Genomic DNA, 119,212 nt, shown 5'->3' on the forward strand with positions numbered 1-119,212 from the left:
ACCTTAAGAGGAGCTTCGCTAGCATCCTTCTTGATACTAGGAAGTACCGTTTCTTTAACCTTTCCTTTATTTTTATTTTTAATTATTCCTTTACTAATATTTAAATTAATAATAAAAATTTTTAATCCCTTAATAGTATTTTCCTGTTTTATAAGGGAATCTTTTAATTATTAGACTATAGCGGGAATAGTAGCGCTATAACGGTCGGCTAAGGCGGGGACCTAATCGTAAATAATTTTAAATTTAATATTTAAGTAGGAAACAAAGTAATAAAATTCCAATACCTATTCCTTCTATATTATATATATAACAAATAATAATTTGAATTTTCAGATTATAGCCTAGGGGTCTCTATAATATAATTCGGTAAATTTTTTTTTAATTAAATAGCCGGAAAATAGGAAGTTTAAGGAAGGGAATAAAATTTAAAAGGGGATATTGGGGACGGAATTGCAAATAAATAATTTAATAATTTCTTCTATTTTTTATTTTAAATCGTTAGTAACTTCGTATTTGGTTAGGCGAATATTAAAGGCTTTCGTATTTTCAATTACCGTTATAATATATTAATCGAATAAATTAAAGGATAATTTAAACTGTTCGTTATCCTTTCCTATATTAGCGACCGCTTTAGCTAATACTTCGTTCGGTTACTTTAATAAATAATATATATAATATAAGGATTTTTTACGAAGGATTATAAATTTACTACGAGAGTATTCCTTATTAAGGTAGAGGCTATTATAGCGTTCCTTATTAAAATCTACGGCCTTATATATATTACTTTTAATAATAGAATTAATAATTTAATATTTAGGATTAAATTTCTTATTATTAATAACAATTTTCTTTTTAATTTTTAATTTAATAATTATATCCTCTTCTTATAAAGGGTCGGGATCGGAAAAGCTAGAGCCTCCTTTTCCATTACTATCTCCGCCCTCCTTTCCGAAGAAGGTATTATTACGTTCGTCGTTAGAAATATCCTCGTTATAATGATCGTTATCGTAGTTTTCAATCTATTCAATACTTTTACAACTACTGGCGCTATTACGTATTTAGCGTAGTAATACTATCGTATAGTTATTATAAATGTTCGGTGTTTTAAATTCTTATAATAGATCTTTTTGGTTTCGTTTTAAGATTCAGTTTTCTTAGGTAATTATTAGGTTAATTTGAAATAATGTAAGGGTATAGTATGGGTAAGTCGAAGGCAAAGTTAAAATTCTATTTATAATAGAAATTTTAGATAGGGAAAAGAAAAGAGGAAGAGAATTAAGTATAGGCGTATAGACTTAAATAAATACTTTAATAGTATAAGCGATAGTAGGACTTATATACGGGTTACTATTAATTAATCCCTTTATTTATATCCTCTTTACTTATATAGTAAACTTTATACGGGCTAAGATCTACCCTATAGCCGGTCTTGGTATAACCAATTGAAGGACTCATATCCCCTAGACCGTACTATACCTAGAATCCTCTATATATTTCATTCTAGCACCCTCGTGAACCACCTTCGTGCATAGCACCCAGACCTAGTCCGCCAGCGCCGTCACATTTATAGGCTTTCGATATATTAGACTATTAATATTACTAATTATTTATAATACTCCCTTCTATAAAAGAGGGTAAGAGGGTCGAAGGTAAGCCTTTACCCCTTTATACTAGTATATTTAGGAAGTAATATAGATTGCCCTACGTATATACGATAAAATTACTAGTTAGCGAGTTAAATATATTAGTTATTAAGGAAGACTATTATCTATTTTTAGTATTTGAATTAAATTAGAATAAGCCTCCTTATCTTTCTCCTAATATATCCTATATTAATTTATTTAATAGGATTCGGTAGATAAATATCTACGCCTTAAGTTAGCAGCTAAAGTAGTGCTTAAAGGCCGCCTGCGTAATAAAAGGGAACCGTTTAGTAAAGACCGTATCTTTATAATACGACCGCTAGCCGAGGGCGCTTTGTAATTATAGTTATAGAGGGTTACGCAGTCCTAAGCTACCTTATGTTAATAATTAACTAGCCTACGCGGGACGTTGAAGAATGCTATACCTATTAGTACTTCTATTCGTTATTACTATTTATAATACGAATTGGGTAATAATATCGAGGCTTTTAATACTATAAATATAATTATATTCTAACGATCCTAGCGGTCTAAGAAGGTGACTAAGAAAGTAACTTAGCTAAACGAGCCTACCTTACCTACCTAGTCCCGCTAACGAGAGCCTACCCTAATTGCTAATTATATTATTATCTTTAATTTTAAGGAGGAAGCTAGTTCTAATTCTAAGTCGGATTTTAGGCTCTCTATCTTATTTAATACTCTATCCCTCCCCTCTTCGAAGTCCTCTTCCCCCTTCTTTGTACAGTAGTCCTCGTTCTCCGTTAAAGAGTAGCTACCTTTTATAATCCTATACGACGACGCTATTTATTTCGATAGGGTAGAGATTGGATATGGCTTTTAAAAGTCAGATTTAGAAGAGTATTTTATTCCTTTCTATAAGAGGGAGCCGTATATATAAATGGCTAGGAATAATAAAACCCTAGAGCTATTTATAAATAAGTAATAGTAAGCCTACTTCGTTAAGGAGGTATAGGAGTAAAAGGAGGCCGCCGCTTATACCCTCCCCCCTCCTCTATATTGGTTCTTAAGGAATTTATTTCGTAAAATAGAGCCCTTGTATAGGGTGGCCTTTGAGAGGGATGGGGAGTAGGTAGAATAGCGTAAAGGTCGTTCTAATTACTTTAAATTATAGCTAAAAGTGAAGTAGGAGATCGGTCTTATTCGTTCTTTAGTATGGCGGCGATAGGGGTAAAAGTAGTGTTAGTATTACGGTTCTTTTACTAATAGGTATTACGAGTGCTCTCGTTATTTATTTAATATTAAAACGGTATAGGATTTTAGGAAGGATAAAAGATGCCATCGTTAGGTATATAACGAGGGGTGGGATTAGGATGATTCTGCGTAGTAGTTTTGGTATGAGGGGGAGGATAATTATGCTGACGACGAGAGTGATTTTAACTTGGTTCTTTTATGGTATGGGAGAAAGGGTGGTAGTAAGAACCCCATCGTGATTAGTGACGATGAGTAGATATTACTAAGTAAATAAATAAGAGATGGATTTGTAGTTAATACTACGAAAATATTACGGCTCTGGCGGTCTTAGTGCACTTGTCGATTTTAGCAGGGATGCTAGAAGACATGAGAAAACACGATTTTACTATACAAAACGATAATATTTACATGTTAGCTGGCATATGGGGTAGGGAGGGTGCGTGTAGTTTTGGGGGTGAGTGTGGGTAGGTTTTCTCTTGTAAAATGCCTGGGAATTTTGACGGAGGGGGGTGTGTGCATTTGGGCGATTGTGGATTTGGCGAGGTGGATTATTGGGGGGTATTATGGTACGAAGGGGTGTCCTGTTTGAGGGGGGAGAGGATGGACGGGTGGGTTTGGGGGTGATGGAGCCATAGAGGAGCTCTCTGATCTGTGGGCGTTAGAGTGGGAGAAGGGAGGGAGTCGAGGGGACAGTGATGAATTCAACAGCGAAGGTCTTGACACAGGAGCGTCGTCTGAGGCGAAGGTTGAGGCCGTGTGTATCAGGCATCTTGACGGTAATGGCTAGGGGGTATCCATGGGCAGCCACTGATGAACATATCTACCAGTTCGTCATGCACTCATCAAGCGAAGACCAAACTTGAACACCATTTTTCACTGATTTCATCCTGCGTACGAGGCCAGCACGCATCGAGCAAGGACCAATTCCGTGAGCAACAAGGTACGTCCTAGCACGCCTTGAGAAGGTTATGATGGATCATCGAAGAGACAAGACAGCCCACAACCGCGTCTACACATCCCATTGGATTTTACTAGATACACAAACCCTTAAATGGGGATGATGGGATCCGCCTCGCTCTTTACCGACCTCTTCACACAGAGTTACTACCTCTATCCAAGAGTACCTCTCGGTTGCCGAAATCCAAAACAATCACAAACATGGAAGCACAACCGCTCATCGCCCGCCCGCTTCGCTTTCGTCGTCGGATCGATCTCTGGCGAGTCTGGGACATAACCTACCCCTTCCTCATCGCCTTCTATGTCACCGCCATCGTTGTTCTTTCCATATCCGGCGTTCGCGCGGCGGCTAAAAGACATGTATCCGACCCAGGTAAGCTTCCTTGTAGTTAAGTTCCATGTCTGTCCAGCACACACACTCCAATGCCCTCCCGGAAGCGCTGTTCATTGGTCGTTGGGCGGCGTGAGCTAACAACACTAACAAAGACCACCCCTCTACATCAACCGCTCCCTCCTCCCAAGACATAATTGTCCACCTGCAAGAAGCCTACCAAGCCCTCCAATGCCACACCCAACAACAAACAGCCACGCTCCTATCCCTGAGCCCTGCCGGCCTCCTCGGTGCAGACCAAGTCTATGCCGGGAACATGATGCTGGGTTTGGGCAAGCTGCTGGTCGGAACCACGGCCTTGGTTACCTGGTGTGGGTTCTTGGTCATTGACAAGCGGAAGCATCCCTTGCATGCGGGGAATCTATTGAACTCGGCTGCAGTCCTGACGCTGGTGTGGCTTGCGTGGGGAGGGCTGGATATGGGGCTTTGGGTTGTTGGTGGGGTTTATGGAGTTCCTGGGTGTTTTGATGCTTGAGGGAGTTGGTGGTTTGGGTGCACGTTGTGGGTGTGTGATCCTGTTGTCGCCTGTCGGGGAATATTCGAGCTGCTCATAGTTTGGTAGAGGTATGTAGCAAATTCGAAACAGAGAGCGTTGTGTTCAAAAAGGCCGGAAAAAAACAGAACTTGGAAGCAGGAGAGGAACCCAGAGCATGAAGCTGAGAATAGTTGATGTAAAAATCTTTGTTGGGCTTCAGGTTTTTGAAGAAGCGAATGGTCGTAAGAATAATCCGAACACATCGATCACGGTCTGTATATCAGACTTTGGGTATACTCATCACGCATCCATGCGTCTTAAATATACCTTTGAACCCAATTTCTAGGCAGTTCCTGGATGAAAAATTCCTGATGGACCCTGACCGATGTGTTTCCAACTTATTGTAATACCCATCACAGTTTTGTAGTGGCCTTTCCCAAGTCCCAACTACAACGAGCGGTGTTGGACTGTCCCTGTTCGGTTTATTCTTGCGATCATTCGCACATCTATGCCGTCATCATCAGGGGCAAGTAAACAAATCGTCTTGCAACTCGGTGCGGATTTGGTGTGTTGCACCTGGTGTACTTATGCACCTATCACATCCCTGTTGTTCAACAATGTTCCAATGGCTGGATGGCCGAGCGGTCTAAGGCGCTAGACTCAAGAACAATGTTTCTTCTGCACTCAGTGCGGTGTATTCTAGTATCGCAAGATGCGTGGGTTCGAATCCCACTCCAGTCACTTAATTTTTTGCTTTATTTTTCTCCTTTTTGCCCTTATGTTCGTACTCTCCAGCGACGGGATGCTTCAGCTTTTTCTTACATGGCCTGCGGGGGCATCATGGTTGAGCGTGTGTTTGGGGCATGAAGGTTGATTTGATGTGAGGAGAATTACGGGATCGCATCACGAATTCCGATGGGTAGGTATTACCACCGGACTTGTTTGCAACCGAGCAACGGTGTGCAACTTTGAGTGAGCCGAGACGGATGAACTTCATTCAATAGCCCGTCCATTTCATTTCAAGTTTCGTGCTAGCTCTATCCTGAGGTTGTTCTCTTTTCGTACCGTTGAGCAGTGAACGCCTGAACGGCGTGTTTAGGGGGGATCGCGGAATTGAAGTGAGACGGAATGTTAGTTCGGACGATATGACATCTGTTTTTTTACTAACTCGGACAGGCCCCTGAGCCCCTGAGCCACAGGGCAGCGGAAATGGTCTTAGCTCTAGCACTAACAAATTTTTGGGCAAGCTCACCAGCCGCCCAGCTCCACAGAACATTCTCGTCTGGGTCGATGGAGGTGCGAATGCCCTCTCTTTTCGCTTCTCACCGGATCTTTTTGCCTATAAACCCCTTACGTCGCAGAAATTTCTGCGAGAACAAAGACTTCCACTTTCGCCAATTCTTCCAACACAAGTTGGGCCAAAGGCGCGTTCTTCAGCCTTGCTCCAGCTGTTTGAGCCACGTCTTTTGCGTCCAGAAACAAAAAGCGGCTGGACGTTGTTTTACGGCTTGCACTTCCAACCGGGCCCTGTGCGCGTTCTTTTGTTTCAACACGAAGCACGGTGTTCTAGACACGCTTGTATAGCTTTATGCTATCAGACCGTAGGTATATCATTCTCGTATGTTCAACCGGATTTGTTTGGGCCTTTCAACGCTTTTATCCCATGCGGTCTGGCTTTCATTCCATCCGAAGAGCGATTTAAGCTCCGAAGATTCTGTGGATCAACCTCGGCGAGCAGTGTTCATCATTGCCCGGCATCCAAGGGGACTGATCTATGTTAACAAGGTGGCGGAAATGCATGTATCTACATGATACAACAATAGTAGCTTTGATCAAGCGGTAGCAGGCTAATTCCCGTCGTGTTTGGGCGCCGGTGGTGGTAACTGAGGCGGAGGTGCCTGTGACGGCAAGTTGCGATAGTAACCGGATATGTGGTGCGGATGAGGGGGATAATTGTCCCAGCCGTTTCGCTGCTTCAAAAAGTTGTCCACTCTTGCCTCTCGGCCCAGACCGGCCGTTTCACCGTACCGTTGTCGCATCTCTTTGTTGATGGCGGCGTGCGTCTGCTCGTGAGCGTCCAGAAGAGCGACGCCGCTCTGTACACCATGTGTAGCGTGTTGCCAGCTGCCGATAACAACGAAGAAGGAAACGATGACGACGAATGCGCCGTTGGATACGAAGATGGGCTTTTGCTGCTGACCAGTACCTCCCGACTCTTGCTCATTACGCCATTGTTCCCAATCCTCCCATGTAGCGTTCATGCTCGCATTACCGGGGCGGCGGTGCCAGGCATTGTGATTCGAGGGGACGTCGTCGTAGCGCAGATCCGGATGGTTGCTCCAACCAAGATCGTAGAGATCGTACATGCGGCGCTTTTGCGTATTGCTTAGAATATCGTTGGCGGCGACGACGAGACGGTAGCGCTCAAGCTTGGTTGGATGAGGGATGTCGCGAAGCCCCGGGTGGGGGTGCCGGTCCGGGTGGTAAAGCTTCACCAGCTCATGGAATCGCCTCTTGTTATACGGATCGTTCTTGCTTTGCCCAAATATATCGTAGGGTGTAGGGTTTTTGGACGCGGGCCAATGCAATGCGGGGTGATCTTTCGGCAGCTCAGCGTCTGCTGCGCCGTGATGAACCGAAGCGAAACGGCGGGTTTGGAAAGCTCCCCGGGCAGTCGGAGCGATCGGACGAAGGTCAAAGAAGACGGGATCGACGGCTAGAGGACCACATAGCCGACTTGATGAGGTTGTTGCTGCCCGGACTAGCGTGAGCGAGCCATGGGTCGCGAGGGCGGCATTGCCGGGGCAGAGGATGGCGGCAGATTTCCAAGAAAACATGATGACGGCTTCAAGTAGTCATGTTGCAGTTCACTGAGGCTGATAGAGAACCATGGCTCCGGGCGCGATAATCCAGCGTGCCGAAAGTCGAGTAGGAGTGGAAGCCGGGAGGAGATGGTCGATGGGGATGGTGTACGGTGTTTGGTGGAGGGTGGGAAATGGATGATGTAAGTAGGTTCATGCTGGGAGCTCACCTCAGACATTGCCTGCCTGCGGCACCTTTGAGTGTGGGGCAACTCCCAACTACCTGTAGGTACCGTATGTACACCACCGAGGACGGCAGTGAAGTGACGGGCATGATGCACACACTCACCGATGTGGCCGATTTGAATCATATTTAACTGTTTTCCCCAGTGTCAGAGTTCAAAACATTTTGTTAAACTCTTCATCATTGAAATCCGAGGCTCTCTACGTACCAAAGATGGATGTGGATGTCGCCGATATCCCACCAGTGGATGACGTCGGTACAATGTACCGGGCAACCACCAGAACTACACTACCCACAACCTACAGGAAGGCACAGCGCTCATAAACCGAACTGCCCCTGAGTGGAACTGGAAGGCGATGCCGCGGCCGAGTTGTGGCCTGTGTGAGGAGGACGGGACATGGAAAGGTCGGTCCCGTTCGTGGTGGACACGATGGTGATTGTGCGGTACACAACTGGAAGGCGCAGGGTTCGGCAGGGAACATCAAGGGAACACGTGATCAGAGACCCTTCTGCACAGTTTTGACGAGACGCTCCGGCTCCTTCGTCCACTCCCAGAGTCCCAGCACTGAATCACGACTTCCGCACCGCCTCGCCTCGTCCAAGCTTCGGAAGTTTCCCTCAAACTCTCTGCCTTTCTGCCCCGCTTTCAGACGACCACCACAACAACAAACCATCACAACAGAAACACTTTAAGCTGCAAAGCACCATCTCGTCCCACTCTCCCGACGGCATCGCACACGTCTCTTTGATTCGCCCTCCATTTTTCACAGGCCAATCAAGACCCAGCCGTCGACACCGAATCGGATTCCTCGCAGCCTCTCCCACAAAAGACGTCGCTCGACTTCGAGGCATAGAAAAAAAATCAACGATTGAGAACGTCCTTGGTGCTCCCACACGAAACGAGCCTCCTCGCGACCTCATCTCCATCTACCACCGTATCACCTTTGCCCCACGACCGCTCGCGATAGGCCTTTGCCTCGCCTAGTTACGCCTATCTGGCCCTGCTCACCGTCAACACACCGAAATACAAAGGAGAAAGAGGGGATTCCCGCCCACAACTAGTGCTCCTCTCCCCTTGCCAGCCACCTGCCCATTTCGCTACACATCCCCGGAGACGAAGCCATCGTGCTATACGCTCTCCTTTTTGCAACATCTGAGCCTCCACCACAGGTTCCACAACCGAACAACGACCATCTGGCAAAATGTCCGACCAACTAGCGGATCAGTTGAAAGCTACTAGTCTGAGGTAGGTTGACCGCCTTCCCTTCTGTCCCAAACCCAGCTGACATGGTTGTGATAGCTCAGGCCCGGAAGACTGGAAAAAGAGTCTTAATCTACCTGCCAGAGACACAAGACAACAGACCGAGGATGTTACAAACACGAGGGGTCTGGATTGGGAAGACTTCATACACGACAGGGATCTCTTGATGGGTATCTTCGAGGCTGGCTTCGAGAAACCGTCCCCAATTCAGGAAGAAGCGATTCCTGTCGCCCTCACCGGCCGAGACATCCTCGCACGCGCAAAGAACGGCACCGGCAAGACTGCCGCTTTCGTCATCCCCGCCCTCTCCAAGATCAACCCCAAGGTCTCCAAGATCCAATGTCTTATCCTCGTTCCCACCCGTGAGCTTGCCATGCAGACATCCCAAGTCTGCAAGACGCTCGGCAAGCATCTCGGCATCAACGTCATGGTGACAACCGGCGGAACTGGTTTGCGGGACGACATTGTGCGTCTGCAGGACCCCGTACACATCGTCGTCGGAACACCAGGCCGTATCCTCGATTTAGCTGGCAAGCAGGTGGCCGATCTCAGCGAGTGCCCAATGTTCATCATGGACGAGGCTGATAAGCTCCTGTCGCAAGAGTTCACCCCCGTCATTGAGCAGCTCCTGCAGTTCCACCCCAAGGATCGTCAGGTCATGTTGTTCTCCGCCACCTTCCCTCTTTCGGTCAAGGATTTCTCGGACAAGAACATGACTAGTCCGTATGAGATCAACCTCATGGACGAGCTTACCCTACGCGGTATCACTCAATACTATGCGTTTGTTGAGGAGAAGCAAAAGGTTCACTGCCTGAACACTCTGTTTTCCAAGCTTCAGATCAACCAGTCCATCATCTTCTGCAACTCTACCAACCGCGTTGAACTTCTCGCCAAGAAGATCACCGAGCTCGGATACTCGTGCTTCTACAGTCACGCCAAAATGGCTCAGCAGGCGAGAAATCGTGTCTTCCACGATTTCCGCAACGGTGTCTGCCGTAACTTGGTCTGCTCGGATCTCCTCACCCGTGGTATTGACATTCAGGCAGTGAACGTCGTCATCAACTTCGATTTCCCCAAGAACGCCGAGACGTACCTTCACCGCATTGGTCGCTCTGGTCGTTATGGTCACCTTGGTCTTGCTATTAACCTGATCAACTGGGATGACAGGTTCAACCTTTATAACATTGAGCGTGACCTTGGTACTGAGATCCAGCCCATTCCTCAGACCATTGACAAGAGCCTCTATGTGTACGAGAACCCCGAGTCTATCCCCCGGCCCATCTCGACCTTCAAGCCTGTTACCCAACAGCCGCATCAGCAACAGCAACTGCAGCAGTCGCAACGGCCTCAACAGACCCAACAGCAACAGCATTTTCCAACACAGACACAGTTGTCGAACCAGCTCCCGCCTCAACAAGGCAACCAACAACTTGGCTTCAATCCCCAAGCTCAACAGCCTCATAGACCTAGCCCCCAGGCCCAGGGTGATTGGCAAGGGCAAAACGGTCACCAAAATGGCGCAGGTCCTTCCAACAACCAACCCAGACCCACCAACTACCAGAACAACCGCGGGCAGCCCGGTGGCCGCGGAGGTCGTGGACGTGGTTTCCAGGGCCAGGGAGGCCGTCAGAACCAGAACTACGGTGGTCAGCGCGGTCCTCGTACCCAAGGTCAGGGTCAGCCTCAGGGTCCACCGCCTGCCCAGTAGGGTAAACTCTCCCAACATTTTATGGAAGGAGGGGAATATGTGGTAATGTGAGGAGGCGTGCGACCATGCATCGCTTCCACGTTATTTTGTCTTTGGATTGTACATATTAGTCGTTTCTCTCGGCCATCTCTTTCTCTTTCCCTCGAACTGTGAATGGGCTACCATGACGACAAGCGTTGTCCCTCGGCCTGTCAGGTTTGCGTTTACGCTACGGCAGACTCGTATATCACACCCTTTACTGCCGACCCTGCAAACAGTTCAACGACATCCACACGGAACTGTACTACGACACAATCTCTCTTGGAGTTTGCCCTATTTCACGGATTTTTCGATACGGTCCAGCTTAATCCTGTTCGCATTCACGGCTTACAACGTTTCGGCATGGGCGCGGAGTCTTGAGCGGTGTGGGGTTTATACGTCTTTGTTGGCTTTACGGCGGAAGCGGCTTTATACTCCACGAGGCGCTGCGAGATTTTTTTCCTCCATTGAAACGCCTCTCATCCCTTATACCCAACACAGTTCCTCGTTCCTCGAATCTCCAGCCGATTTCACCTTTCGACACATGAGCAAATCAATTCTTTATTTTGGCTCTCACATTTTCATCATTTGATGATCGCACGACTCAACAACATCGGCTCTACAGGCGGATCAGGCTCTATGGATTACAAAAAGGCGCGCACGCAAAACTTATACACGACGGATGGACGGGCTTTTTGTCATGGCTGGCGGTTTCACAGATATTTCGTGTTTACGGAGGAGGGATCGGCTTCTGTTTCGTTTTGTTATGGTGGGCTCACATAAACGGCGTCATGGGTTTGGCTTTTGGGCGGCGCGTGGCGTGATGGTCAGCCAGGGACAGCTGGCTACAGCTGATCATGGTTTGGAACGGATACCATTTTTAGGTTGCGCCTCGCTGGTTTTGTCTTTTTCTCTTTTTTATTCTTCGGACGACTTGGGGTATGGATCTCGAGAGGGAGTTGCAGCGTGCTGGATTCATGGTGGCGGAAGGAGATATGGACATCTAGATAGCTCGTCGACATCTTACAGGACGGGTGGTTGTCTGCATTGGGAGGAGACGGGTGGCAGGAACGGCCGGAACGCGACTTGGTCCTCACTTGAGCAAGAATTGGTGGTGACGTCGTAGGATGGTCACGCACTGGTTCTTTGCAGATGGAGGAAGCGAACTGGGAAGGAATGGCACAGCGAATGGAAGGATTGGAGGATATCTGGTGAGTTGGAGGACGAGACATACCTTTATCTCGACAGTTGATATTGAGGGGAGCGGGGATGAGTGGATGTTCAGTTGTGGCTGGGAAAGCTGTGTTTGGTGTTCCTTCGGGAGGCTACATTCAGCGCCATCCACATAGCTGGTTGTCCAGCGAACCTTTGTGGTAATGCAGCCATGACACTGCTGCACGACCCAAGATACTTGCCGCAACGCCAAGGATTGTCAGCCATTGCTCATCCACCGCTTTTGCCCTTGTCCGGCTTGTGGTGTTTGTGGACGGCTGGCATCCGTCATTGTGGGAAGGAGGCATATCGGGAACTCATGAATCCGTATGCCATGACAACGACCATCACCCCTGGAGCCTTGGTCCGAACCAGCAGTCTTTGGCTCAGGCACGCGTGCAAGAGAGCCACTGCTATACGGGGCATCGAGAGGCCGGATGAGAAAAAGAGACGAAAACCATGATAAAACAACAGGAAAGAAAGAAAAGAAGCGGGAGACAGCCATCAGATGGACACGATTTGACGATGACGGAGATGCGACCTGGGGAGCATGGACCGTGACGAATGGTGGACCTCTGGACAAGGTAGATAGCATTTGGTGTTCACATGAATGTTATCTTTTGTCTCTCATAACAATTCTCGCGATTCTTGTTCTGTTTTGTCGTTGTGATTTTGAGTTGATGCTTCAGGTTTCAGCGAGAACAAAAGATGATGCGCGAAATCGTGAAGCCGAGATTGAGGAACAGCACCGGAGACCCCGCTGGCCGATGGGACGAAAAAAAAAAACGGAAAAAAAGTAAGTAAATTGATCCGACCCAGGCTCGATCTGGGGACCTTCAGTGTGTTAGACTGACGTGATAACCAACTACACCATCGGACCGTTTTTTGTTGAATGGCGCTCCAAAGCATCATCTCAAGTACGTGACTGCCACAACTTTAATCTTGAGAATACCCCCCATCGACAACCGGAAGGAACTGAGGTCGGCAAGAAAAGTGGTTATGATGCACATACGGAAGGAGCTCTCCCTTCATGCCTGCCTCGGCCATTTTCCGTTCACTTTTCTGACATTGAATGTATGTGAAAACTCATCTTTCCAAACTGCAATTCAATTCTACTTCCATTCCCCTTCCGCGACTGGTTTGTGGACTATTACAGATTTTTGCACGATCCTGCGCAAGCAGCGCCCTACCGTTAAACACTTCATCATTAGACACCAGGATGTCCCGATATGCATCCTCGCAATTCCGGCGGTCCGGTCCTCCTCCCTGCTCTTAGGTTTAATGCATTATGCAATATGCACCCTGCCCCCCGAGAGGCACCCTTTCAGTCGATAGTCTCACTCTCCAAATAACAAACCCATCAATACCAGGACACAAACTCGCCAGTTTGCCCCAAGAACCACCATATCCGCACTGACCATGACGCATACAAAGACGAGCCATGCTTCCTCCACGAGAATGCAGGGGTCTCATCGCCGTCATATGCTCGGCTCTATGGCGCAAAAGAAGGCCGCCCGTTGGCCAGTCTGCCATTTTCTCATCAAGAAAGGATGCCGTGGGCTTGCATCCTCCACCCCCACAAGAGGAACAAAGTGTTCATCCATTGCACTCGGCACCATCTCATAGCGGCAGGGGGCGGCGGGGGGTTGGCCAGATGCGATGGGTAGGCATGGCAAACAAAGAACGACAGCCTCCAGTACGTGAACACTTGGCTTGGCCCGCAACGCCACCTGCCGGATTCCCATTCTCGCAAAGACCTTCCAGAACCACACGCATCTAGTGAAGCCCTCGGGATCGGGCATTCCACTTGGTCTCTTGTCCATTGAGGTCTAGACTTAGGCGCCGTTCAGCTGTCAATAATCTGACGAGTTCTCCAAGCTGCCGGGTGTGAACACATGGACCCCCAGCACTCCCGCCTCACCTCTTCCAGCTTCACAAGTTCTGTCAACAGACTGTATACTTCTTTGTCCGCCCTTCCCAGCCAAGCCACGTCTTTGTCCCTAAATTTGCTCTGGCCACGAGATCGAGTCCAGGCAACCAATTCTCCATCTTTCTCCCCAAAAAAGAACTGTCCCCAGTACATACGTTGCCCAGTTGACAAGTTGATCTTCGTCAATAGATTTTCGGCAGCAAGCGAACGCTCCACGACCCAATTGCCGGTCCGCAGTTCATGAGACATTTTCAAGAGAAGAATCCAAATTTCATTCATCCGATAAACCACCTAAGGCCACCAAGGAACTCGGCGATATCCCAAGCAGGGTAGAAGATCAGCCGGCTCCAAGTCTGCCACGCAGAGGTAAAATACCAGTCTACTATCATCCAGGTGCTCGGCTCGTTACCAGAGGATGGAGGCACCTCCGCCTGCTGGCTGGCGTCCGGCGGCCAGCGCTGCTGGGCCTGTCGACTATATCCTTGCCGGCATATCGACAACATTGGGAACCATTACACGGTTTATACGATCCGTTCGAAACGCGCATGCGGACCTTTCTTCATTTACCCGAGAGCTTTCTGACATGCGCCTCTTACTCGAGCTGCTGCGTGACGAACACAGTATTCCTCTCTTGTTGCAAGCGCAGGTACTGTCGCTTCTGGAGGATTGCGGTAATGTGCTCAGTCGGATAGAGGACATTCTGATGCAGTGTCATGGCGCGGATGAATGGGTCTCTTCAGGAAGGGCAAATATGGCGGAGCTTCGAGGGGATATTGAGACGTATCGGCGTGCGCTGGGACTTGTCCTTGATGTTGTGAATTACCATCAGTAAGTTTTGCCTAATCGCGTTCCTTGAACTCTTCTTCACCCAAAATCCTCTTGAAACTGACGTTTTCTGTAAGTTCACCATTCAATTCCGACACCAGCAACTTAGACACCTCCAAATCCCAAATAACGACCGAAGTAGACCGGTTGCGCAGTCATACTGCGTTGACAGGCCTCGACAATAGGAACACTTGGCTGGAACCATACATGAATGCCGTGATCAATTGCTTGGAGATCACTGGTGCCGATTCCCCTGTGATCAAAGGCGATGGCCCTCCCAAAGACCTGTAAGTCACATGAGACCTTTGCAATGTCATGAGAAGGCCCGCTAACAGAACCGAGAAACAGTGATTCAACGTCCACACCCGATGTCGATGCCGTACAGAACGGTGTTAGATCTTTAAATCTCGAGTCACAGCAACCGGCAACACCCCCTAGCGCCCCAACACAGCAAGAAGTAAAACAGTCATCGCCAAAGTACGTCATAAACAGCGTCTACGAAACAGCGGGGCCATGGTACCCCCCAGCCGGAGCCATAGCACTTCCCTTCTATAACGGCGGAGAGAACCCTGCATCAGTTGCTTCAAGTCCGAGGAGAGAACCCCAGCAAGTGTCCCCACGACTTCGGAATTCGCCTCTGGATCCCTCGAGACATGCCCCAACACCGGAGTCTCCTACATCCATACAATTCTCACAAAGGGCACAGTCACCCCCTTCTAGCCAACAAAGCTGGGACCGAGGTTCTCCATCCGCGAGATCCGAACCTTTCGAAGCAAGTTATGTACCACACCAGGACCTACGAGCTGACCGATGGTCCGAACCTCAGCCAATTCAGAATCCCGAACAGTATGGGTTTAAATCCACACCACAATCGCCACATCAAATGCTACGCGCTGCAACAGCTGGCTCTGTTGGAGCCTCCATATCGCCTGGTGAAAGCTCGCGAGGTTATTTCCCCAACCCCCAATCATCCGGGTCGTTGGGGTCAGGGACCTACCGCCTTGGTTACGATAGTGGGATCTTTTCGTCTACGACCGCGCCGTCTATAGCTACAATGTCGACTAGCACATTGTCAGCAAGTACCTTATCCCCGGCTACTATACACGATTCTCGCTGGTCACCACCGTCCCAGTCCCAAAGCCAACAATGGCCAGCAAACACCACTCCTCTCAGTCCTACCCCTCAATGGTCTCACATCAAGTCAGCGGGTCACGTAACCGCATACAAAAGCAGCACAGTAACTGTGCAATCACACCGAGCCGAGCTTGTGCCTGTACGACACCTTACCGACAAGGGCAAAGGCTCCGACGTCTTCCATATCGACTGTTCACCAACCGCCTCTTATTTGGCAACCAAGCATTCCAATAACACAGTTAAGATATGGGCGATTGCGAAGAACACAGTCCATAGCACTATCAAGATCAAATCGTACGTGCCGGCGCAGCCCCGTTCAAGAGAGTACTTTGTCCGGAGCCATTCAATTCTATCCGAAGGTCCCACGTCCCCTTGCTTTATAGGAATCACTACGCATTTCGGGTTGGATCTCGAGATCTACAACTTCACCAAGGGAGGATCCGGAAAGAAGGTCCAGGTTATTGACGAAGCGCACCGTTGGGCCGCCAGCCACAAACTCGACAACAGTTACGCCCCCCTTGTGATATACCGGCCCGGGGCTGACCGGATCGATCGGTACTTCCTATCACGCAACCCGGGTGCTAAGAAGCCCTTCTGGGAAGACGCAAGCAGCTGCATTGATCTGACAAAGGCCGATCTTCCCTTCCTTCCCAAGTGGCCGGAGCTAGCCTTCTCCAACGACTCACCCTTCCTAATAGCTGCCGCAGGCCCCAGACCTGGCGATCCGCCCAGAGATATCAACTCAAACATCCTCCTCGTGGCCTGGCATCTTACTCCAGTCCAAGAAGCCAAACTCCAAGCGCGAAGTCCCGTTAACAGCGTCCATTCACACATCCAAGAGTCCGGCGATCCAAAACGACACAAACCCTACCGTTTCTGCGCGCCCGCTTACACGCAACTACAGACCGCCCTGCCCTCCGTCCTCGTCTCCCACGGCAGCGTGACCGTCTCCATCTGGATTCCCGCCAGCCACGTCAACATCCCGCTCCCCGGCGGCAAGTTCAGACAAACACGAGTCCCAACGCCCGAGCGCTTCGTCCTGGTGTGGGACATGCCCACCAACACGACCAGACTGATCCCCATCCCCAACGTGCAGGCGTGCGTGTCGCCAGACTGTCGGCTCGTGGCGTACTGCGATCCCGAGATACAGAAGTTTGTCATCCTCGATGTGACGACGGCGGAGATGGTGTGGAAGTGGCCGGATGCGGCGGCGGTGAGCGGGTTTGCGAGCTTTGGACAGTTTGAGGCGATCAAGAAAATCACGGTGTTTGAGTTTAGTCCGGATGGAAAGTGGTTGATCGTGGGCGATGCGAGTGGTGCGTTGGGCGTGTATGAGGTGAGGGAGGCGGGGACGAGGTTTGAGTTGTTGGATCAGAGCTCGTTAAAGGGAGTTTCGGAGCTTGGAGGAGGGAATAGTCTTCCAAGGGGAAATGTTGCGGAGCTGATGTAGGAAATTGTAGGTGGTGGGAAGTCTGGTAACGGTGGCACATCTGTTTTAGCATGTTTGCATGTAGTTTGCGGGCTTGGATATATCATGATTGAGGAGAGGAGGCAGACACAAGGGGGGGACCTACATATGTTATTGGAAATACCATGGCATGATTTTTCTGGGCTTCAAATGTAATACAGTTGTAAACTTCGAGCCGAAAGGAGGATTTCGTTGTTCATTGCGAACACAACATTGCCGGTGTTCCTGCACTTTCACCATGTCAACCGAAGGAATTGTCCGCGATAAATTATTTACAAACTGAAAGACAAAAAAAAAATCACGACGAGAAGAGGAAGAAGCCATGCAAACTCGAAAATAGAATACTACTTGCTACAAGTAGCAAAAAAGTGCAAAAATTTTGGGACCTGGGAGGCTCGAACTCCCGACCTCAGGATTACTCCAATATTTACACCGGATCATAGTTAGATATGAGACCTGCGCGCTAGCCAACTGCGCCAAGGTCCCTAGCGACCTGTTGTAGGCTGTTGATGGAAAAACGCTCCGGATGCAATCCTTAAGTAGCAAGGTGGTATAATGAGGCAGGGGAAGAGCTGAGATGTGACACAATAACGTGAATGTTTGGATGGACACTCGGCGTTTTTTTACAGCAATTGTTTTGTTTTCAGTTGATATAGAATCTGACCTGAATTTTTAATGGCAGGAGATTTAATGTTCCTTTGTTTTGGATCGTGCAATTTCAGAAATTGGCGTCTTCCTTCGCATCAGAATCGCAACTGTGGGTGTAAATTGTAATGATGCACATCGATTTTCGTCTCAAGTGACAGTCCCCCGAAACGATCCTTCCCTCCAATCCATTTGGCAAGGAGTTGCCTCGCCTGCACTTACCTGGCAAAATTTTGTTCTTAGTAACTTCCAAGTTTTCTGGATTTCTGAGTGTCGCGACAGGGAAGGCGTCATGCGTCTTTGCGGATGGGGAGCCCGTTAGGTAGTTGTATGAAGGGGCGTTTCCGACCATGACCTTGAGTGGAGGGGATAAGGTAGAAGTATAAAAGCTTGTGGTTAAACGGGATTTACAGACCGCATCTTGAGGGACTGCCCTTTGCCGTTTGCACAATGACTGCACAACCTTCCCTTTTTCATCTCATCCAAAGCGAGGGGTGGGGTTCTTCCGCAGGATTCTCAGTTAAGCTTCAGATCTCTACTCAGTTCCAGGTCGAGCTGGTCCCAAGCTGGGTCTTGTGCAGACAAGCAATGGTGCCAGGACACTGCCCTCCCTTCACCCGTCTTCCGCCCCATTCACTCCCGCTCTCCGCTAAACAAACCACCCAGCTCTTGTTCATCCCCACGAGCAAATCCCCGCAAGATCACTCGCCGACTTCCGTTCTCCCCAATACAACCACTTCCAGCACATCTCGGCAACAGGGAACCAACAACGACGCCCCATCCTCTCATCATGCCTCCCAAAAAGAAGAAACCTCAGGTGGTGCCGATGCCGCTTTTCAGCAGGCTTCCCGCGGAGATACAAATCATGATCTTCCACGAGGCGCTTCGGAAGCCACAGATTCACTTTGTGAAAGTGACGCGCGATCAAAGTCCTAGATTTATGGATAATGACCGGTTTTGGTCTGTGATCCTAAAACCCAGGGACAAGAGTGCCGATACTTCCGGTTATCGCCTGTTTGACAACATACAGGATATTGCACTCTTTTCCCCCATCGCGGCTGAAGTGATCCGCAAAAACACCCTAAAGGTGCACCGTCTGCCAATTTCGAAGGATGGCTCGTGGATGATTGACGCCGCCACGGATCTCGTGGTTCTCGAATTTGATCCCGACAAATCAGGTAGTAGGGTGCGGTTATGGCACCCACGAAACCGAGTCTACAATTCTACCCTGGACGTCACAGCGATCCGTCAACAGCTTGAGGGGATCCGAAAAGTCGCTGTGGTATACGGCGGGAACCAACAACCGGACGCTGGATCGAGCGAGAGTCTATTCAAATGTTTGTACCATCACCAGCGGAAACATACGAGTCGGAATTTCTGTCCGGAGGAGCTGCTGGGGTTGATTTACCAGCTATCTCACATCGAAGCGGTCTATTTCATTCTCAAACACAGGGTAAATGTCAAGGCCGTGATAGACTATGCGGCCAGCTACTTTTCCGGTAAGTCGCGCTCCTCTGGATCCCACCCTTTATTCCCACCGCCCCCCCATTTTCTCCTCACATTGCTCTTTACTCTCCAATCGTTCACCATACCTCCCCTAACTGACTGCCACCACAGTCCCGTCCGCTACACGCAACACATTCGGCTTCAAAACCTTCTACTCCACAACCAGGAGCTACATCACTGTCCCCCTTCCTTCCTACGAGATAGGACCGGTATTCCACGCGACCTGGAAGGCGAAGGATTGCATCTGGCCGGAGGACTCACCACCAGCACTCGTTAGCGCAGCCCGCGAGGCGACTATGGCCCTTCCCCCGGACTCCAGAGAGAGACAATACGTGAAGCATATGCGCAAATTGTCGTACCTAGGTCGCGCACTAGACCATCGTGAAGAGGTCTGGCCCTTGGTTGCGGAAATGATCCGGCAAATGCGGGCTGATCAAGATACTCACTTCTCGCCGGACTGGCCGCATCCAATCCCACCTCAAGCCAACACGGCCCGGTTCAGGGCTTACAGAGAACATCACAGGCTGCAATACAACCTTGACAATCTCACCAAGGAGAGGCGAGATAATCTGGAGTTTGGCATGTTGCTTATGGTGGATGAGACGGCTGGCTGTCAGAATGGGAAAGACAAGGACGTCAAATGTAAGGCTGGTGGCGTAAATAAGAAGACGAAGGATGGAAAATCGGTTGCCTAAAGTTGTTGGACTGAAGGAGGACAAGGAGCGGATGGGGAATGAGCAAGCGCTTCACTGGTTTTGTTCGTCCAAGGGCAATGGTTGCAAACGCTCTATTACCACCATAGCACATTTCCTGCAACATAGTTCCGGGTTCGATGAAGGTTGAACTCTTGGTTTCCGAAGGCACAGCAGATATAGTTTACATCAGATTGCTACTGTGGGTATATCCGCATGGAAAGATGGGTCGGCCGAAGACATAGGGTCCAAGTGTCGCCAGAAAGAGTAAAGAGGTAGAGGTAGACAGCAATGCGTCAACTTCTATGTAAATACTGGCCTCACATGTTCCTACTTGTATGTAAAGATGATATGCCATGGACAGTAACCCAGAATACTAGCGCCTAACGCCTAACGTCTAACAATGAGGCCCACAACGAACGCCATATATGCCCTGGAACACCATCTCACCAGACACCAGACATGACCAACCTCAATATCTCAAGCGTCAGGATCTGTCTCCTCCTCCGGACCGAAACCACCGGTCCTCCTCCTTCTCTTCCTCATCATCCTTTCCCTCACCCTCATAATCCGGCGCTCCATATCCTCAAGCCCATCATCGTAACTACCGTTATCACTACTACCACCACCAGCACCTGAGTTCCCACTTCCCAAATCACAACTTTCACCATCTCCACCTTCCCGCTCCTGCATGTCCTCGTAAACCTGGTCCTCCTCATCAGCATCATCGTCCTCCTCCCTCCCCCTCTTCCTCTTCCTCGACAACCGCGCCGTTGACAGCCCCTCCTCTACTTCCACCCCCACCCCAGAATCCAACCCTTCCTCAATAACCTCCTCAAAAGCACCCCTAACCCCCTCCACAATCCCCTCCCCCAACCTCCTCATCCTCCCCCTCCACATCTCATCCCTCCTCCTCACCATACCCTGTACGTCATTAACAACCTCCATCAACTCCCTCTTCTCCCTTTGAAGGAGTAACGTCTCACCACGCAGATGCTCGCTTTCCAACTGGAGTTTCTTGACCATTTGCAAAGCTACGCGTAAAGAGCGTTGGGTGCGGTCGAGGGAGGCTTGAAGGGTGGTGTTTTGGGTGGTGAGTGTTTGGAGTTGGGTTTGCTGCTCTGTTGACGGTGAGGAGGGGGATTGCTGGTGGTGCTGTTGGGGGCGGGTTGATGATGAAGCAGAACCTGAGGCACGGGTTGGTGTATCCTCTAGCCCTTCGTTTAGGTTGTGAGCATGAATGGTAGTAGCATTAGACGTACGCCTCGAACTCAAGGCAGACCCTCCATGTCGGGAGTTGGAGCACGGTGTTATGGGTAGTTCCGTACCATGGCCGGTGACGGGCATCATGGTCATAGCCATACCCATAGGGCTGGTGGTTGGCGGGCTGGGGAAGGGTTTTGTTCCCACTCTGGCTGCTGCTGCTGCTGCTGCTGTTGTTCCCGCTGCCGTTGCTGTTGCTGTTGTCGTTGGAAGTGGACGACGATGACGTGCCCGACTGCCCGAGGGAGGTGGTGTGCTGCAATCCAGCTGGGCACGGATGGCTTCACCGAATTGCGATGTTGTTAAGCTCAGAGCCTCCGTCTCCGAGCCTGAGCCGGGGTCATAGTGGTGCCGGTGCGGGTGATCCAATGTCATGCCCATGCCCATGTGCTGCCTATCATCCCCATCATCTCCTCCCAGATCTTCACCACGCCTCACCGACAATGCGGTGTGAAAAGTTGGGTTACTAGGTGTTTCTGGCGAACGTAGTTGTTGAACAACAGCAGCCTGCCCCACCGCCCTCCCCCTCTCCAACTCCCACACCCTCCCAGCGTCAACCTCCAGTGGCAACTCCAACTCCACAGTATCGTCATTCTGAAACCTCTCAATCGTCTCGTTCTTCTCCTTCAACTCAGCCCTAAGCCTTTCAATCTCCTCCTGCGCTTCCTGGGCTTCCTTCTCCCTCTTGCGCCGTTCGGTGTAGACGCGGTTCATCTTCTCCTCGCTTAGAGCGCTGCTCAGAGAAGCGTTGCGGCGGATCTGGATGCTGCGGCGCTTGTGGCTCTGGCGGAGGGGAAGAAGGTGTGCAGAGGTAGCTTCGGCGCCAAAAAGGTCTGGGTTGGAGGTGGTGTTGCCGGGTTGTGTTGTTGATGTTAATCTTGTGGGAGCAGACCGTCGACGTGATGGTGTGACTGCTGCTGTATTGTGACTCTTATATAGACACTTTGGCGCTGGTGACGGGGGTTGCAAAGATGTGCGCCGGACCATAGGCGTCAGGCCAGTTGATAGTGAGAGTTCGTCGTCTTCCACCAGTTGCATGCCAGTGCCGCCTGTTGAGAAGTGTATTTTGTTGCCCCTCCGGACGGTCTTGGTCTTCGTTATCTTATTCTTCAACAAGTTCTGCCGTGGTGTCGTCGGGGGAGTAGGCGGTGATAGCTCTCGTGTGCATGAGACTGCCGGATTCTTGTTCCTGATCGCACTTCTCACATCTACGCCGGAAGTAGGACTCCGGCGCACAGTTCCAGTCCCAGTTCGACGCGTGCGTCTCAGCGCTATGGGGAGGTTCAAATCATCGAGGTCGAGGTGCGTCATGTTTTGTATGTCCGTCGAGTGTGATCGATGAAGTAGAAATTCGATGGATAAACAATGCAAACGGACAGTATAGAAAAAAAGCAATGTTACCAGCCAGGTGGCAGCGAGGCAGAGAGCGAGTCAAATCGATTCACAAGAAAGTGACAAAGTGACAAGGTTCCCGACATGCAGGTGGAAACAGAACATGGAGGACTCGGGACTTCTTAAAGATTTCACGGCAGACGGGGATCGAATATGCCGTCAACCTCGCATCAACCGCGTTTGCAATTGACATTTTCGGTGCAAAGTGTTCGTTCGTTGTTTGTTTGTTTTCCAGTTGGGAATGTGGGGTCAAAACAATCCAACGAACGAGAACGCGCGACCCCCCCTGGAGCTTCACAGTTCACGCAGACCTTCGGCATGGTATGTCTCATGTGAATGGAGGGCCCTCGACGCTAGCATCTTTGTTGTGTGCTTGAGTGTTTTGATGTTTTGAGGGGATTGGAGCTGATGGCTATGTCATTCCAGTCAGCAGTTATTTGTTTTTAGAGTTTACACTTAGACAGAATCAGACCGTGATGTGTTATTTAGACCATCAGAGAAGAATCACCCAGATAACCAAAACATGGCCTTACTTACCCTTGGTTATCGAGTGAAAGGGGGCGAATGTTGACACTGTAAGCCGAAAGCAAGGGAGGGCTTTATCGCGATTATGGGTTTGCCTGCCACTGGTATCATCTTGATCACGACTTCCCGAAACATAACAAGTACAACTCGATAAGACCGACATACCTAGTGTTTAACAGAACAATAATATCGTTTTGACGCCCATTCACCATCCCCGTGTGCCATGTTTACCTCAAACAATACAAGACATACCAGTAGTAATACCACCAACACAAAGGCAGTAACTACCATCTCAATGGCCCCATCGTTTTTTTTTCTCGGATGGGGGCCAAGATCCATCTATTCCCGGAGAGGCTCTACGCCGCAGAAACCGCATACCTCGGCAGCAGCGCCATCTTTTCCTCCGGACTGACTTCGCTATCCCCATACACCATCCGCATATTCTTGTCCTTGCTCTTACCCTTCTTCTCCCCACCAGCAGCGTCCTCTCCCGCCCTGGCAGGCGGCTTGCTTCCCTGCTCCGCGGCACGGATAAGCTGATCGATTTCATCCCCTTGCCTCGCCGCGCCCGACACCAGCTCATCGACAGTCGAGGCGCCAGGGTATCCACCACCTGGTGGCGGCACTGCGCCACCGTTGTAGTTGTTGTAGTAAGGGGATCTCTGCGGCAGAGCGCCGCCCGTCGGTCTGGCAGGGAGGTTGAAGCCCGGGCCGCCCGGCGCACCGGGGGGTGTGGGTGTTGCGCCGGGAGGGGGGTAGACGGGAGGGTAGGCGCCAACAACACCTGGTTGTACTGGAGGTGGGAAGGCACCGGGGACGCCGACGGGTGGGGGGTACGGAAATCCTGGTTGCGGGGGAGGGAAAGGAGATGCCTGTTGACGTAAATAGGATAGGTTAGCTTGTCTGACTTTGGGGTCGTAGCAGAAGACACCACAGTAAAACTTACGCCTTGCGCCGGACTCTGACCAGCAACCGGCGACACAGAAGCAGGCTGAGCTTTCGGCACAACAACAGGGACCGGTACCACGCCGCCATTCGCCTTTATCGCCGCGACCTTTGCCCTGTGCTCGGCCAACCTCTTCTTCAACTCTTCGGGAGTCTCGACCTTGATCTTCTTGGCGGGTCCCTGACCACCAGCCTGTCCCGGCGGCGGGTTGCCTGTAGCGGCATGGCGCTCGGCCTGTGCTGTGTAGAAGTTTGTGATGATGCGCTGGTTGTGCTGCTGGACAATGTCGTCGGGGACACCCTCCATGCCGAAGATCTCAATGTCGAGCCCTTGTCGGTTGGGCAGCGCGTTCTCGACCTTATCGAGCGATTCCTTGTGCACTTGGTTCATGTGGACGGAGAGACCGCCGGCCGTGTTCAGTCGCTTGCCGCATCGGTCGCACTTGAAGTGCTTGGCTTTCTGGTGGGAAATCAGGAGCTTGAGATCCTCAAAGTCACGCTCGCCTGTGTGGTTGAAGTATCTGCATTAGCCCAAGACTGCAATTTGGTAACATGAAGGAATGGCGCAAACAGATGCTACGTACAGTAGTAGCACCATGGACGAGCAAGGAGCTCCTCGACGTCGGGGTGTCCTCTCTTTTTCTTGCCCATCTTGATTGATTTGTGGTGTGTTGTGCGATGGAAATGAAAGATTAATCCGATTCAGATTAGCTAGACAGAAGTCGACGTGGTTGTTGACAGGCGCAGTGTGGGGTGGGTGTCGTCGTCAATGGGAATAGAAATGCTTCGTTGTTCTTGGTGGGTTGGCGATGATGGAATTGCAGTCAATTGAGCTTTGGTTATCGCGGCGGCCGTCGTAGCGACGCGCGCGGACAACAAATGTTCAGCCACAGTAGCACCAAGCTGGCCGGCAAATTGAACTGTGGCTGGTAACGCTTTCAACACACTCAGCCACAGGCACAGCACGTGATACCCCTCATCGTCAACATTACCGATGAGCTTCAAATCGGAGAGGTATCATAAGTAAGAATTCGCTAATTATGTACAAGTAACATGTACTCAGGGACATGTTTTTGACTCGCAGCTTTCTACCAAGCAATGCGAAGACTATCAATGGGAAAAAAGCCTTCCAACTGAACGAAAGAAACAAGAAGGCTAACTCCAACCCCACCACAACTCCGACCAAACACATGTACAACAACAGTACATGAATGGTATGCAAAGATCCATCTAGCCTAAAGTGACGACGCTTAACCCTTATCCAGCAGCATACGCTATGCAATAAGATCCTCATCCTCCTTACTGCCAAAGGGAGGAGCTCGACTTCTTACCAGTCGGCCCGGCCCCAATGGTAATCCTCCTATTCTTACCATCAAAAGACCCGAACCCGCTCAGCCTATTTGCGGTTGTCGTCCCCGACGCAGAATTGTCATCTTCCCCTCCGTTTGGACTTCCCTTGCCGAAGCCACTCCCATTCCCATTAATACCCATCCTCCTAGGTTGCGCATTCGTGAGACCACTGCCACTTTTTGGCCCCATGATCCCGGTCTCCACCAGCCAGGAGCTATTCGGGCCCAAACTGACTCTCCTAGCAGCCAACCCTGTCGTTCCGCTTCTAACAGGAGGCGACCCCGTGATAGTCGGCAACGGAATTCCTCCCTTCCTAGTGGTAGCCGCCGCACCCGACTTCTCTAGACTACTGCCCCTTCGATGTCTCGAAATGCCATTCGTGGCGCTAGCCAGTGGGCCGCCGCCCACGCCCATACTGCTTCTCCGTCCAGCTCCTCCGAGGCCCGGGTGGCCGCCTGCACCGATGCTAGCTCGGTGGTGAGCGCCCATACTGGCTCTTCCATGCAGACTGCCTCCGAAACTGGCTCTGTGGCCGCCGATGCTCGACCTGCCGTGGCCGACACTGGCTCTGTGTGAGACCTTGGCGACACTCGGTCGTGACGCCGCTGGTCCAGGAGTCGAAGCCGAGCCGTTACCGCTACTGGCGCCGTTTGAAAGCGGCGCCGCGCTAGACGCCCTTCGCTTGGCCTTGGCGATCGACGCTGCGGTGCCCGACATCAAGCTAAGTCTGTCGCGACGCTTCTTCTCCTGCAGGGCCGATCTGAGTTTGAGGGGGTCGATGACTAGGGAGTTATCCGAGTCCGTCGAGCCACCAGAAGCTGAACGGGGCGAGGTAGAAAGGCGGCGCGGAATGGCGGAGCCGAGTGACAATCGAGAGGATGACTTGCGCATGGCGACGGGCGGCTGGTTCTCGTCGACTTGCTGTAAGGAGGACATAGTTGGTGGAGGTGGAATCTTGGGGCTTCCATCTTGGTTGCCGTTGTTCATCGTGTTCGAGGTCGAAGGAGCCGCGTTCGGTGCCTTGGCGGAGTACGAGACCGGGGAAGAGTAGGCATTAGCTGCTCGACTTACGGGTATACTCCTCAACGGCTGCGCTGGTCTCTCCTCATCACCTCCGTTCGGCTGTGAAGCAACATTATTGTTGTTGGCCAGGTTCAAGTTAAAGACCGGTGGTGGCTGCGATTGAAGTACTCCATTGCCAGTGAGGGTCGATCCGGGGGTTGATCCAGCCAGCGAAGTCCTAGACTTGGATAAGAATCCGGCCTGGAACCTGTTCGGCTTGCCGATAGACAATCCCGAAAGATCTGGGATTGATGGCAACGCCGGGCCGGTTCCATCGTCCATTTCCACGTCCTCATCGGTATTGTCGCGCTGTGGAGGCGGGGGACTCTTCATATCGCTAAGATAACTCGGCATCGACGGTCGTACAGGCGAGATGCCATTCTCAGGCTCGCCGGGACTCGAATCCCACTTTTGCGGCGTCTTCTCAAAGTCGGCTAATGTTCCTTCCTCTGTCTCATCGTCTCTCCACCGCACAGAGGGCTTCTTCTTCACGGGCGTGAACGTAAACGATGTGCCGGCCTTCTTGGATGACGCGTAGGCGACCTTCCTTGCCTTCACCGGTGAAAGATGAGGAATGCTCTCCCCGTCCCAGGTCTCCATTTGCGGCTCCACGTCCGCTTCCGGCTCCGTCGAGATGTCCATAGCAGTCTCGGTCGAAGTCGAAGTTGCCGTTCCCACCGCCGCGCTAGGGGTAAACACCGGCTGGGGAATCGTCTTTGCGCCATTAATCGCACCACTCTTCCTCCTAAGTTTGGGCACACTGAGTCCTGTTCCCCGATACCCAGCAGTCGAAAGACTTCCATCAGGCTTGACAACCTGCCCAGCCGCCTGAAGCCCCGTCTCCAACAGCCGGTTCACCATCCCCTTCGCATGCTCCACCGCCTGTCGCTCCTCCATCCTCAACAACTCCTCTAGGCTCGCCATGATCTCAAACTGCGCCATCAGTAGCGTCTGCAAGACCGCTGCATCACCAGCCTTATCCTGCTCAACCACCTCATGGTATGCATCGCGCATGAATCCTGTTCTCAGCAACTCCGCCTCCCGCGCGAGAATGTCCCTTTCGGCGTTACATCCTTCGCTGTTCCCGCCCATAGCAGGTAACTGCGAAATGCTGTGCTGAAGCGCTGTATCGAGGGATCGCTCCCAATTGCACCTCCCCAGGCGCTGGTGGATGTGGTTCCTACTGGTCTCGAGCTCGTTCATGATGCCGATGGCAGTCTTGCGGATGGCCGTCAAGGGCGCAGGCATCTCCTCCTCACTCGCGCACCCGCGCGCATCGCAAACGGAGTCAAAGGCTGCGATCCAAGACGACAGCAGGCCGATTCTTCGCTCAATGGCGCGCTGCTTCTTCATGAATCCGATCACCTCCATGCGGTCCTTCTCAGCATGTTCGTAGGCGGCGTGCAGCCTGGCCAGACCCTCTCGTACCACGGCATCGCGCTTCTCGCTCTGCTTGAGGAACTTTGCAAAGAAGACCTTTTCGGCATCGCGCTGCTGGGCCTTGAGCTCGTTGATAAGCGCCATCTGCTCATCAATCTTGACCAAAAAGTCCTTGACGTGACGATTGACGTTGAACACATTGCGCGTGACCTTTGTCTGGATGTTCTTGGCTCGGTTCGCGTACCGCAGCGTGTTCTGCGTTTCATCAAAGTGCTCGCTCGACGGGCTCACGCATACAATCATGACCGTCTTGCAGTTTCCGCCTAGACTGAATTTGAGCAACCTCGTCAGCTTGCTGTTTCGGTAAGGGACATGGTTGTGCTTGCGCGGGTCGCAAAGCGCGTTGATGCAGCTGCCCAGCGCGAGGAGGGACTTGTTGATGTTGGCGCCCTCCATCAGCCGTTCGCCGCGGTTCTTGGTTGCGCTGGCGCGCTCGCTTCCGGCCAAGTCGATAATGGACAGCGTGGCCATGGTGTGGGGTTCATTGACGGCGGCGTTGCGGTCTTTTTGCGCCACGTTGATTTGCAGAACGGCATGTGAGCGTGACGAGACCGCGTTGGCGGCTGTTGGGGATACGGTACGGTACTCGTTGCCTTGTACTATCATGTCCATGACCTCCTGCACATCCTTGGGCTTGTGGCTCGTCAGACCAGAAACGCTCACTCCTTGATTCGAGTCCTCGCGCAGCATCAACCCTTGCTTGTTGGTGGCGCTGCCAGGAGGCACGAGCAGGTCCCGGATGGTCTCGTTGTAGATTTCGAGGTAGGAGAGGGTGACCTCTGTGTGTTTCTCGCCGCTGCGCTCGTTGATCTTTTCGAACAGCTCCTGCATGGTGAGGAAGATGATGCCTGGGGACTGGGGCGTTCCGGTAATGGTGTGGGTTTTGCCGCAGCCGGTGGCGCCATAGGCGAAGACAGTCGCGTTGTAGCCGTCGAGGACACTATCCAAGAGGCCCTTCGTTGTTCCTTCGTAGACTTCCACCTGGGAGGTGTTCTCGTCGAATACTCGGTCGAAGGCAAAGACTTGATCTTTGACTTTCTTGCCCATCGCTGGCACGACTGATCGAGAGAATTTTTGGATTGGGTTGTCTTCTGGAGGGTCGAAAACACTTGTCAATTCGGTGGACTTGTTAGCATCACTGGTTTGGCTAGCCCATCAGTCCTGCCTCTGGAGAAGAGAACCTACAGGCATCTATCATCCACCACCTTGATCACCGGCCGGATTCCTCTCTGGTTGAGTTTCGGGGTTGGCGCAGCCGCCAGCGACCCGTCTCCCAGGAATACCGTGCCCTCATCTCTCCTGACCCTGTATGCCACCGCATTCGTCAGTCTCGGTTCGTCCAGTATGTCGAGCGCATTATCTATGGGGTGGTGGTATTGCTCACAGTTGGGCAGCTTCTCTAATTGTAAACGGTCGGACACGAACTATAGCATGCTTGAAGTCAGCAAGCGCATTCCTCTCTAGACAACAAAGCAAAACAAAAACAAGCAAGAAAGCAATGATACGACTGCACAGACTTGCGAAACATACCTGCGACCGTAATGGACGAAGCGTTCGGGTCTGGATAGCCCGACATGTTGGGGATTTCTTATGCTCGCACCTCCACCTGTCTGCTGTCCGTGGCCGGCCCAGTCCACCTTGTTCTCCTTTGGTCCGGTTTATGTGAACTTTTGCAGGCACCCGGCGTCCTTTCTGTAGAGCATGCGGATCCAAAGCAAGAGGAGACAAAGGACCGTTATAGTATCTTGTGTAATCGAATGTTAGGTAAGTCGGCAGGCAGCAGAGAGTGCAGTTGAGTCGGTATCCCGTTTCGTCCAAGAAAGAAATAAGAGCGATACAGGTAGGTGATTTTTTTGGTCGTCGTCGTGTATTTTGTAAGGTCGTCTTGTAATCGTCTTCTAATCGTCGTGTGCTATGTTTTGCAAAATGTGGTCTGTCTGCCTGCGTGTCGTGATACGATGGTAGGTTTTCGTTATAGTCCCTCCAAGGCGTTGGGTTGTTGGTGTGCGATGTTGACAATGGAGGGGGGTGGTGGGTCATGCAAAAGTAAATAAAAAAAGAGTAAAGAACAAAACAATGGATGCGACTCGTGATGCAAGACGGATGCAAGACGCAAGGGAGAGAAGGAGAGGCGAAGAAGAAACAAGCGTCGTTATCGAAAAAAGAGTCCTTTCCACTCGCTTTGCGAAAGGGAAGAATGATGGAGAGATGGATAGGTTCAGGTCGGCTCGATCGATTCCATTTCTCCTCCATGTTTCCAGCGCGCCGGGCTCCAAGGGAAGTGGAAGCGTGTTTATCGGGCCCGCTGGTTGCTGCAACAACGATTTGCCGAGGTGGCAGGCCCCACTTGGCGCCGGATGTGAACCCTGCCTGCCGAGCCGCCCCTGCCCGACTTTGTTTCACCACAGCGCTACAGCTGCAGCTAGCGTTGAACAAGTGGCTGACAGGTCGAGCCGACTAGAGCGACTGTGTAACTGCCTAGCGCGACTGTGTGGGGCTATACAAATTTGAAGGCCGCACAGGTCTCACCTCCAAAGCTGGCATCAAATCTGCGGGGCCAAAGTCATGACAACCATCACCGGAAGTCTTCATTCCAAACAACAGCAACGAAAGCTCAAAACCACATCTTTTCGAGCGCCGAATTCACATTCACACGCGGGGGCCTCTCACCGGCCCCCTGCACCCCCGGGACTAACACTAACTAACCCTAACCTTCTCAGTTAACTTAAACGTCTTACACCTTTGCCCGGCGCATATCTCCACACAGTCGCGCTATGCAGTTACACAGTCGCTCTAGTCACCTCGTGACAGGTGGGATGACGGAGCAGTGTTACAGCGCATCACTTCCACTTCCACTTGTAAGTCCACCATCCACGACCCGACAGGAAACATCGCCATTCATCTCGACTTCCGTCTTCGCACGTGGCATTCATCCGCAAGCTGTGGCGTCAATGCACCCAATGTTCCAACTTAGGCATGAACACAGACTCAGACATAAGGTCATATCATTAAGAACTATGTACTAGAAGCATTAACTTCACTCGCTGCTCATACAGCTTCCATTTCCCAACATCATTCATCCATTCATATCCCATTTAATCATCATCAAATCATGCCGCAGTCGCAGCATCCAGGAACAACGCCCGTCTGCCTTTATTCTCCTGCTTCTCATACAGACCCCCAAGGGTATCAACCTCCGCCAAAAAGCTAGTCTGGTTATACTTCCCCACCTGGTCCCTACCGACCATGAAGCTCTCCGGCGGTCCAAAGAAGCTCTTGCGGACGCCGCCCATATCGACAATGATCTTCTGCACCACAATACCCGGCATGAGCGCCCAGAAGCGGAGCTTGTACGCGCCCTCTTGGGGCACCGCAAAAGTGCTGGTGGTGTAGTTGCCGACGGTGCCCCACGCGCTGTCGGCGACGGCGTAGCCCCAGCCCTCGGGCAGGTTGGCGCCGACGGTGGGACCGACGGGGCGGACCATTTTGGGCTCGGAGGGAGCGGAAGCTCCCGCAGGGTACAGGGAGATGCCGTATTCGAGAGGCGCCCACTCGCCGAGGTAGTTGAGCGCGGGAGACATGAGGACGGTCACGTTGGCCTTGGTGTGGTTGGTGAAGAAGTAGAGGTCGTACTCGAGTGCGGGCGCGGTCTGGACCGTGAGCTTCTCCGTGTTGAGAGGCACGAGACCGATGCCGCTGCCGCTGCGGCCGTACTTGTTCAGCGTGTGATACGTCACCTTGTCGTTGAGCTTGGACTTTTGCTTGGGCGGGATGATGGCCGAGTAGTGGGCGCCGGTGATGGCGACGTGCCCGTCGGACTCGACGAAGCCCTTGGTGAAGTTGGATGACACGGAACGGATCTGCACGGGGACCTGGACCATAGGCTCGGCGTAGCCGTTCCGGTCGAGGCCGCGGCACGAGTTCGTGACGTTGATGTTCACGGTGCTGGAGAAGGTTGCCTTGGGCGCCTTGGACCAGTCGATCGAGACATGGACACGGGTGTCGGAGCCCTTGGGTCCAACTGTGCCGTTGTATTGCGACAACTTGACCCATGGCTGCCATGGAGCCGCCTGCCATGCGCAGTCCTTGGTACCGCGAGAGAAGACGTCGAAGTAACGAGTAGCCGGGCCGTAGGGATCCATGGGTGGGAGCGAGAGATTGTTGCCGCTGTTGGAGTGGTACTTGTCGTCACCCTGGACAGTTGCGTTCGAACCCTCGACACCGACACCAACGTGGCCAGCCAAAGAAACAAAATGTGTCTGGACGTACACCATGGCAGGCAAGGTGTTCCTCATGGGCTGCTGCCAGTAGCCATCATATCCGAGATGGGTTTCTGCCAGTCGGTTAGCACAACTCCTACGAATTTCTTTTAACGAAAGGAGTTCAACTTACGATCCATAAAGTGCCTCCACTTGCCGCCGAGCAAAGCATCCCAGCGCTCCTGCAACTGCCAGTCCTCATCAGACGCCGCCAAAACCTGGTTGATCACCTCATTGGCAGAGTTACGCTTCTGGCCAGAGTACAGCAAGTTCTTCGCGCCACCCGCATAGATCCTGTGGACGACCTCGCCACCAATAGTAGGATGGAGGATCATCTCGAAGAAGGCAGGCTTGTAGGCCTCGTCGAGCTTGTCATAGACAGCCTGGGCATGGGCACGGAGCTCAGCCCACTGCTGCAGAACGGCGTCGGCCTCGTTGTAGTTGATGACCGAGTACGTCTGAGGCTCGACCAGCTCAAACTTGCGTCTGCTAGCGTACATGGCATACTTGATCATGATGTCGCCGATCTCATCGGCATACTTGGAACCGAACTCACGAGCGGCCCAGGTCTTGGCCCACTCCTCGGTGCTGTCAACGCCCCATCTCTTCATGTCATAGCCCAGGTCGAACCAGTGGTTGATGGGGATCTCGTTCGCCTTCATGTCGCCGACGTTGACAATCCAGATTCTGTCAGCGCCGCGAGCATAGGTCATGTGCATCTGCTCGGTCGTCTTGGAGAGCTGCACGGTGTTGATCCACTTGTAGTTACGCGGGTCGCCAACGTAGTCGAAGTGGTAGTAAACACCAGCGCCTCCGGCACGAGTGGTCTCGTTGAGCAGCGGAAGTCGGCGGACATGGCCCCAGTTGTCGTCGGCCCACAGCAGGGTGATGTCGTCGGGAACTTCCAGGCCGGCGGAGAGGTAAGTCATGACCTCCTTGTACAAGCACCACGCCTGCGGGACGGTGGTGACATCGGACACACCCAGCCCTTCGGCCAGGATCTGACGCTGGTTGTGGACCAGAGTGGTCAGCATGTCCACGATGTGGTCAACACCAAGACCCTCAATGGCCGTGTCACCGGTGCCGCGCATGCCCATCGTCCACAGGCTGTTGCGCGCATAGGGCTTGGCTCTCTGGACACCATAACGGAAGTAGTCATCGATGGTCTCGTTGTTCAGGTTGTACGCCCAAGGACCCTGGTAGAAATGGCCGAACTCGTTTTGCGCACGCATCATGGGCTCGGTGTGAGAGGTACCAAGAACGATCTCGAAAGCGTCGGCGAAAGGCTGGTTGCCCGGGTCATCGACCTCGAACATGGTTCCCCAGAGAGCGGGCCAGAGGTAGTTGGCACGCAGACGAAGAAGAACCTCGAAGATGAGGCCATAAAAGGCAGGCCCGTAGCCGGCGCCATAGGGCGTCCTCTCCCAATGCTCCTCGACCCAGTTGGTCAAAGCCGGCTGCTCGTCGTTGAGGAAGAAGCCTCTGTACTTGACAGACGGCGGTCCCTGGACCTTCTTCTTGTTTAGGGCGTAGATGTTCTTGTTCTGCCTGGTCGGCACGTCGGCCCAGAAATACCACGGGCTAACGCCAATCTGCTCGCTCACGTCGTAGATGCCGAAGATGGTTCCGCGAGGGTCGCTTCCGGCAATGACCAGTGCTGAAGAACAGCCTTGGATTGGGTTCTTGATCACCTGGCTGGTGAAAGACTCCCATTTGCCCTTGGTGGCCGACACGTCGAGCTTCTTGGAGGCGATGAGGCTGTCGATAATCTCGGAGTGTCCGATGGTGCCGGCAATGATCACGGTGTCGGACGGGGAGGGGTCAAAGTAGGCAGGTCCGGTGAAGTTTGCGACGCCAGTGGTGCTGTACTATTGGTTTGTCAGCTAACTCTGATCCGGCTGTCCGGGCTTTATTGGTGCTCGGAAGGAAGGTACTTACATGAGTGTTGTTCATGTTATCGACCGGGTTGTAGGTGTAAACGGCCGGACCGGCACCCTTTTCGCCATTGGAAAGGGTGTAGTTCGTGCCAGTGACGCGGCCAAAGTCAAGAGCGAGATCGCCAGCAGCGCGGATGACGCCCCAGTACTCGTTCTTGGCCACACGAATTTGACCTTTGGAAATCTTGCCACCAGCAATCTGGAGAGCACCCGGGGCTTTGTCGAAGGAGATAATGGGCTCCTGGCCTAGGGCCGAGACCACGGAGGTGAAGGCGAGCCATAAGGCCCCCTTGGCGCCCGTGAGGAGCATTGTGAGGAGGACTCAATGGCACGCTATACCCGAGCTATACAGTAGCGACTGTATGGGAGATGGGTATCAACGAATGCTTGAGAGAGCTTGTCTATCCGGCAGCGTGGGAGAACAACACGGTGAGGAGACATCGACATCACAGATCAACTGGTGGAGGTCGGGATAATATACCGAAGCGGCGAGCGTTCACGAGACGGCCCATATGCCCCCGGTGACGGCATGGTGCTGCTGCCCTTTCCCACGTTTGTGGATAAATTAATTAACCAGGAAGGTAAACCGTTGGATAGGTCGCATTCGTTCTTCCGGAAGGTCATCGTTGACCCTGTCGACCTGGCTCGCTTTCCCCACGAGAGGCTAGTGAGCCAGCAAATACCACCTCGGTCACGCTACCGTACCCCAGGAACCAAAGTTGGAGATGGAGGCGGCGGATCGCTACTGGTACAGCGGATAAAAAGAAGCTTGGGGAAGGGGAAGCGAGCGAGGTTGGGGACTTGGGGAAGTATATTTTCCCTTTCATGATTGGTCGGTGAAGTTCGTTGGCGAAGGACATTGTCTCGCAAATTCCGGACGTAACTCGCATTCAGGTGGTGGGGTGCTAAACCGTGAAGCATTCTTTTTTGACATAAATTAAGCTTGAAGAATGTCCAACGGTAAGAACCTGTCCGGCCATGGTTATTGAGGAACAGGCAGACCAAACGATAATCCACTTACATCTTCAACTCAAAGATGGTAATTCCATCAGCCAACTCGGAGAGTACCTATGTTCACCGCTCCTGAACCAGGACTGGAAGAAGTCGGGAGAAGCCGAGGCGAGGTTGTCTTGAAGATGACGAACGATGGAGACCCGGGGGATCGAACAACCGAAAAGCTGGGGAAAAAGGGTAAGGTATTGCGGGGAAGCGGAGAGTGTCAGATTGCACGGTTGTATAAATATAGAGAATATGGGTAATCGCTGTATTAATTGAGTATGTAGAGTAGTAAAACTGTATATATAGGTTGGGGGATCCTAGAGTATTAGGAAGGTCTGTAGCGCTATTGGGGTGGCTGGGAGGCTAATTCTTTTATAGAACTCTCGTCTTACTAGTTAAATATAGCCTACTAAATTAATATACTTCCCTAATTAAAATCCCCTTTTAAGGATAAAACTAAAGTTATTTATATATTGCCTTTCTATTTCTAATTATTTCCTCTATATTTTCCAATTTAATATAATCTATTATATATTCCTTTGTTTCTTTCTTCTCCTTAATTAAAGCTATTCCTAGCAATCTCCTAAATTCTATATACTTTTACGTAGATAGTACCTTTATTAAACCGTTTATAAGTATTTTTATTATTTTTAAATATTTAATTTTAATAGTTTTAATTATAACTTCCTATTTGAGTTAGTACTTATAAATATCTACGTACTTTAATTTAGTTACTAGCTTAGAGGCTTCGACCGTTATTACCTTAATTGTTTATTTATTATTATAATTGATAATTAGAATAGGATTTATAAGTTTTATAATTAAGCTTTGTATTAAACGTATTGTAAAGATAGTTTCCTTTGTTACGTTTAAGAGGGTAATAAGTTTTATTTTAATCGTTAATGTAGTTACGGTCGTTTATTTAGTAGTTCCTTAATATATTAGACTATTAAAGAGTTTAATTGTGAAATTTTGTAAGTTTTTTCGATTTATAAAATTATTTATAAAGGATATATTTAATGTAATTTGTAGGGTATTATCGCTTTTATAGTATAATGCTATATTTACGGTAGCATATAAATAGTATAATATTTTCTTTATAGCTTTATAATAATTTAAATTAGGGTTATAATTATATTTAGCAAAACGGTTTATAATGAAAGTAATATCCGGTTGCGTTATAACTATTATGTAAAAAATAGAGCCGATTTTGATTTAATACTAGTATATTAATTTGTTAAATACTTTATTTTTGAAGGGTATGAATTTAATATTGGTTATAAGTTACTACGTTATTCTTTTATCGTTTATAAAGCGGTAGATTTTATATAAGTATAATTATTAAAATAGTTAGATCTTTCGTATTCTACGGTTTCGTATAATTTTAATATTTAAAAATGATTATAATTCTTTATTATTAGTAAAATAATATTATTGTTTGAGGTTATTTATATATTTATAAGCTTTTTTACTTTTATTATAGTAGAAGGTAAAAATAATATTATCGACGTAATAGAAGACGAATACGCTATTATTAATGAGAACATAGGGTTTCTCTAAGACCGCCTCGAAATTTATAGTAGTAAATGTATTAATAAATTCGTATTACTAGAGAAGTAGAGAATGTTGTAATTTGTATAATACTTTTATAATTTTTTAATATTTTACTTGGTACTTGGTATCCTAGGAGTATACGTATATAAATTTCTTTATTTATATAAATATTAACGAAAATATTAATAGCGTTGTATTAAATAAATTCGAAGTTAAAACGTACAATTATAGTAATGAGGGTACGAAAGGATCGGCTGGCGAATATAGAGGTATACGTTTTTTATTTTATTTCTTTCTTTTACTAGTCTCTATATATAATAAAATATCTTTTAGTTTTATTAAATTTATTATTTTTAAAGAATTTGTACGTATATATTTATATATAATTAAGTAGTTATTTCACTTTAGTTTTAGGTTCGTCCCTATTGATTTCTATGTAAGTCCTTATTTCTTTATAGTTATTAAAATAGATTTATTCTATTTTTTTAAAGAAGTCCCTAAAGAAGTAGTAGTTAAGAGATTTATAATTTTTTGGCGGTGGTGGTAATTTTTGATAGTAAATAATTTAGAGTTTGTTTGTAAAAATGAGAAAATTGAATTCTTTTTAGGTAATAATTTTATTTTTCTAGGAAAGGTATTTTAATTCTACTTTCATAATTATTTTATTGTAATATTTAGTTGTAAGTTAGTATAATTTTCTTACGTTGAATATAGCCTTCTATAATTTAAAATTATAGTAAATTTTGTTTTTTATACGTTTATTAAAGTAAAATCCTATAAGAAAGGATACGGGTAGTAATATATTAGGAGGAGTAGGGTAATCTTTATTAAAGATAAAGTCGAAGGATATTTTATTAGTGGGTGAGTTTGAGTTCTTTAATTAGGGTGCTAGAGAATTGCGGTCGGTCTCTCTTTTTTAAGGAGTTTAGTTTAATTTTAGTAATAAATTTAGGAAATTATATATTTAAGCGTTTTTAAAATTAATTCGATTACTTATAAAATTTAATATTTTTAGCGTTGGTTGGGATTAGTTGTATTAATTGAGTATTATTGTAAATTTATTAGAGGTAATTTACAAAGATTATATTTCCTTTAGTATTTTTTTAAAGAAAAGGGTATTTTTATTAAATAATACGTTATAAGTATTAATAATTATATTTATAATTAAATTTTATATATAGTAAATTGAGGAAGTTATTTAGTTAATGAAGTATTTTATTTAAGCCTTAGGGTTTATTTTTTCGCGTTTTTATTTTTTTTTCTAGGCAGTAATAATTATTGCGTACGTTTTGTAATTGTAAATACATAGGTATGTTATATTTAATTTATATAGGGACGTTATATTAAAACTGTTTTAGTAAGTAATAAAAATATAAAATTGTTTATAAGGGGATTTTTAATTGTAGAATTATTTGGTTAATTAATTAATAAAGTAGATTATTGCGGAGATAACATTTAGTTATTGATCTTTCGCAGAATATATATTTGTATTTATTATTCGAAATCTCTCTTTAATTATATTTTCCGAACGTTCTACGCTACCGTTTTATATTTAGGTATTTAGAGTAGAGGGCTCTATAATTATACTTTTGAAAGCGAGGAAGCTTTTTACTATTTTAGAATTAATAATTTTAGGCTAGATATTATATTAGACTGCGAATATAGTAAAGAAGTCATTTAAAAAGGAGGTAATAGTTATAACTTTACAGTTTATTATATAATAATTTTAAATATACCCGGTATATTAATAGATGATAAGTATAACGTTAGAATATTTTTAGCGGCTTTTATTATAATTTAGGAAGTCAATAGCGAGGTTTTTTATTAAGTTTATAGCTACGGTTTTGAAATTTTCTATTTAATTTATTATTTTATTTTCAATATTACGTAAGCATTGTAATTTATAATTAAAAAAATTTTAAAGCGGGCCCCTATAATATTATTGAAGTAATTTAATATTTGGGACTTATAATAACCGAGTTGGTAATGTTAAATAATAGCTTCTTTTTTATAGTATTTCCGGCTAATTAACAAATTGAACCGGTTTCGTTTTATAAAGAAAGCAGCTTTCGAAAAGGTTAGAAAAAGGTTTTTAAAGACCGTTTAGTAATAATACGTAGAGAGGCTATAAAAAAGGGAGTTATTCAAGGTGCGTAAATAATTATTTAAGAGTTTTTAGTTTTAATAGAAGTTTTTCTTACGTAAAAGGTAAAGAAATATAAGGTTAGTTATAAAATTTAGGTAAAAGGTTATATTATTAAAGCGAAGTTTTTTAGGTTCTTTTACTCTTTTCATAATAATATTTATATTATTATATCTTTTAATAGGAATATAAAAATCCTTGAACTTAGAATTTATTATTGTATAAGGTATAATAGAAATTAAAAAAAAAAAAACTTTTATTAAATACGTAGAGAGAGCTCCTAAAGTTAAGGATTATACTATTTTTGAGAGGGTAAATATTTAAGCCTTCCCTTATATAGTAAATGATTTTATTAATATTAAAGGTTATTTTATATAAATTATTTTCGTTAAAGAATTAATTATTTTTATTATCGAGGCCGGGAAGAGGCTAAGCGTATTACTTTATTATTTCCTATTTATAGACTTTGATTTCTTTTTTTAATTCTATATTATTTTCAAGGTTTTTTATAACTTTATTTTAAATTTTTTTATTAGGCTTCTATTACGGATTTGCGGCCGTAATTAAAGTGGGGAATATATATTAATATTATTTAATAATATATATACCCTCTTTATATATTTTATAACGAGGGGAATAGTTTTTAGTTTTTATATTATATTTCTTTTATATTAATTATAGGTTCTATTAGGTCGAACGTTTTTATTTTTAATATTATTATCCTACGAGCTATTAAAAGTAATATTTATTTTAAACGCTCCTTTATACCCCTTAACTTTAATTGCGGTAATTAGAAGTCGTTCGTATAAGCTTCTATAACGAAAGTCCCTAAATATAATACGAAAATTAAAGATATTAGTTGTAATCTTTTTACTAAAGAATTTTAAAATTCTGAATACTTAATTAGGACGTACGGGTTTTAAATAATTTAATAAATTTCTAAATTAAATAACGGCCAATTTAATTTCTAAAACTTTATATTGTATAGCGTTAATCATTATTAAGTTCTAATTATCGATCTATTTATTTATTTTATTAAAATTCTTATTAGGTTCGTTTGATAAAGGTTTAATATAGCTGTAATATTATTAATAGGCTTCGATTATAGTATTTTCTTTGTAGTAATTATAAATACTACGGGCCCTAGTATATTATGTAGTAATAGATTCTAAGGGGGTAAAGAAGCTAGCTTTGTAATTTAAGTATATAATTTCCTATATTTACCTTCGAAGGTTAGTATTATTAATTTTAAAAAATTTGTAAGTCTTTTGGCAGTTATTATATATAGCGTTATTGTATTTATATTTTTTAATAGTTAGAAGGGTAAAGTCGGCTAATTAGATAATAATATCAGCTAATGAAATTTTTTCAAATTGGTTGGTAATTTCGGCGGTATTATCGGAATTTTCGTTAGTAGTTATAGAGGTAGCGTTAAAGGTTGCTGGGGCGTAATAGATTAGGAGCCTAATTTCGAGGCGTTAGAAGGTTTTTCGAACTCTTTCAATACGGCGGGTAATTCTAATTTTAAGGGCGTAATTAAAATAATATAGTTTTTAGGGCTTAGTAACGCCTGGTTCGAAGCCTTATAAATAGTTAGTAAAGTTTAGGCCCTTAATATACCTTAGGAATTTATTATTCTATTTATAAAACTTTGAAAAGGTATCGAAGTAAAGTCTGTTAGATTTAAAGGTAGATTCCTTAGATAGGGACATAGTTTCGGTTGTATATATAGTTGTATAAATAGATCTCGTACTTCTGATGTACTCGTATAGTATAAAGATTGCGAATTTAGATTATTAATTGTTAGATTGTACGGTTGTGTAAATATAAAGAATATAGGTAATCGCTATATTAATTGAGTATATAGAGTAGTAAAATTGTATATATAGGTTGGGGGATCCTAGAGTATTAGGAAGGTCTATAGCGCTGTTGGGGTGGCTGGGAGGCTAGTCCTCTTACAGAACCCTCGTCTTACTGGCTAGATATGGCCCACTAAATTGACAGAGAGAGTGGGACTCTGTTTTCTTTTTATCCGGGGAGCCAACGGCTTGGCGACCATGGGCGCTGACCTTGACCCTGGGCTTGTTTCCTGGGGAACTTCCTTGTAGATCTCGTGAGCTCGCGTGAAAAAGGATGAGCTCACCTCAGGTCTCGAGTGTGTGGGCGGAATATCGGATGTTCATGACAGCGATTCGGGACAAAGCGTGGAGACGAAGTGTGTGCTTCTCGCTCATCAACAAGGCCGGAACCGGGACACGCATTGGACGATGGAAGGTGTTTTCTGAACCTGGGAGTGTTGAGACTTGAGACTTCAGTGTGGAGGACAGGATCTATACGAAGTCTGGAAGATGTCGTCTTCTTTTTCTTCCAAATGGTTCAAGTGTTCAGATGCCGTATCCAAGCTGTCGGGTTGGCGAAAAGGGGCAGAGATCAACAACGCCGTCCGTTGTGTATCCTCAAGCGCAACCCTCCGCTTCTCGCTCCTTCATTGTCCGGACTGGCGGAGACAGGGTGACAACCTATTTCCGTATGAGCATTTGAGGTGAGTGGGCATGAAAGTCGAGCATTGATAGGACCCGGATGTGCAGTGCAGTGGTAGGTTGATGCCATGCACTGCAGTGCACCTCTCCATGCTGCGGCCGAGCACGTTGCGGCGTTGTTCCACGGAAAGGGGGAAATGCAGGTACGGTCGAGATAGATTAATTGCGTCAATAGCGGCATCATTCCGGCGCGAGGTTCCGCGACGACGTTCGTGATTCGAATGGCTCATCCAACTCAAAGATGATGCAGCAGGCAGATCGTTCATGTCCTCCTCCCCGGCCAAGTCAATAACTTTTGGTCGAGACTGACTGTCTTTGTTAATGTTAGCACTCGTCAGTCGGCATTGATTCGATTGTTGAGATGTTGTGGAGTGTACGTTTAGAACTTTTCTCAGGTGGATCGCCACACACAAAAACAAGAAGAAAAAGCTGAAGAGAAGAAGAAGAAGAAGGAATGAAAGGAAAGAAAATTTGAGAAACAGATTCTCAAAGGCAACTGGCATGCACGTAAGGCACGACCAGGGGCACGCGTACAATGCTTGCTTCCCAGCATCAGGCAGACATTTACTCGGCATTCGCTCTTTCCATTATTGTCGACCAACGGCTATCTTTCAGACTTCATCTTGGTCAAATTCATGTCATTGTTTACAACAATAAATCCTCCTGGCCTACAGCTAAGTGGGCGGTAGCAATGTTAAGATTGCAGGTTCGGTCAAAGCAATATACGACATCAAGTCTGGGACTGGAGAAAGCTGATAATCGGTGATGTTGCCTCTAGAGGAAGGCATACTCACCGAGCGAGCATAGGAAGACGAGAGATCCAGTACATAGCTGCAAGTATCTCGGTGGTTGACTAATGATGTTCTGGAGTCTGAACATCGGGATTCATCGTCTGAATGCTTCGTGGCAGGTTCCTCTCAGTTTTCTCACGTCCTAGCATACACTCTAACCCAGAGATAGCTGCGCCGGTTGGGAAAGCACTCTGAATGTTTCAAATTATACCATGTCCTGCATGTCTAAACTCCAATAAAAGCATCGCTACAAACTGCTCGATCCCTAGCTCTCCAACCGAACGCCAGTGCCGAACCTCGAAAGCAGACAAAATCAACGCAAAAACGACGCCTGGCCTCATCCACTTCAACCACTCACAGACTTCTTCCCCGTCAAATCCCACCTCCTCACCAACCTCTCAATCTGATCCTGCATATCACAGAAAATCCCAATAGCCTGCCCCAACTTCCTCTCGCTCTCGCCGGCCTCGGCCCTGGTAAACGCCAACCGCCACTGACTCTGGTCCCTGACCAACTCCCTCAACCTAACCGCATCACCAGTCGCGCTCGGGCCCGTAATCGCCGCCGCCGCGCCCACCGTGCCCGCACCCGGCCATCCCGCCGCAGGCGTCGCCTCCAGCTCCGTCAACAGCGGCGGGCTCACCGTGATATGCTTCACCGCTCCCGCCAGTCTCATGACCTCCTCCACGCTGGTAAGCGAAGCAGCCATCACCTGCGTCCGCGTCTGCAGACTCAAGAAACCATGAGCGGCTTCGGCAGCCGAAGCAGAGGAAGCGACTTCATCGCAATACCGCTGCGCAGCACCGCAGAAGAGGGCGGCCCGGTCCTTGTTGGCGTCCGTGTAGGTGGCGTCGAAGTGCACGCGCAGCTCGTTGACGTAGGGGGCTACGTAGCGGCAGCCGGCGTCGACGGCGAGGGCGACTTGCTCCATGCTGAAGACGATGGTTGCTAGGGTGGCGATGGAGTGCCGGTGCTCGAGCTCGCGGCAGGCTTGAAGACCTTCCCATGTGGCGGGGATCTTGATGCACACGCGCGAGGTGTCGAAGTCGGGGGAGAGGTGTTTGACGTGGGCGATGATTCCTAGGTGGGTTCATCAGCAAGGTGATCATCGCGATACCTTGGGGCTTGTATGCTCACTCTCGGCGTTCTTGACGGTTTTCTCGGTGGAATAACACCATTTCGGGTTTGTCTGAATGTGGATGAAGCCGTTCAGGTGAGGAAGGAAGCGCAGAGCGAGGCCAACGGCCAGCAGCTCGGCGGCAAGCTCTTCTACCGTGGCATCGGTTTGCTTTCCAAACATCCAGTGGGCAATGGGAATGATCTCGTCGATCAGACTTTGGTAGATGAGCTTTCCATTGGGGTCGACTTTGGTGATTTCAGCAAGAACAATGGCCTGGGTCGTGTTAGTGATGTTGTTTTCTTCTGTGTCTCACCGAGTGGTTACGCTGACATACCTGATTCGATGTGCAATCCGCAAACGGACCGTATATGCGCGCGACTGTCCAAGCGTGTTATAGTTTGTTACCGGCGGAGATGCGTCTATTTCCTTGTGTTGCTTACCATGGGCATCGAAAGTGTCACAGTCGACTGTGGTCAAGCCACGAAGCTGATTAAGGAGGGAAGCCATCGTGATTGGCGAGTTTTTGTTGTACAGCTTCGGTGTTTTGGGTACAGGAGGGGAGTTGCAGGATAATTGGACAGCGATAAACCGTGTAAAAATATATGAATGGCAAGAACGGATAGAGCAGAATGGGAATGTGAAGTGAAATTCGCATGTTGCCCTGATCTCCCACCGCCTGTTCAGGGACCGTTTGTCCAAGGCCGGGCGATGACGACATAGGCCGATCTATCGCCGGGTAGGGCTGGTAGGGCACCCGCTAATACCTGTTTGGTGTTTCATAATCGGCCACGGGATAAAACAACAAAAAAAGGGGTCAAAAGGGGATAAAAAGGGAAACAATGGAATTGACAAACACAACGATGAAGGGTGGGAAAAGGTAAGAAAAGAAGCAACGAAAAAAAAGATGTTGGAGACTCGGATACCGGGAGTCGAACCCGGGGCTGTTGAGAGAGCAGTCACTCCTGAGAAGTGAGAGTCAACGATGTTACCGCTACACCATACCCGATTGAACTGATATGGTCCGATTTGTTGTTGAAAACAGCTTCAGTTTTAGCACTTATCAAGTCAAGTCCTTCCCGGCAAGGGCAGGCTGAAATCGACCCCAAACCAAATATCAAGACGCGCATCAAGTGACCCAAATCCCTTCAAAAAGAGGGCGACAGATCTACTTCGATATACGCCTTAATCTCCAAATCCATTACATAGCGTTCGGGGTCGATTTCAGCCTGCTGTTGTTCGAAATAATGACTTCGAAGTCAAGAGGAAGGATGGGGAAGAATGGGGATGACCGCCCGCGAGCCGAAGCGTAGATGTCTCGGCGATACTCTCCACTTCAGCCCGTTGTCCCGACGCACTTCAGTACACGCTTCCCGTCGGGTCATGAAACTGCAACCACCCATCCCTTGACCTTGACGGAACGACCTTGCGATCTGAACGTTGACCCCTCAACGTTGCGCTAGGCGCCTAGGTCACCAAGGAGGTCGCAGATGTAGCACAGCCCGCTACAAGGCTGAGAATCCGAAAGTTTGTAGGGTCGTTCCACCGCCCGTTGCAGAGATTAAGCCTCCTGAAAGGATACAGACTGAAACCGAGGAGCTCTTAAGATAAGCGCCGGTTATCGTGCTCGCGGTAGGTTGAATCGTAGAGATGGTGGTGATGTGCCTGGCCGGCAATGCTGTCATGACGCTATCAGGGGCATCAAATGCACGATATTTGAGATCGCCAAACGTACCACGACTAACCTTCAAAAGCATGGACTGACTATTCGAAAAATGTCAACAAATCTAAGACAAGATTGCGCGTGCTTGTGGCGTTTATTTCCGAGAAGGGAGGCGCCGTCAAAAGACGAGAGGTGTCATTGGCAACTTAAACGCCCTCTCCGAGAACCGGCGCTTAAAATGGCATTCAAGCCACCATGAACGCGATGTTACAGCGGGTGAACGTGTAGCTCACAAGGAAAGACGGGAGGTTCCTGTTGAGAGATTTGAAACTCGAGAAATCCTTCACTGTGCTTTCTGCAGTTTGAGAGACTGCGGTCATATGTCGGTCATTCGATATCTGGTGGGGGCTTTTCCGGGGAGATGACAGAATACAACCGTCGTCATTGACGGGGAGTTGATGATTTATATGGGAGAATGAAGAAGATGAACTGGCCCAAGCTCCCGTCCCGTCCTATCGAGAGCAACAGAGCTGGTACCTTCCGCACGGGCCACAACACCTCGCCGGAGGCTTGTCCCGCTGTTTTAGCGTGCCTTGGTGGTGGGCATTAGAGGATGGAAGCGGGACGGCAGGGCATTTGCTTCCTTCCACTTGGCTTGGCCGCCCGCCCGCTGTCTGCCGGCTCCGATTCCCCATTCTCGATTTCTCGGCCAATCTGTAATTCGCCCGGAACGCCAACGCCGACCCCGGTCGCTTCTCCCGATTACCAAGGCGACGGACGATGGCGATTCGAGCCGGCACCTGAAATCTTCTCCCCCGAACGATGCGGCCGCCGACGTCCACCCTCCGACGCAATGTCCTCCTCGACAGAGTCGTGTGTCAACTAGTACCACAGAGCAGGTTGCCCGGTACACTTAGGACTCTTATCACAAGTTCACGCGCCTCAGCCTCTATCCCTTCACAACGCCTCAAGGCCGGCTATTTCGTCTCCAATGCCTTTCTCCCCCGCGTTAAGGCCAATGGCATCCACGACTCGGCCAGCTCCCAACGGAGCAGCACGGTAGCTTCCAGCACATCAACAACAGCCGATACCACCGACGGGTCGAGCTCTACAACGCAACCGACGACATCCACCGACCTACCACCGGTCGATAATAACCTCCTCCCCCACCGGCGCCGACAAGCCCAACGAAAAGCCGCAGCGGCCGCCGCCGCCGCAGCAGAAGCATCACAATCTAGCGACACACCAACACCCCTCATAAACCCCGACGCCCCCACCGCCGACCTAGCACCCGATGCCTCCTCGCAGCTCGCCGCCGCCGCCGCCTCCGCGCCCGCCGACTCCTTCAAGCGCCGTCTCTCCTCGCTCCTGTCGCTCTCCAAGCCGCGCCTAACCGTGCTCGTCGTTTTGTCGGCCATGGTCCCCTACGCCTTATACCCGGTCCCCTCCTTCCTGACCTCCTCCGCGCTCGACACCTCGCTCGCCCCCTCCCTCTCCCCCTTGACCCTCTTGTTCCTCACCACCGGCACCACCTTGTGCTCAGCATCCGCCAACGCGCTCAACATGCTCTACGAGCCCGACACCGACTCCAAGATGACGCGCACGCGCACGCGCCCTCTCGTCCGGCGCCTGCTCACCACCAAAGCCGCCGTCTTCTTCGCCGTCGGCTGCGGCCTGGCCGGCACGCTGGCGTTATACTTTGGCGTCAACCCGACCGTCTCCTTCCTGGGCGCCGCCAACATTGCCCTCTACGCGGGCGCTTACACGCCGCTCAAACGCATCAGCGCCGTCAACACGTGGGTAGGCGCCATCGTGGGCGGCATCCCCCCGCTCATGGGCTGGGCCGCGGCCGCGGGCGAATCCGCCACGGGCGACGGCACGTGGCGCGAGCTCTTGTTCGCCTCGGACGGTAGTTCGTTGGGAGGTTGGTTATTCGCCGGTCTGCTTTTTGCTTGGCAATTCCCGCACTTCATGCCTCTCTCGTGGGGCATCAGACACGAGTATAAAGCTGCTGGTCTGCGCATGCTGGCGTGGACGAACCCGGCAAGAAATGGGCGCGTGGCGCTGCGGTATAGCCTTGCTTTTATCCCGCTTTGTGTCGGGCTCAGCGCCACGGGCGTGACCGAGTGGAGCTTTGCGGTGACGAGTTTGCCGGTTAATGCGTGGTTGGTTTGGGAGGCCATCAAGTTTTGGAGACTGGAAGGTCATAAGGGGAGTGCGAGGGGATTGTTTTGGGCTAGTGTGTGGCATTTGCCGGTCATTATGGTGTTGGCGCTGGCGCAGAAGAAGGGGATGTGGGGGAGGGTTTGGAGGAGTGTGTTTGGGGAGCCGGAGGAGGAAGAGGGGGAATGGGTGTATGAGGATGAGGAGGAGGATGTTGCAAAGGCTGTTGTGAAGAAGTAGATGTTTTTGTAACGTGTTTTTGTACGTGTGTATGTGTGGTTTGGGAATCTTGGCTCATTGGTATAAACGGTCTTTTAAAAGAAGCACATCATTGTTGAAGGATTGCAACTGTATAAATAAGAATGTTGTATAGTACTTGCACAAAATGGATGGAAAGCAAAGATAGTAAAGCAAGAGTGTGCGTTATGTGGCTTTTGTGTGTATCTGTATCAATACAATGGTTTGCATCATGGGGGTTTGAATGGCAAGATAAATAACGCGCTTACTATATAAAAAAACTTGGCTGGAAGGGACGAGGACAAGGAGATGATGGCTGGAAGACCAATGCTTGAATCTATACTTGGTGGCATTCCTTTTCATCAATATTCTGAAATCTTTCCTTGCCATGATTCTTGACACCATTATCAATACTGTTCGACGCCGTCCTGTCTATGCATCCCATGCTGTCTGTACCCTTATGCCGTCTTTCCCTTTACCGATGGTTGTGTGGTTAAAACGATGATGAAATCAACAGGAAGTGCATACCGATCATTACGAAAAAGATTTGAGTTCAAAAGACAGGGGCAGAGAAAAGAGGAGAAGATGGCGTTGTGAACGCTCTCGCCTGGAAATGCCGATGAGTGATTGTGACGTGGAAGAGACAACAAGAGGGTTGGATGCATCAAGGGAGGAAGCCGTAGAAAGACAGAGAGAGAGAATTGGGGGAATTCAGAGACGCCAATAGTGAAACCATTTCTCCAAAACGATGCAAACTGCAACAATGAAAAGACCGATGTATGAGATAGCGATAATATAGACCGTAAAGGTAGGCAAACGAGCATATCGAGCAGAAAATGCATTAATGACAGAGAGAGTGCCCTACTTCGGGACTTCGCATACCCAACGACACCCTTGAACTCCGTTCGCAAGTGGCACCGGAAACGCCTAGAGAAACAGCCCATAAAGAAATACAGAAAACCAGAAAACCAGTGAAAAACAAGTACCAACAGAACGCCATGTTGTGCACGACTGGGTGTAACGAGTGTAATAGCCCCAGTAAGAACCTCCAATGCCCCTTCCCAAACCGAACCAAGACAAGATGAAAGACGAGAGATGATACAATGACCCGAGGAGACATTAAGGAGTGTAGAGAGACGGGGTTAGAAAGAAAAGGTGGTCGTGAATGACAGCCTCAGTTGGCATCACGTCCCGATCCACGATTGATGATATTGTTGATACCCATATCACCCACACTAGGCAGACGATTACCATGACCCATGTAGGGACTTGTCCCCTGGCTTGAGCCGCCGTGGTGGGCATATCCGGTCGTACCCGTGCTTGACACGCTATTGCTGTAGCCGTGGTGGGGCTGGTAGCCGTAGTTCTGATAGCTGCTCTGGGCGAAAGCCTGGTGAGACGGCGTGCCTCCGCTGCCGGTGCTGCCACCGGAAGTAGAGTGTGCACCGTGGATGGAACCAGAGGGCTCGGGGCTGCTGTAGTCGTCCACATCGTCGTCATCAATGGGGGTCAGACCGATTCCCGAGATGCCGCTGTCATCGTCATATCCTGATGAGGATTGGCCGTTTGCCAGGCGTTCTTTCCGGCTATACGAGCGAGCGTGGGACTGGATGTTCTTGAGGCCGTTGGACATGCACTGTTGCAGGTTTGTGTTAGAATTTATCCGATACAACTAGATGAGATATGAAAGAAAACATACCTGGGCCTCAACAACGTGCCACTTCTCACCACACCGATCAGCCAAAGGCTTCCAGATCTCCTTGCGCATGCTCATGTATTCCTTACTGAGACGTTCAAGTTTGAGACTGTCGAAATCGGTCTGACCCCGGCGTTCCATCAACCGCTCATGCCGCTTTCGGCAGGCATTGCCCGTCTTGTTTGGGAAGGCCTCGCGTTGGATCTGGTTCCAATTCTTGCCCATGGCACGGAGGGCGAGCAGTGCCCTGTCATCGTCCTGGTTCCACGCGCCAGAAGAGGCGCGATGCTGTGCCGGTAGAGGTCCGCCCACGGGTCCTCCCATGGTGGCAGTGGGAATCTGCATCGAAGATACTGCGCTGACGGCATAGGGGTCGTATGAAGGCATGGCCATCTGAGGAGCAGCCGCTGTTGTGGAAAGATCTCCATAGTAGGAGACCTGACGAGGTTGCTGATAGTATGACATGGTTGAAGCGGACTGGCTAAGAGAAACTGGGATATGTTGATATTGGTGGTGGTGATGGGCCGATGTTCGGGACAAATCAGGCATGATGTATAAAGATGTGTCGAATGGTAATTCTCTTGTTCCCTACTACCGGGAAGTAGAGAGGAGATGGAGAGATAAAAATGAAGTGACGAAATAGAGACGGAGCCGAAACGTCGAGTGTCGGTTTGATTAGGTGATTACCTATTAGACGGGGAAGAGATGGTATTCGATAGGTAACAGGTAGAAGAGACTTGATGTATAAAAATGAAGACGGCTCGTATCAAACGATGCTGATCAAGGAGACAGATGGTGATAAGGAAACCGAGACCCCGAAAAGGAAATGAGACCTAGGAAATAAGAAGAGAGGAGAAATGCTGGTGATGATGAACTTGTTGGGCTTGATCCAGGTCAGATGGGTTTAGGATAGGAGCAGAGGCCCGACTTATAACTGAGATGACCTCCACCTCCACGTCGACACAGAAGTGAATCCACCGGCCTAGTGTAGATTCGGCCAGGGAGGGCCATGGCTGCGGGTAGAGATGTAACTCTAGCATGGCTGCCGGGTTGGAAGATCTGAAACAAGGGTAGAGAAAGAGACGGAGGGCGGATTTCTGATGTTGAAACCGAACGTGTGTATCCAAACGAGCGAATATCGCCGGCAGCGGCCTCTGCTAATGGCTGGAGGGTTTCGGCATGGCGTTCTTCTGGAGATGGGCGGCTACGAGAGTAGGCCCTTTTGGAGTGGAGACTTGTTGTCGTCAAAAGGAGATTGCTGGTTGGACGGCGGCTAATGCCCTATGGGGGAGCTTGGGGCTGAGCAGGGGTGTTTACATGGGGATGTGTACATTTGAAGGTTTGAGAACTGGACATTCCCCAGATCCCAAGACTCGAAAAACAAAGCAAAAGTTGAGAGCAGATGAAGAATATGAGCCCGCCAAAGCAGCCCAGCTTGAATCGTCGATTGACCCGACCTTGAATCCCAACGACATGACTCTCAAAGATGTCCGCTCTCGTAGAAGTACCAACAGCGTAACGGTTCGATCGCTTGACCAATGGCAACACGGCAACCATTGGACGCACTACGCCGCAAATCTGAAGGATAGGCGAGACAGTTTGCGGTTCGCAGGACTAGACGCAGGTACCGTTACGCCATCAGGATCACCACTACATCGACGGGGGTTCGAGCCAGGACGGAGATGACCCAATGGGAAAGACTGAGGGAATCGTTTGGCGGAAGCGGAAAGAGACGCACGCTTGTGGAGTGTCAAAAATAGCCGAAGAAGCGGAAGGGATGCTGTCCTCCGTCTAACAGATAACCGCCAGCCTTGTGCGATTCTCAAGCCCTGAAGATATCGAGATATGTCTCGCCTCACGGTCCGTGTTCTGGAAAATCACAAAGACTGTGAATACGGCAATGACTTTGCGGATGAAACTCGATTAAAAAGGGTATTGGATGTGAGTGTTTTGGGCAAGCAGAGACCAAGCCCTACGGGGCATGTCAGAGATGGATGGAATGGCCTCGCGATGCGACCAACAGTCTGAGGGACGCAGAACGGGCCGCCGCCCGCCATGGCAAGCAGCAGTCAAAGAAGGGCCAACAAGGTTAACCCATCTGCCGAGCACCTGAACAGACCCGGCAGAATGGAACTGGATGAGAATGAGTTTAGGTAGACGCTCAATGGTAGGGTAACATAGACCGACTGTGTTAACAAGATGAAGTTTGAAGCTGTCGAATTCCCGCTTGAGCGTCAATGATGTTGTAGTACCCAAACCTCCAAGGGATCAGCGTGGGATTTTGGCCGCCAACAAGGGGCAACAGATGCAGCAAGCATCGGGATAGCGGGATACTGTGTGAGCAGGAGTAGCATCGCGTTGGCTTTGCCGCGATGTGTTTGCATGTTCAACCGAATGGAGTGCAGGTCGCAGAAAGTCAACTTCAAACCCGCCCCCACAGTCAACAACAATGGAGTTTGGAAGTCGGAGAATGCCGCGCCTTGACGGCCACTCATGGTGAACGAGGTGCGTACGGTATTGAGAGACTGTATGTTGTAGACGTACCTTTTCAGAAGTAGAGACAAGATGAAACAGGAAGACGAGTTTGACGGAGATTGAGGTGTCGCTGGATTGGCTCGAGTTCAATGACGGCGGCTCGACATCATAGCGGTCGTTCCCGCCCTCCATGACACTTGCCTGATTTGGCTTGAGAATCGCATTGAGAAATTTGAATCGCCCACCGAGAGAAAAAAAACCAACTCAACAGGCGCGCGTCAAAAAGAGGGAGGAGCGACAGTGCCGTGACTGCACCATGGCGCCATGGCAATTTCGCAGCGCAGCGTCACAGTCGCAGTGGTCGTCGATCTGGGGAACACTCAGAGAAAGGAGGAAAGAGCCAAGGTGGGGGGCTGATCTTCGTCTACCCGAGGGTGGCACGTGCACTCTCTGCCAGACGCCAGCAACCTAACAGATTCTTGAACTGTTCTTGATCAGCTCTGTTTCATTGAGTTAAGACTGTGTTGTGTTTCTGACAGGATTGGCGCTGTGAGGATAAGAAAACACTAACAGATAGTATCTGAATGCATCTTCACCGTACTACAGTTAACGATCCATGTTTCGCAGCCGCGAGACCTGCGTCTTTTGCGGGCCACAGCGCTTTCCCACCTCTCCATGTCAATTGCTCGTCCCGCTCATTTCACGGAACTCTTCGCTTCATTCTGGCCACCGTCACCGACCGAAATCCCCGAAATCAACATCAACCGCCAGCGATCGCCACGTCCATGGTTTACTTGGGCTCCTGCGGCAACAAGTGTCCACTGGAGCGCTATCCTTCATCCGCATCGACAATGGATTTTGTCCGAATATACTCAAGACAAACGAGCCTTAATTCTCCGCCGTACCCGTTTCTCATCCACATCTTGATGATTAGGTGTGCGATATTAAAGCCAGTTGGCCCCAAGGTGCTCTTGTTGGCTTCCCTTGCCGCTTCAACTGCCGTGAACAAAGCTGATCGGGGGACTCTACTGCGGCTCAGCTGCTGAAGAGATAGCGACGGCGTCCAAACCCGTTCGCTTCCACAAGACTTATCCGCCGGTGTGTACCCGATAGCAAGTGCTATCACGGGTCCTAGACCCACGTTTACATGTACGGGATCCTGTCAGCTTGTCGTTTGTGATGGCTGGACCCGGGTTGGCGGAATCATGAACCCTTGGTGTACGTTGAAGGCGTTGTTGCATGGCCGTGTTGTTACATTGCTAGTTACCACACACGGGACCAACCACCACACCAATATCGTGCAGGATGCCCAACGACAAGCTACAGCCCCCGCAATCTTCAAGGCAAAAGTCAAATCTTGATACATCAGCGACCTATGCGCTAGCTGGGAGTGTGGGAGAAGCTTTGTGCGACAAGTGTCGACGGGTAGCCATCCAGAGCCATCAGACCGAAGCTAAGCTTTTTAACCGTTACGCTAACGCTCCCCGCAAAACTATTGTTCGACACCATCACGACTCCCATGTGAATGGGACAAAGATTCGATACACAATGGCCCGAGAATATTCTCTCACACGTTCCGACCAATGGGCAGTTTACATAATCCGGGTACCATGGACCAATGAGCCTTGCTTGGGATATATCAACCTGCTATTCAGGCTAATTTGAAAGCCACACACCAGCTTCCCCAGCCGGCGCCCTTCTGATACGCCGTTTCTGGAGCAGATCTGCACCATGGACGTTGGCCTTCACTGACATCCCCGCCTTGGGTACAGCACGGAAAGCATGCAGAAGCACCCATGTCGATGGGATTATCACCCGGTCTACCCTTCATCTTCCCCCGGAGTGGTGTTGACAGTGTGGTTGGAGGGTTACAGTCCCTCGGCATGGAAAAGACCGACCACTACAATGCGTGTGGTGCGGTTCAATATGATGCGCACCGGTAATATCACACGCTTGCGAAAGAGTAAGTTATAATACTGTGATGGATTCTCTTCCGGTTCTAGACTGGCGCGTTGATGCAGGGCTTGTGACACGCTCAGGGTCTCTACCACAAGCCGGGCTCAGTGTTCCATTGACATTAAATAGTCCCCAGTCGCCTCTCGCCGAATTGTGGTTTATTTCTTGCTATCAGCCTTACCACCAGTACCATCGGTCTTCGTCATTATTACTCTCTTGTCCTCGTCAGCAGGCTTGTCTCATTGTCACTATTCCAGGGTCTTTTCCTCCATCAACGTATATGCGGCTATAAGAGACAAGCAAACGTCAACTTCTAGTCAAGATGGGCGGCGGAGGCGGCTCCGGCGCAGCCGGCTTTTATGATGCTGCTCTGCAGAGACGTGAGGCCATGATGGGGAAGAGTGGTCCTGCAGCGCTTGTCAAGAACTTCCGAGTCTTCTCTATTGCCTGCTTCGCCTGTATCGGCGGTGTTCTCTATGGGTACAACCAAGGAATGTTCTCGGGTGTGCTCGCCATGCCAGCCTTCCAGAAACGTGAGTTGCTATCCTTGAACCCTTGGATGCCCAAGAATGTTGCTAATATCACTGATGAACGTCGAACAGACATGGGCGAATATGATCCGATAGACCCCAATGCGAGTCAGACGAAGAAGGGCTGGCTAACCGCAATTCTTGAGCTTGGTGCCTGGCTCGGCACGCTTTTGTCTGGGTTTATGGCAGAGGTGCTCTCGAGAAAGTACGGCGTGCTAGTGGCGTGCTTGGTTTTCATGCTGGGTGTGGTCATCCAAGCTACGTCTATCTCCGGAGGACATGAGACCATCCTTGCCGGACGCTTCATCACGTAGGTTGCGCCGGATCATTCTTGAAGCGTTCATCAGCCCCTACTAACTCGTCACTACTCAACAGGGGTATGGGCGTCGGATCTTTGGCCATGATCGTTCCCATCTACAACTCGGAAGTTGCACCACCTGAGGTCCGTGGATCCCTCGTTGCTCTTCAGCAGCTGGCTATCTGCTTCGGTATCATGATCAGCTTCTGGATCGACTAGTAAGTCTCCTTTAAATTCGACTTCTGTCAAAACATGAGATCGCTGACACCTGATATCACGCAGCGGAACCAACTATATCGGCGGTACCAAACTCGAGACCCAATCCGACGCCGCCTGGCTTGTACCCATTTGCCTGCAACTTGCCCCAGCCCTCATACTTTTCTTTGGCATGATGTTTATGCCATTCTCCCCACGTTGGCTGATCCACCACGGCCGCGAGGCGGAAGCTCGGAAGGTACTCTCAAACCTTCGCGGTCTATCCCAAGACCATGAGCTTGTCGAGCTCGAGTTCCTCGAGATCAAGGCCCAATCTCTTTTTGAGAAACGCAGCGTTGCCGAATTATTCCCAGAGTTGCGAGAGCAGACCGCCTGGAATATCTTTAAGCTCCAGTTTGTGGCCATCAAGAAGCTCTTCCAGACGAAAGCCATGTTTCGACGCGTTATCGTTGCGACCGTCACCATGTTCTTCCAGCAGTGGTCCGGCATCAATGCGGTTCTCTACTACGCCCCGCAAATCTTCAAGCAGCTTGGACTTGGCGATAACACAACCTCACTCCTGGCCACGGGAGTAGTAGGAATTGTCATGTTTATCGCCACGGTTCCTGCAGTGCTGTGGATCGACCGTGTTGGTCGCAAGCCCGTGCTTACTATCGGTGCACTCGGGATGGCTACTTGCCATATCATCATCGCTGTCATCGTTGCCAAGAACATCGACCAATGGGAAACTCATAAAGCTGCTGGCTGGGCTGCTGTAGCCATGGTATGGCTGTTCGTCATTCATTTTGGATACTCATGGGGTCCTTGTGCCTGGATCATCGTTGCTGAGATCTGGCCATTGAGCACGAGACCATATGGTGTCGCACTTGGAGCTTCGAGCAACTGGATGAACAACTTTATCGTTGGTCAGGTCACGCCGGATATGTTAAACGCGATCCCGTACGGAACGTATATCATCTTCGGGGTGTTGACGTATATGGGTGCCGCCTTTATTTGGTTCTTTGTGCCGGAAACGAAGAGATTGACCTTGGAGGAAATGGTGAGTGCCTTCCATGCCATTTTGCTATGCTGTTCTGATTTGCACTTATTCCGTTACATTAACTAATTCGATCTTCACAGGACATCATCTTCGGATCCGAAGGCACTGCACAAGCCGACAATGAGCGCATGGAGGAGATCAATGCTGAAATTGGCCTTACCCAATTCTTGCGAGGTGATAGCGGTGCCAACCACGGTGCTGCTACGGGAAGCGATACTGGTTATGGTGCGGAGAAGGAGAAGGGCGAACACTATGCTGAGCATGTCTAAGTCACCGAAATCACTGCCGCAGTCTCTCGCTCTCTGAGCTCACATTTCACATGATGCACAGCATCAATCTTTGGGAATGATATGGTCTTTCCCCTTGTGAGCGTTAGGGCAGATAGAGAGAGATAGACGACTACTAATAACAACAGAAACTCCTGACACCGAAAATATGAGATTTCTTCTCGTATCCAAGGAAGCTGTTCGTCCATCTTTACTTAACTGTGGCCCATACCACGAAGTTTGGATAAATAAACAGCACGTACCGCAAATGTGCTCGGGTGCTGCAGGTCGTTTATGTCCGCACTGAGTGCACGGGCGTCTGGTGTAAGGGAGATGGCTGTATGCCGTGTAGTCTGTGGGTGTTGGTGATGAACTAGGCTAGGTCTGGGCCAGGAACCTGGCTGGCTGGAAATACAGATATACCCGAGGTATCCTCCCTATGTCCTATCTACTATGTACCTACCTCTTCCTGGGTTGGTACGTACTGGGCAGGTGCCATGGCCTTTGGTTCATCTGACGTTTCAGTGACGTTCACTGACTCGTTCACGAGCTGGAAACCCACAAGACGAACGTTCAAGTGACGTTATGTCAAGTCAAATAACTCCCATTAGCTCGCTCTCTTCTAATACTTACTCCAGCCATTTCTTTTCCCCTTGATTGTATCAGCCAAGGTTCTCGAAGCTCTCTCTGGCTCATGTCCTTCACCCGCGCTCGTACCCAACTTATACCCTCGACGAGACTTCTCACATCAACAATCCTCATCCGATCCTCTTTTCACAGAATACCTTTACCTTCCTTCTCAACAACCTCCAAAATGGGTGCCCTCACCGAAATCCTCGAATTCCCCTTCCGCCGCGCCTCCGGCCTCGACCCGCCTCCCGAATTCGCCCGCCTCCGCAAGATCGACCCGGTGACCCAGGTCCGACTCTTCGACGGCAGCCTCGCCTGGTTGGTGACCAAGTACTACGACGTCTGCCAGGTGGCCACGGACGAGCGGCTGTCCAAGGAGCGGACGAGGCCCGGCTTCCCGGAGCTCGCCGCGGGCGGGAAAGAGGCGGCCAAAAACCGGGCCACGTTTGTAGACATGGATCCGCCCAAGCACATGCAGTATCGCGGCATGGTCCAACCGATTTTCGACATTGAACATGTCAAGGAGCTGGAGCCGTACATCCAGAAGACGGTGGAGGACTTGTTGGAGAGGATGAAGAGTAAGGGATGTGAGGGCGGCCCGGTGGATTTGGTGCAGAACTTTGCGCTGCCGGTGCCTTCCTATGTGAGTTCTGGATGTCTGTCTATTTGGAGGACAACAACACTCATGAAGTTTGCGCAGATCATCTATACCATCCTCGGCGTCCCCTTTGAGGACCTCGAGTTTCTGACTCAGCAGAACTCGATCCGTACGAACGGAAGTTCGACAGCGCGAGAGGCATCTGCTGCTAATCAGTACGTTTTGCTTGTCTTCTGGGGTTAGCCATTTGGAGACATATGTGACTGATATCATCCCAGGGAGCTCCTCAACTACCTCCGTCGCCTAGCCGAAGAGCGTCTGGAGGAGCCCAAGGATGACCTGATCAGCAAGCTCATGACCGAGCAAGTTAAGACCGGCAAGCTCGACATGACCGATGCCGTTCAGATGGCCTTCCTCCATCTAGTGGCCGGCAATGCCACCATGGTGAACATGATCGCCTTGGTTCGTTTTTGATCCCGTTCTGCCCATATACACCCCATAATCTTCATTTCATGCCCGCTTGTAACTCCCACTCTCTAACTTGTCCACCCAGGGCATCGTAACCCTCTTCCAAAACCCCTCCCAACTCGAAGAACTCAAGCGCGACCCTTCCCTCGTCCCCGCCTTCGTCGAAGAGCTCAGCCGATTCCACACCTCCTCGGCCATGGCCATCCGCCGCGTCGCCAAGGAGGACCTCGAGATCGGCGGCAAGACCATCAAGGAGGGCGAGGGCGTCATCGGCTCCAACCTGTCGGCTAACCGCGATGAGGAGGTGTTCAAGGACGCCGACAAGTTCGACATGCATCGCGAGTGGCCTGAGAGGGAGTTGGGCTTTGGGTGGGGAGACCATAGGTGTATTGCGGAGTTTTTGGCGAAGGCCGAGATGAAGGCTGTTTTTGGTGAGTTCGATTCTTTTGTGATTTGAGTACTGACTGGCTCGGGTGAAGTCTGGTAGTGGAAGGCGTGAGTACTTATACGGAAAGTGATTGCTGACGGACTGACTTGGGCGTTGATTAGGAACTATTTTCAAGAAGTTGCCGAATCTGAAGATTGCGGTGCCTTTTGACAAGATTGAGTACACGCCGCTTGATCGCGATGTTGGAATTGTCAAGCTGCCTGTTACTTGGTAAGTTGGAGAGCCGGAGTCGATCAATACAAAGTGGGTTGTATGTAATGTAATCGCGGAGTGTCTGTATATGAGGTAGAACTTGAACTCGTTGGATGCGCTTTCCCTTTACCAATGATGAAGCCCTCGGACTCTGCCTACACTCCTTCCTTTGTCACTCAAAGCTTCCATCAAATGCATCCGTGTTCATGTTGTGTTATCTGACGTGACCGATACCTTGGCACTCCATCGAGGCAGTTACCCCATGCGGAACGGGCCGAGACTAAGACGGTGATGCCCGAGGTGAGTGACTCACTTCCAACACAACCACATTTTGATGATGAGTCAAGAAGAAGCAGGAAAGAAACAATAAAAGACACCCAAGTAAACAAAGCACTATCATAGATTTCTCCACGCTCTTCCATCCAACCCAACCAGCCCAGAACCATGGCTGCCGCCGATTCAACTCCCCGCCCCGAAACTGTCCTCGTAACAGGGTCATCCGGCCATCTCGGCCGGGCCCTCATGCTCTCCCTCCCTTCATATGGCTACACACCAATCGGCATCGACATCAAGCCCAGCTCAACCGCCACCTTCATCGGCTCCTTCGGCGACGCCTCCCTGCTGCAAAACCTCTTCTCCCCCAGCTGGCTTCGCGCCCAGTCTGCAATCTCTTCTTCTTCCCACCCCAACATCGAGCCCATCTCGCACATCATCCACTGCGCAACGCTGCACAAACCGCACATCGAGTCCCATACCAAAGCGCAGTTCGTGCAAACAAACATCGCTGATACGCTTACGTTGCTTGAGGCGGCTGCTGCTACTACCACTACCACTTTCAACTCGGATTCGGACTCAAACTCGGAAACAACAACCACCATTAAATCATTCACCTACATCTCCACAACCTCCACCTTCGGCCGTTCCCTCTCCCCCCTCTCCTCCTCCGTCCCAGGCGCTCCATTAAAGCCAGCAGCCCACATAACCGAACAAACCCCCTGCCTCCCCAAGAATATTTACGGCCTCACCAAGTCCAGCGCCGAAGATCTGTGCTACCTCATCTCTTCTCAGTCTTCACTACCAGTAATAGTCCTCAAAACCTCCCGCTTTTTCCCAGAGGAAGACGACGACGCGGACAGAAGGAACATGTTGGGAGACGAAAACCTCAAGCTTTGCGAACTGGCTTACAGGAGGGTGGACATAGCCGACATAGTCTCCGCTTGCATCGCCTCCATGAGAGCCCAGACTCGAACCGACAACAACACCAGGATCAACTTCGGGAAGTACATCATCTCCGGGCCGTCACCCTTTTTGGACTTGCCACCGGAGGATTGGGAAAAGTTAAACACTTCTTCCTCTTCCGGTCCCGACGGAGCAAATGGAGCAGGAGCATCAGAGAAGGTGTTTGCCGAAGTGGCGGAGAGGTTATGTCCGGGCATTTCGGGAGTGATGATGAAACAAAAAGGGTGGAAGTGGTTAAGCAGGGTGGATAGGGTTTATGATTCGCGGTTGGCAATGGAGGAGATTGCAAGAGGGGGATTGGGGTGGAAGCCGGAGTGGACTTTCCAGAGGGCGCTGGAGAGGATCAAAAGGGGGGAGGAGTGGAGGAGTAAGTTGACGGGGGAGGTCGGGAAGTTGGGGTATCATGATAGGGTTTGGGGGGTTTATACTACTGAGTGAGAGAGAGGGAGTGTTGAAGGCTCGAGACGGGGAGCAAATGAAAGGGTGCTGGGTATCGTGAGTGCAAGATGAGATGAGGTAGAAAAAGGGGGTGGCCCGTGCGTTAAAGAGGACATCTGGATGTAAACAAATGGAGGAGACATGGCACTCGAAGCAAGGAGTAGGTAGTAGGTGCTAACTGTCTGTGTATCAAATCCCACTGAAATAATAGCTATGAAAACCTTGAACGTGCGAAAAAAGAAACGTAACTAAGCTAATTATTAGCGGGCAACCACGAGCAGAACTGGAACTGAAACCATTTTAAGAAAAGCGCACAACCATCCACCACCGGCGCGTAGGTAAGAAACCATCCCTCCCACCTCTCCAGAGCAAACCACACAAAGCTCCTGGCAACGGCAACGGCAACGAACATACCGCTATCTCTTCACCCGGTCGGGAACCCCATCAGTCCTTCGTAACATAGAGATAAACCACCGGCTTCTGCCCCGGCAATCCACTCCTGCTCTTATCCCATCCCAAATCCTTGCAAGTCTTCTGCAACAACTCCTTATCATCGCCCCTGAACGCCAGCCCACGATACCAGCGCCCATTACCACCCTGCACCACCTCAAACAGCTTGTTCTTCTTCTTGCTCGGGTTCGTCGCGCCAAACCCGTACATGAGCTCCTGCACCGTGGTGGAGACAGGCACGTGGCAGGCGTGAAACGGCAAGCGGGCGTTGGGCGGCTGGTGCCAGGGCGGCGTGGCGCCGCACTTGAAGACGTGGATCTTGGTGTGCTCGGGCGGGAAGAAGTAGTTGTAGCCCGGCTCGCAGCCGACGCCGCCGGTGCTGTTCATCATGTTGGCCGCCGGCATGTTGGGGTTGATTACGGGATAGGGTTGGGGGGTGCGGCCGCTGCCGCCCAGGCCCGAGATGTACTGGTAGGGTTGGGGGAAGAGACTGGGCGTGGCGGCCATGGCGCTGCCCCAGGCGGGAGGAGCGGCGGCCGGGGCAGCTGGGGCGGGCTGCGCGTAGTAGTACGGCGAAGCCACAGCCGCGGGTGCGACTGCGGGCTGTTGAGCGGCGAAGCCATAGGCGGGAGCGGGGGCTGGCATGCCGGGGATGACGCGGGGGACACCGGCTGGGTTGGGAACGGAGCCGGGAGGGAAGGCGCCGGGACGAGGAGTGCGGGGAGGGGGCGGGCCGGGGTCACGGCCGAATGCCGGGTTGGAGCCACCGCCGAGAACGAAAGACATCTTGATAGATGTGCTTAGTAGTTGCCTTGTGGGTAAACGTCGACCCAAGTCTGTTGAATAGGGTCCCAAAGTCTAGATGGGACAGGGTATGACGAGTTGTGAGCCCAGTGATCTTGTTGGGCAGCGGACTCGTTAATTCTGGCTAGAATTCGTGCACGCTGACGGAGGTAGTCGAAGTCAGAATCTTCGCTTCCTGTTTCGCTATGAGCGTCGTCAAAGTCGTTGTCGTGCTCGTTATCGTACTGGTTAAGGATCTGAGAAATTGTTTGGTCTGCAAATGTTAGCCTTTTTACCCAGAGATGGTGGGATGTTCCCGCAACATACCCTCTTCAGTATCACTGACACTGTAAGAATCTTCGTAGGTCTCTTCAGAGTCTTCGGCTTTGTCCCCGAGGAAGATCTCGGTCTGCCAGAGGATACGGTCGTTGGCGTCGTAGAAAGCACCAAGTACCAGGACAGCCCAACAGCGCTGGTCAGGGGATGCGTGGGTAACTTGAGTGATAACGCACTTGACGGCCGGGTAGGGCAAATCTACAGTAGCTTCCCACTCTTCGATATGAGGAGAGGCCACGGTTGAGGTTCGTTGTCGGCGGTCTCCCAAGGCGAGAGGACTGCCGATGAAGGAGTGTAAGGGCTGAGGGCGGATACCCTGAAAGCGATAATGCGGATAGTGACGAGTGGTCGAGAGAATGCTTGCTGAGCTGATCTTGTTCGCGATGAAGAGAAAGAGGAAAGGAACAGAAGGAGTGTACGACGTGGGCTTTAAGTACTCCAGGGTGCGGCGGTATCTCCACGACAAGTTTGACAGCTTCATGATACGATGGCTGTAGGAAGACCCCCTGTGATCGAGTTCTGTGACAGGATGAGGCCATATCGCTATCCTCTGGGTAACCAGGAGGGTGAAGAGACGGCTAGTCGGTCGGGCTGTTGTTTGGTAGTCGCATGTATGAAGCTCAGTTTGCCTGACAGACAACCTGGCCAGCGCATTCTCCGTGACAAGGTATAGCCCACAGACCGAACGCTTCTTGGGGCTTGAAGACCTCTGTCCCATCGTGTCGTATCATGGAAACATCTATCACACGAGTCGGTGCCTCATCGCACATCGGACTGATGACCGTAATTTCCCGTCACCGATAACAAGGGGACCGTGACTCGGTGTTTGACATCCTTGACCGGTCGAGTCCGAGCACGCCATGCTCTTGAATCTTTGACTAGTCATCCATAGTGTCCAAGGAGATAACCAACAGCCGAAATATGACGACTCATGGACCAGCTGGTGCAGAACGGAAAGGGATGAACCAGCGCAGTTTTACAACCGAAGATTCGAAGATTGACTCGAGTCATGACAATCAATGCCATCTCTGCATGATGGCCGGGTTGCTCTCAGATGCGTTCGGAGTGTGAATCATTGATCATGCATTCCTCAACCAGATGAGGGAGCATTGGTGACGGTTGGTAGTACCAATGCCTTCACCCGTTTCCACGTATCTCTTCTGTTGTCCTTCTCCTTTCGTTAGTCATGACTCTACTGAAGGGCGACCAATGGATTGACGCAGGGTATGGGAGTACACATGGACATTGAGCACCGTGACGAGGAATTCAATATCAAGTCTTGTATTTACTCACATCCTGTAGCCTGTGAGCGGTGTGAAGACCAAAGGTCCTCGCTCTTTGATCTAAAACTGCTCCAACTCGCTTGTTCCCCATCAATGTTGGTGACACAGATATGCGCTCTCCTACGGCATGCCCCATGTGGTGGCATGCCCCATCTTGTCCCAACTCTCTCGAATCTGGCGGACCATCCATCACTCGGTACGACCAGACATGGAGACATGGTTAGCGTCAATCGCCCACATCCACGTCTCTCCCGACCAATCTCACAAATGCTCCCTTCACCTTATCCTTCTTGGAAAGCGGTGGTGGTGCCGACTGGGTTTCCTCTGCCTCTCGTTTCGCAATCTTTCTCTTGTGCACCTCATTCACCAATCCCTTCAAATAGACCTCTGCCTGCACAGTAGCGCTATACTCGCCAGGCGTCCAGCTCCAGACGTTCCTCCTGCCCGGATCCGCCCCAGCGGCCAAGAGCGTCCTCAGTACCAGCAGATTCCCATTGCCGCTAGCAAAGTGCAGCGCCGTGTTTCCATCCAAGTCTGCTTGCGCCAGCGCAGCGGGAGCTCCGCCGGGAGCCCAGGTGAGCAGGATTTGCACAACGGTATCGTGGCCGTTCAGACTAGCCTCCATGACGGCATCGCGGCCGCGAATATCCTGACGCAAGATGGACTGCGGGTCGTTTTCGCACAGGAAAAGGACAACTTCGGTATGACCGGCCGAGGCGGCTAACATGAGCGCGGTTTGGTGGTCATCGTTCAGTGCGGGGGTGCCCTCTTCGTGGCCAAGCTCGACGAGGATCTTGCAGATGGAGAGATGGCCGAGGGAAGCGGCTAGGTGGAGGTTCGAGTTCGCATCCCCGCAGACGGAATGATCGGGGTTGTGGAGGAGATAAGGATGGGAGCGGAGGATGCGCTTGACGAGGAGGTGGTCGTTCACGTGGATTGCACGCCGAAGGCGGATCGAAGGATCAATCCTGGGTGACCAGCAAGGTTAGTAGGCAGTCACTCTCTTTTTGACTCGATTTGTCGCGGGTTTGGGCAGGTTACATGTTTGCGTAAAGAGCGTATTGGCACGTCCATTCTCTAGAGGACCGAGGTGTTGTTTGAGGAAAACCCCCTCATGGTAGGTCTGGTGCGGCGTCAGACGACTTGCAGATGGATGGATGGTGGTGGTTGGCGCGAGGTTGGTGGTTTTGTGTTGGCGGACTGATGCATGTTTGGTGGCCGGAGGATGGCGGGGCAATTGCCCAAACAAACTGAAGTGGAAGCTGCGCCTTATGATCCTCGCGATTCAGCGCCAATGGATTTGCCAAGCAGGGAAGGTCTCAGGCCGTTACTCGTCGGTTAGGTGCACGCATTGGCCACCCTCTGGGGGCCAGCTATGTGGGGCCTCCCTTTGGGGGCCCGCTTACAGCCAGCCAACCGACTCTCATCGTCCCTTTGAGAGTCGGATTTTTTACATATAACGTACAAACTCTATAACAGTATAGAATCTGCACTCAACCATAATATTACTATTCTTTACTACATTATACTATAAATAACTTCACTCTACTCGTTTCGTTATATTCGATCTTTTGTATATATTTTTATTATACCTATATTTAACCCTAACGTTATATCCTGTATAAAGAAGGCTGCCTAGCATTTTATTATAAGTTAGACTGCAATTGTAACCCGATTTACTACCTTACAATTTAAAGTTAATATTAAAGTTAGAAATAAAGGGGGGGTTACGTATAAAAGTATAGGAGTACTATTTAATATTAGTAAGGCTATCGTTAAGAAGTATATAATACTTATTAGAGAGGGTAAGGCTCTACCGATTAGTATAGAAGTATATCGACCTCTAACCTTAATTATAAATAAGGATAAGGCTTTTAATATCGTAATTTAAATTACTAATTACAATTACTTCCCTTTAAATAATACCTCCCTTATTAAGTTAGCTAACTAATTACGAATTTAATGGTTATACCTCCTTCTATTAATCTCTATAGAGGGTAGCTTATAGAGTAGCGTAAGAAGTATTTAGAATTCGAATTTAAAGCGGCTAACTTTAAAAACGTAAAAAGGATAAATATTAAAATTCAATTAAACTCCCTTAAAAATTAATTTAAAGAGATAAAGGCTATATATAATGGCGTTAATATTAAGGAAGAGAACGTTTAGAATATAAATGAATTTCCCTTCTAAGTAAGGGAAATTAAGGGAATTATAAAGGTATAAGAGTAGACTTCCTTTATATTATTACTCCCTATACTAAATTATATAATAATAAATATTATTTATAAAGAACTAGGCACGTACGAAAAAAATTATATTCAACTCTAATAATAAAGAAAGTTTAATTATTATTAATATTATATCAGCCGCGGTAAGAATATCCCTTTATTCCTAATATTTAAAATATGAATTATAGTAAGGCTCTAACCTCATTATCTATAATCAAACTTAATTTTATTCAACTAACTACGTTTATATTAATTTATTTATAAATATAAGGAAATGTACAAACTAATTACGAAATGAATTTAAATATAATTATTACTAATATATTAATTACATATAATAATATTCACTACATATTATAATAAATAAAGTATTTTAATAAATATTCCTTTAAATTATCCCCCTCCTTCGATAATTATACTATCGATGATTAATTTAATCTATTATTTAATTATCCGCCTCTCTTTAAAAAATTAGAACCTTTTAAAGGGGATGGAATAATTATTAACTTTACATTAATTATTAAACCGAAAGTATATCGGGTCCTTTTAATAAATAAATTTAAAACGTACGAAGATTTATATATCTTATAATATTATAAAGCATTCAATATTATCCCTTTTACTCTCCCCTCTTATATTACCTATATATTTTAACTACTTAATATAGGAGTTTATTAAATAATTAAAAAGGTTTATTAGAAGGCTCTAATAGACGAGATTACTAGCGGGGCTATTAATATTAACCGTATAGTCTTTTTAAATAATTAGAAGAAAGTTAAAGAAGCGGATTTTATTTAAAATAATATATATAAGGGATAGGAGAAGATTAATCTTTGGCCCCTTAAATCCGACGTCCCTTTTAATAAATTACGTAAATTTATTAAGGTATAGTAAGAACCTTTATTTCCTAACCAATTTAAGACTATAATTCTTCATAAAATACTACGTACGTTATAATTATTAGCGATTTAATAACGTATTAAAAAATATAGTTCGCTTATTAAAAATGTTTATAACGAGGCTAGAATTGCCTTTAAAGTATTTATTAATATTTAAAGGTTAGTATATAATTAGTAAAAATACTAAAAGTGCTATATTGAGGTAGAAATTTAGAAGTAGAACCTTCGTAAATATATTTCTATTAGCAATAGAGCCTATATAAAATAGGTTTTTAATATTAAAATTATAGTAAGAAGGGTAATTAATATAAAGGAAGGACTAAAGGAAATATAGCGAGTAAATTTTACTTTTATTAAAAAGGTCGCCTTCGAAAACAACCCTAGCCTTAAATAGTAGCTACTATGTAAATCTAAAGCTAAGAAAAAGGTTAGGTTTAATTTAATTAATAAGGCTAATATTCTTAAGAATTATAGTTTCGTTCGTATTACTAAGGACGACTTAAAATATAATACAATATTAAAATTTAAGAAAGGGTAGGACGAAATTATTACTAATAATACCCAGCGTACCCTCTTAATTAAATAATAAAGTTTTAATTATTTATATTATATATTAGAAATAAAGCTATAAAAGGCTTCCCAACCTAAATAGGACTTTAATACTTTCTTAATTAATATTAAAAATAAAGAGGATAAATTGTATAAAATTACAAAGAAGGTTACGCTTCTTAATTATAATAAAGATTTTATACCTTTTAAAATATAAAGTAAGAAGCGGGCTAAAAAGGTTCGTAGAAGAAGTACTTCGTCGGTTAAATTCTTTTTAAATAACGAAAATATAAATATACTTAATAAACTCCTAACTATACTATGGTACGCCTATTTAATAAATATATAAATAGTATAAATTAGGCTATCATCTAGACCGTTTATATTAATACTATACCTTTTTAAAAAGAGGTTTAAAAAGGGGAAAGAAAAGGTTATCGATATAAATTCTAATGAAGAGGAGGTTATTATAGTAATTATAATAGTAGCAGGTAAGAAGCTAAAAGTGCCTGCAAACCGTATAAGGGTAATAATTACTATAAATAACGATTTTAGTAACGATAAAAATTTACAAAGGGAGGAGGAAGAATATTATATTGTAAATACGGACTATAAGGCTTTATAATACTATAATAATATATTACAATAACGTGATTATGAAAGAAATATATTATTGAATGTGCGTAATTGAGACGAATAATTTGAATCTTTCACTATCTTTTTTATTTGCGTTTTGGTAGAGAAACAGATTGTTGAAAATTCTAACCGTTATAAAGTTTGTACATTATATATAAAAAACCGACTTTCAAAGGGACGATGAGAGTTGGTTGGCTAGTTGTAAGCGAGACCTCTAGAGGGTGGACTCTATACCTAACTGACGAGTAAGTCCGGGTTCTCGGCGCTTGTGCTTAGGTCAAACATTATATATAACAAACATGAACAAATTGCCATGATAAGGGCGCAACAAAACCTATCCATGGTAAAGGCATTGGAGATGAAATGATGGTAGTAGAGGTAACCTTTAAAACGTCAAACCGCGGATGGATGCAACGGGAGAACGGGAAGAAGCTGTGGAATCAAATATTAGGGCTATACGAAAGGAACGTACCTTTTTGCAGGTCCACCACAGAACTTGGAGCATCCACAACGGAACCCGAAACGCCGACGCCGCCAACGCGGCGCAGCACCGCCGCATCAGAGAAAAAAAAAGGATAAGAGAAAAATTGGTCAAGATTTTTTCGGGTTCTTTAACAATATTAAAGCACCGCAACGTACTATATTAAGGGAAGACATCGGGTAAGACTATTATAATACTACGCTATATTACTATAATTTAGTATATTATAATGTAAATTGAATAGTAAATAAAGAAGCCCTTTCTAAAGTAATTGCTATTCCCCGTTTAAAATTTAATATTACTTTATTTCATTTATTAATATTATAATATTATAGACTACTAAATATTATAAAATTAGCGCCGTAGTGGTAGTAAAGTGATTCAATTAAAAAAAAATTAAATTCACGGATATTGGATAATTTAATTTATTAAAAGTTTGAATATATAAACTATTTTTTTACAAAATAATATACGGTTAATACTATTAATACTAGTACTACTACTACTATTACTATTACTACTACGACTATTACTATAACAAATTTTAATACTAATTACGACCAAACCTTCCCTCTATAGCTAATAAACGTTAATATTTTTCCTAAAGATTTTTTTAATAAAGTTCTATTTATTAAAGTATTATTTTAATTTATAATAAATATGGGATAAATATTAATTAACGAAGACGATTTTATTGGAGGCAATAATACTGAATTTATAGAGGTGATAAATATTTATAGTAAATATAATTTTAAAAACGCTAATTAGAGGATTAAAAATTAACGTCCGGGTAATTAGATATTATAGCCGAAGATACTACCCCTTAGGAATAAGAAGATGCCACTTACTAGGAGTAAGAAATTTTATTTAAAAACGGTTAGAACTCTTATAATATATAAAGAAAAGAAATATCAATTTAATTATTATCTTAGAAAATTTTACGTCCGCTATATTCGCTATATTCGTTACGCCCGCTACGTTCGCCGAATCTACTATATCCGCCAAATTTATTACTCCCGCCAAATTTATTACTCCCGCCAAATTTATTACTCCCGCCAAATTTACTATAACCGTTCCCGCTAAACTTACTATAACCGCCGAATTTACTATAACTGCTAAACTTATTATAGCTGCCGAATTTACTATAGCCGCCGAGCCTACTATAGCCGCTAAGCTTATTATAGTCGCTAAACCTACTATAACCGTTAAATTTACTATAGTTGCTAAATTTACTATAGTTGCTAAATTTACTATAGTTGCTAAATTTACTATAGTTGCGAAACTTATAGAAGTTAATAGAAGTAAAAAGCTTGTTTATTTAAATATACGTAGAAAGGTTTCAGTTAATATATTTTATTAGAGCCCGCTATTTTATTTATTTTACTTTTTGAAGCCCAAGACCCTTTTCGTATCCTTATAAACCTTTTAGAACGGTAAATACAATTTCTTTTTATATTAAGAGGATATCGTTTGTATAAAGGAATAATAGGTATAATATAAAGACTTTTTAAATATAATCTATACGCCCTCTATAAAGTAATATATATTTAAAAAGGTTAGAAGAGTAATTATTCCTTTATTAATAACCTAATTTTTATATTGTCGGTTATACGAGAAGAATAAGACAAAAAAAGGAAAGAATCGAAATATTAATTAACGTAGGAAATTATTACGTATATTTATCGGTTATAATAAAGGTATTAAAAAAATTATTTTCCTAGACGGATTAATATTATTTTAATTGGCTATTTAACCGAATAATAATTTTAATAATATTAATAATTTACGCTACTATTATAATTTGGAATTTTTAGATTAAAATAAGGTTTTAAATAATATTCGGAAACTTTTATTCTATAAACCCGTTTGCGGCCTCCTTCCTTCTATTATTTATAATTAATTATGCGGTAATAATAGCCGAAATCCTAACTTCGAAGAGTAATTGTATAAGGTAGGTAAACATTAATTTATAAAGTAAAATATTCTTAATGTAAACCGTTTATAGCAATTTAAATACCCCGATCCGTAATAAATAAGTAAGGACTTCGCCAAAAATATTTAAATAAACTAAATATTAGACTTCCCAAATTTTTAACCCCCTAACCCAATTAACGGAAGTATTTAGCGTATTAAATTTATTACTATTATCCGAAAGTTAAATAATAAATTATTACTAGGTATATCATAAATTTTATTTAAATAATTCGAAATTTTAAAATGGTATAATTATTTAGCGCTTATAAATACTACTTACTAAATTAATTAATTTAATTAATACCTCTATACACTATTTATTTAAAATAAATAATATTATTAAATATTATATAATTACTTTCTTACTTGAAAATCTAACGGTAATATTATTATGAAAATATTTTTAATAATTTATAGATAGGTTAGGGAATAATATACTAAAGGGTAGCCGCTTTAATATATATTTATTGATAATTCGGCTATAAAGTAAAAAGTAGTATATAATACTTTTAAGGGCCAGGAAATTAAATATTTATTTTACTACGTTTATATAGAAGGAAATTTGTAGAAAAAGTTCTTAATCAATATATAGTACGCTTATTTAAATTATATAACTCGGGTGTTCAAATATTGTAGGATAGGAATAAACCATTTAAAATCTACTATTTTAATTAAAATAAATACATTAAATAAAGATTGAACGTATATTTAAGATAATTAGGAATTAACAATATAATTTTAAGTAAATTAAATTAGAGAATATTTTCCTTTCTTCCTACAAATAAATTACGTTCTATTCCTATTCTAATAAATACTTCTTAATGATTAATACTATAAAAATTCTTATAACTAACCCCCTCGAAGGTTATTATAACGCTTTAAAATATTAAAATAAGGCGGTTATATGATAATTTTCTTTTATTAATATTCTTAAATATATTATCCGTATCGATAAAGGGTATTTTAATTGCGCTACCAAGATATAAAATACTTTTCGTATTCGAACGGTTCTTAAAGCAAACGGCTTCCCCGGCTTTGCTCGATTTCTAATATTGATATAAAGGTTAATCTTACGCAAAGTAAAGGAAGGTAAAAACCTTTACTAATCCAGCGAAAACGTTAATATAGTATATATATATTTTATAAGGCTAGCCGGCGGTAAAAATAGGTCAATTAGGAATCTATTAACTATTTATATTATTTTTATAAAAAGTAGTAATTACTATATAGGTATTTTTAATATTATTATTTTATTAATTATTGTTAAATTCTAATAGAAGTTTGTTTATTTATTTATTTGGTCTTATTACGCTGTAACTATTTATAATATGCGGTACTACTTCCTTTCTTAGTCTAGAGGAAAAACCGTATTATGGATGAAAACCTCCAACTACCCTATTTCCAACCCTAACCCTAGCCCCCGCGCCTTATATGCCGCCTTACCGCGTTGTGCCCGGAGGAGATTTTGGTTATTTCGTCGTTTATCGTCTTTTCTTATTATTATCTCTTTCGTCCCGGTTAATAAATTTCGTCGTTTTTAATTAGTCAATCCCTTAAGACCCCACCCCCCCTACCCAGCGCTTTGGTACCGCGTTTCGTCGGGTGGTTCTTCATCCTATTTTTAGGGTATGGGGGTGGAGGGGAGGGGTCTTATTCGATGGATTTCTTCGCCAATTGGCCTTTATCGGCTACTTATATATATAGGTGGTTTTTTGGCCGGGATTGGTGAGATAATGTGATTGGCTGTTGCGTGTTGCCATACGGGTTCTGGATTCTAATGCCGAGCTAGTACCGTGGCTCCGGAATGGATTTTGGAGGTGGGGTTTTAATTCTAAAACCCTATTAGTTGGAGCGGAAAGAGGCCGTTTCTTTGAGTAGGATTAAATTTTATACGTACCCAGTCACGTATTACCAAGGTTTTGGACTAGAGCGGGCCTTCTACATCTTTAACGCTTATTTAGGGAGGAAAGCAGGGAAGAAATTTCATTCGAAAATCGGATAAAGAGAGGGGAGCGGGATTCGAACCCACAACCTTTCGGATAAAACCGAAGGTAAACCAAGCTCACATCTTCCCAACTGAGCTATTCCCCCGAAGTCTATTTAGTTTATTAGTTAGAAGAATAATAGTAAAAAGGTTTCGAATTATACGAATTTCGGAAAGTATAAAAGTAAGGAAGGAGGGGAGATAAATGAAGAGCCTTCGCCTAGCGATAAGAAATATAGGAAATCATAGAATTATAAATAAATTTGATTCTATAATTGGTAGACTATTATAAATCTCCGGTACAGGCTAAATATAGTAGAAACTAAAAATATTTATACGTAAATAATTATAAAAGGCCGTAGATTATATGAGGAATTTAATATAAAATGGTAAATAAATGGAGGAAGGGCGCTTTAAGAATAATATAGATAATAAGAATTGTGTATATAATAATATTCGTTATAATATTCGAAATAAACGATATAATATAAAAAAATTAATTATAAAGAATAGAAAAAATTAAAAAATTATATATTTAAAAAAAGGGAAAAAAGTAATCCGTATTAGGTTCGAACTACTAATTCATTTACGTATTTAATTATAAATTAATATTAGAATAAGATTAATTGTATTATCATTTATATTAACGAACTATAAAAAAAGGTATTAAGAATCTACTTTATATATCCGTTCTACCCATAAATTCCAATTTACCCGGACTTTAAAAAGTAAAAAAGAAAGCGTAGAACGATAATAAAGGACTTATTTAAATAAAAGACGTAGGCGTATAATTTTTTAAATATAGGTATAGAATAATAATAAAGGAAAAATTATACGCCTATATTTCTTATTTAAATAAATCATATATTATTCTACGCCTACATTTCTTATTTTAATAGGTTTAATATTAACGTTCTATATTTATATTTTTTATTTAAAGAAGTCCTTTATTATCGACTTATATACAGTAATTTCATCCTTTATATAAACCTATTTTTGTAAACTAAATAGAACTCTTAAGCCCTAAATTAATCTAGTTTTTATTTCCTACGCTTTCGGGTAGTAATTTATAAATTACTAGCCTAATAGCGTAGAAGAATTTAAATAAAGCTATTAACCCTAAATTAACTTAGTTTTTTTCTTACGCTTTTAAATAATAACCTATAAATTATTGATTTAATAGCGTAGGGAAAAAAACTTCCTACGCGGTTCGAAATTCTTTAAATAGGGTAAAACGTAATAATTAAAATATATTTTCTATTTAAAAAAGCACTACCTAATCTGAGTAAAAATCTCTAACGAACTAAAACCCAAAATGAATTTAGAATGACAATATATCTACAGGTCAAATTCATTCTAGAAAATGCAAATATTAATTAAAGAAATAAAATAAATTTAAATTTAATTAACTGTTAAATATATTTTAGAAGATATAGATATTAATTAAAATAATAAAGTAAATTTATAAAATTAATTAAGGGTTTAATTCTATATTCGGATGTTGAATAGTTCTAATCCCTATTTAGCTTGTTAATTAGGCTGGGTCTAGAATTATTAAAGTTCCGAAGTTAAATTAATTATTCTAATCCCTATTTAATCCGTTAATCCAGCCAGGTCTGAAACGGCTAAAATACTTTAATTAAATTGGCTATTCTAGCCGTAACTTAATTTATTAACCGGGCTAGGTTTAAAACGACCAGAATTATTAATAATAATTTAATTATTCGTTCAATAGGCCAGTTTAAATTATTGATACTTATAGGCTACTCCCTAGTATTAGAACTATTCTTTTTAAATATTAATTAAACGAATTTAGAATAGAGTTAAGGGTGAGCGTAATATATATAGTATTATTATCCCAATAAACCGTAGGGAATTACTCGCTATATTATTATAAAAATTAAAATTAAGGCTTCCTTTATAAATTGCCTTCCTACGTTAGATAATCAATAGGCTAAAGGATTTAACTATTATTTCTAAATTTGATCTATTCTCTCTACCTTTCCTAAAATAGGACTTAAATATTCTAAGAAATTTAAATCTTCGCTCTTTATTAATAAAAACATTTTTAATAAATGTTTTCGTAATAATTAGTCTTTAATAAATCCAAGAATTTCACCTCTTATTATTAAATACGAATATTGTTAAACATTCTTATTATAGAATTTAATTACGAATAATATTAAATTATAACGGCTATTAATACTAAGTTTATCCTACTAACGGCTAGAACGTATGATCTAAGGGTAATCCAATTCCGCTTTCCCTACTTCCCTTAATACTTATATAATTTATTAATATATTTAATTAATAATATTAATACTATAAATATAGTTTATCCATTAGCGTTTAATTTAAGATTTTCTTAAATACCGTCTATAGAGTAATACCTTTTTAAAATATATTTACGGGCTAATACTAAGGTAACAGTTTATTGATAAATTTAATTAATATTATTAATTTTAAAAATAAGGCTTATTATAAAATCTTTTTAAATACCATTCGAAAAATAGTATTAGGATAATTTATAGTAGAATTATAAATCCTCGACATAATAGTTTAGAAAACGGCCTCCGAACTCTGAATCGCAGGTCCTTAGTCGACGTTAACGCCAAAACTTATTTCGATGACGGCATCGTATTTAGTACGTCCGATTACCCCCCCCCTACGATGGCGCATTTTATACGCGACGAAGGCGCGGGTACTAGTAATATCGAAAGTATTTATAGTAGTTTGGCGAATAGTTAATACGCGCTGGAAAACTCTGTCTGTATTGCGGCCGACGATGGTAGAACCGCCCGCGCAGCGGAGAAAAAACGCCTAATTATAAATAAACCGATAGAAGAAGAAATAGACTAATATATATTATTTTTTATTAAAAAAACCAACTTTTCCGAAGTAACTAACGAATAAAAAGCGTAGGCTTTATATTATTTCGTAACTACTACGGAGATTTTATAGAGGTCCGAACTCTATAAAATCCGTACCGATTTAATTAATATAAAATTTAAAATTATAATAATAATAATAACGAATGCGCTTACTATGGGCAAACTTTTTTATACTTCAATTGCTATTAGCCCGAGATAGGGTAATTTCGTTACTACTTCGTTCGGCCTTAAAGGGATATAGAAGGTTGTCCCCGATTATATTAAACGAATCATTATTGTAAAGAATAAGGAATTATTATTTAATTTAATCAAATGTATTTCTGAAGATATATTAAAGGTAATTAATAATAAATATAAGGAAATATAAATAAAGGCGGTTACGAGGTTTTAAAGCGGCGATTTATTATAACTTTCGAATTTAGTAGAGGCGGCTATATTTAGTACTTTAAATATTAGAGTTAAATTAAAAATATATTTAATAAGAAAGTTATATTCTCCTTCTATATAATTATAGTATTAGCGAAAAGGGTATTATAGAATTTTTACAACGGAATTTCCTTTAACGATTTTTTAAGGAGGTTAATTATATTAAGAGTATTCTTTTTATTCGGGTTTGAGCGTATTATAGACGCCCCGAGTCCGAAAGGGGTGCGTTTTTTTTAGAAGTTGCTATTGTAGTCGAAGTTAATAAGGTTGCAAAAAAAATTTCTTTTAGCGTAGAAGAATATATTAATGCGAACCTTTCGAATTTGCGGCGGTATTTTAATAGTATTATAATTATTATGAATTCGGCTACTTCTCTAAATATTGTAAAAGGGATCCTATTTATAGTAAATATAATAAGAAGGTATATACGGGTATAGGTGTAAGAGTTTAGGAGGCTAATTATTTCTTTAATACGAACCTGGCGCTTATTCGTTATAACCTTTATTAAAAGGACGGTTATATAATATATTTCTAAGAGTATTTAAGGAAGAGAGTAATAATTAGCTAAACCTTCATAATATTCGTTAAAAATCCCTGGGAATTCGTACTATATTAATAGTAAAAGGAGACTATAAAATTTATTAATATTATTAATTTAGCTGGAATTAAATCGATTTACGAATTAAACGAATCTATTTAAATAGCTCCTAACTCTTCCCTCTAAATAGTTATTTCCTTTTCCTTCTTTTCTTCCTTTAACCGTCCCTCCTTATTTATTATTCTTATTATTATTTTTATCCCTTCTATTCTAATCCCCGTCGCCCTTATTGAGATTATTGTCTTTAATTGCCCCGACTCCCCCGTTACTAAGAAGAAAAAAATAAATAAATAAAAATCCTTCTTTAAATTAGGATATAAATTTAAGAAGGTCGGGTATAAATCCGATTATAAGAAGGTTGAAATTGTATGAAAGGTTGCGATAGCCGAAGCGAAGTAGTAGCGTTTTTTAACCGAATTAAGTTAGGTAATTTCTTTATTATAGGCTAATTTAAATTAAATCGTAATTCCGTTAGCTTTTAAATTTAAGCCTAAATTATAAAATTGAAAAATGTTTTATTAGAATGTAAATAAATTTTATAATTAATATAAAATTACGTTCTAATAGTACGAATATTATGATATTATAATAATATAAAAATTTAGATGGAATTTAAATAATTATAAATTATATAGCCTTAATACCCTTCGGTATTAAGTAGTAGATAACTTAAATTATAGACGAATAGCGATGTATATTAATAAGTGTTTTACGAAAGGAGAATAAGAGAGTAAGAGTAGAAAGGATTGGGTGAAAGTATGTATTAGAAGAAAACTAGGCGTTATAATTTGCTTAATCTATTTATTAATTTAGAATTTGGGATTTAAAGAGGAATAGTAAATATTATTTAAGGAAATAGTAGTGCGCCCGAGGGAGCGCGAAATAATTGTTAGTAATATAAATTTATATTACTTTTAATAGAATAGCTATAGAAGACGAAGTAAAGGTAGTAATATATTTTTAGCGATGGCGAAGTAATATAATTTCGAATCTATAATATTATTAGGTATTTTAATCCAATTTAGGAATAGAATACGGAACGAATTAAATAATATTATTAATTATACTTAGGTTAATAGAAAAATAGTGGCGGAATATTACGTTTTCGATGATATTCCCTTAATTAGATTGGATTATAATTTTTAAATAATTTATATTACTGCCGATAGTTTATAGCGGGCTATTAACGCCTCCGAAGAATAGGCGAAACTACGAAGCTATATTCCTACCGATGCCCTAAAAATACCCGGATTTTATATAAATAAAATAGATAAAATGATTATTACATATATTAAAAAAATAGAAATTCTAATAGCGAAGTTCTTCCTTAAAGTAAATATATTTATATATTAACCTCTAAATTAAGTTACTTGCCGCCCTAATTAATTAGAAATTAATAATATAATTATTATAGACCATATATTTAGGACACTTAAAAAAATAGCGTTTAATAAAGTATTAGGAGAGGATATAATATTTTGTAAATTATTAAAAGTTTATAGCCGGTAATTCATTAAGGCTTTAGCAATTTTAATAATAATTAACTTTAGGATAGGCATTTTTCTTCGTAGGTTCCGACGTATAAAAATAGTTGTTTTAAAGAAACTCGGAAAATTATTAGTTTAATAATGTATAGCAGATATTTAGCGCCCGATTGCCCTATTTAATAATATTAGTAAAATTTTGACGTTATTATTATAAAACGAATTTCTAATACTGCGGAGGAGTATAGGCTCTTCCCTGACGGTTAAATAAGTAATAAAAGAAATAGATTGATGGAATTCGCTATTTAAGTGGTTATTAATATTATATACAAAGTATAGAAATGAAGTGTAGTAATTTCGCTTCTACTATTGGATTTAAAAGGGGCGTTCGATTGGGTAAATTATAAGTAGTTTATTTATATTTTATATGTGAAAGGATTCCTCTTATAATTATTTAAGTAAATAAATGTATTAATAAAGGGATATATAAGTTAATTGTTTTTTAATAGAGAGAAATTTTAGGATTTTTACGTCCTTGTAGGGGTTCTGTAAGGATTACTACTTTTCTTTATCTTTTTCCTCCTTTTTATTATTATATTTTATAAAATATTAGCCGAGGTTTAAGGCACTTAGATAGTAGGTTTCGCCGATAATACTAATACTTTAACGGTTTTAAAGATGCCCGAAGAAAATGATATATAATGTTAGTGGAAGCGTAGTAGGTATATAGAGAGTAGGCGGAGGAACGGGGAATAGAATTCGAAGCGAGTAAATTAAAGTTTATTTATTTTATTAAAACGAAGGTACTATATTTTTAAACCGTAGTGCTAAGGGATTTTAATTTAGAATTTTCAGAATCGGCGTAGTTCTTCGGCATAGTTTTAAATAGGAAGTTATCTTATCAATCTTACAAATAGGCTATAATGAAAAAAATAAATATATAAAATATACCCTAATTAGATTGGCGGCTAAAATATAAAATTATAAATTAATTTACGCCTAAGAGATCTATACGAAGGTAATCCGAAGCGTTATTACTTATAGTATTTTAATTTACTATACGCCAATAGAACTATTCTAAGAATTGAGAGGATTAGTTAAGTAACTACTTACTACGTAAACGAATTGTTTCTATATTATTGTAAGTGCGTATAAAGCTACTATAATCTATAGTTTAGAAATAGAAATTTTCGTACCCCTATTTAATATTTATTTTAATAAGAGAGTAAAAGTATTTAAAGAAAGATTAATTAGGGTAAATATAGGGGAATTTGTAAAATGGATAATAGTTTAGGTTAAATCGATAGTATAGTAGTAATAGAGGAGGAAAGTAGTACTATTAGTTAATAGGGAGGCGAAGAAGGAATAAGTAGAATAATAGGTACCAGTAGAAAGTATTATTATTAAAAATAAAGGATAAATTTAATTGATATTTAAGAAGAGGGAGGAATAGTTAGAAGTAATTATACGGCGGTATTAGATTATTAAATAGTTAGTTAAAGTAGCCGCTATAGTATGGAAGCGGGGGAGGAATTTTAATATAATTAAATTTTATATTAGTTTTTATAGTAGAGCGTTGAGCCGCTATACCTAACTTAATACCGACAATAAATCCGCCCTTTATTACTTTTCTAAGGTTAAGAGCTCTTTCTTTATTTAAATATGTATTAGGAAGATAGGTTTATATTCTTTTCTATTCGAAAGAAGCGTACTTAAAATAATAATATTATATTACCGTTGTAATATAGGTAAGGAATCCTTCGAATATTTTGTATTCGATTGCTTCGAAATAACGGACTTTAGGTTCTAACCTAAATAGCCGTCTAATAAAACGGAATTCTATTCTTTCTTCGATATTGCAGAGGGAGTGGAATAGTTCTTTAATTGGGCGTTTAAATTTAGTAGGTTATAGGAATATAGGTTAGCGGTCTAATTAGAGTTTAAATAGGAAGAAGAAAAATTTTTTATAAACTTAATAATATATTAATATATATAACTATAATACATATATAATAGAATTAAAGCGGGGGGTAGGATTTTCTATTTCTATTATTAAAATTATTATATAAATAGGTTAAGAAGCGAAATCTAAAATTTAATAGTTCCTAAGCTATTATTATTATTGGTTTTTTTCCCTTTATTCCTATAACCTCTATTTTTAATATATAATTCGAAGTTGAAGTTATATTATAAGCGTTGTAGGTACGAATTTTAACCTTCGTTCGAGAAAGAAATATTATTAAAATTGTAATTAACGTTACTAGCGTTAAAATTGGAAGTAAGAGCGGAAGTCGTATTAGTTACGAAGCGGAATTGAGTTTAAATTTTTAAGATTACGACGTATATAGAAATTTAGTTAACCTTCTTTAAATTAGAAGCGGATTAAAAGCGGATGAAGAATATATATACTGAATTTTAAAGGGTAAAAAGATTTTTTCATATCTTTATAAGGGATAAGGCTAATTCCGGATTAATATTTGAATATATAGCGGGCGCAAAGTTAGAAATTATGGAATTATATATATTAGTAAATTGGGGTTGTACAATTAGGAGGGGAATTATAGTAGGAATTATTATAAGGATTATAGCGGGAGTAATTATATATATAATGAAGGGGTTATTATAACGAATTTTGTATTTTGTATATATTAATTTCTAATTACGTATAGGGGTAATAATTTGGTTTAAAGCGATATTTTAATTAATTATAGAGTTAATATTTAATATTTTTAATATAACGTAATAAAAATATAAATATTCCTCCTTTAATTCTCTAAAAATTTTAACTTTTATTTTATTTATTCTATTATAGTATATATAAGTATTGCCGGTACGAATAATTAGAAGAAAAAAAAAGGAGTTAGCGGCGATTACGAAACGAGGACGAAATGGAAAATAATAATTTATAAATACGGGTGAAGTAGATTGTAACGGAGGTATTTTTTTTTGAATTGGGTATAGTAGACGGTAACGAATATAGTCTCTTAAAATTCAATTATATATTAGAGAGCGAGTACGTAGTGGAGGTACGGTATAGTTTTCTTTTTATATTTAAAATTAATAATAGTTTTTTTACGCGGAGTGGAAGTAGGCGTATCCGTATCAGGTTTTTTGTTATATTTATTAGGATTATAATTAGTTTTAACTAATTTAATAATAAGTTTAGTAACGTTAATTTCGCTATTACTATAGGGGTTAGGTTGTTCGGTATTAATTATTTTGGGTTTATTAGTAGGGTAAAAGTAAAGTAAAGGTAATAAATAAGTAAAAAAGGAAAGAAAGAAGAAGAAGTTTAGGAGAGGGGAAGCCCCTTTCTTATATTTGTAAGAGGGGGGGAGGGGGATTTATTTAAAATTTTATAATAAAATAGAATAAGACGAAAAATAAAGCATTAACGATATAAAAAGGGGTTTTTATATTACGTCCGTTCCGAGATAGCGGCGGGTAACGTTATAGGAATATATAAATAGTTTTTTTAACGGGATAGTATGCCGGTGAGGGTAGCTGTGACTGAAGGTATGTTTACGATAAGCTCGCGACCGCCCTGGTCGCGCGGCGATAAAGGAGCGGGGGGTTTTTACCTGGGAATTACGGTTTTTCCTCCCGGCTTTGACCGATGAAGGACCGCGTGCCTATAAGGGCGATTAGTTAGATAGATAGTCAGCGTGAATAAGATCATTATTATTATTTATAAATTCTCGACTTAAATTAATTTGCTTATAAAAGGAAAAATCCAAAAACGTCCTTTCTACGTTTAATATAAAAGTAAGAATATTAATCCGAAGGTAGTTTATACTTTAATCCTTAATATAATTATATATATTTCTATACCTAACGAAAGCTATAGAAGAATTATAGAACCGCGGAAAGGTATTAAAACTATGCCCTAATAACCCTTCCGCAAATAAAAAATCCGCGGGAAAGTATTAAAATTACGCCCTAATAACCTTCCTGTAAAAAAAGGTATAAAATAAGAATTTAAATTTATTAGGAAGGTTAAAAATAAATTATAAACCTTTATTTATTATTATTAATTAAAGACGGAAGCTAATTATTGTAAATTTAAATTTATTATTATATAAATCTTATAATTTACCCTACGAAAAAGATTTTTTAAAAATATTTAAGTAGCTCTCCCGTAACGGCCTTATAGAATTTAACCCTCTAACAAGACCCTAAAATAGCTTTATAATATATAACCTTCTAATTAAACCTTTTAAGCGCCCTTATATATAATTATATACGCTATCTTATTCTATATAACTCTTTAATTAAACTGTCTAAACGCTTCTATATACAATTATATAAAATCCTATAGTATTTAACCCTCTAATTAAACCTTTTAAACGCCCCTATATACGGTCGTATATACTACTTATAACGTATAACCTTCTAATTAAACCTTTTAAACGCCCTTATGTATAATCGTATACGCTACCCTATAATATATAACTTTCTAATTGAACTTTTTAAGCGCCCCTATATATAATCGTATATATTACCCTATAGTATATAACCCTCTAATTAAACCTTTTAAGCGCCCCTATATATAATTATATACGGTACCCTATAGTATATAACCCTCTAATTGAACCTTCTAAACGCTTCTATATACGGTTATATATAGTACTTTATAACGTATAACCTTTTAATTAAACCTTTTAAGCGCCCCTATATATAATCGTATATAATACTTTATGGTATATAACCCTCTAATTAAACCCTATAAACGACCATATAAGCAACCCTATATATAATAAGTCCTTCTTACCTACTTTAATTAATCGCTCTTACTTTAGCTAATTATTCCTACTTTAGCTAATTATCTTTACCCTCCCTTTTTATATACCTTACGACCGCTAATTTAAAGAAAATATAGCCCAACGGTCTAAGTTGCAACTTTTGAATTTCCGCAAAATTTATTTATATAGGAAATTTTAAAAATTGATTTACAGCTACCAAATTCAATTCCCCCGTTGCACCTTCATATTAACTTCCCCTAATCAAATTGGCTGCCGCAGCTAATAATAAAGTAATTAACTTAAATACTGGATAGATAAATTACCTTGTCTTAATGAAATTAGCCGCCGCGGCCAATATATAAATGAAATAAAGGTAATCAATTTAAATACCGAATAAATAAACTACCGTTTCCTAATTAAATTGGCCGCCGCGGCCAATAATAAGGTAATCGATTTAAATACTGGGTAAATAAACTACCTTCCCCCAACCAAATTAGCCGCCGCGGCTAATATATAAATAAAATAATAAGGTAATCGATTTAAATACTGGGTAGGTAAATTACTTTCCCCTAACCAAATTGGCCGCTACGGCTGATAATAAAGTAATCAATTTAAATACTGGGTAAATAAGCTACCTTCCCTCAACTAAATTGGCCGCCGCGGCCAATATATAAATAAAGTAATAAAGTAGTCGATTTAAATACCGGGTAGGTAAGCTACCTTCCCCTAATTAAATCAACCACCGCGGCCAATATATAAATAAAATGGAAGTAATCGATTTGAATGCCGGGTAGGTAAGCTACCTTCCTTTAACTAAATTGGCCGCCGTAGCTAATATATAAGTAGGGTAGTAGTAAAGTAATCGATTTAAGTACCGGGTAAGTAAACTACCTTCCTCTAACCAAGTTGGCCGCCGCGGCCAATATATAAATAATATAATAAGGTAATTAATTTAAAAACTAAGTAAATAAATTATCTTCCCCTAACTAAATTAGCCGCCGCAGCCAATATATAAATAAGGTAATAAAGTAATTAATTAAATAAAGAAATTAATAAAGTAGTAAAGTAATATAATAATAAAATAATAAATAAATAAAGTATAAGAGTATTAAATTCGAATGTAAAAGAGAAATTAATAATTTATAAGTTATTTTTATAATTATACGTATTATATTAAGTAGAATAATAGTAAAATAAAGGTATAAAATCGAAAAATTTATTTACCTTATTATAATATATAAAAAAAGAAATATTTATTAATCTTTATGATATAGGGATAGAAGAAATAATGCACTCAATACAATAGTTTGACAGAGTAAAGCCATATTAATATGCATCGTAAAGTAAAAGAAGAATAATTTAAAAAGAAAGGGAAGGCTTCCAGCTAGCCGTCTACACACAAAGGATATACATACAGAGAGCTAGAGCACGGGCTACAAAGTAGCCTGAACAATACAATCTAGATGCCCAGACTAGGCATAGTAGCCTCCATAGCAGCCCAGCTAATCTAGGCTGTCATTACTAGTCTAAGCTATAATATAGGAAAGGTAGGGTAATCCAGGAATTCTCCTATCACTTTATCTATTATTTTAACAACCTTGTAGTTTTTTTCTTTCAAAGTTTCAAATATTCTTTTTTATTTTTAACTTCCTTATTTTAAAACAGTTATTTTAAATTTTAAACCCAATAGAATATATAATTAAACTACCCTATATACTTTTAATAATATTATAATTATAAAGAATCTAAAAGTATTTTCTATAGAATTTTATTATTATTACCGGAAGAGGAAAATAATTATTTATCTTATTTTAACTTGGAAAAAAAAAATTCCCAAGGTAAAACCTTACCTACGCAAAAAAAAAATGGTAATAATAAAAATCAAACGTATGACCTTAATAATACAATACTAACGCATTTATTATTAAACTATAAGACTATTAATAAAAATAGTTATTTCTTTTACTTATTTACTCCCTTCCCTTCTCTTCTTTCCAAAATTTTTAATACCGTCATTTATAACGCATATACGATACAAAGTTTTTTAAAGATACGAACTTAGAATAAATTACGCGTAATAATTACGTATAATATACTATTAGAAAGGGAAAAGAACGGTTTTTTAAATCTTAACTATTTTAGGCAATATATATACAACACGAACCTTACACGCCACAGCGCGCGCCACAGTACGCGCCACGTTGAGCCACGCGCGCGTAGGTCGCGTATGGGTCTCACCCGCGTTTGCGCGGGCGGGCCCAGGTGGGCCCAGGAGGTACGTCCCTTTCGTATAGCCCTAATAATCGATACCGAAGCTGTGGGGCCTGTCAATCCCCCAAACTTTAATGGGTTTGACGCCCATACGACGTCACAATTAGTGGGGGTTCCCCAGGCTTCGAGCACTAACGTCTTTATATGGGGAACACACGCAAAACAGTTAGCGCTGGATGCATCTTATTCTTGGCGCCCAGTCGTCGCCCATCTTCCACTTCTGCAACGACAACAACAACAAGGCTTGAAACCAAGGACATTGACGACTTGGAGCAATCAAATACGTATTTCAGATCTTTAGTGCATCTAAGAGTAATATGGTACGATTCTAATGGTGGCCAACCAACGGTCATTCTGCTATTCGAGAGTGTCCGCACGGTGCTCAAAAATGCACAAAACGCCAAGAACCGTGAATAGCTTCATGCTATGACCTTTGGAAAAGCTGAATCCCTCAAAGTGACGACTCCGTGCAAGGCCCAAGAATGCCTACCATCTCCTGACAGGTTTCTTATCAGAAAGTCTCAGTGAATCGCATGGGAAAGTCGGTACCATGCGGTCAAGGGCGCATGCATCACCAATCGCTTCACCCGTCGAGCTCTTTCATGTACTGACCCTGATTCCCAGACCGCCAGAAATCATGGGATGATTTTTGCCCACGACATGATGATTCAGCTTGCAGTGGTGATTATATGAACACTACCTCTCGGAAATCTGGATATCAAAAGCCTTGTGAATCACGCAAGTCGAAGTCTCTTCACGATGTTATTCTACCTTCTTGGGCACTTCAGTATAATGGCACACACCATCTTATGACTAATCCGGTGGATCACCAGCATATATACTCTCTCACGTATAAAACCACTTTTGTGTGCCACTCGACCACAACGTAGGATCCGAGTCTAGAACAAGTTTACTCGAATTGACCTATCAGCACCTGAACCAGCAACGAATTAAACAGAGCACAAAACTTCTTAACAAGCACTGCACAACATGGGCTCCATATCCTATTTCACGGATTCCCCTCCGAGCCCACCCTCAACCGAACACGTCCTGGCCGCCCTCGACAACGTCCAAACTCGCGGCTACCACTGCCGAGCCCTGCTCCTCCCCTGGCCACACTCCCTCTGCGCAGCCATTCTCGAACCAGCCCTCATCCGCACTCTCCTCCCCGACTTCTCTTTTCTCGCTTCCTTTCAGCTCGGCCCCGCCTCGGCCGCTTCCTCGCCCATTGACCGTCAGCACAACGTCTATGATCTGTCTGATGACCACGATGATGTCGACCCTCGGGATCCCGACCCCTATTCCGATCCTAGACCTCTTCACCTCCATCACCCATCCAACCCCAACCGGAGCTTTGCCTTGCAACAGCTCAGTCAACTGACAGAAGACAACATAATGTTCTTGTACCCTGAAGGCAGGGACGGTCCTACTTACCTCCTCAGGTCCGGCCCCAATGCACGCCTCGTACGTGCTCCAGAAGAGCACTATGCTGACGGTGACGGTGATAACGACGACAACGATGGCGAAGCATACACCGCCGCCCACAGGCTGCGACTCTACCACCGCTTCCCAACCCAGACTCCAGAAGACGCCGTCCGGCAAATGATCACTCACCACGAAGAGGAAAGGCTGGAAATAACCTTTGAGGAACTAATCCGGGGCCAGGACTGGGGATCCCATCCTTATCCCCTCCTCGTCCCTGGCGTTTGTTTCCGAATTCCCGACCCAGCGGATCGTCGTCGGGTAGATGTGATGACCGTCCAGCGCAACAGGCTTCTTCGAAGCAGCGGAAGCGGGTTATCCTCAGAAGCAACGGGAATGGTCTTGGGAATTGCGATACACCAGGTTTTGGCGGATGCGACAGGCGTCGATATTATCATGTCAAGGTTGAGGAGGGAAATTTGGAGAGAGGTTGTGGGGATGAATGACGTGACAGGGACGGGAGATGATGCTTAGCTGCGGTCTAAAGAAACAAGTAGACGGCCTAAAGGCGGCTTAGAATGGAATGAATGAGTAGGGCCGGGAATTTGGGCATCTTCTTAGAGTAGAAGGGAAAGAGCATCAGGAGGCAAAAGCGGACGATGGCCACCTTCCACCACTATAAGGCCAACCTCGATGCGAAAATTTTTGCAATTCTTTTGTCCTTTTCCACTTTGCAATCGAAAAGTCGTTGAGTAATTAGTTCTTTCAACCCGGGACCCAGGGAACCGAAAAGCTAGGAAACCAAGAAATTAGAGAGCCGATACCAAATCTTTCGTTATCCAAGTGGAAGTTACACCCAAATGGCATTGATTACAAGCTCATTGCTTTAGTTAGGTAGTTAGTTAGTTAGTTGCCGGATCTCTCTCACTCTCTCTTTTAGTCGGGCAAGTAAGACAAGGCCAGGCGAGGAATTCAAGTAGGTAGTCAATTGATACCTTTAGCAAGAGACCCAACTAAATGAGCATGGAGGCCTGAAGTCGGCGGCACTGATCGTACTACCACTCGATGAGATTTGTGCAAGTTTTCTCTTCCCGTCGTGCCGTGCCGTGACGTACCGTCTCGTTTCCTTTTGTTTTGTTTCGTTTTGTTTCATCTACTTTTGTCTTGTTTCGTTTCCTTCAGTTCCTTTCACCGGCACGCCGGTAACTTCCATGTGTTCCCGTCGTGTGAAGCACACGCACGTGTCGAGTGTTTCGGGTTAAGGGAATTTGTGGCATGTCATGACGAATGGCACGCGAGTAACACACGGCACGCACTGGCGTAGTTCATCCGATGGATCTGTCAAAACGTGTTTGCATGAACTCCTGTTCGGTGATACAAGGATCGTCCCTTCCTTTAAGTTCCCCGCATGATGAGGGCAGAAAAAACCTAAGGACCGAAAGGAGCAAAAAAAAGGGCGCGCATGGGAATTTGCTGGCCGACCGAGATTTGATTGTTGAATCCTTTGGCTTTGGACACAAGCAGCAACCAGCGATCAGCGTACTTCCACCCTGACCTTGCTGATCCATCAACAACAGCGGCAGTAGCACCAATTTCACTAGCATCGCTTCCCGAGTACGACCTCGCGCAGCCCACCGGCACCACCACCATGGACTCCAACAATGACGACTCCGACGACAGCAACAACAACCCGGCACGGCGCATCCTCATGACTGACATGCTCACCATCCGCACCAGCTGGATCCGCACCGTGCACCGTGCCGCGCAAGCTTACCTCCATCAAATGACCTCCTCCTCCACCGATGAGGGCGTTCCAACTGTGGTGTCTGCCAGCAATATCACCGAGCAAGACATCCTGTACGCCTACATCTGGCACTTACTCACTCGAACGCGAGTACGCGGCATCGGCAGCAGCATCAGCAACCAAGACAGTGACAACTCCGACTTCAGTGACAACGACCCCACGGAAGTAGTGAAACTCTTCACCACCGCCCACGTCTGCGACGTCCTCCTCCCAGCAATCGCCACCGTCCCTTTACACTCCTTCTTCCTCCGCCCCTCCATCACCGACGAAACAGGCATCCCACATCTCCGGCGGTACGCCCTGCTTGCCCTTGCGATCCGCTCAGTCATCGAGGCTGCTGTGCGGGAGCCCTCGGCCGTGAGGGAGCGACTTGGTTTGCTAAAGCAGCACGAAGGGCAGGACGTTGCGCGGCGGATGATGGCGGCAAAGAGGGATTGGATTGGAAGTTGCGAGGGGGGGTTGTGTATTATTTCGCTTGATGAAGCGGGGAGAAGGGGTTTGGAGGTTTTGGAGGGGATGGCGTCTGGACATGAAGCGTATGGGAGAGGGAGGTCAGAGGTTGGTAGTGACTTGTCAACATTGAACTCGTCGGGGGAAAAAGAGGTGGAGATGGGGTTGGGGATACAAATTGTGTATAACTCGTCGACGCCGACGAGGGGAGAGTATCATGCGGTTGTTTTGCCGATGAGTGAAGGGGGGCGGAGGGACGGGAAATGGAGGGTGCAGTTGCATTTACACCCGCTGTACAGGCAGTGGTTAAGGAGGTGGATGGAAGAGAACCCTGGGGAGGCTGAGATCGTGCCGAGAGTCTGAGCGAAGGCGGTTTGGAAAGCTGGAGGGAAAGGAGGTGTTTGAAGGATCCTGGGGTTTGACTGCGTCAGACTGTCGGTGGCTTGAGAAAGTATGAAATGAAAAGAGTATTTCTGATTTAACAGACCAAGGAAACTGGATGGGACATTCTGGGAATCCAAGGCATAAGAAGTGACCATATTGACTTGGCATGTCTATCGTAATCAACGCCAACATCAGTTTGCCAAGGACAGGAACATGCCCTATGGCCCACCCGCGGGAGCTCCGTACCTGAGATGGAATCTCTTGGCAGGAACCGGAGACGGCAGCGGCCGGCACGGCGCCGAAAAGGCGGGCCGCCAAGTAGTAAGGTATCCGGACTTGCTGGGTGTCATGCCGGCATGAGAGCGGAACAGGAACGGCAGCGCAAGACCGGGCCAGACGGTGCCGACACCGTTCTGCCCGCAATATGCGTTTCAGGAGCGGAGAGGGGCGGCACGGCCGTTGATGACCGGAGTGGGTCTTCGCCCCCGGTTGGAGACAGGTGGATGCCCGGAGCAGCCGTACGGATTTGATGGCCTTTTCCCGGTTGCGCGATATACTTATTATCTACTTGGGGGATCAGCGCCAGCAGACATGGTAGATCATGGCGAGCATGTGCCTCATGCCTATTTTGGAAAGAGCTTTTCCAGATTGTTTCTCCCGACGGGGGGTGGGTAAGGTGTGGAGAGCTTATGTGGACAGCCGGACATGATACAAAGTGGGAAAAGTGCCAAAGGAACAGGACTCCATGGTTGCAGTCGATGAAGCATGAAGGGGCAGGAAGGGGGGCAGTCACTGATGTTCTCAGTGCACTCGCATGTTTCAAGGCGTCAGGTTGGACGTGGAGATGCCGATCAGTGATGACGATGATTTCAATGCTGTCCACCGTTGGAGCCGCAGTTGACGACAGAGTCAAAGAGCCGCCGAAGCCGATAGGAGAATGGAAAGGCTCATGTTTCTCGAGCTGTATGAGACTTCACGGAGGCGGACAAGGTCAATGGCAACCAGCGACTTTTTTTGCTGTCCCTGGCCAGTGACGAGTGTACATACCTGGCTATAGCTATGCAGTGTTCCTGATCTAGGACCCAGCCGTGTGGTCCAGTGTCATGAGGTGAGACCCTTTTCGACGTTGAAGGCCAATGTCTGTATCTCCGAGGTTCACCACTCGTTGTTCGAGTGAGACCACCTTCAAGCCAGGCCGGGCCGGATGGCAGGCAATGCGGGATGGTTCCCAGTTGACAGTGGGACCACTCACGAACCCGCGGCTTCTGCCAGAACAGCGGGCGAATGCGGAACAACGTCAACCCCGTACGGGATGTGGTGTAGCAACCGGAGGCGGGTCCGCTAGGGGTAACGCGCCTTGCCAGAACCGGTAATGATCGCCGCTCTTGGCCCGTATTCTTTCCCTTTCGTCGGCTTTATCGACAGATTTTCTTGTGCGAAAGCCCTCACTCCTCAGGCCATCTCCACCGCGACCAGTGACCAACAAACATTCTCACATCCGAGCCGAATGGTTTCCTCAGCGGAATCCGGCGGTCCAACGGATGAGGGACGCGGAATCCCGTCCTTTTCCCTTTTCCTTTCCCAACCGTATGAGCAAGAACTGACAAATTCCAACTATCACCATCTGGACCCTTTTCTTCGGGTCTTCGCTTGGGATGTGACGAATGTGCTGATGGCGCGGCTGACTTTGCACAGGGAAGGCATGTTGTTGCTTCCGGAGAAGGCGGGGGCGGCAAAGGAGAACTTTGACATCAACTTGAACGCCTTGCCCCTGTACCGGTACCTGCGCTAAGGCGTAGAACACTCGCCGAAGACAGGTTCTTCAAACCTAAAAGGTACCTCTCCTAGAGAGGGCAAGAAGCATGGATGGACGAAGGGCCGATGTCGCTCTTTCCGTCATGTCGCCATTGACGTTGGGTGGCCGCTGCTCGTGTGGAAGCAGCGAATCCGTCGTGGAACTCTGCGGTCGATGGCGTTCCTGCCGTGCAAAGAAAAGGAAAAACGAGCGCACGGGGCACCCTGTTCGGCAGGCCAAGTCATCACATTTGTGGGCGAAGGTGGGCCATTGGCTCCAGGCAGGGTTATCGATCAGATAAGATGATCAGATAAAAAATTTGCGCGACTTGGCAATGTGGAACTCGGCCGAGATGCGGGGCCCTTACGTTATGATTGGCCCTGTGCAACAGGGGCGTCCTGGATTGGGAACCTGTGGGAACTTGGATAATTGTTGATGGTGGGGTGGATCGTTCCAATACTCTTTCAAGTCTGTCAAAATTACTGAACGCGATTTGTCTTGATACATGACGGTTTCAAGTGGAAAGAGGGCGTATTCGAAAGAGGGACACGTTGGTTCTCTAACAGCTATGAACACATTCGCAGAAGTGTCAAAAGTCCAAGATTCAACAGAGAGAGCTGAATTGGAAGTCAAGTTTTAACTGGGAGTCCCTATCTCTGCGATGAACTGGAATAGCTTCCGGTTTGGAACACGGAACCCTAAAAATGCAAGACGTAATCGACCCGTATCATCGATGGGAAAACACACCGCTGCTTTACAAAGCTCTATTGTAATTCCCGCATGCAGAACACACCGTACACACAGCATCCCGATTTGTACGGATCAGAGTATGGTACTGCAACCGAGTCTTGTACCATCTGTCAAAGAGCTTATCCAAGGTCACAGACAACGTTCGACATTGTTTCGACATTACCAATTAAATGAGTGTATGGAATTCGGGTCTGTGTATTGCAATCCTGGACAGCCCAGTATCGTTGTAACACGGAGTCCAGACTCCAGACCCAGCCGACAGTCAACAGTGCCCGCACTTCTCCGAAAAGCTTTACTGCAGTTGGGGTGACACGTTTTCGCTTCAACGGCGCCTCTGGGTTCCATCACCACGTTGGGCCCCTTCTTCCTCCTCTGCTTCACCCCATCGCCCTCCCCGCCCGTCACCGGCGTCAAAATAACTGCCCTGCATCCCTTTAACGGTGCAAATTTATCATTTTTAGCGTGACATGGGTTGTGGCCAATCGGTGGCTCCCTATACTAGCGGTCTACATTTTCGAGCATGCATATACCTCGATTTTACCAGCATTTACAGCACCTTTATCACTGTACTAAATGTCATATAATTTCGTATAGAGACCATGCCAAAATTAACCAATATATTTTTGAGCCCAATACAACTAGTTAAAACTATTCCCAAAACCGTTTAATGTTAATAAGCCGCCTAACAACGGTCTCGTTTACAAATTACGATATTATACGTACCGTACCCAAAATATATTAAAATCCGCTTCTAAGTAATATACGAAGGGGAATTATTAATTTTGAAGACAGTTAAATCTCTATATCGACTCGATAAGTACATCGTATAGCTAGCTTGCTTCAAAAATTTCACTTTAGTATATTCGTTTATAATAATTCCCCTAGTATTAAACATTAAGGATTTATCTAAGGAAGCGCGGTAAAAAGTAGCCGATTTACTATAAAATACCCAAATTTTATTAATTAATTAACTTCGAAAATTTATATATACAATCCAATTTTTCTATTTAAAAGGAGGCCTATACGGCTTCTCCCTCCAATTAATTAAAAGGTTGGCCGATATAACTTCTATATAAAAATAATATATTATTAGTATAATATTTAGTAAGGAATCAAATACAGTTAATATACTAAGGTAGAAATTAGTAAACATTACTATAAACAACCCGCGGCAGTAACAATAATTATACGTATTATATATATACAATTAACTACCGATATTAACGCTATTTATATAGCAATTATATACCCAAATAATTAGCAGTATCTAAATTCGCTTACTACCTTTATCGCTAAAAAAATCCTTTATAGCGCCTTTATAAATAGGACGGCAGCGGTGTATATAAATACGAAATTCGTTTTCTATATACTATATAAATAAGAAGTTCACTATTCAGCGATCCTTTATATATATTATTATTAGTCTTATATACGCTAACTAGCTATATAGTCTACCTAGTAGGTATGCGGTGCTATTTCCGTTCTTAGTCAGTGGGAAAAACCGTGCCGCAGCCGGCTGAAAACCCTCCGCTACTCTATCGCGACAGCGCCATATCAGCGCCGTGCCTTCGTTATTTGTTTTCTACTTGGTATAACCTCACCGTTATTCCCGAGGCGTAATCTTTAATTCTGGTACGCGGTCCCTCCGGCCTTACCCCCATCCCATTTCCCTTCCGTTCCTTCCGCTAAATTCAATTAATTATTAACTGTGTCATCATTCTTCCCCTTCTCTCTACCCCGCCCTTTCATCCTATCTTTTATAACAAACACGTTATAGCGACCTACCCTCTAATTGATAAAGTAATTTCTCCCTCGCTCCTTCCCTTCCTTCCTCTTCTTCCTTCTTATACTCCCCATTCTACTTGCTTTCTAACTTGCCGCTCCTACTCCGTCATCGCGCTGCTTACATTTCCTTCTCGGCTCCGACCCAGCGCTACTATGGCTCCTTCTAACAAAGCTCAGGCTAAGGCCCTGGGTAAGTCTAACAAGCCCGATAATGACAAGCCGGCCAACGTTCCTAAAGATCCCAATGACCCTAAGATCCTTTATATATAGGAAAATTACTCTATTATCCTAATCCGGATTTAATTATATTTTTTCGCCTTTTTTAGAGTTGGGAACCGGAATATCCGATACAATTTAATATAGCGCCCTAAAAAGTACTTTCTCTTTCTTATTGTTATCTTTTCGAAGTTTCGCAAACTAGAGTATTATATAATTTGAGCGTATCGTACTAATAATTATAATATTTTTAATATAAAAGTAGCGAGCGAAAGGGATGGTAGTAAAAAGGTTATTAATAAAAACGTAATAAACTGACTATTGTAGAGGGGAGGGTAAGCTAATTACGAATTTAGCGACTACTCTTTAAATCGGTACGAAATCACCTTAATTTTAAACACGTTAACTAATAATTAACTAGGGTTTAAAAGAGGATATTTACGTACGTAAAGTTTCGAATCGATAATATCAACCGCATTATTATACTACCTCTAATTAAAAAAATAACCGCCGAACGCAATAACCTAATACTTAATACCCCACAGTATTAATTTATTAAGGATATAAACTGTTACTTTACTCCTACCAATATACTTTACTATTTTCTCATTGACGGCAACGTATTATAGCGGGGTCCGTATCTTAAAATAAATTTTCTAAATATATTTATCGAAATTATATACTTTATCCTATAAATTAAAATCGTTTTAAATTAAATCCTATACGCAAAACCGTTTTAAAAGTATTTCGAACTGAAAGAAAAGTATTTAACCACGGATTAAATAATTCGGGCACCCCTCTTTCTATTACTAATATAATAGGAGGGTTGCCTCTACGTAAAGACTAATATATAGTAAAATAGCGAATATAATATACAATTCCGTAGCGTAAATAAGGAACTAACGATTCTTATGAGTATAAAGGTCGTTTTCTCCTGGTAATAAGATCTTTTAACAGTTAGTCCATACTACCCATTATTAAACTATATAAGGGGAAAAATATTTATAGAATACTAACAAAATAGTAGTAGGAATATAAGTAATTTAATAGGTAAAAGTACCGCCCTCCCCGCGAACAATCTTGAAAGGAAATTATTAGAGGTCGATAAAATAATACCGAAAATCTTTAAACTTGTACGGGACGTCTATATTAATATTATCGGGTATATTATTAGGAAATTTACTTATTAGCCGGTAAATATATTAATATATTTCGATAATTAAGTAGAGGGAACTTCGTAACGTCCTAGCCCAGTAGCTTAAGGAGATTATTATTATAATCTTCGTCGTCGAAGTCGTTTTTAAAATCGAGTATAAAATTGCCTTCATCTTTATTAATATCTAACTTTAACTTACTAAAGCAAAGAAAGACTATTCGATTAAGTAAGTAGTCTACAGGGTTAATACTTATTAATCCCCTCTCTAGAGGGGTGGGGCCACCCTCATTATATTCGAAAGGGTTACTAATAAAGGAGTTTAAAATTAACGAAAGATATATTTCAACAACAATAAAGACTTAGTAATATTTGCGTTTAATAGTTCAAAGACGGTATAATCTAGTAAATTTATTTTAATACCTTAATAGATGATGTAGAATCGCTAATTTTACTAGTAAAAAGGACACTTTTGTTATCGTCGATCCTTTGTATAGACAAGCCGCTAGCGTTGCTTGGCTGGCAACCCAAGAATCCAGAAAGTCACTAAATACTACCGGTAACTATAGGGGCCGCTAAAAATAATAAATTTACACCGTTAAAGGGATATTCATCACGGCCATGTAACTTGAAGACATCCGCTGCCGAACGGGGAGAGGAGGTACCCATCCCGTCTCTTCGCGGGCCCCGTCTGGCTGTCCCGTCTCGGCCGGGTTTTGCAGAGGCTGTCGCCATGGCCGGGTCTCGACTCTCGAGGAGTCGGGGGAGTCTCCAGAACGGCGCAATGCCCTTTTCTGTCTCTAGGGCCCCAGAAATGGCTTCATGTGGTCCCCACCTCTGCAGCTTCCACTTTTGCAGAGCTACCGGACCGAGCTACCTGGCTCAGTGTAACCTTGCGATCCTTGCCCTCCTCCCAACCACACTGGAACCGCGGACGCAGACCCACCACCCCACGGCACAAGCTCCAATCGAGCCCCACCGGCCATGCCGTACGTGCGTGCCCCTGCCTTTCCGCCTTGTGCACTTCGATCTGATAAGTAATACATATAAACTTCAATCCCTCCCGACTCTCCCCTCCTCCCGTTCTTCTTCGATCTGATATCTGCGTTCCATCCCCAAGCTTCCTTCCCTCATCATCCCCATCTTTCCACCCCTTCTCCTTCCCACCGGCTGGAGACTGGATCCCAACTGACCCGGATCGTGGTCAACGGAGACACTTTCTTGATTCCTCACATCGGCTACTCAGCTCCATTCTTCCTTCACCATGAGGAGTCTTCTCCACAAGCTGGGCCGCCCTGCGGCTCCGGCCGATATCGTCGAGGAGGTCCAGCACAACCCCAATGACAAGGAGGCCGCTGTCGGTGCCAAGTCTGCTACCAACGAGTCTGACCCGGGTGCCGAGACCGATTCGAGCCAGGAGATCTCCAAGGAGGCTCAAGCCGGTATTCAGCGTGTCGAGGCCATGACCAAGGTCTGGACCCGGAACGACATGTACATGGCCTACATCACGTATGTTCCATCCTTCACTTCCTCCACATGCTGTGACTGTTGACTGACAATCATCCGCCTCCAGTATCTGGATCCTCTACTTCGTCGATGCCCTCCAGTCCGGCATGTCCACCAGCTTCTATCCTTACGTTACCAGTTCCTTCGCCCTCCACTCCCTGACGGCCACCACCAGCATCATGTCCAACTTGATCGGTGGTCTGTTCAAGCTCCCCCTCGCCAAGATCCTCGATATCTGGGGTCGTCCTCAGGGTTTCTGCGCCATGCTTTTCTGCCTGACCATTGGTCTGATCATGATGGCTGCTTGTAACGGCGTCAAGACCTACGCGGCTGCCCAGGTCTTCTACTGGGTCGGATACAACGGCATCACCTACTCAATCTCCATCTTCCTTGCCGATACTTCGGCCCTCACGAACAGAGCTTTGCTGTTTGCCTTTGTTTCGTCCCCCTACATCATCACCTGCTGGATCAGCGGTATTGTTGCCGAGCGCTTCCTCGGTGGCCCTGGCTGGAGGTGGGGTTATGGCGCCTTTGCCATTATTGTCCCCGCCGTCTGCTCGCCCCTGCTCTGGCTCTTCTACAAGAACCACGTCAAGGCCAAGAAGGCTGGTCTTCTCCCCAAGCACGAGAGCAAGGGCAACTTCTGGCAGACGCTCAAGTTCTACCTCATCGAGTTCGACATCTTCGGTCTGCTCCTCATCACTACTGGTCTGGCCCTGTTCCTCCTGTCCTTCAACCTCTATTCGTACCAGAAGGACCAGTGGAAGGCTCCCCTCATCATCTGCTTCCTCATCTTTGGTGGTTTGCTCATGATCGCTTTCGCCTTCTACGAGAAGTTCTTGGCTCCCAAGACTTTCATCCCCTACCAGCTCCTCATGGACCGCACCGTCATCAGCGCGTGCATTCTCTCGGCTGCCCTCTTCGTCTCGTTCTACATCTGGGATATTTACTTCTCTTCGTTCCTCCAGGTCGTCAACAACCTTGACGTCGTTAAGACCAGCTACGTTGTCAACGTTTACAGCGTCGGCTCCTGCTTCTGGTCCCTTCTCGTCGGTTGGGCCGTCCGCAAGACTGGTCGCTTCAAGTGGCTCGCCGTGTACTTTGGTGTCCCTGTCACCATTCTCGGTGTCGGCCTCATGATCCACTTCCGTCAGCCCAACGAGAACGTCGGCTACATTGTTATGTGCCAGATCTTCATTGCCACCGCCGGCGGTACCCTCGTCATTTGCGAGCAGATGGCGGTCATGGCGGCCACCTCGCACGAGTTCATTGCGTCCGTTCTTGCCATCGAGGCCATGTTCTCCAACGTTGGTGGTGCCATTGGTCTCACTATTGCCTCGGCCATCTGGACCGGTGTCTTCCCCAAGCACCTGGCCAAGTACCTCCCCGCCTCGGAGCAGGAGAACCTCCCCGCCATCTACGGCTCCCTTGTCAAGCAGCTGAGCTACCCGTATGGTTCTGAGACCAGAAACGCCATTTCTCGGGCCTATGGTGACTCCCAGAAGTACATGCTCATCGCTGCGACGGCCATCCAGGCCATCTCGCTGGTGTCGGTCTTGTTCTGGAGGGACATCAAGCTCAAGGATGTCAAGCAGAATAAGGGCTTGGTGTTCTAAAAGGAGAGAAGAAGAGAATCGTTTTGCAGTTTATTTGGCGGTTTGGATATTAAAAGAGGGGGCGATTGGAAAAGGGAAACGGTGCAGGTTTAGGCATTGTGTCATGACTTTGTTTGATGAGATTATACCCGAGATGTTTGCTCTTTCTATAGTGTTGACGATAATGTAATACGAGTAATGAATGTCCCTTACAATTATTTGTCCACCGGTTGGCCCTGAGAGATTTTGCGCGATTCTATCCCAAGCGGGTATCTGGGTTTTTCACCAAGCGGTTTTCCCAGCGTTCTTTTTTCCTATTTTCCTCTTCTCCCAGCGCTATGCTGCCTATAAATTGTGAACTCTTTGTAGCAAAACCGGGGCTCATGGGACTTTACGTTATCGATAACGTTTTAGTCAGGGGTAAACACGGGCGATAAGCGTTTGTACCCCACTCTGACGTCATAGGCATCATTCGTCTGAAGCTCCCGTTCCGTCTGTGTAAGACAATAAACAACACCGCTACAATCATACACAACCCGATTTCCAGGAAGCACTTTTGAAGATAACCTACCATCCTCTCGACAGTAGCTTGCAGTCTGTATCTGCTGTTCTTACTACACTCTTCAAGAGAATAACTAATCGCGAAGCTCACAAACCACCACCCACCCAGATCCTCAGACACAATGGCCGAAGTTGCTGCCGGAGCTCTGGTTGCAGAGCAGATCGTTGCAACAGGCATCGAAGTGGGAGCAGCAGTCGCCGTCGCCGCTCCAACACAGCCTCTGAAGGTGTCTCTTACACAACTAGCGAGGGCAACATCTGAAACCACTGAGTATGCCCTTGTCTCCCTTCCAGTCACCACTCCACTGCTTGCTCAAGGAAGCATCTGCTAATCGTACCGCATTCCTACAGGCGAGTCCTTGCCAGATCCAACCATACCATCACCACCATCGGTAACAAAGCCTACATCTTTGGTGGCGAAGACGTCGATGGCAAGCTTTGCAACAGCGATGTCCATGCTATTCTTCTTCCAAGCAAAGACAACACCGGTGCCGAGAAGATCCACGATCACTACCCAGCGTTCCCCTTAATCGATGCAAAGACCGGCGAGACATACATCCCTGCGCCTCGTACTAAACATGCCGCGTGTTCTTGGGGGAACTCAGTCGTTATCCACGGCGGATGCGACGAGCACGGCAACCCGATCGAGGAAGACAACTGTCTTTGGCTCTGGGACACGGAGCACATGAAGTGGACAAAGCTGCACGGGGAGACGCAGCTCGGGGTGAAGCTGGCACCCCGCTACGGCCACCACATCTTTGTCGACGACAAGCAGAATTTTCTGATCCTCCACGGAGGCCACACATCAAGCCCAGGCGGCACGGAGACGGAGACATGGCTCTACAGCTTTGACCGCAACGCGTGGACCACCCTCCCCAAATCTCCCTCTCCACCTCTCGCCGCCGCCTACGCCGACACGGCTCTCTACACCATCAGCGCCAGCCCGGGCTCGCCCAATCTCAGCGGCACCATCAACTACCTCGACCTCCTCAAGTCCACCACCGACCGCGAGAAGCCCGGCGCATTGACCTGGCAATCCATTACATACCCCATCAACCCGCTCACGCCCGGTCCGCGACCGCGCGTCGGCGGTGCGCTGGTGCCCATCCACACCGGCTACGGCCGCTTTTACCTGATTTACATGTTCGGCATCTCCTCGGACGCCGCCGGCGAGTCCAACAAGGCTTCACCAGAAGAAGAGAAATACTACGCCGACATCTGGTCGCTCCAACTGCCGTCGCACGGGTTTACTGGTGCTGCAGCCAAGGACGTGATTCGCGACAAGCTGATGCCGAAGGGCATCCAGTCGGGCAAGTTCAGCTGGGCGGAAGCGGAGCTGGTCCCGACGGAGCAGAAGATGGAGGTCGCGGCGGAGGGTAAAGTGCATCCCGGGCCGAGGGGGTTGCTGGCTGCGTCTGGGTGTTTGGAGGGGAAGGGAGTGGTGCTTTGGGGAGGAGTCAATCCGAAGGGGGAGAGGGAGGCGGATGGGTGGGTGTTGGGGTTGGCTTATGGGTATGCTGATAGTGATCGGTTTGAGTAAGGGGAATTGGGAGGGTTTTGGGTTGGTGCGGGAGGTGAGATGGTAGCTGGTCTACCTCTAGAAGGTGCTTACGCGTGGAAATTGCCTGGGATAGCGGGCTTTGCGAAGATATCTGGATGCAGGAACATACAGGAAGGTCGTTACAAGGTGTCAACGGCTAGGTAATAAGAGATAGGTTAAGATCGATGTGTTGACAGATACATGTAGAGACCTCGGTGATGACTGCATTGTGCCATCACGCTGGAATGGTATTCTCACTCACTTCAAGACAAAGCTACAATCCTATTCCTATTACCGTCAGCCATACGATATGATATGATCTTACCCTAGCAGCCATCTTACATGTGTGCCACCACCGTACTTCACTGAAGGGGGGAAAAGCATTTGGCGATGAGAAATGACGTTACCGCTGCCACTGGGGCGGTTTACGTACGGTACGGCACATTGTTGCTGAATGGGGAGTGTGAAAGACAAACAGTGAAGCATCCAGCATGGAAGCTGTGATGCTTAATCTATTTCTTCCTTTAAATTTAGATAGTTCATTTGTTCCCTCTCTTTTTTCCCACTTTTTGAACTTCGTATACCAGAAACATGGAACTTTTCTTCGTTAGACATCGACATCACCTTTGCTGGTAGTTGGGCTGTTCGTGTGGATCACCCGTTGGAGGTTAGGTAGTAGAGGTGTTGGAGATGGATGGGTTGAGACATTCGAGATGATCAACCACCCACAACACCCCCGCTTTATCGCCCTGTTCCGTCTCGATTTTATCTATAGTATGACATCGTGATGATCATGATGCGGCAATCAGATCGTCCGTCGTGTTCGTCGCCGAATTTTCCGTCTCGTGGCTTTGTAGTGACGTGAGGTGTGGTTTCTTCCCCGAGTGTCCTCACATAGAATAGAAGGTAGTCAGTCACATTGACGGGCTTAAATTCAAGAATTACTTAACACCATGGCATCAATGATCAAGAGCAGCTGCGTAAGATACGGTACCTCTAGATGGACTGATTCTAGCTGCTCGCTCGGACAGAAGGCGCTGTCACACAGACCGGACGGAGCATAACCTCAGTCTATGTAGGTCCTTTTTGTTTGAAATCGTCGCCGTAGCGGTATTTCTTGGTGTTCTTTCATGTTCATTTGCTGGTGTAACAAGATTCTGCTGGTCTCACCCATTGGCGACGGGAGTTACATACCCGGACCTGAAACACGATGGCGGTGGAGTAAAGGTACAAGTCGAACGTGCTACTGTAGGTGACTAGTCTAGTGTATGGCGTGGCACGGGTAGCGCTTATTCGGGGCCGGGGTAGCGATCTGCGATGTGCCCAGGCTGGCGCCGTCTTACAGCCCTAAAAGAATTTTTTTTAAAGAATAGGTAATTAGTTTATCATGGGGTAGGCGTACGGTTGTCTTGGCGATGTCGGCGATGTCAGATCGAGTGTTGATAGCCTCTTTTATGCGGTCGGTCGTGCGTGGAATGTCAAACTCGAACGACAGGATACCGTTCAGCAAGACGAGACGGGAGTGTGCGGGCTGAATGACAACACGAGGGGGTGTCAAACTCGGATTCCCTCGCTGCCCCTCCTCGCTGTGCCGTGCCCCCCTTTCTCATACCGTATCACTCACGCGCTCCCCTCACAGGGCCACAAACTCTGATCCCAAGTGCTCGGGTCTGTTTGTTGCGTAGTATCGGATGCTTGCCGGGTCAGAAATGTCAACTGGATCTCATCTGTTGGTGTTGGTGTTACGGTATGCACCTGCCCGGCGGCAGCGCTGCAGGGAAGACACTATGCCCCTGCCCTATCATTGTCTTGTTGTTTGACGGGACAGATGTCGGATGCTGCAGTCTGCAATTTCATTTCGATATGAATGCATTGATAGGTAGTGAATCCCAGGATAGAAAACGAGAATTGAGAGCCACTTCAGGTTGTACCAAGCACCAAGCAACCATCACCGCCAGGGCAGCGGCGCCAAATAGTTCTGACAGTCGGTTAAGTTACTTCCGTTTTTCTCTTGAGTGCTCCGCCTGTGAGGTCGAAGATGTGCCAGAAGTGGCGGAGCCGTGCCGCAATCGCGCTTGTTCCTTCCCCTTGGCTGGGCCGTTCCAGGCAGTGAGGACTGAGGACGGGAACAAAGAAAGCAAGGGCGAAGGACAAGGACGGGAACAAGAAAAGTGACCTATGCCAAGCATGATTTAACTTTTACTATGTAGCAAGGGGGGGCTTAGAGATGTGACAGGGTAACAGTAATCGGCGGTGGCAAGTCATGATTGGCCTCTTTGCAACTCAAGCGCCGTGTTTAACTAGGGGCTTGACCATTTTGGAATAGCTTCCAGGCGTGTCTTCTGTCTTTTTGCGGGGGATGGTCAGAAAACAAAGATCACTAGGCTGCTGCAGGGTCCCCTAACCTTGTTTTGGGGGAACGTTACGAGCCCAAGCCACGCTCACTTGGCTCAGTCTCACCACACCTCTGTTCCTTTTTTTTCTTTATAACTTGTCGATGCGCTGGCATGGAAACCTATTGGTCAAGTTGTTCTGCTTTCCTCCCCTTTCTTGCCCTCAATATTCAGTCGCGTTCGTGTCGTTGACTTGAGTTCACCTCGCTCCCTTCATCTCACGACCCGGAAACAAAGAAACGACGACGACGATAACAAAAGCGACGATAAGAACGTTCATATCCTAAACCGACGAATAAACCTAGCTGGTATTCTTGGGAGAATCTTAGGTATTCATCGAAAACAAAATCTCATATACCCAACGACTGCGACAACGCACACTTCATCGAAGCATTCAGACACAGAAAGCAGTCAACAACAGTCAACCAGCCATCACATTCACATTCGCGGAAAAACAAAACCCCCAACAACCGCAACCATGCCTCCCCAACCCTACGTAATCGGTGACTCCTCGCCCTTCCTCAAGCGCGTGCTAATTCCCTTCTGGGTAATCCGGATCATCATCATGCTTCTCGAGCTGGTCGCGTGCGGTCTCCTGGTCGCCGTCATCGCCCTTCAACAGGACGAGCTGGAAAGCGACTTCGGTGGCAGCACGGTCAACACGGCGATCGCCATCGTGGCGGTCGATATGACGCTCGTCGTTTTGTGTTTGGTGCTGGACATTGTGTGCATCGTCAAGCGCTCGCGGCGCACGCTGAGCCCCAAGTTTTTCTTGATCACGAACGTCGTGCAGACGACTATTTGGGTGGTGTTCTTCATCTTGGCTATGATTGGTGCTAGGACTGCAGGAACGATTATTCTTGGGATTGTGATCTTGTGAGTTTTCTTTCGTTCCTTCCTTGTCGTTGTGCTGGAGGAGAGGAACCAGTTTAGGATGAACGTGGCAGAGCTTCAGGGTACGTGTATTTTCGTCATGAAAACTAACCCGTCCACCTACAAAACAGCATCTCATTCGTAGGCATGCTCATCTACGCCTCCGTCATCTACCACCGATTCCGCAAGGGCGACCTCAATCCCGGCGCCGGCGCCGATGGCTACGTCAAGGCGGCGAACCCCGCCATTAGTCACGGCTTTTACGCTGAAGACACGGCCTACGCTTCTCAGGCATATGCCACCCAGGTCCAGCCTTCGGCTCAGAAGTATCCTGCCAGTCCGTATAGCGTGGGCGTCACTCCTGTCGACAACGCCTCCTACGCAGCGACGCAATATCCCAAGCCGACGTATTACGACGCCCCGGTGCATGGTGGTCAGCAGCAGGGGTATGAGCTTGAGAGCCGTAATCCTTAGGTTCATCAGACGTGAGGATGGGATCAAACGGTAAAATCGGGTTAATGTGTAATGATGTTGATGGTTCATTATCTTTTTCTGGTCGGAGTTGGTGGGTGAAGGGCATGTTTGGGTTGGACAACCGGGGTTGTCTGGATGTCGGATGGGATATATGGCTGGGTTATCTTGCTAGATTGGTGATGCGGAGTATAGGCTCTGGAAAAGAAATTTTATGAAACATCCTTAAACACAGTCCGGGACGGACTCTGGCTTTTTGTAAAGCAGCTGCGGAAGGTATTCCGTCCTTTTCAGATCCATGCCGAGAAAGATACCAAAGTTCCATGCCCTGAGTTTGGGCATCTCCCTCAAACCAGGTTACCATGGGCTGAGTCTCGTCCTTTGAACGGGACATGTGTGTCCGCCCTGTTTGACCATCCCCCCCTTCTCCTCAAACAGCCCATGAACAGCCTCAATCTTGGTTGAACTAATAGCAGGAAACTTCACGGAGACACAAACCCCTCTACCCCGACCTCGCAACACCACCCTGATCTCGTGGCGGAATTTCCTCTCCATCTAGCAAGCCCTACAGATGGAGCCGTGACGGCAGGTATCCTGCGAGCGTCACCCCTGATGGAGGCCTGCTGAGCTAGATCTGGGACAAGGAGTGCAGGAGGTTCGTTTCCCTGGAGGCTTGGGTGACGGTGCCCTTGTTTCAGGCCAAGATCTATCGCCGACGAAGACCGCTGGAACCAGGTGAAATTTCATCGTAGGTCCGGGACAAGAACAACGATATTGAGCGGATGAAGTCGATATTCATGGGGGTCCAGGGGGTTTCCGGTTCCATTACGGAAGCAACTCGTGCCCCACCACAACTTACCTTGAACTATCAGATTCTAGGGTGGTATTCTGGCCAGATGTGGGCTAGATGCCAGAGTCCCAGCCACCTGATTTAATAGGTCTTGGCAAATATGGGTTACCCCCAGACCCCTAGACCTTCTGTAGAGAGAGCGCTCGAGTCAGTTACACAGATTCAATCAATTACACTAGTAAATCTGACAATTAATAGTCTAATATGCAACCTATTATATAATAATTAGCACGTTTGAATAGTAAATAATAACCGGATTACGATATCCCTTTCAAAGCCTATTGAAATGAAAGAAAACGTCGTTTACTTTAAAGACAGCGATAACTAGTTACAATAGGAACTTATATTTTAATCGAAGTATATTCTTAATACCCTTAAGGATTGGCTTTGAAGAAAGATTAAACCTTCTATACTGAAATAACTTTATCCTAATTATTACCCCTTAATTAAGGAAATAAAAATTTGTATTAATAATATAGAAGCGGAGTTCGTACGTTTCGACGGCGGTATTAATACCCAATTCGTTATCTACGAAGATAGGATTAGCTATAAAGAACCTATTAAATACCGCGACCGAAACGAAATTGTAATTGATACTTTTATTACTAAGGACGACCTTATTAATAAATAACTTTATAAATTAAAAATTAACCTCTATTCTAATAATAAAAAGGATTGGAAGGAGTTTGTAGTTAGTAATAAAGTTATACGTATTTAAATAAAATTGTTAATTAATTACGGACTATAAAATAGAGTTATAAGGGAGGAATAGGATACCGACGAATAATATTAAAATTTCAAATAAATAATAAATTATAAACTGGTTAACGACTAAATTAAAGTAAGGAAGATATATTATAAAACCGTCGCTATCCTTACGAAAGAACCTAAGAATTAAATTAATTAACTATATACTTAATTTATTATTATAAATAACAGCTATAATAAGGAAGTTGGGGAAATTCTCGTCGTTAGTTTATAGTATTCTAATTTTATTAATGTAGTTAAGATTATTCGCTTGGGGTAGTATAATAGCGCTTAGAAATTCGATAAGGAAATAGCCGTTAATACCTTTAAGTATATAGAAATTTATAAGGATTTTAAGCGGTATAGTATCGATAACGCTCGTCGTAGGGTTGCCGCTAGAAGAGAAGGGATTTATTATAATACCTTTAGTGCTAATGAGATTAATATTGAATATAATAGCTAAAAATATAATAATAAAGGTTATAATACTAAAAATAAGGACGTTCGTTATAATAATAAAAATAAAAAGCTAAAGAGCTTTAGTATTAAAAAGAGAAAGTTCCCTTCGGATAAATCTAAAATTTAATTACGTAAGAAGGGTAACGGTATAATATATAAAATATATAAAAGAAATTATTATTCTTTTAAACACTATTAGTATATTAATTTAAGTGCGAAGCTTTTATATATTAGGCTATACCCTTCTATTAAACGTATTCTTAAAATTAACTTCGCGAAAGATTTAAAGCTTGCTAAGGAAGCAATTAAATTATCTAAAAAGGAAGAGAAAGTCGAAAAGGAAGAATTAGCGTAATTATCGAATTGGACCTATAAAGTAATTTTCTAAATTAACGGGGTATTTAAAACTAAGAACGAAATTTACTTGTTTAAAAATTTAATAATATTCGATTCTAGTAATTCGCTTTATATATTTAATAAAATTATTCGTTTCCTTTATTTTCGTTATATTAATCTAAATAATTCTTTATAGGCTAATAATATTTAAATAGAAATTAAAGGGTTTAGGGAGGTTAATATTATTATTAAGGGTAAAAACGGTCCCCTAAAGCTACGGCTAAAGGAAATCGCTTTTTGCCTTAACTTTATTACTAATTTCGTTTCCTATTTCTAATTACAAAGGTAAGGTTTCTATTAGGATTATCGATTATTAAATAATTATCTAGGGAAAGTTAATGGTTTATTCTTTTATTATTTGGATATTATCTATAATTAAACGATTATTAAAATTATCCCTCTTTTATTTATTAAAGCTTCATTCGTAGCGTACTATTATTAAATTAATTTATATACGTAACGACCTTCGAAATAACTAGTAAAAGTATAGTATTAATAATTCGGCTATTTAAATCCTTAAGTATTCGACTATTTATAAAACGTTAACGGAATACAACTACGTAATATACTTTTAATTAAATATAACGTATATAGAATAGTAAAAATAAAATGATAAATTAACCGCGTTTCGAAAAACCAAAGCGATAGCCTAAGAGAAAAACTTACTATCGATTTCCTCGATTTTAAATTAGGATTTAAAAGATTATATTACTTTCTTCTAATTATTGATCGATAATTAAAATTAATTTAAAATTATTATTTATCGAACCGAGAAGCTATTACGATAATTAATACTTTAGTTAACTATATTTAAGTATTTGAATACTAATATAATATCAATATTAAAGCCGTCGAATATAATAACGAATTTATAACTAACGAAATTAAGGATAGATTCGCCTGGTATAATATAGTTTTTAAACCTTCTACTTCTAATACTTAAATATAGAATAGAGAGGTAGAACGTTTAAGGGGTATAATTAAAGAGAAATACTATATAATATTATTAAATTTAAAAATATTAAAAGATTTATAATTAAAGATTATTTATGCGATTGTTTACTTTATTAATCGTTCCCCTTGTTATTTATATAATTAAAAATCTCCCTTCGAACGATTCTATACTTATATTGCAAATTAATATAATTAGTCAGAATTATACAAATTAAATCTAAATTACTTTCGAATTTATAAGTATGAAGTAGTTATTATAATAAGCGCCGCTTAAAGGAAAGAATAAAAATTTCAAAAATATAACTTAAAGGCTTAAATTGGGTATTTTATCGGTTACTTAACGACCTCTATCTATTATATATAGAATTTTTATATAAATTGGATTATTTAAATTAAGGACGTAATATTCAATAAAAATATTATTTATTATTTAAATATTAAAAGATTTAAAGACGCCTTTAAAATTACTAGTGAGGAATTTACTAATTTATTTAATAAAGTAAATAAGCCCGCCAATTAACCCTCGGGGGTATTTAAACTATCCTATATTAAAGGCTATATACTATTAAACGACGTTAATAATAGTAATATTAAACTTCTCTCGTCGAATTTTCTTAATTAAAATTAGGAGAATTATTAAGGGAATTAAAAAATCTTTTAGAATAAGAGTAATTAAATATAGGAGGTACTAATTTAATAGCCCGTTTATAATGAAATATCTATCGAATATATTATAAGTTTATACCCGTTGTTTCTATCTACCCTACTAGCCATACTCTATACCAGTTATTCTATTAACCGAATTATCGATTAGTATTCCCGTTATCAAAAATTATAGGAAACTGCTTTTAACGCTAGTAAATTAGCCTAATTAGTAGTTAAAATAAGTAAGAAAATGATTACTAAGGCGGAAATCGAACGGTTAACTATAAAATACAGTCGTTTTAATAGGATATACCAACGTAACCTCCCCCTAATACCTAAAAAGTATTATAATTTTAATAACTATATATTTAATTAACAATTTAAACAAGTAGAGGGAGTTTATTTTAAAAATTGTAAAAATATAAAAATATAAATTAAAGTAAATAAGGATATTCCTTATTCTAAATATAAATGAATCTTTAATTATATATAGGTTTATCTTTATAAGTTTAATAAAAATAGGATATTTAATAAGGTAAAAGCGAAATTTATTATAAGGGGTAATTAATAAAAGAAAATAAGAGTTAATCTGTATATATCTACTCTAATTAGTCGATTATTTCGTATTATTATCGCTCTCGCTATTCGTTTTAATTTTAAATTTATTTAATATAACGTAATTAACGTTTTTGTAAATATTTACTTCAATAAGGAAATTTATATACATATACCGCCAAGGTATCAAATACCCGGGAAGGTTCTTAAATTTATCAAGGCCCTATATAATCTCCGACGAGCTCCCTTACTATAATAACGAAAATTAAGCAGAGTATTTAAATCGATAGAATTTAAAACAATCTCTAAAGACCCGTATATTATAAAGAAAGATAATATTCTTATACTATATTACGTCGATAATATCGTTTTTACGTTTAATAAAAGTAAAATAAAGGAGGTTAAAAAATATATAATAGAATTATAATGATAATATTATCTAATAAGAGGGGATGAACTCTAATAGTTTTTAGGTATTGAAATTATATATAATCGAGACTAAGGAGAGATTTAATTATTTTGAGAAATATATATTAATAAAATTACTAAATTATTTAAATCTAATTATTACCCTACTTTAATATTTATAGGCTATAAAAAATTAATTTCCTACGAAAGTATTACTAATTAAATAAAAATACGAATATATTAAATTAATATAAATTCTTTAATATACGCCGTAATTAATATTCAATTAAATACTACGTTTTCCTTAAATAAATTAGCGAAATATAATTATAATCCCAACCCTACTTATGTAGCAGCGAACGAAAAAGTTATATAATATTTAAAAATAATAAAAATATAAGTATTCTATTTTAGGAGGAGTAATAAATTCGAAATTGTATTTAACGCCTCGTTTACTCATAATAAAAGTAACTATAAAAATTCATAAGAATTTATAATTAAACTATATAATAGTTTAATTTATTAGGGAGTAACTAAATAGATTACGGTTACTACATTAACAATAGAAACAGAATTATATATAATCGAAAAGGTAGTTAAGGAAATTCTCTTCATAAATTAGCTAATATTAGTATTAAAAGTAAATTTACTAGAAAATCCTATTCCTACTCTATAGTATAATAATTAGTAAACTATTAGGGTATTTATAAAGCAAACGTCTACTTTTAATACAAAAATGAAGTATGTAAGTATTTATAAATATTAATTGAGGGGAGAAATTCTCGAGAAAAAAACTTTTAATATCGAATATTTAAAAATAAAATTATTACCAACAAATAGATTAATAAAGGTACTAAATATTCTAAAATATAGGAAATTCAAGGAGTTCCTAAGAATAGCTAAAGTACTACCGCGGGAAGACAGCGGAGGAGGAAATAATCTAGTACCGGGAAAGGTAGATTTCGATAATTTGAATAGAATATTAGGATTAGAAATATAAAACGACGAGAGCAATATATAAATAATTTCACTTTTGACCTCAAAGAGGTAAAAGAGGTTAATAAGTAAAAGAGTGTATTAGATTTTAAGGTGGTATTCTGGCTAAATGTAGGCTAGATGCCAGAATCCCAGCCACCTAATTTAACAGGTCTTAGCAAATATAGGTTACCCCCAGACCCCCAAACCTTCTATAGAGAGAGCGCTCGAGTCAGTTACACAGATTCAATCAATCACACCAGTAAATCTGACATGAACAGTTTCCAGGTCCACTACCCCGCGTTCCAGCCCTTCGGCTGTTCCTTTTCCCCGCACCCCCGCTGCCCCGGTCGCCGCTAGGTTTGGCGGCCCGTCCCGGCGTTTGACTGCCTTCGTCCGATCCTGCTGTACCCACGCCTGACTCTCTCAGTCATGATGATGTCTGACGTCTGCCCCTTGCTTGTCGGCATGGCTAAGACGGTGGTCAATTCTGCGGACGAAGCATGACCAGTTTGGAGAGCAAGCTATGCTGCCCACACGACCACGACCACGGACAAGGCCACAACCGTGGCGGACAGGGTATGCAGGTGCTATGACTTAGCGTTGACATCATCAAGCGAGCCTTCCGATCAAGACACTCGATCAGGCCAGCACAGGAAGGCATGACCATGACGAACCTGCACTTGTCGTGTACTTCAGTTTGGGAAGGCGCAATGTGCGGTTAGCCTGGGGGCTCTACCTGGATTTTTGGGCCATCCCCTCCACAACCTCAAGACTCTCTTCCAATGGACAACCTAACCAACGTCATCACCACAGCCTAGAACACCGCCAGGAACGGCAGGGCCCACGATCTTACAAGCAGCAGTATAACCAAGACCGGCAGGTGATAGAATGGGTGCCCAACCAAGTGCAGCCCATTAACCATCTACAGCCAAGCAACGAGAGAGCCTGTCTCTGTAAGGCAACTGCCGCCCATGTCAGCAGCCCAGACGGTAGCCGGAATACTGCAGAGTGCCACCGGGTCTGTATCAATGCTGAGCACCCAGATGGCATCGGCAAACATTCTCTGGGTGACTGGGACCGAAGCAACACAATTCGATATGGCAGCGTTGTGCTGGCGGGAGGGACTCAAGGCGGCTCTGGCTGGGAGGAAGAGATGAGGTATGTCTCCGAGCTATACAAAACTTGTCAATTTGGTAGGCCATATCTAGCTAGTAAAACGAAGGTTCTATAAGAGGACTAGCCTCCCAGCCACCCCAACAGCGCTATAGACCTTCCTAATACTCGGGGATCCCCCAACCTATATATACAATCTTTCTACTCTACACACTTGATTAATATAACAATTAACCTATATTTTCTTTACATTTACATAAATGTACAATCTAATAATGGATAATCTAAATTCGTAATCCCTATACTATACGAGTACATTCAAAAGCACGAAATCTATCTATACAACTCCTTATACGACCGAAACCATATCCCTATCTAAGGAATCTACCTCCAAATCCAACCGACCTTACTTTAATACCCCTTCAAAATTCTATAAATAGAGTAATAAATTCCTAAGGTACATTAAAAGCCTAGACCTTACCAACTATCTATTAAACTTCTGTTATGGGGCTGCCGCCTAGAGGTTCCAGTCTGAAAGCCTTCCAGATATGCGCCCTCATTGTGACCCCCGGTTATTACGTGCGTCTTTGTATATAAGAATATAGCCCGCTGTCCCTTCTGTATATCTAGATTCTTCTTCTCTTTATCGAACCTTTTCAATATATATTTTACCTTGCACCTATGCCAATTGTACAAGAACTACAATATTAGGTTCGACCTTATACGTTAACCTCTTATAGAAGCACATTGCCCTCACCATAGCGAACGTTCCTCCCTAATAAATGGATTTTAACAATTAGAATTAGTAGAACAACTAGTAGAATAATTAATAGACTAATTAATAAATCTCCTAGTAGAAGAATTAATAGAGTAATTAATAGAATAATTAGTAAATCCTCTAGTAGATCCCTTAGTAGAATAATTAGTGAAATAACCCGTAGAATAATTAATAGATCCTCTAATAGAATATTAGAAGGCTCCCTCCTTTCAATATTTTTTTTAGTAGATTTAATATTTATCCCCCCTTCCCTATCCTTAAGAATATTAATATAAACGCTCCCCCCTTTCTTACCCCTACGCCCAACTATTTAATTAAGTTATTTTAAAACGCTAGTTAAGTAGCCGTACTTCGTGCTAAATTTGCCGAATATAATATTAACCGTATTTATTATACCTTATTCGGCAATTAGATTATAGTACCTACTACTATTTTAGTATAAGCCGCCGCCGTCGAAAAATCTAAAAGAAAAATATTCGATTGGCCTATTTGGAACAGAAACGTTAATTTATTCTATTTTTTTATAAATTAATTAATTTATAAAAAGAATTTTAATAGCTTTAATAATTTTATTAGTAATAATAGAGTAGCGTAATATTAAACTCTATATTCGCTTTCCAAAAGATTATAATTGCGTATTTAAATTTATTAAACTATGGGAAGTTTAAACGGAACTTTTAACCCCTAGTACTTCTTCGAACACTTTATATATATTTTCGGTAGCGAATAAGAAATAAAGAAGGTTTAAACTTAATTGCGGAAATTAATTTAAATTTCTAACGAACCTTTAGACGAATTTTTATTTAAATTTAAATAACTATTTATTACCGCTAGTAATATTATTTAGCTTAACGATTCTTACCTTACTTAATGAAAGGGTTCCCTTTTAGAAGAAATTAAATAATAGATAGTTTTTATTATAATATTTATAGAATATAATAAATACGTAAGGCGTTTATACGGTATTATTTAAAATTTCGAATAGATTAAACCCGGCTAAGCCTTTTATTTCGCTTAGAAATAAAATAGAGGCTATTAATCTTATATTAATAATTACGGTTCCGTCCCTTTATTATATACTACTATTACCTTTATTAATATTATTAAACCTTTAAAATTTAATATTATACCTTAAAATACAGACGGAAATATAATTATAATAATTATTCGAATAATTTAGAATTAACGCCGTCTAACTAATAATATAAGTAAATAGCGTACTAAATAAGTTTCGGACGAAGATTACTATAAGCGGAGGGAGTAAAGCTATTATTTAAGGTATAGAATAAGTAATTATATATAAACCTAATATTTATATACTTCGGCTATTAATTCGAATAGAATACGTATTCAAATTACTTCTACTACTTCGGCCGTTACTAACACTAATATTTATACCCCCTTATTTAAAGAGGGCGAAAATAAGATAATGGCTCCTTCCTAATAGGGAAAAGCCTAATTCCGGTTTATCGTCGGAACCCGGAATTTCTCCCCATAATAACTATTTATATTCCTTTATCCCTATTCCCTACGGTTATACTAATTCGAATAGCGACTAATATAATAATATTAAAAATAAAAATAATAAAAATACTAATTAGTATTTAAAATTGAAATTTCGTATATATGCTAATAGATAAAGGATATTAATATTACGCTATAATTAATAAAACCCTTATATAAGACTTATACCTCCCTTAAATTAATATTAGAACCTAATAAATTAAAGGGGTTTCCAGAATTATAAAAGGAATAAAAATTAATAAAATAATTATATTTTCTATAAGAAAAGGCGATCATTACTAATTAATTAACGCTTACGTAATACCTCAATTAGAATATTTAATTATTTTAGGAAAGTTTTGGTTCTCCTATAATAAATCCTTTTTTATTCCTTATTAAAAAAAATTCTAGTACGGGAATACCCGTAAGTAGCTCCTTTATATTAATTAATATACCCCTTAAACTTAGGAAATAAAAATAAAGATAATTATAATAGTAGGGGCTATACGTTTTATTAATTACGTCTGTAGTCCTAAGAGAGATTACGCAATTTTAATTATAATAATTTCGATATAAAATATAAAAAAAGCTTTCGCGCTAAAGAGATTAAAAATAGAGGTTGAATTTAAGAAGATTATCCTTATAAAATTCTATAATTTTATATTATTATTTATAAAGTTGGAAGCTAATAAATTAAACCCGTATAAGCTTAATATTAATTACTATATTAAAATTAGGAAGGATACGAATAGGAATAACCTTCTAATATTAGTAAACTTACTATATCATATATCCCGTAAGGAATTCCTAATATTAAAGAAAGTGCTAAGAGATTTATTCAATAAAAGTTTTATTAGACTTAATTATTTAAAAGTAACGGCTCTTCTATTATTTATAAGGAAGCTAAGAAATAATTTATATTTCTACTATAATTATAAGAAATTTAACGCTATTACTAAACCCAACTATTACCCCCTCCCCTTTATTAAACAAATACTTCGGAATTTAAAAGGTATTAAATAGTTAATAAAAATTAATATTATATAAGCGTTCTATAAGATTAGGATAACAATAGGTAAAGAGTAGAAGACGGCTTTTATTATACGATTCGGACTATTCGAATAGATAATTACCCCCTTTGGTTTTAGCGGCGCTTTAATTACCTTGTAGAAATATATTAATTTTATTTTGAAGGAATATTTAAATAATTTTATTCTTATATATATAGACAATATCTTTATTTATTCTAATAGTTCCCGCACTAATTATATACGTAAAGTCCGTTTAGTTCTCGAAAAATTAAATAAAATTAACTTATATTTAAATTTTAATAAATATAAATTTATAATATAAATGGTTAAATATTTAAGATTTATTATATACATAAGTATAAGTATAGAAACGGACCCTGAAAAAATCGGTACGATTAAAGAGTAAGAAATATTTAAATTTTAAAAAGGGATTCAGAACTTCTTAAATTTTATAAACTATTATTATATTTTTATTAAAAACCTTTCCAAAATTACTAATCTTTTTACGGCGCTTACTAATAAAAGGGTTGAATTTTCGTAGGGGGAAGAATAATAGTAAACATTTGATATAATTAAAAATTTATTTATTAGAGCGCCTATCTTCGTAGAATTCGACCCCGATTACCTAACTTTCTTAGAAACCGATTATAATAAATTCGTATTAGGAAAAATATTAATATAGGAGGTCGATAGCCGTAAATATATTATTACTTTTTATTTTTAAAAATTAATTTTAACGGAACGTAATTACCCTATTTACAATAAAGAAATATTCGGCGTTATCTATTACTTCGATTAATAATTAATTGAATTCCGTTCTTACTACTAATTTACTATTTAGACCGATTATAGGAATTTAAAATACTTTATAGAACGGTAATACTTATTTAAACGTTAGGCCTGCTAGGTTAAAGAATTTTTACAATTTAATTTCGATTTAAACTACTATTCTAGTAAGGAAACCGTAATATTAAACATTCTCTTTAAACGGGAATAGGATTACTTTAACGGCAAAAATTTAAAAATTAAAGATTCATAATTTATATTAGCTAAAATTCTACGTAAATGTATACGAATAGTTACAATTTCGATTAAGGGGGAGGCTATTAAAATACTTACTATTAAGGTTTTTAATAATTTAAATTTGTAAAAATTTTAGAATTAGACTATCTTTACAGATACTATTTACTAAAAAGCTTACCGAACAGTAAAAAGAAGCAACCGTTCTTTCCCTTTAAATACCAACCTCTAATTATAAATATCCAAATATAATATCGACCCTTAAAGAAAACTTATATATAAAAATAGGCTTTAAATCCCGGGATAGCCGGCAATTAAAGAAGTAGATTCCTAAATTTAAAACCCTTATACTAAATTATAAATATAATTTATTTAGCGAATTTATAATTCTAAAGTCGTCAGCTACCTTAAAAGAGAAGGTACTATCGTTATTATCGCTAAAGATTTTTATTAACCGTTATTCTAAATCTAAATCCAACGTTTCTTTAAGAATTATAATGTATATAACTATACTAAGTAATAAAGAATATATAAATACAAATTCCTTAAACTATTAAATATTTCCGACTACTTTAATAAATATATATAAATAGATTTTATTATTAATTTACCTTTAATTTATAATTTCCGTAACTTTTGAATCATTAAGGATCATCTTAATAAAGAGGTTATTTTAAAACTTATAGAAAATATAATTATTAAAAAATATACAAAACGTTTCCTCTAATACTTTCTTAAATACTATTAATAACCGAAGTCTATTATTAGTAATAGAGGAATTAATTAAACGAATAAATTCTAAGCCTATCTTTACCTTCTTTTAATTATTAATCGAAAATTTAATATAGTATACTACCCGTAGACGGACGGAAGCCCTGAAACGATAAATTAAAAAGTATTAACCTTTTTACAAACTTATATTAATTAGTAATAAAACGATTCGGACCGCTAGTTCCCCGCTACCTAAATAATTATTAATAACCATTTTAATTCTTCTATTAGCGTTTTACCCTTCTTTACGACCTACAGTTATTATCTTAATATTATTATTTCTATAATTTATTTAATAACACCTTCGAAGCTAGGCTCTCTTAAATAGCGAATTAAGGAATTTATTTAAAAGTTTTAATAAATTACGGACTTGTACTAAACATTAATTGAAGTAGCCGCGTAAGAAATAGAATAATAAGCGAATAAAAAAAGGCACTTAATTAATAAATTCTAGCCGAAAAATAAAATTTAATTAAATTTAGGGAATTTCCTAATAATTAAATTTCAAAAGAAATTCAATTAATTATATACTAAATATACCATTATTAACGTTCCTTTCTTATATATCATTATTTTTATCATACTTAAGAAAGATCCTACGAATTTCTATATAAATAAAATAAAAAAAATAAAAAAATCCCTTCTCTTTATTTAAAAATACATTAATCCTTAGCCTTTTACTATTGTAGTAAATAGCGAAAAAAAGTACAAAGTAAACGAAATCCTGTATAAGAAAAGTGTAATTATAGGACGGGGTTTTATTAGAAACATTTTAATTAAATAAGTAAGTTATACAAAATTTACGTAGGAACTTCTAAAAGAATTCTAGGAAATTAAAAGTTTAAATGTCTTTAAAATAAAATATAATCCCACTAAAATTAATAACAGACCCTGAAAGTAATATTACGTATAGGAAATAATTAAATAGAAGAAAATATATACTTAAGGGTAAAATCTTTATTTCTAAAATCGAATTAAAATTGTAATTACTATTAAATTAACATTTACCCCTCTCCTACCAACGGCTTTAAACTTATAAACGCGAACGAAAATACCAATAAATATTTAAATAGTATTCTCCTCTTTATTTCCTATCTCTACGTCTTCTATATTATTTATACCTTCCTCCTTATTACCCTCCTTTTTACTATTACCCTTCTTTTCTATACTAAAGGTAACGGTAACGAAGTTAACTAAGCGGCGTAGCAAATCTTCTAAAGAAGTTAAGCGGTTCTCTAAAGATTCAAAGGCCGTAATATTAGCGCTTATAATACAACTATTAACAATAGTATTAAAAGTCTCCTTAAATATAATTAAAGAATCTTTTTACAATATTAAAAGAATAAAAAATAAAGGAGTAAAAAGAAAGGGGTTATATTTATTAGGAAACGTTAGTATAGCTTTTAAATTTGAAAATAGTATAAATATTAACGAATTAATAAATAATAATATACGCTTCTATAACGTAGCGAATAATAAGTAAGTACTTAATATATTCTATACTATTTTTGCAAGTAATAGAAAAGCTTTTACAATTAATAGCGGGTAATATTTCTTCAACATATACAGCGGATAATAAATAGCCCGGAGTAAGGGCGTAAATATAGCGAATACGAATATACTAAGTATAAATATAGCCTACCGAAGGGTAAATATATTCCTTATAAAAGAGGATATAGCGGCGGTAAATTAGCTCTTCGGCCGGGGTAAGTTCGTTAATATCCTAAATTAAAAAAATATTTAAATTAGTAGCGGAAAGAAAAAAAAAATTAATAAACGATAAAAAAAAACCTTATAAGCTCGATAGTATAGAGTAGGGCCTCGATATTTATTATACGGACAATATAGGTAGTACGGTAGGCCTCTTCGGCAGTAAAGCGGGCCTCATCTTTCTCCTCTATAGTATAGAGGGTAATTTAGGTAGTGATAATAGCCTTATAAATAGTAGTAGTTACAGTTTAACCTTCGCGGGTAACGGCCTAACCTTTACGGATAGCAGTTTCGAATTTACGAATACGAACGGCGGACGGGGTATTATTACAATTACCGGGCGGGCAATTACACGGGGGAATATTAGGGGTAGTAAGGCTAGTAGGGAACGATATTATTTTTTATTTTTATTTTTAATTACAGAAGGAAGTTAGTATAAATTTAAATTAAAGGTAATTGCGATTAGGAATACGAAATTAATAGGGGAAAAATGGAAAGAGCAATAATATTTATAAAAGTAGGAGGCGCGATAATAATAATGGGGGTAACGACGAGAATAGCGATAGTAGGAACGGCGAAGTTATTATTAATATTATTATTATAGAAGGAAAGAAAGAAGAGAAGGAAGGAAAGAGCGAAGGAAATACAATTATAATTATAATCGTATTAGAGTAGGGTAACCGGTAGAATAAAAGGTAGGGCTATGGATTAGTAGGGGGTAATATTGTAGGGTTATTGCCTAGAGGTTCCAGTTTGGAAGCCTTCTAAATATGCACCCTCATTATAACCCCCGGTTATTGCATACGTCTTTGTATATAAGAGTGCAGTCTACTCTCCCTTCTGTGTATTTAGATTCTTCTTCTCTTTGTCGAACCTTTTTAATATATATTTTGCCTTGTACCTGTGCTAACTATACAAGAACTACAACAACTTCGAACTAATCATTACTAAACCTTAAGAACCGCATTACTCTAATTACGCCCTTAAAGCTATAATTACCCGCTATATCGAAAGAATTCGAAAATCCCTCTAACACCTTAAAGTTAAACTCCTAATCTACCATAACCTGGTAACCTTCAACGCTACCTCTATAATTATTATCGAAAACCCTAATAACGAAATCGAAATTATTAACCAATCCGAAGAAAATTAGCTAACAAATATTATTATCTAATTAGCCAATTTCAACCCCCCTACCGTTAAAGAATATAAATACAATAACGCTATATATAATAACCGTTAAAAAACTTACGAATTATTTAAAATTAATAATACAAACCTTCGAAAATAAATATAAAAAATTATATACCTAAATTATAAACCTAATTCCTTCGTAGTTCTAGAATCTATTACCGTATAATATACCCGGGTCCGTAATATTTACAATTACTACAAAAAAAATGCTATAATCGAAATATATCAATATTACCGTAATTACATTAAACTATTATCGAATAAAGTTAATAAAAACTCTAATAGTGTTAACGTGTGGCTAGTACTGTGCCTTGTAACTGCCTTGTACTACCTTGTAGTATAGAAGGCTAGTTGAACTATTCCTTCTACGGAATCAGTTGACTCAGTCCCCACAGAATGTACTAGAATACAAGAGGTTTTGCCACTGTATTCTAGAGTCTTATAACTTAGCTAGCATTTCTTCCAGACTGATTTGTCATCACAGGATTCAACAGAAGCTTCTAGATGCTTAGTGTCCATGTATAGAGACCTCTCCTCTCCTTCAGTTCGTCACTCCTTAAGCAAGCAAGCACAAGTCAAGCAATACAATATAGTCTTTTCTCACAGTGCAGAGTCCACTGTAATCTTCTGTCTTGAGAGCAGAGTCCTCTCTAAGACCTCTTTTACAACATCCTTTTATTGTACTTGCAACTACGCTGCTTCCTTCAGCATTGCTGTCGTACTTCCTACCGCTTCCGCTCCGCTCTGCTACAAGTGCATAGTTCACTGTAGCAACCTTGTACTGGTGCTATCATTATAGGCCAGTCAGGGCACCGCAGGAAACAAATAGAATAAGTAAATAAATTGACGGCAAAAATTTAATTATAATTAACGCTATATAATATAAAATCCTAAAGATTAAAATAGCCGTTACTTAATTTAAAGATTTATTAGATTATTTAAGACCTATTCGCTTTAATTAAGTATTTAAAATCTCCAAATTCTTTAACGAAAAAATTATAATTAATACCCTTAATTTCTATATTATATCCGGAGATTTTCGTTATAAAGGCCTACACAAACGACCTCTAATTACCGCGGCCAAAGCTAAGGAGTATAAAGGAATATTTAGAATAAATATTACTTTCAATAATTCGTAGGGTAATAATATTAAAAATAATAACGTTCGACCTAATAAAACCTATAATTAACGTAAGAGAAAATATAATACAAAAATTAAGAATTACTCCCTTCGCTATAACATATATAGAAAAAGCATATATACTATTAAATAATATTAATATATATTCTCCACCTTAATTATAGCCGCAATCCGCGCTAGAAATCCACTAAGAAAACCTAAAACAAAATTATAAAAAACCTTAAAAATAACGTAGAATTAAAAAGAGAAGTCCAA

At 43.5% G+C, this 119,212-nt stretch overlaps 24 protein-coding genes, 4 non-coding genes and 1 pseudogene across 29 annotated transcripts; 15 read left to right on the top strand and 14 right to left on the bottom strand.

The window, feature by feature from the left end:
• Nucleotides 1–4,013: 4,013 nt before the first annotated feature.
• B0H65DRAFT_522200 (uncharacterized protein) lies at nucleotides 4,014–4,678 on the top strand (the record flags this gene model as incomplete). Its single annotated transcript, XM_062828770.1, has 2 exons — nucleotides 4,014–4,200; nucleotides 4,335–4,678. 2 exons carry the CDS (start codon nucleotides 4,014–4,016, stop codon nucleotides 4,676–4,678), a joined length of 531 nt encoding a protein of 176 aa, XP_062682948.1.
• A 627-nt stretch (nucleotides 4,679–5,305) lies between these two features.
• On the top strand, nucleotides 5,306–5,419 carry B0H65DRAFT_t167. The gene has a single exon. It is a non-coding gene; the product is annotated as a tRNA-Leu (tRNA).
• A 362-nt stretch (nucleotides 5,420–5,781) lies between these two features.
• B0H65DRAFT_157921 (uncharacterized protein) lies at nucleotides 5,782–6,394 on the top strand. The gene has a single exon (XM_062821189.1). It carries the CDS (start codon nucleotides 5,888–5,890, stop codon nucleotides 6,260–6,262), a length of 375 nt encoding a protein of 124 aa, XP_062682949.1. The 5' UTR covers nucleotides 5,782–5,887; the 3' UTR covers nucleotides 6,263–6,394.
• Nucleotides 6,395–6,525: 131 nt separating this feature from the next.
• Nucleotides 6,526–7,515, bottom strand: B0H65DRAFT_441454 (uncharacterized protein; the record flags this gene model as incomplete). The annotated part of the gene is made up of 1 exon (XM_062825526.1): nucleotides 6,526–7,515. One exon carries the CDS (start codon nucleotides 7,513–7,515, stop codon nucleotides 6,526–6,528), a length of 990 nt encoding a protein of 329 aa, XP_062682950.1.
• Nucleotides 7,516–8,788: 1,273 nt separating this feature from the next.
• Nucleotides 8,789–10,774, top strand: B0H65DRAFT_157935 (P-loop containing nucleoside triphosphate hydrolase protein). The gene is made up of 2 exons (XM_062821190.1): nucleotides 8,789–8,969; nucleotides 9,024–10,774. Exons 1-2 carry the CDS (start codon nucleotides 8,926–8,928, stop codon nucleotides 10,690–10,692), a joined length of 1,713 nt encoding a protein of 570 aa, XP_062682951.1. The 5' UTR covers nucleotides 8,789–8,925; the 3' UTR covers nucleotides 10,693–10,774.
• A 1,954-nt stretch (nucleotides 10,775–12,728) lies between these two features.
• B0H65DRAFT_t208 lies at nucleotides 12,729–12,802 on the bottom strand. Its single transcript has one exon. It is a non-coding gene; the product is annotated as a tRNA-Val (tRNA).
• A 1,753-nt stretch (nucleotides 12,803–14,555) lies between these two features.
• B0H65DRAFT_507859 (uncharacterized protein) lies at nucleotides 14,556–17,261 on the top strand (the record flags this gene model as incomplete). The annotated part of the gene is given in 7 exon segments (XM_062828177.1): nucleotides 14,556–14,680; nucleotides 14,755–14,964; nucleotides 15,074–15,134; nucleotides 15,144–15,523; nucleotides 15,727–15,733; nucleotides 15,743–15,890; nucleotides 16,195–17,261. Coding segments are annotated over 7 exon segments (1,998 nt in total).
• A 398-nt stretch (nucleotides 17,262–17,659) lies between these two features.
• Nucleotides 17,660–17,765, bottom strand: B0H65DRAFT_t207. The gene has a single exon. It is a non-coding gene; the product is annotated as a tRNA-Met (tRNA).
• Nucleotides 17,766–18,714: 949 nt separating this feature from the next.
• Nucleotides 18,715–20,125, top strand: B0H65DRAFT_423460 (uncharacterized protein; the record flags this gene model as incomplete). Its single annotated transcript, XM_062824457.1, has 3 exons — nucleotides 18,715–19,197; nucleotides 19,279–19,423; nucleotides 19,542–20,125. 3 exons carry the CDS (start codon nucleotides 18,715–18,717, stop codon nucleotides 20,123–20,125), a joined length of 1,212 nt encoding a protein of 403 aa, XP_062682953.1.
• Nucleotides 20,126–20,602: 477 nt separating this feature from the next.
• B0H65DRAFT_547684 (uncharacterized protein) lies at nucleotides 20,603–22,696 on the bottom strand (the record flags this gene model as incomplete). The annotated part of the gene is made up of 1 exon (XM_062829534.1): nucleotides 20,603–22,696. One exon carries the CDS (start codon nucleotides 22,694–22,696, stop codon nucleotides 20,603–20,605), a length of 2,094 nt encoding a protein of 697 aa, XP_062682954.1.
• A 962-nt stretch (nucleotides 22,697–23,658) lies between these two features.
• On the bottom strand, nucleotides 23,659–24,898 carry B0H65DRAFT_423690 (uncharacterized protein; the record flags this gene model as incomplete). The annotated part of the gene is made up of 3 exons (XM_062824473.1): nucleotides 23,659–24,174; nucleotides 24,249–24,751; nucleotides 24,832–24,898. The coding sequence occupies 3 exons, from the start codon at nucleotides 24,896–24,898 to the stop codon at nucleotides 23,659–23,661; spliced, it is 1,086 nt and encodes a 361-aa protein (XP_062682955.1).
• A 356-nt stretch (nucleotides 24,899–25,254) lies between these two features.
• On the bottom strand, nucleotides 25,255–29,905 carry B0H65DRAFT_158044 (uncharacterized protein). The gene is made up of 4 exons (XM_062821191.1): nucleotides 29,630–29,905; nucleotides 29,484–29,523; nucleotides 29,285–29,404; nucleotides 25,255–29,207 (listed from the first exon to the last, which is right to left on the bottom strand). The coding sequence occupies exons 1-4, from the start codon at nucleotides 29,673–29,675 to the stop codon at nucleotides 25,547–25,549; spliced, it is 3,867 nt and encodes a 1,288-aa protein (XP_062682956.1). The 5' UTR covers nucleotides 29,676–29,905; the 3' UTR covers nucleotides 25,255–25,546.
• A 1,262-nt stretch (nucleotides 29,906–31,167) lies between these two features.
• On the bottom strand, nucleotides 31,168–34,714 carry B0H65DRAFT_158064 (uncharacterized protein). Its single transcript, XM_062821192.1, has 3 exons — nucleotides 34,297–34,714; nucleotides 32,492–34,226; nucleotides 31,168–32,432 (listed from the first exon to the last, which is right to left on the bottom strand). The coding sequence occupies exons 1-3, from the start codon at nucleotides 34,603–34,605 to the stop codon at nucleotides 31,210–31,212; spliced, it is 3,267 nt and encodes a 1,088-aa protein (XP_062682957.1). The 5' UTR covers nucleotides 34,606–34,714; the 3' UTR covers nucleotides 31,168–31,209.
• Nucleotides 34,715–42,512: 7,798 nt separating this feature from the next.
• Nucleotides 42,513–44,373, bottom strand: B0H65DRAFT_158103 (uncharacterized protein). The gene is made up of 4 exons (XM_062821193.1): nucleotides 43,883–44,373; nucleotides 43,777–43,820; nucleotides 43,460–43,715; nucleotides 42,513–43,402 (listed from the first exon to the last, which is right to left on the bottom strand). The coding sequence occupies exons 1-4, from the start codon at nucleotides 43,947–43,949 to the stop codon at nucleotides 42,669–42,671; spliced, it is 1,101 nt and encodes a 366-aa protein (XP_062682958.1). The 5' UTR covers nucleotides 43,950–44,373; the 3' UTR covers nucleotides 42,513–42,668.
• B0H65DRAFT_t206 lies at nucleotides 44,357–44,448 on the bottom strand. The gene has a single exon. It is a non-coding gene; the product is annotated as a tRNA-Glu (tRNA).
• A 1,164-nt stretch (nucleotides 44,449–45,612) lies between these two features.
• On the top strand, nucleotides 45,613–47,733 carry B0H65DRAFT_158113 (UbiA prenyltransferase family-domain-containing protein). Its single transcript, XM_062821194.1, has one exon. The coding sequence runs from the start codon at nucleotides 45,925–45,927 to the stop codon at nucleotides 47,503–47,505; it is 1,581 nt and encodes a 526-aa protein (XP_062682959.1). The 5' UTR covers nucleotides 45,613–45,924; the 3' UTR covers nucleotides 47,506–47,733.
• A 943-nt stretch (nucleotides 47,734–48,676) lies between these two features.
• B0H65DRAFT_507867 (uncharacterized protein) lies at nucleotides 48,677–49,663 on the bottom strand (the record flags this gene model as incomplete). Its single annotated transcript, XM_062828178.1, has 2 exons — nucleotides 48,677–49,138; nucleotides 49,202–49,663. 2 exons carry the CDS (start codon nucleotides 49,661–49,663, stop codon nucleotides 48,677–48,679), a joined length of 924 nt encoding a protein of 307 aa, XP_062682960.1.
• A 3,982-nt stretch (nucleotides 49,664–53,645) lies between these two features.
• B0H65DRAFT_158167 (general substrate transporter) lies at nucleotides 53,646–56,327 on the top strand. The gene is made up of 5 exons (XM_062821196.1): nucleotides 53,646–54,162; nucleotides 54,232–54,469; nucleotides 54,535–54,675; nucleotides 54,740–55,712; nucleotides 55,793–56,327. The coding sequence occupies exons 1-5, from the start codon at nucleotides 53,952–53,954 to the stop codon at nucleotides 55,979–55,981; spliced, it is 1,752 nt and encodes a 583-aa protein (XP_062682961.1). The 5' UTR covers nucleotides 53,646–53,951; the 3' UTR covers nucleotides 55,982–56,327.
• On the top strand, nucleotides 56,328–58,419 carry B0H65DRAFT_158162 (cytochrome P450). Its single transcript, XM_062821195.1, has 5 exons — nucleotides 56,328–57,251; nucleotides 57,309–57,421; nucleotides 57,485–57,668; nucleotides 57,760–58,105; nucleotides 58,224–58,419. The coding sequence occupies exons 1-5, from the start codon at nucleotides 56,673–56,675 to the stop codon at nucleotides 58,334–58,336; spliced, it is 1,335 nt and encodes a 444-aa protein (XP_062682962.1). The 5' UTR covers nucleotides 56,328–56,672; the 3' UTR covers nucleotides 58,337–58,419.
• Nucleotides 58,420–58,711: 292 nt separating this feature from the next.
• Nucleotides 58,712–60,216, top strand: B0H65DRAFT_587779 (uncharacterized protein). Its single transcript, XM_062830991.1, has one exon. The coding sequence runs from the start codon at nucleotides 58,759–58,761 to the stop codon at nucleotides 59,989–59,991; it is 1,233 nt and encodes a 410-aa protein (XP_062682963.1). The 5' UTR covers nucleotides 58,712–58,758; the 3' UTR covers nucleotides 59,992–60,216.
• Nucleotides 60,217–60,270: 54 nt separating this feature from the next.
• B0H65DRAFT_571233 (uncharacterized protein) lies at nucleotides 60,271–61,227 on the bottom strand (the record flags this gene model as incomplete). The annotated part of the gene is made up of 1 exon (XM_062830475.1): nucleotides 60,271–61,227. One exon carries the CDS (start codon nucleotides 61,225–61,227, stop codon nucleotides 60,436–60,438), a length of 792 nt encoding a protein of 263 aa, XP_062682964.1. The 3' UTR covers nucleotides 60,271–60,435.
• Nucleotides 61,153–62,612, bottom strand: B0H65DRAFT_158236 (uncharacterized protein). Its single transcript, XM_062821198.1, has 2 exons — nucleotides 61,552–62,612; nucleotides 61,153–61,498 (listed from the first exon to the last, which is right to left on the bottom strand). Exons 1-2 carry the CDS (start codon nucleotides 62,276–62,278, stop codon nucleotides 61,242–61,244), a joined length of 984 nt encoding a protein of 327 aa, XP_062682965.1. The 5' UTR covers nucleotides 62,279–62,612; the 3' UTR covers nucleotides 61,153–61,241.
• On the bottom strand, nucleotides 62,612–64,126 carry B0H65DRAFT_158223 (ankyrin repeat-containing domain protein). The gene is made up of 3 exons (XM_062821197.1): nucleotides 63,885–64,126; nucleotides 62,854–63,811; nucleotides 62,612–62,728 (listed from the first exon to the last, which is right to left on the bottom strand). Coding segments are annotated over exons 1-2 (744 nt in total). The 5' UTR covers nucleotides 63,887–64,126; the 3' UTR covers nucleotides 62,612–62,728; nucleotides 62,854–63,069.
• A 7,488-nt stretch (nucleotides 64,127–71,614) lies between these two features.
• Nucleotides 71,615–71,701, bottom strand: B0H65DRAFT_t205 (annotated as a pseudogene). Its single transcript has one exon. The product of its transcript is annotated as a tRNA-OTHER (tRNA).
• A 13,295-nt stretch (nucleotides 71,702–84,996) lies between these two features.
• B0H65DRAFT_507873 (uncharacterized protein) lies at nucleotides 84,997–86,054 on the top strand (the record flags this gene model as incomplete). The annotated part of the gene is made up of 2 exons (XM_062828179.1): nucleotides 84,997–85,917; nucleotides 86,052–86,054. 2 exons carry the CDS (start codon nucleotides 84,997–84,999, stop codon nucleotides 86,052–86,054), a joined length of 924 nt encoding a protein of 307 aa, XP_062682967.1.
• Nucleotides 86,055–86,778: 724 nt separating this feature from the next.
• On the top strand, nucleotides 86,779–88,045 carry B0H65DRAFT_522242 (uncharacterized protein; the record flags this gene model as incomplete). The annotated part of the gene is made up of 2 exons (XM_062828771.1): nucleotides 86,779–87,589; nucleotides 87,620–88,045. The coding sequence occupies exons 1-2, from the start codon at nucleotides 87,077–87,079 to the stop codon at nucleotides 88,043–88,045; spliced, it is 939 nt and encodes a 312-aa protein (XP_062682968.1). The 5' UTR covers nucleotides 86,779–87,076.
• A 6,789-nt stretch (nucleotides 88,046–94,834) lies between these two features.
• B0H65DRAFT_491310 (major facilitator superfamily domain-containing protein) lies at nucleotides 94,835–97,138 on the top strand. The gene is made up of 2 exons (XM_062827744.1): nucleotides 94,835–95,274; nucleotides 95,339–97,138. The coding sequence occupies exons 1-2, from the start codon at nucleotides 95,030–95,032 to the stop codon at nucleotides 96,885–96,887; spliced, it is 1,794 nt and encodes a 597-aa protein (XP_062682969.1). The 5' UTR covers nucleotides 94,835–95,029; the 3' UTR covers nucleotides 96,888–97,138.
• A 251-nt stretch (nucleotides 97,139–97,389) lies between these two features.
• Nucleotides 97,390–98,967, top strand: B0H65DRAFT_522247 (uncharacterized protein; the record flags this gene model as incomplete). The annotated part of the gene is made up of 2 exons (XM_062828772.1): nucleotides 97,390–97,698; nucleotides 97,779–98,967. Exons 1-2 carry the CDS (start codon nucleotides 97,550–97,552, stop codon nucleotides 98,965–98,967), a joined length of 1,338 nt encoding a protein of 445 aa, XP_062682970.1. The 5' UTR covers nucleotides 97,390–97,549.
• A 2,871-nt stretch (nucleotides 98,968–101,838) lies between these two features.
• Nucleotides 101,839–102,707, top strand: B0H65DRAFT_423277 (uncharacterized protein; the record flags this gene model as incomplete). The annotated part of the gene is made up of 2 exons (XM_062824445.1): nucleotides 101,839–102,236; nucleotides 102,365–102,707. The coding sequence occupies 2 exons, from the start codon at nucleotides 101,839–101,841 to the stop codon at nucleotides 102,705–102,707; spliced, it is 741 nt and encodes a 246-aa protein (XP_062682971.1).
• Nucleotides 102,708–119,212: the final 16,505 nt, after the last annotated feature.

Source organism: Neurospora tetraspora, assembly GCF_033439725.1.
Source record: "Neurospora tetraspora strain CBS 560.94 chromosome Unknown B0H65scaffold_3, whole genome shotgun sequence".
In the NCBI taxonomy this organism is placed as follows: domain Eukaryota; kingdom Fungi; phylum Ascomycota; class Sordariomycetes; order Sordariales; family Sordariaceae; genus Neurospora; species Neurospora tetraspora.

Bases quoted from the DNA above. Each gene is read 5' to 3' on its own strand.
- B0H65DRAFT_157921 (XM_062821189.1), top strand. From the start codon at position 5,888: ATGGTCTTAGCTCTAGCACTAACAAATTTTTGGGCAAGCTCACCAGCC.
- B0H65DRAFT_157935 (XM_062821190.1), top strand. From the start codon at position 8,926: ATGTCCGACCAACTAGCGGATCAGTTGAAAGCTACTAGTCTGAG. The intron at 8,970-9,023 runs GTAGGTTGACCG...TGGTTGTGATAG, and splicing joins TTGAAAGCTACTAGTCTGAG to CTCAGGCCCGGAAGACTGGA.
- B0H65DRAFT_158044 (XM_062821191.1), bottom strand. From the start codon at position 29,675: ATGTCGGGCTATCCAGACCCGAACGCTTCGTCCATTACGGTCGCAG. The intron at 29,524-29,629 runs GTATGTTTCGCA...AGCATGCTATAG, and splicing joins TTCGTCCATTACGGTCGCAG to TTCGTGTCCGACCGTTTACA. The intron at 29,405-29,483 runs GTGAGCAATACC...GGTGGCATACAG, and splicing joins ATTAGAGAAGCTGCCCAACT to GGTCAGGAGAGATGAGGGCA.
- B0H65DRAFT_158064 (XM_062821192.1), bottom strand. From the start codon at position 34,605: ATGCTCCTCACGGGCGCCAAGGGGGCCTTATGGCTCGCCTTCACCTCC. The intron at 34,227-34,296 runs GTAAGTACCTTC...ACAAACCAATAG, and splicing joins ATAACATGAACAACACTCAT to TACAGCACCACTGGCGTCGC. The intron at 32,433-32,491 runs GTAAGTTGAACT...ACCGACTGGCAG, and splicing joins GTGGAGGCACTTTATGGATC to AAACCCATCTCGGATATGAT.
- B0H65DRAFT_158103 (XM_062821193.1), bottom strand. From the start codon at position 43,949: ATGGCTTCCCTCCTTAATCAGCTTCGTGGCTTGACCACAGTCGACTGT. The intron at 43,821-43,882 runs GTAAGCAACACA...ACGCTTGGACAG, and splicing joins TGACACTTTCGATGCCCATG to TCGCGCGCATATACGGTCCG. The intron at 43,716-43,776 runs GTATGTCAGCGT...AACACGACCCAG, and splicing joins CGGATTGCACATCGAATCAG to GCCATTGTTCTTGCTGAAAT.
- B0H65DRAFT_158113 (XM_062821194.1), top strand. From the start codon at position 45,925: ATGCGGCCGCCGACGTCCACCCTCCGACGCAATGTCCTCCTCGACAGA.
- B0H65DRAFT_158167 (XM_062821196.1), top strand. From the start codon at position 53,952: ATGGGCGGCGGAGGCGGCTCCGGCGCAGCCGGCTTTTATGATGCTGCT. The intron at 54,470-54,534 runs GTAGGTTGCGCC...ACTACTCAACAG, and splicing joins CTTGCCGGACGCTTCATCAC to GGGTATGGGCGTCGGATCTT. The intron at 54,676-54,739 runs GTAAGTCTCCTT...GATATCACGCAG, and splicing joins ATCAGCTTCTGGATCGACTA to CGGAACCAACTATATCGGCG.
- B0H65DRAFT_158162 (XM_062821195.1), top strand. From the start codon at position 56,673: ATGTCCTTCACCCGCGCTCGTACCCAACTTATACCCTCGACGAGACTT. The intron at 57,669-57,759 runs GTTCGTTTTTGA...TTGTCCACCCAG, and splicing joins TGGTGAACATGATCGCCTTG to GGCATCGTAACCCTCTTCCA. The intron at 58,106-58,223 runs GTGAGTTCGATT...GGCGTTGATTAG, and splicing joins CGAGATGAAGGCTGTTTTTG to GAACTATTTTCAAGAAGTTG.
- B0H65DRAFT_587779 (XM_062830991.1), top strand. From the start codon at position 58,759: ATGGCTGCCGCCGATTCAACTCCCCGCCCCGAAACTGTCCTCGTAACA.
- B0H65DRAFT_158236 (XM_062821198.1), bottom strand. From the start codon at position 62,278: ATGGGACAGAGGTCTTCAAGCCCCAAGAAGCGTTCGGTCTGTGGGCTA. The intron at 61,499-61,551 runs GTATGTTGCGGG...TAACATTTGCAG, and splicing joins TGTCAGTGATACTGAAGAGG to ACCAAACAATTTCTCAGATC.
- B0H65DRAFT_491310 (XM_062827744.1), top strand. From the start codon at position 95,030: ATGAGGAGTCTTCTCCACAAGCTGGGCCGCCCTGCGGCTCCGGCCGAT. The intron at 95,275-95,338 runs GTATGTTCCATC...ATCCGCCTCCAG, and splicing joins ATGTACATGGCCTACATCAC to TATCTGGATCCTCTACTTCG.